This window comes from Hydractinia symbiolongicarpus, chromosome 2 (assembly GCF_029227915.1).
Source record: "Hydractinia symbiolongicarpus strain clone_291-10 chromosome 2, HSymV2.1, whole genome shotgun sequence".
Lineage (NCBI taxonomy): Eukaryota > Metazoa > Cnidaria > Hydrozoa > Anthoathecata > Hydractiniidae > Hydractinia > Hydractinia symbiolongicarpus.
This window is the reverse complement of record NC_079876.1, coordinates 27,131,336-27,275,514: the sequence shown is the minus strand read 5'-3', so window position 1 is coordinate 27,275,514 and position 144,179 is coordinate 27,131,336. Positions and strand designations below refer to the sequence as shown.

General features: G+C 32.9%; 9 protein-coding genes across 17 annotated transcripts; 5 read left to right on the top strand and 4 right to left on the bottom strand.

Annotated features, from left to right (window-relative positions):
• Positions 1 to 24,150: 24,150 nt before the first annotated feature.
• On the bottom strand, positions 24,151 to 25,329 carry LOC130630047 (uncharacterized). Its single transcript, XM_057443445.1, has 4 exons — positions 25,198 to 25,329; positions 24,720 to 25,113; positions 24,577 to 24,671; positions 24,151 to 24,480 (listed from the first exon to the last, which is right to left on the bottom strand). Exons 1-4 carry the CDS (start codon positions 25,327 to 25,329, stop codon positions 24,151 to 24,153), a joined length of 951 nt encoding a protein of 316 aa, XP_057299428.1.
• A 14,949-nt stretch (positions 25,330 to 40,278) lies between these two features.
• LOC130630455 (serine/threonine-protein kinase Nek9-like) lies at positions 40,279 to 52,272 on the top strand. Of its 4 annotated transcripts, XR_008982076.1 has the most exons (9): positions 42,186 to 42,251; positions 43,210 to 43,394; positions 43,677 to 43,735; positions 43,984 to 44,163; positions 44,808 to 44,863; positions 45,368 to 45,449; positions 47,285 to 47,556; positions 51,698 to 51,805; positions 52,072 to 52,272. XR_008982076.1 is itself a non-coding variant. In XM_057443957.1 (8 exons), the coding sequence occupies exons 2-8, from the start codon at positions 42,220 to 42,222 to the stop codon at positions 47,546 to 47,548; spliced, it is 858 nt and encodes a 285-aa protein (XP_057299940.1). In that variant the 5' UTR covers positions 40,279 to 41,116; positions 42,207 to 42,219; the 3' UTR covers positions 47,549 to 48,347. The 4 variants fall into 4 exon arrangements, 3 of the variants coding, with proteins under 3 accessions (XP_057299940.1, XP_057299939.1, XP_057299941.1); XM_057443957.1 differs by lacking the exons at positions 51,698 to 51,805; positions 52,072 to 52,272 and adding an exon at positions 40,279 to 41,116 and having other exon boundaries at positions 42,207 to 42,251; positions 47,285 to 48,347; XM_057443956.1 differs by lacking the exons at positions 51,698 to 51,805; positions 52,072 to 52,272 and adding an exon at positions 49,424 to 49,513.
• Positions 52,273 to 54,735: 2,463 nt separating this feature from the next.
• LOC130630457 (uncharacterized) lies at positions 54,736 to 56,402 on the bottom strand. The gene is made up of 5 exons (XM_057443960.1): positions 56,104 to 56,402; positions 55,664 to 55,794; positions 55,462 to 55,542; positions 55,154 to 55,273; positions 54,736 to 55,042 (listed from the first exon to the last, which is right to left on the bottom strand). The coding sequence occupies exons 2-5, from the start codon at positions 55,724 to 55,726 to the stop codon at positions 54,821 to 54,823; spliced, it is 486 nt and encodes a 161-aa protein (XP_057299943.1). The 5' UTR covers positions 55,727 to 55,794; positions 56,104 to 56,402; the 3' UTR covers positions 54,736 to 54,820.
• Positions 56,403 to 64,950: 8,548 nt separating this feature from the next.
• Positions 64,951 to 66,448, bottom strand: LOC130627456 (uncharacterized). Of its 2 annotated transcripts, none has more exons than XM_057441385.1 (5): positions 66,292 to 66,448; positions 65,806 to 65,936; positions 65,647 to 65,727; positions 65,328 to 65,447; positions 64,951 to 65,231 (listed from the first exon to the last, which is right to left on the bottom strand). In XM_057441385.1, the coding sequence occupies exons 2-5, from the start codon at positions 65,866 to 65,868 to the stop codon at positions 65,058 to 65,060; spliced, it is 438 nt and encodes a 145-aa protein (XP_057297368.1). In that variant the 5' UTR covers positions 65,869 to 65,936; positions 66,292 to 66,448; the 3' UTR covers positions 64,951 to 65,057. The 2 variants fall into 2 exon arrangements, with proteins under 2 accessions (XP_057297368.1, XP_057297367.1); XM_057441384.1 differs by lacking the exon at positions 66,292 to 66,448 and adding an exon at positions 66,097 to 66,193.
• An 8,720-nt stretch (positions 66,449 to 75,168) lies between these two features.
• LOC130630454 (armadillo-like helical domain containing protein 1) lies at positions 75,169 to 86,618 on the top strand. Of its 2 annotated transcripts, XM_057443955.1 has the most exons (15): positions 75,169 to 75,388; positions 76,170 to 76,238; positions 76,591 to 76,672; positions 76,810 to 76,894; positions 77,861 to 77,949; positions 78,778 to 78,885; positions 81,514 to 81,721; positions 82,484 to 82,507; positions 82,923 to 82,971; positions 83,758 to 83,803; positions 83,988 to 84,071; positions 84,173 to 84,250; positions 85,213 to 85,293; positions 85,877 to 85,928; positions 86,051 to 86,618. In XM_057443955.1, the coding sequence occupies exons 1-14, from the start codon at positions 75,204 to 75,206 to the stop codon at positions 85,883 to 85,885; spliced, it is 1,197 nt and encodes a 398-aa protein (XP_057299938.1). In that variant the 5' UTR covers positions 75,169 to 75,203; the 3' UTR covers positions 85,886 to 85,928; positions 86,051 to 86,618. The 2 variants fall into 2 exon arrangements, with proteins under 2 accessions (XP_057299938.1, XP_057299937.1); XM_057443954.1 differs by having other exon boundaries at positions 85,877 to 86,618.
• Positions 86,619 to 86,926: 308 nt separating this feature from the next.
• Positions 86,927 to 100,311, top strand: LOC130630452 (serine/threonine-protein kinase Nek8-like). Of its 2 annotated transcripts, XM_057443950.1 has the most exons (17): positions 86,927 to 87,013; positions 87,306 to 87,511; positions 87,817 to 87,878; positions 88,217 to 88,390; positions 89,461 to 89,510; positions 89,675 to 89,756; positions 90,155 to 90,363; positions 91,809 to 91,888; positions 92,271 to 92,449; positions 93,387 to 93,537; positions 94,627 to 94,782; positions 95,248 to 95,286; positions 95,461 to 95,611; positions 96,473 to 96,627; positions 98,431 to 98,589; positions 99,081 to 99,239; positions 99,403 to 100,311. In XM_057443950.1, exons 1-17 carry the CDS (start codon positions 86,955 to 86,957, stop codon positions 99,417 to 99,419), a joined length of 2,088 nt encoding a protein of 695 aa, XP_057299933.1. In that variant the 5' UTR covers positions 86,927 to 86,954; the 3' UTR covers positions 99,420 to 100,311. The 2 variants fall into 2 exon arrangements, with proteins under 2 accessions (XP_057299933.1, XP_057299932.1); XM_057443949.1 differs by lacking the exon at positions 99,403 to 100,311 and having other exon boundaries at positions 99,081 to 99,318.
• Positions 100,223 to 109,890, bottom strand: LOC130630453 (carcinoembryonic antigen-related cell adhesion molecule 5-like). 2 transcript variants are annotated; one of them, XM_057443952.1, is made up of 9 exons: positions 109,651 to 109,890; positions 107,901 to 108,176; positions 107,374 to 107,646; positions 105,027 to 105,296; positions 104,158 to 104,436; positions 103,577 to 103,846; positions 102,628 to 102,882; positions 101,541 to 101,573; positions 100,223 to 100,718 (listed from the first exon to the last, which is right to left on the bottom strand). In XM_057443952.1, the coding sequence occupies exons 1-9, from the start codon at positions 109,706 to 109,708 to the stop codon at positions 100,339 to 100,341; spliced, it is 2,094 nt and encodes a 697-aa protein (XP_057299935.1). In that variant the 5' UTR covers positions 109,709 to 109,890; the 3' UTR covers positions 100,223 to 100,338. The 2 variants fall into 2 exon arrangements, with proteins under 2 accessions (XP_057299935.1, XP_057299934.1); XM_057443951.1 differs by having other exon boundaries at positions 101,541 to 101,576; positions 109,651 to 109,885.
• Positions 109,891 to 110,636: 746 nt separating this feature from the next.
• LOC130630449 (lymphocyte-specific helicase-like) lies at positions 110,637 to 130,107 on the top strand. Of its 2 annotated transcripts, XM_057443947.1 has the most exons (18): positions 110,638 to 110,938; positions 113,439 to 113,488; positions 117,526 to 117,624; positions 119,905 to 120,828; positions 121,630 to 121,857; positions 121,983 to 122,072; positions 122,152 to 122,226; positions 122,475 to 122,780; positions 123,404 to 123,633; positions 123,889 to 124,014; positions 124,276 to 124,369; positions 124,670 to 124,831; positions 125,012 to 125,157; positions 125,500 to 125,737; positions 126,191 to 126,310; positions 126,808 to 126,924; positions 127,275 to 127,434; positions 128,006 to 130,107. In XM_057443947.1, exons 3-18 carry the CDS (start codon positions 117,610 to 117,612, stop codon positions 128,302 to 128,304), a joined length of 3,330 nt encoding a protein of 1,109 aa, XP_057299930.1. In that variant the 5' UTR covers positions 110,638 to 110,938; positions 113,439 to 113,488; positions 117,526 to 117,609; the 3' UTR covers positions 128,305 to 130,107. The 2 variants fall into 2 exon arrangements, with proteins under 2 accessions (XP_057299929.1, XP_057299930.1); XM_057443946.1 differs by lacking the exon at positions 113,439 to 113,488 and having other exon boundaries at positions 110,637 to 110,938.
• Positions 130,108 to 130,326: 219 nt separating this feature from the next.
• On the top strand, positions 130,327 to 143,916 carry LOC130630450 (cystathionine gamma-lyase-like). The gene is made up of 14 exons (XM_057443948.1): positions 130,327 to 130,629; positions 137,342 to 137,423; positions 137,586 to 137,681; positions 138,174 to 138,286; positions 138,967 to 139,050; positions 139,794 to 139,841; positions 139,957 to 140,014; positions 140,484 to 140,561; positions 141,425 to 141,577; positions 142,412 to 142,533; positions 142,649 to 142,701; positions 143,190 to 143,256; positions 143,337 to 143,414; positions 143,626 to 143,916. The coding sequence occupies exons 1-14, from the start codon at positions 130,342 to 130,344 to the stop codon at positions 143,629 to 143,631; spliced, it is 1,326 nt and encodes a 441-aa protein (XP_057299931.1). The 5' UTR covers positions 130,327 to 130,341; the 3' UTR covers positions 143,632 to 143,916.
• Positions 143,917 to 144,179: the final 263 nt, after the last annotated feature.

Below are 144,179 nucleotides of genomic sequence, written 5' to 3'. Positions count from 1 at the left end.
GTTATTATGTCCTAAAATAAATCTATTTACGCAGTCAAAAAAGACAAGACTATAGCAAAAGAACTAAACAAGTTGCTAGCTAGCTAAACAAACTTACCTACAAGATTATCTTTAAAGTATTCAAAAAAATCTTCTACTACTAATTCCTGTTCCATAACGTAGTATTAATACTACTAAAAACCAAAAGTAAAATTTTAAAACGTTTAAATATAACTGGCAAAACTTGAAACTGATCAGACAGAACAGACTTCTCTTCTCTAATTGAACAACTAACAATTGGTAATTTGAGCTATTTTAGTTGTCATGTCTTCGTTTTATTATGGGAATTGTTATAAACACATGCAATATTATGGAGATATCATAAAATTATACGGCAAAATAGATATTCTCTATTATAGCGTGAAGCTGATAATTTTATTCAACTTTGTTGTGCCCGGCTTAAAAGAAAGAGTTTTTTAGCAGCCCTGGCCTCAATTCCATGCGTAGTCTCATTTTCGAATTGAATTTATGAATAGGTGTATTGTCTACTGAAATGAAAAACATTTGGTTTTATTTATTCACGCTTGAATGGAATTAACAACAAAACGTTTTGACGGAAAGAACAATGGTCTATGGTCTATGCTTAACATCGCGAAGCTGAAGCGATCATTGTCACCTGTCGACCGTTCAAGTCTTCTCTGGGACCTTAAACGTTAAATGCACTCTGATGGGAAAGTTGATTTTGAATTTAATACTCATAAAGATTAAGCAGAGGTTTTGTGTGTGGTTTTGGACGCACAAGGGATATTCCCCGATTGCTGCAGATAAAATCTCAATTGAAATTTCCGTAGGCTGTAACGCCTGCATGTGCATCTCGGTAAATGTCGAAATGCAGGAAATTTTAACACTGCTAATGACATGTAAAATCCAATCTTGTGTCCGCAAATTTTTAGAACCGGAAATTCTGACCGATGGAAGCAAGTGGTTTTGTCTTTGCACATAGAGAGAGTACTAGAGAAAACGTTAATCAGCAGGAGTAGTGAAATCTTATTCCTGCATCTGAAAAGTTTTTTAAAAAATGGTGAGCATCTGGTAAAAAACAACAGAGCTGCTGAATTTGTTTCTTTACACGAGACTCTCTTACAACTAGCTCTCATCAGTGATTATTATTATTATTGTTGTTATTTAATATTTTACTTGGTTACAAACTTTAGAAAATAATATTCTGCTATAAATGTTGGACCAAAAATATATATATTAAAGTTACAATAAATGTATAAAAATTTTTCATAAAATGCGGAAAGCTTAAAAGTTTAAAAAGTAAATAAAGAAGTTAATATACAGAGTGTGTAGAAAAGTGTAGTTGAAAAAGAAAGAAGGTGAAGAAGCAAGACGTAAAACACTAGACGTACAGACTTTTCCAAATACTCCGCATACTCTTAATCAAAAGTTTATTATTAATAAAAAATTAAAATTATAACATCTTGATATGGTTTTTAAAAGAATTAAAAGTTTCAACTTCTCTAATATTCCTGGGTATAGAATTGTAAAGTTTAGCCCCAAGAAAGAGGAAATACATTCTTCCAAATTCCAACCTAACTTTAGGGAGTTTCAATAACAGCCCTTTATTTCGAGTGTTTATTCCGTGTTCATTAATCATAAAATAACTTTTTAAAGGAGTACAAACATCATTCAACATACATCTTTTTACTGTTAAACAACATTTGATTTTCATTTTATTGTGAATTGAAGCTACAGGCTCACCAATGAGTGCTGATGCCCGGTTCTCAATACTTGTGAGCTTCTTTTGCTGGGTTGAAGTAAGATCTAAGTTAAATGAACAACAATACAACATCAGTGGATACGGATACAATATTTAATCAGAACTACTCATTGTTAGCAACAATTAGTCAGTCTGGTACATTAAGCACAGATAATTATTGGGCTTATGTTAAGGATTTTGTACCACTGTAACGATAGAGCGGTTTGCAAATGCTCTCCACCTACTGTCAGACATTTTGGGTACCTAGGTTCAGGCATATAACTCGAAGCCCTTGTACCCTTTGCAGAAGTCCTGTCCTACTCTCTCTGTTTGTTTGTTCAATTTTTGTACCAATTATCTCCTTGGAAAAAAAAAGAATTGTGTTCTTTTTTATGAGCATATTCTTTAGAGGAGCAAAACCTCTAGAATTTAAATTTTAAGACTTAACTGGTCGAGTTTATCATTGTGCGTGCACTTTGTAACTTTCATTCTTTCTGTTGCCTTCATCGTGTAGGTCTTGAAACGCTGATCAAAAAATGTATAGGATGATGCATCGTTCACAAACCGTTTAAAAAATATTGGAGTTTAAAGGCTTTTTGATGAAATCATCAACCCGTCCATTCCGAAGCGGATTCGGGAACCTAGGCTTGGAACACTTACCCAAATTCATCCCAGGCGATCCCTAGTTACCCACGCGGTGAAAAATGAACTCAATTCGAAGTTATTTGACTTCAAAGTTTTAGGTGCACTGTAATGGGTTCATTAATTTAACATAGGATGTTGAAGTTAATTAACATATTGACGTTAAAATAGTAATATTGACGTCGCGCCGTAACGTGAGATAATTTACATTTGCGACATAACTTTTTCGGCCACATTAAAGGAAAATAAACACTTCCACCTTGCCTGTTACAGACAGGCAAACAGACACACACAGTCTCCGTATTATTATACAGACTAGTCGAAAAGGCCCGTGGAAAAATTCACTTCACCAGGAGCAAAAAATAAATGGAAAAGAAAACCATCACTTGAATTTTGATGACGTCTGCAAGTATCCAAAAAAAGTATTTAGAAATTGGTTTACCTGTTTCTTCTAAATGCTGATCAAAATAATGTATAGATTCATGTGCTATTGACGAAGGCCTAAGGTGATATCAGATTTTCGAAATTCTGCCAACCTTAGCAAAGTTCCTGCTAAACCACGTAACAGTTTTTTTTAGAAGTTTTTATACTCGTTGCTTTTATCGTATAGGTCCTAAAATGTTGATCAAGAAAATTTATAAAATATAATCGACTTTGTCACAGGCAGACAGATAGAACCTTCACATTATTAATATAAATATTAAAAAAATAGTGAACAACTTATTTTCAAAATTATGTGATGTATAAGATGCCATGCCCTGACTTTCAGTTTGTGATTTATCTTCATAGAAGAGAAATAGGTCACTTAACAAAGCGTGACACGGGAAGGCAAGTCATGATGCTTCGCGCTTCAACCTAAAACGAATAAAAAAGAAATGTTGCATAAACTATTGCAAAAGTTAATATTAGTCAACATTAGTATACTTGTGACGGAATATTAGAACTTGAAATCTCTTTGAACATGTGTCTTGACTTTCAGCTCAAGATAAGCATATTTATAAGGCTATATTCTTACACGAAATGTTTATGTAAGTTTCAGCTTTTCCATGAATAATGAATGTTTTTGGCAATAACATTTTATGTTCACATCAGACGTCGATTTCATTTGCAAATGCCAACCAAAATTACACTTCTATCATTGAGATTTTAATCAAAAAACAAATGTTCCTCAGTTCCTGAAAAAACTGTAGTTGCAAAAAAAACTTTGGTAAAAATGTCTTAGTACCATTAAATAAACACACGTTTGAATATGATAACGTATATTTCTGCACACGTGATGAACAGAAATTTTTCTTTTTTTCTTTTGACTAACGCGTCTTCCCTAAACACTGCTTTATTCGTTTGTGCTTATTACATTCCTTTTTTTAAAAACGTATGAAGGCGTTCAACAATATCAACCGTTTTAAGAAATTAATAAAATATAAATGATACCATTATTTGATTTGTAAAGTTACGAATTTATTAAAAACAAACAAGCTGCTGATTGGTAACCTGTTTCGAAAGTCAAAGTAAATAACTCTTAAACAATAAACTAATAAATAATTCAGCAAATAAATAATAATCAATAAATTAATAAACAAACAAATACAGTACGTACGAAATTTAATGCATGTGAATGTTACAATTGATATATTTCGCATTGACGTGCGTAGGTTTTTTTTGTATTTTCGCCATTGGAATTTGGCAGAATCCTGACCACCGTGTCGTACCCACCATTGGAAAGAGTTTCTTGACCGAGGGCCAGGATTCTCCTTTTTATATGTTTAATACGCCGCAAACGTCAACTCTAAAAAGTTAGATAAAGTTAGTATCATTTTTAATATCGTTACCTAGTTAATAAGAGAATTATCATGTTTTTAAAAATGTAAAGGTAAAATTTGAAAAGATGAAGTTAAAAATAAAAGAAGTTAAGGTACTGGAAAAATGCTTTATACATCTTTACCTTTTTTGCTGGCATTCTTCACAATATCAGTACCTAATTAAGAAGAGAACTTATGTTAATTAAGTTTTATAAAATTGATATTTGTCCCAGTATTTGTCCCAGTAAAGTTTAAGATAGTAGGGAAATAAAATCTAATATACTTTCTGAGGTGTCTTTCATTATATTGTCCTTGATAAAGAAGAAATTGAAGTATTGATTAAAGTAAAATTTAGCATCACAATTGTAGAAAATTATAAAATTAAAAATTTAAGGAAGTTAAGATACAAAAAAAAATGTTATAAACGTTTTTACCTTTCTTTTCCTATACCGTTACAAATTATATAAGGTTTATAAACTTGATATTCTTTCCCGGTAAATTTAAGATAGTGATAAAAATAAATGTTACATACTCTCCGACAAAAATAAAATAACGTTTTAATTCAAGGAAAATTAAATCGTTTAAGATGAAAATCAAAAAAGGGAATTTACCAAAATGATTTGCACCTAAATTTTGTGACCTACAGAACAATTTACGTTTTAATTTATTTTTTTCTAATAGACTATGTGTTCTGTGTTTTTAAAAAGTTTATGGAACTCTGCGATGAAATTTTATGTTTAAACTCGGAAACATTAACCTTTTCATCAAAATAGTTTTCAAGAAAATAAGAAACAAATGTTTTTTGTTGCCAAGTCATTACTACTAGAGATGATTATTAAGCTTGTTGTACTGTTACATAACTCCGATTTATACAGTTTATACAGTAGAAGAAAGTAAAAAGTAACATTTTAACATTTACATTTTTTTAATTGTTAAGTTTCGGATTAGAAAAATCGTTCACTTTTTAAATCCTTACAGGTTCAAGCTAATTTAAAATTTATCTTGTATTATGTTTCTGACAGTTTCGACCTAATATGCTAATCACTTAACAAAGTGCACCACGTGAAGGTAAGCCATATGACTTTGCACTTCACCTAAAACAAAAGACATACATGTCTAACACAAATTATAGAAAATACATCCTTACAATATTTTGGGATTAATGGGAACACAAATACTCGAAATAATGAACACGTAAATGCTCTTTTAACATGCAGTTATAAAAACCCACAAAGAGTAGTTCTACAGCTAGAATTTTGACACGTCCATATATACGTATGTGAAGAAAATGCACCCAACGTCAGTATTACCGCACACTGAGACGCAGTATATAACAATATTTGTCTAACAATATATAATTGCGATACGACAATAAGGTCACGCCAGCATCAGAAATGACCTGGCCATATCCCTCCTCTGAGGTATATGGCCAGGTACTTTTGAGTACCTGGCCATATACCCGGTACTTTTCCCTTATGACAGATTGTGTCACATTATACAACATGGCGGATAACAAATATAACATCTAGTAATTTTTATATAAGGATTGAAGATAATTGTGAAATCCAAAGCAAAACTTCCTAAAAATTAGTACACATTTATGTATTGTTTGGAAAATAACGTTGGAACTTGTCAGTAAACAATATTTTGAGTCTAACGTTTCCCAATTGTTCAATAAATTATGAAAGAACCTGACTTGAGTATAACTTGAGTATAATATTCCCTATTAAAAAATCCTTGCCTGGATGAGGGAACAACACCTACTCAAACATCACCAAATGTTCTTGCTCTAGAAAAAGAAAAAGCAACATACAGCTGACTATGAGAAAAACATGGCCTGCGCAACAATATTCCAACCTTTTTTTTTAAAGGGTTGACCTTGTGCCTTGTTTATTGACATAGCATAAGACAGCCTTAGTGCAAGCTGTCTGCGACGTAAAATCTGAGGGTGCAAGTTGCACCCTTGGAATACATACCCAAATCCAATGTTATTGCCAGTCCGCATCGACACAGTTGTCATGAAGGCGTTTTATAATTAGGCAAGTTCCATTACCTAAACCACTTTATGTTTATGTTTCTTAGTCACATAACAATGGCACCAGTTTTTAATTTAAGGCAATGAGAAGGCATACCTGAAGGTGTGACACCATTTAAAAATCCTACGGGATATTGATTCCGTTCCTCCTAATCATCACACACAACATCATCTGCACTAAAATTTTTTCTTATGCTATAATTTCCGGTAAAAGATCCCTAAACAAAGTATCAACAATACATTCATTTTGTATCACACATTGGCATGACACTTCAATTGCACCTTGGAAAGGTTCTTGCTTCCGAACAGGTAAAACACCTTTTCCAAGTTACAGAAGCCATGCAGCAAATTGTTGTTTTCCTGGCCTTGTTTTCATGTTTTGAAGTAATAAAAATTCTTTAAATAAGTGCCATAATGAATAACTTTTTAAACACATATCCACAATTTCAGTTGGTTTTTCTTTTCTGACAACAGGCAGTAACTGTGAAAAAACACCACTTAAAAGAACACCTTTATCTCCAAATGACAGCTCATTATTACAAATATCTTGTAGAAGACGATCTATTGCATGAAAAGTATGCTTAGGAATCATGAAAGCTTCGTCAAGTAAAAAAACTCTTTTGTCGTAATTCCGAAGCATAAGTTGAAACCGGGGTTATGCTGCATGTACTGTTCTCTATAATGGGAATAGGTTACCGAAATAGTCTATGAATGGTGGTACTCTTTTTCAAAAGTGTTGCTAGTATGCCAGTAAATCCAGCAGTTCCAACTTGGAAACCTCTACCTGTGAGTTCATAAGTAAGGTAATTATAAGTAAAGATTTTACCACTACCACCAGCACCTTCTAAAACAGACAGTTGTTTTGGGCTGTATTGTTAGCAACATTCACAACACCTTCTATGACAGCATTAGCCAGTGCAGTCTGTTCGTCCGTAAGTTGAGCCTTTTGAGAAGCTCTGTTAGCCTCCATAGCTTCATCAATGTTTTCAGGTGGAGGTAATTTATCTAAGTGAGGAAGATTATAATCAGTAAGAGATTTACTAAATTGCCTAGGTACAGAATTATTATCTCGAAGCAGCCTGAACTCAGCCTGTTCCTCATTCATTTGACGAATATGATCTTTATACATGGCATCCTTGTACCTTGTCCACAAAGTAAAAGGATCAGAAGGTTAACAGTGAGTAAGTATCACCGCAACAGAGGCAAGTTAACAGCTTCCTGCAAAGTATTGTCTTGTTCGGTATTACCTAGCTGTTAATTTTGTAGCCTGATCTCCAGCTCTGTCCAGAGCCTCTTCAGCCTGTTCTTGCTGAAAATAAACAATATGGTTATTTGGCAAGTGCACTGGCAATCTATGGACAACATGAGGTTGTTGGTGCATGTTAAATTCAAAAAGACGCCATATGGTGCACTGACATACCGTGCATCTAAAAGTGTCTGCACCTCATCGTGATCAATACGTTCACTGATCTCAATGTTGGCACAATCATGACCTTTATAAATATATTTATGGAGGTATTAAACAGACATGTACGCCTCTAAGTGTATAGGTGCATTGTATTTCTTGGAAAGCCATGTATTATTTGAACCAATCCAGCGATTATCTATGTCAACATTATTGACATTGATATGTATAACATTATTACGACGTCTATATAATGGATATCCCTTGACTTCAGCTACCGTAGATGATAAAAAGTTCTTAGGAAAACTTTTAATGCAAACACCATCTTCCATACATTAGGATTCAATTGTCCGAATGGTCCATGAATCATACACGATCGTACAATTTTGACCATCTCAGGGTGTTCCTGTTGATTAGGAGTTTCTGCTGAAATAACACTGTTTATGTCATCTGCATCCCTAAGTTTGTCATTGGAATCTAAATGAATTAACAAATGACAATGAGGCAAACCCCTCTTTTGAAATTCTCTAACATTAAATGTGCTATAGTCTTACCTAGAACTCTTATTTCAGTAACATCTTTAGGGAGTTCATTTAGTTTCAATTTAAAAATCGAGAAACTAAATCTGGCTGATCGTGTGCACGTTGCCATGTAAACAAATTTTGTGTGTCATCTGATCACGAATTTGTATTTTTATAGCGTGATTTTTGATATATCGCCAAGAAGGGCTACACGATTTTCTCTGAATCTCAGCAAGACCTCCAGCAACGTGTTCAATATATCCGGGCTTTTAGCATAATATTTATTGAGGACATGGACGTGGAAGTTCGCACTGCTGTTAAATACAATTCTACACGGTGTACTTTTAGTAACGGCTTAAGGACGGCATGGTGGCAAATGTAATGAATTGTTCCGCGATACTGATTCTTCCGTACTAACTATTCTGGAAGCTCCCCTTTTGATCAAGTCTTGAATTTGTCGATTGTAAGTATCGGCATGTTCTAAGTTCTTTAGTAAGCGTTTTTGGGTTGACTGTAATCTTGCTGACACAGCCAATCTATTGTTTGGAAGTTCATGGAGGTCCTTTATCCATGGATAAGCCGCCTCCCAGCTTTTCTCAGTTTCATCATATTTTAAGTTATCTTCAATTAGCCTGTATTCTCTCTCTTCAGTGTTATATCCTTTCCCCCTGGATGACAGTTTCCACATTTGCAGGAACCACATCTAGGTGTACACTGAATTCCTAAGCTTTCAATTGAAAAGAATTCGTTTAGATGCCCTCGAACGTGGCAGACCTGTGCATTTTCCACTCTTTTAGTAAATACCTCTTTTCTCAATGGCTGGCAACCTACTAGGCGACCAAATCTATTCTGAAGTACAAGTAAATGTCCTGCAACTTTTATCGGCACTGGATGGAAAGCCGCGTAGTGGTATCCAATGAGACAATCTATACGACCTCCAACATGCGGTCTGTTAATACTGGTATGTGGAATGTCTGCTGTCAGTTCAGGATTGTCATTCGTATACAATCCAGCAATGTCATTAGAAATAAAGTCAATTCCTAAGACGTTGTTATCTCCAGTCTTGTACTCCTTCCGCTCAAATTTAGTCTTCTGCCTGCGTCGAAAGTAATTAGTGAAATAGTGCTTCCTCCATCCCACAGGACATTTATTTTATTTTCGTTAATGCCTCTACTGTAACATCTTATTTCCTGGACTTGAAGAATGACCTCTCTTTTTTGAGCGAATAAGCGACCATAAAATACAACGCCAGAAGCGCGCGCTTCATGTAGAAGTTGATGACGGGGCAATTCACATGTCCTATTTCAAGACATGCAAAACAAGCGTTATACTTTTTGGTTAGATCAACCCTTTCTTCCGGAGATATGCTTTAAAAGAGTCTGTATCGCAAGATAGGATGGTCTCCGTTAACTTGGTGCAACCAGCAGCGCTGCTTCGATGTATTCTCAAGGCTATTTCGGGGATCTCGAGAGTCGCTTAGATTAACATTTCTCTGAAATTCATCACATGATCTGATATTGGAGCATTTGTATTTATTTCTCTCGCGATACGTTAAGAGTAATTTCAATAGTGCTGGGAATTCGTTTTGCGATATTTTTTTCGCTGTTTTTATCCACTCCTGGTCTTTATTCGATAGACTTTCCTCAATAACTGAAACAATAGTAGCGTTGTTTATCTCTTGTTCCCTTCCCAGTCGTGCCAGTTCTCTGTGTGCTCTCTCAACGGTGTTAATCAGGTTTAAAGTGCTCTTCACATCGGAAACCTCACACTTCGACATTTCTTTAATGTCTGCCATTATTGCGTCGACATGCTTACTTTCATCGCCATATTTCTTGTCGAATCGCGCCCAAACTTCATTAGGGACCTTACGGAAATTGCGACGCTTAAAAGACGACGACGCTTCTGCATAATTTTCAACGTGCGTCGTGTTTAACATTCGCTGGAGTTACGAAAACCCGCCACAACGACCTAAGAAATATGGCGCGAATTAGGTAAACAAACATTTCAGAAAGTGAAAGTATGCCGTACTTCAAGGAAGCTAGAGAAACTTTGCTCTATTGTTTTTCAGAAAATTTATTAACTGATGAAGAGTTTTGCTTACTCTATGACTTGAATACATCTAAGAACCCTGATTTCGACTACACATATATGGCGATCCTGCCTATCCACTTGAAGACACCTGCTCAGTCCCTATGCTGGAGCAAATTTGAATCAACGACAAAAAGACTTCAACAAAAGCATGAGTGTTGCTAAGGTGTCTGTTGAGTGGGCGTTTGGTGGAATTATTAATACTTTCAAACATACAGGCTTTAAGAAGAATATTAAATTTGGTCTGAGTAGTGTAGGAAAAATGTACAAAGTCAGTGCTCTTCTAACAAATGCACATGGGTGTTTGTATAAAAATCAAATCTCACAGTTTTATAACCTTGACCCACCTTTGTTGGAACAATATTTTACATAATAACAAAATACAGATATAAAAGACATATGTAACAAGATATACCACACAATGTATTAACATAATATAACATTTTTTTCACTTTTCGTCTATGTATATACATAATTTGAAGGTTAAGAAAGTTTATCTGCCAACTTTGTAAGTAAATTGATAATTGCATTAGATCGGGAAATTAAAGTTCCCTAGCCTTGGTTACTTTCAACTCCTTTTTTCGTAATTCTAATTCGTCTTGTCTTATTTGGAAGTCCTTTTCAGACTTCTCACGTAAATATGCAATAGTATCACCACCAGAAGACGTTTCTTAGGGGTTTCATATTGAGAATCTCCCTCTTGTTTTCGTTTTCTTGTTTCAGATAATCTTTCAGTAGACATTTTCCGCATATCTTCAGCCTGTTTTTCTTCTTCATCAATTTTCTTAGTTTTTGCTGCACTCTCTGATGTGTGTAAACGTTCAGCCTTATTTTTAGTGGTTCCATTTCAAGTCCGCTACCTTTTTCTTCTTGGTTTTTCTTCCATACAAAAGTTTGTAATAATTTTTTCAATTTGTCTCTTAGGGCTCTTTCATCTACTCTAAACCATAACTTTCACTTTTTTTTAAATTAACTGCAATTTCTTTAAGACACAATCCTCGTTCTCTTGATCCATCTTTTTTCGAAAACAAATCAGCAACCAAAACTTCTTTTAAAAACATTAGGGACCTTAAGCAGGACGGAGGTTTGAGCCACAGAGGTGTTATTTACTTCGCCGCCTTAGAAATACCGCTGCCTTGGATATAATTTAAGCGCGCCAAAATTCCATAATGGCAGCTTACTTTGTAAACAAACAACTATTAGTATATATCTGTGGATCAAAAGGAAAAGAAAAATGAATCTTAGGCAAGTAAGGGAGACTCTTTTATTTGCTCATGCAGAAAATCACTTGAATGCTGAAGATTTTGTACTTCTCTACAATGTCAACAAATCTAAGAATCCAGATTTTCCCTATTGGAGATATAACCATTTCGATTTAGAAAGTTTAAACACCGACGAATGTGTTGCCAATTTTCGCTTCAAAAGAAACCACATTTACGAAGTGAGAGAACTCTTACAAATTCCTGAAACAATATCTTGCTACAACAGAAGCAGAGTTGATGGTTTGAAAACCCTTTGTATATTTCTCAAGCTATGTGCCTACTAGATCAGACACGGAGATATGGTCCCTTTATTTGGAAGATCAGTCCAGAATTATGTATTGTCAACTATCATATACTCAACCACATCTACCTGAACTTTTCTGGACTTCTTAGTGGATTTAATCATCCATGGGTTTCCCCTCAATCTTTGGAAGAGAATGCAGGAATCATTCACGAAAAGGGTGCTGCCCTAGACTTTTGTTGGGGATTTATTGATGGTACAGTCAGACCTGTTTGTCGACCAGGACAAAATCAAAGAGTCTTATACAATGGACATAAACGTATTCACGCAATCAAGAAAGTGTTGTGATTCCTAATGGACAAATTTCACACTTTTGGTCCAGTCGAGGGCAAAAGACATGATAGTGCTATGTTAGTTCAATCAGGACTGTTAAGAGAACTTCAACAACACTTACATGGTCCTAATTGTCAAGTGTTGTGTATATTTGCAGACCCAGCATATCCCCTTAGAATTCAGTTGCAAGCACCATTTAGACCACCAGGTTTAACCGCCGATCAAGAAGCCTTCAATAAAAGCATGAGTGAGGTTAGGGTTTCTGTCGAATGGGCATTCAAAGAAATATTGAATTATTTTAAGTTTGTAGATTTTTAAAAAAAAATAAAAGTGAAACTAAGTGCTGTTGGTAAAATGTATTCGATCTGTGCATTGCTACAAAATTTCAGAACATGCTTGTATGGTAATCAAGTAAGTACTTTTTTGATTGCGAACCACCTAGTTTAAATGACTATCTTTCTTAAATAATATCAACAATATGTAAATAAACGTGTAATACATATAGTAGGAAATACAAAATATATACATCAATACAAATAGGGGACAGTGAAAAGACAGAATCAAAAGTATTGTTAAATATTTGGTTTGCATTTTTTTTGTCAAAATCTTCTTTTTCTCTTTTGACCCAATAAAACAAAAAAAAATTGGTTTGTGTTATATTTGTAGGTATATATAAAACTAGATATATTATGTTTTAGTTGAACAGAAAATTTTTGTACTCACTTCATGTATTTTATACCCCAACTAACACCTCAGACTTTTTTTTATTAAACATAAAAAAAATCAAAATTTGAAAATCCTTATTCTTGCAGTAAGCAAAACAAAGCAATACAAACAAACAAAAAATAAAATATATTTTTTTTCAGCAAAGACATAGCCAAGATTGCTTGACACACTGATCATATACTGTAACAGAAGATTTTTTTATCTAATCAACTATTCATTTAACATAACAGAAGTGAAAAAAAAAACAGAAGAATGAATAAATTAATAGCATTTTTATTTATTATTGTTTTGTTGTTTTTGTTTCATCAACAAACATAACATGGCTTGATTATTATTTTGTTGTTGTAAAATCATCTGCTTCATGTGTTATTCTCGTTGTTGGGCTATGTTCAGTTCTCTTTCTCTTAATTGTCTATCTGATTCCATCTTTTCACGAGGATATTGGATTGTTTCATCACCTGACCGCCTTTTACGTTTTGGCTTGTCATCACTCCCTTCATTAGATTTACGCTTTTCGGTTTCTTTGTCCCCATACATTGTTTTCGCATCTCCGTTGCCGTGGCTCTTTCCTTTTCGTCAGATACCTTTTCGCTGTCTCTTAGATCAATTTCTTTAAATTTGGTTATAATTTCTGCAAGTGCTTTATCCAAATCAGATGGCTCATCAGGGGAGATCCCTGTTGCTTTTTCCTCAGGTGCCATCCTTTGAAGGTATGAACGTTTAAGAGCTTGATATTTTTTTCGAACCCCACATTAAGCAACTTGAAATTTTGGCTTTACATCTAGGCTGTTTAAGCTCTCTGCGATGAGATTCCAGGCTTCGCCGCTTGGCACTGTTATCAGTATCTCTCTGCATAGTAGTTCTTCGTGCATTTCATTCCAATTCATAGCAGGCCTGGAGTAAAGTTCATTTTAGATGAAATTTGGAAATTTGAAAAAATGCAAATGTAAACAAACACACACTCAAGAGTGAATTTTTCATCTAAAAACATAGAAAACATGAGCTTACCTTCTCTTGGAAGAAGTTTCTTTAGGTTTACAAGATGTTTCTTTAGCTGATTACATGTTTTTCCCCCAATTTTTTTGAACAAGTTTGAACGCTTTCTCCAGTACGTGATTTTTGTGTTTTGACGTTCCAGAAATCAAGACGGTGGTTTTAATGCAGGGAATCTTCCATTTTGCGCCTGCGTATTGAGAGATTTTAGATGCCAATGCCGTGGCGGAAGACAGCCGCCCCCTTTGCTTAAGCTCGCTATTACCTCGTGCTCAGAAGTCCAACACATTTTTCTAAGAAAACAACAAGCACAGGTATTATGCTCATGGTTAAACTTCAAAAATACATATTCTGTGTATTTCAAAGAAACATATACTGAACTTTCATGTATCAAGTGATTGCTTTATGGAAGAAAAAAAATTGAAAAACTTTTTTATATACCTATTTTTACTCTGTTGTTGGGCACTGTTTTCCCCCATAATCTAAACAGAAATAACAAAAAAGTTTTAGCTGGAGGTAGCTTAGGTCGGCTTCAAAAATGCTGGTAGCAATTTTTGCAATCAAATAATACTTAATTAATGATATACTAGCTGTTTCCCGTGGAAGAATCCACTGTATTCCAATTAGTTTATGTAGCAGATATATGTCCATCAAAAAACAAACAATACAGCAGTGCGCATCTTACATCTGCATTATTATATAAATGACCAAAAGGTGTCCAACAACTGCAGTATATAATGTGACATTTAAAATCTAAATCTACTAAAATTACTGTTCTGACCATCTGAAAAAGGCGAAAATTATTCGGAAAGAAGTTTTTAAAAGCATTTTAACATACATCTCACCCATAAAATTTAAATCACTCAAAACGCCACATATATACAAAAAAGCTGATCAATGTCAAACACAAATCTCTCTCATTGTATATGTTAAAATCAGTTAGTTTATTGCAAACCCTGCCAAAGGTTGACACAAAATGTGAAAAATAAACAATAAATTTTGCTTAAGTAAAAATTTTTATCTAAGGTGTTAAAAAGGGATTTGCAAGGATAAATTATAATGCAATAAAACATTATTTGATATATTGCATACTGTCCTTCCTCACCAAACTTTAGACAAAATGCCAACAAAAAAACGGTGTTTAAACCTATAATTAATAAAGTCCTTTTAGCAATTTGCATGCTGTTTTACCATCAATAAAGTAAACAAAATTTCAAATATCACATAGTATTCTGTCACAAATTCTCATAATATATATATATAAGTCATAATGAGTCATGTTAAACAACAGCAATCAATCTGTATATAAGTTCAATTATGTCAATTTTTGCACCAATTTTGCAACACAAAATACAAATTCTAAATAATACTAAAATCTCTTATTTTGGTCCTTCGCATACCGACGGTCTCCCACAAAAGTTTAATCAAAATGTAAAAAATGAGAGGTAACGACAAAATCAAAGTTTGCAAAATTTAATTATTTCGGTACATATATCTACTGCATATGCCCTTTAAAACAATATTTTAATCCAAAATGCCTAAGAAAGACAGTTTGCAACAAAAATCAGTTATTTCGATAATATTGCATACACTCTTTCCTCACAAAAGCTTCACAAACTGTAAAAAAAGAATGGTTGTAGGGAGTGCTTCTGATTCAACAAAAAAAGTTTTTTTGACATATTGCATCTAGCCCTTACCCATTAAATCTTACACAAAATTTCCAAAACTATATACGATTTAGAACACATCAAATTTAAATCGAGAAGGATCAGTCATTTCGATATATTGCACGGAGTCCTCCCCAGTAAGAATTTATACAAAATATAGAAAAACAAAGCTTGCAAGGTGTAAAATTGAATTCTTCTTCTGTGTATATATATATGGTCCTTCCTCGCAAAATTAACATAAAATGTCAAAAAGGTTCAGATATAACATCTAACACAACAAAAATCAGTTCTATCAGTATATGTCTACCATTGTCTTCCAACAAATGTTCCCCTTAAAGTTTCACAGACACAGCCTGTAAATTAAAAACAACTAAGATCAGGTATTTTGGTCTATTTCATACCATTCTGTTCCAAATAACCTATAAAATGTAAAAATTGAGTGGTAAAACAGAAATTTGCAAAATTCCATTTTTTTAGATGCATGTATATTATATGCCTTCTACATAAGTTAATTCAAAATGTCAAAAAGAAGAAAAAAATAGCTTACAAAGAGTATAAAATTGAAATCAACAAAGTAGCTCTTTTGGTGTATTAAATATAAGCCATACGCACAAAAGTTTACACTAAATGTAAGAAAATGGTTGTGTTTAGTAATTCTAAATTAAGAAAAGTCAGTTCTTTTAGCATGCTGATTAAGGTTTTTGCCCACAAATTCTTACATGAAAATGTCAAAACCACAATTTGAAACAAATTAAATTTACATTTTAAAAATAAGTAATTTCTGAACTTTATTTTCAGAATATTTGGAGGAAAAGAACTTCGCAAAACAGCCATCTTTTTCGTAAACACAATTTCCGTTTTATGCTAGGAACTTCATTTAACAGTCCGTATGCTTTGTGAATATCTAATACCGTTTCATATGTAGCGATACCTATATATATATGCTAACATAGAGTTTTTTGGCATAAGGGTATATATATTTATATCGTTATTAGCAGCGGGTTATATATTTACACCTTATGTGCGATTTCTATGAAGTACATCCCTAATCTTTTTAGTTAAATTTTAGCGTACAGCCACGTCATAAGAAAGTGACCCGTGATTTCCGTGTCGTGGACTCACAGTTTTACTCACGCAAGGGAATTAATATATAAGATTCAATGTATGAGTAAGTTCGATAGAATTGAAGACCTTAATAATCGAAACCAGTGTAAAAATGAACTAAAATTGTAAAATAAGTACAAAATTTTACTTACGTTCTATCTGCAACGTATCAAAGGCAGTTTTTGCGTCTTTGCGGTTGCAACGGAACGGTAGCATGAGGGAATACTCATCTCGAGCATGCTCAGTTAAAGTAAATTTGTAAGATACGTCGTCGTCCTCACCTTCGTCGCGCTTTTCGTAAGGTCCCTATTCATGTCATCTAACGACTCGACCTGTTCTTTAACGTTATCATTTAAGTAAGATTCTAGAACAAACGCGGCTTGATCGGTCTTGTATGCGGGGAGTATATATTTAACAAAATCGCTTTTGAATTTAGGATACTTTCTTAAGTTCCCGCTGAATGATTGAAATTTTAGTCTCTCCAAACGCAATCCAGACGAACTAGCATGTGTTTGTTGCCTATGCCTCCTGAGGGAAACACGGGCCTCTGATCGAAGTTCATTACAGCGTCTCCATGCATCAAGGAAGCGCTCACTCTCTTCTCGGGTTGCTTCCTCATCTTTTAATGTCGACATGAATTCTTGTTGCACTTCTTCACAAACTTTCATCCTTTAATTTACCGTATCCTCTACCTCCTTCATTATCACAAATTCAGCGTTAGCTCCCTTTCTTTGTCACGTTCTAACTCCTTTTTTGCGTGTTCCTCAGCCTCTGATTTCTGAATAAACCAATTAGTTTTTTCTTCCAATGCACAATAGACGTTGTTTAGTTCCTCTATCCAATTATCTTCAGCTTCTTGCTGTTCCGATGCCAAGATCGAAACAAATTGATCGTGCTTCTCCTGCACCACTATCCAAGCTTGTCTGAGATCTTACTCACTTAGTCTACAGGGTTAACGATCCTGCTATACCTGATGTTACGAAGAAGCTATATAAGGGGTTTTCATTTCTATCTTTCTTGTTTCCGTGACTTTACATCCACGTTCATTACTCCACTGTCTTCAGGCTGGTCCTGACTTACGGCTGGTCCGAAGCAAATGGCTGGTCCAAAGCGACAACTACCCGTGCAAGGCTGAGTGTTGGGATCCCGTAACACATGCGGAAAGCTACTGCCAGGTTCACAAGTCCTGGCGCTCGGGTGGTTGTCTACTCATATTTATAGTTTTATATTTATTTATTTATTTTTATAGTAAATTCTTTGTTGTATTGTTGTCGTTATGTCTGTCTTCTGTTTTCATGTTGTCAGTTTTTGTGTACCGACCGTTAGTTGTACGTATTGTATTGTGTAGAGAGGGTTGTTTGGTTCAATTACCTTGAATCTACAGATTATCCTTGCAAAAAGGGAGATCTTGCATTGCGTTTTGATCTTTAGAGGGTGTAACCTCTACAATTTTAACTTCAAGGGTCGTTAGACCTGTTCCATTATCACAGCTTGCTGTCTTGTTATCTCAAAATCATCTATTTTTAATAGTGGCGGGAATAGCATTATTTTTACCTTGTCTTGTGTAAGTTCTTTTAGCTTGTACGCGTTCCTTTTTAGCATTCCACTGATCGGTTACATCGTTTTCTGTGGTTCTCATTTTAGGGGCGGGTCCGCAGTTTATAGCTAACCAGTCCGAAAATGGCCCCAAATTAGCGTTTATTGGTCCACAGTACTACTTGAAGCTTCAAAATTTTAGCTTCCTTGTGATTTTTTCAAGATCGCGATTTAGACAGTGTTCTTGTGTAACATTAACAGTGAATTAAGTATTGTTATAAATTCAAAAAATTTGGATATTCAGTTGATCTTATAATCGCCTTTGCGATACAGCAAGTGTAGTCAGTAATGGAATGTTTTGTGGATCATATAGAAAACACATTTGTGGAAATGTGTTATCAAACAAGAGATTCTCTTTGGTTTGGCAAGTTCGATTACCTATACAATGAACAAAATAAAACTTTAGTTCTGAACATAATCAAAAATACAAGAAAAATCGTTAAAAAGAGTGTCATTTTCTCACGTATTTGTCGTATTACATTCTGCTTTCTCAGCTGCCTTCTTAGCGTCTGCTCTCTACGATATCGTTTGTTTATCATGGGCACTGCCGGTTGCCGAAAGCGTTCCGCGAACGAAGTTCAAAACAATGTCTTAACAAAAGTTTGGTAAGTAACAAACCAAATTTATAGGCTTTATCAATGAAAATTGTGAAGAACATAATCCACTTTGCAAACGTCACAGACAGACAGACAGAAGATCTGTATTATTATAAAAGACTAGTTGATAAAACCCGTGGATAAATCCACTTAGGCAGAAGGACAATGGAAAAATAGGTTGTTTAGAAGTCGTCAGCAGTGCAATTACAAAAGATTTTAGCAAAATTCAGTTTATTTGTTACCTGTATTGTGCATAGGTTAAAACACTGATCAAGAAAATATATATGATCATGTGCTTTTGATGAGCGGTTAATGAGATATAAGGGTTTCAAAATTTTGCTGACGTAAGCAATGGCCAGTCAAACGCCCTAAAAAATTTTTTTAGAAGTTTGTATGTATACCTGCTGCCTTCATTGTGTAGATCTTGAAACGCTGATCAAGAAAATGTATAGGATCGTGTACTTTTGACAAGCAGTTACGAGAATATTGTGGTTAAAAGGTTTTTGATGACGTCATCAACCCGTCCATTCCGAAATGGATTTGGGGATCCAGATCTGGAAAACTTATCCAAATTGGTCCAAGGTGGTATCTAGTTACCCACACGGTGAAAAATCATTGACGTCACCACCTCGTGTACAAGTTGTTTGGCCGTTAAAGTTTGTTAAATTACAGAACAAATTTATAGGCGATGTTATATAGACTTTATCAAAGAGAAATGTGAAAAATATAGCCCACTTTGCAAAAGTCACAGACAGACAGATGTGGAAAAATCCACTTAGGAAGGGTAACAATGGAAAAATTCACTTAGGCAGAAAACAAAGGAAAACATATAGGTTGTTTTGATGACGTCACATACAAAGAATGTCAATGTGCTCTAGTTTTTGTGATAATGGGATCAGTCCAATTTGCAAACATCCACAAAGGTAAAAGTAAATACCTGGCTGTAGCCTTTCCAATACCAATAAATGTGCGATGCAGTGATATAGCATGACATGCCGTGACTTTTAGTTCATGAATAATCTCCAATTAATCTTTAATTAATTTACCTACAAAACATTGTCAAAAAACAGGATTCTTAAAAAAACGGTCTTTTAACTCAGGCACTCTATGATGTGAGAAAGGTGAGGATAAAAGAATTAAATCGTGTGACTTAATCACAAATGTGGTTTTTTTTAAAAAAAGGTGTTTCTTATAAGAAAAACGTTCACTAAATCCAGAATTAAACTCAAGTTCAAGTACGTGATAAATTCTAGTATTATATTGATGAAATAACTGAACTGATTGTAATTAAACTAATTTTAATAACAAAACAAATCAATTACAGCTTAAATTAAATTAAACTTTATACATATTAGCAGACTAAAATTTTAGGTTCACCGGGAAAAAATATAATTTGACTTTACAGAAATTCCAGAGATGCTTAAGGAAAAAAAACTTTTATGATCCAGGAAGCTAAATATGCGATCTCCAAAATTAGAATAGAAGAAGGAAAATAACCGTGTTACATAGTTCATCTATGTACAGAACGAACAAATGACTAAAAAACAAAACACACGAAAACAAATAATTTAAATTAATGTAAGAATAAATGGTGCATGTTATTTATTGTAATTAAAGTTGCAATTAATATATTGGTTGTGTGGTGTGGGTGTGGGTGTGCGTCGGTGTTTCCAGCGTCGGCGGTTACTTACTTTCTTTCACACAAAAATCCTGACCCCGTGTGCTTTCCACCAATTGAAAGACTTTTTGGAAAGGGAGCCAGGATGTGATTCTCTATACTTTAAGTATGATGAATATGTCAAGGCTATAAAAAGACAAAATAGGACATTTATTACAACAACAAAAAAACCCAATATAAACACTATTATTATGTAACAACAGGCACCTTCTGCATTTTTAACTTCCTTTTCTTTATTGTCTAGAAAAATACTGTTTCTGTTATAGTAGTCAGAGGGAAAAAGTATTAAAAAGAAACGAATAATAAAATACAATATACTGTGCTCACTTGATTCTGGTGTACTTTCTAAAGAAAGAAGTTTTAACAAAAATGGGAACTTTTAATCGCATTATTATTATTAGCAAATATGATAAAATAAAAGATTAACCATACCCTCTTTCCTCCCAACTTGCTCAACTTCTAAAGAAAATAACAAACTATTAACAATAAGAACTACATATCACAATAAAAATGTGTACTTCCTGTTTGTTTATATGTCCATGGGTGTGTTAGTGTATGAAATGTTTGTGCTGGCTTTTATTATACTCTAAATAATAATGATCTCTATAATAATAAGGCTATAACAAATTGATATGTTTGTATAAATAAGGTCTTGTCAAATAGCTAGCATTTCCTCTTCAGGCAAGCCTTCTTCCATTATTATTTATAACTGAAAAAGAATATTAACAATAGATGTAAATGTTACCATAATAGTGGTTTAGTAGCCATAGTACTATCCATGACATAGGAATTACAGCATGTACGTGCTGAATAAATAGTACCAACAGGACGTAAAAGTGTAAATCCGTTTGAAGATATGCCTTGGCTTTCAATTCATGATTAGCATATGTAATGCAACTACTATTTGACATAAAATATTTATGTAAATGTAAGTGCTAACATAACAAAGGAAAGTTAATGCGTTTTTTTTTTTGTTTTTGTTTTTACCCTTTCAATTTCAGTTTGAGAAATAAACACCTTAACCCTATTTGGGTTCTGAGAAACCTCTGTAACATCTTAGCTATAATAAGACAATAGCCTTATTACATGCTAAAATTGCAAAAATGGATCAAAAGCGCAGTGTGTAATTATTTTTTTAAACAAATTAATTAGATTTTAAGTATTTTTTATTGTTTGGGACTTTCTATAGGTATATGAGGCCAGAATAAACAGATTTTCTTTTAAATTAATTACAGTTGTTTAAAATTAAATTTGGATGAAAATAACAAACTTTTCAAAATATAAACAACTCATACTCCAAAATAAAGATGATACAATATAAAGGGTCAGCCCCATATCTTAAACCTTAGAAATATGAATTTAAGTACCTTTCAGGCTGCGAAAAACAAAAATTTCAAGCAGGTCTTAAGGCCATAATTTTTTGTAGTTGAAAATGATTGCATCATTAATTATTATTTTTGCCTCCAACTGCATTAAAAATTATTTACGAAATGTGAAATCCTAACCTTTATTGCAAGAAGGAAATCATAAGAACATTGTAGAAAATGGTGCCTTTAAGTTAACTTTGTTGTCACAAAACTAAAAACAAATTCTGCACAAAAAATTTCACAACTCAAACTTCAATAATTCAATAACTTATGTGGCAAAATATATGTGAAAGAGTAGATTAGAAATGACTTATCTCACACACTAATTTTTTTAACCAATAATTTATGTTGCAATCAACTTTTAATTATCCCCCCCTAATATGCTAATTATTTAACGAAGTGCACCACGTGAAGGTAAGCCATAGGACTTTGCACTTCACCTAAAAGAAAAAAAGATGCATGTATAACACAACATTTTAAAAAAATGCATCTTTAGTGTACTTTTAGGATTCACAACATATTCTCGGCACGATGAAAATTTTAAAAGCCAAATAAATATCTGCAAAAGAGTAGTATTATGAGCTTTTTCTGGACTGTCGCACTTTCTAAGACCCTACCAAACCCTGATGTGCCTTATAAATCTGCAAGGCAAGGGTGCACCGAATAGGAACATCTATTCCCATCTACAGTGCACGCTACTCTCATGTTGCACAAAGGGGGATGTCAGTATAATTACTCTAACACGTCAACCTCTTTTCACTTCGCACAACATGGCAGATAGATATAAAGTGCAAAATATTGCATTTCTGCTAAGCATTTAATAGCTGCATCATTGTCTATTACATTATTGTATGAATTATGTAAGAATTTGACGGTAAACAATATTTTTGGTATAACATTTACCATTAAAAAATCCTTGCATGGATGAGGGAACAACACTTACTCTAACATCACCAAATGCTCTTGCTCTAGAAAAAGCAACATACAGCTGACCATGAGAAACACATGGCCTGCGCAACAATATTCCAACCTTTTCAAAGATTTGACCGTGTGTCTTGTTTATTGTCGTAGCATAAAACAGCCTTAGTGGAAGCTGAATGCGACGTAAAACAAAAGGCATACCTGTATCCGAAAGTACAAGTTCCACCCTTAGAATAAGTACCCTATCTCCAATGGCATTGCCAGTGAGTACTTCAGCATCGACACAAATGCCATGAACACGTCTTATAATTAGGCGAGTGCCATTACATAAACCATTATTTATGTTTATGTTTTTTAATAACATAACAATGGCACCAGTTTTAATTTAAGACAATGAGGAGGCATACCTGAAGGTGTGATACTATTTAAAAATTCTACTGGATATTGATTCCGTTCCTCCTCATCATCACACACAACAACATCTGCACTAAAATAAACTCTTTCTTCACCAGGCAACAGCGCCAACACCGGATAGTTAATAGTAAGTGAGTCATCATTTGGGGCTGTTAGTACCACAGATGATGCCATAATTTCTGGTGAAAGATCCCTAAACAAAGTATCAACAATACATTCACTTTGATTCACACATTGGGACGGCACTTCAATTGCACCTTGAAAAGGTTCTTGCTCCCGAACAAGTAATACACCTTTCCCAAGTTGCAGACGCCATGCAGCGAATTGTTGTTCTCCTGGCCTTGTTCTCATGTTTCGAAGTAATCGAAATTCTGTTTTCCTAACAACAGGCAGTAACTGTGAAAAATCACCACCTAAAAGAGCAACCTTACCTCCAAATATCTTGTAGAAGATGATCTATTGCATGAAAAGCATGCTTAGAAATCATGGAAGCTTCATAAAGTAAAAAGATACTCCTTTGTCGTAATTCTGCAGCATAAGCAGAAACCGGGGTTACGCTGCATGTACTGTTCTCTACAACAGGTAACCGGAATAGTCTATGAATGGTGGTACCCTTTTTCAAAAGTGCTACTGGTATGCCAGTTAATGCAGCAGTTCCAGCTTGGAAACCTCTACTTGTAAATTCAGAAATAAGGTAATTATAAGTAAAGGTCTTACCACTACCACCATCACCTTCTAAATAAAAGAGACGGTTGTTTTGGGCTGCATTGTTAGCAACATTTACAACAGCTTCTATGACTGCATTATCCAGCGCAGTCTGTTCGTCAGGAAGTTGAGCCCTTCGTTGAGAAACTCTTTTAGCCTCCACAGCTACATCAACTTTTTTAGTAAAAGGATCAGAAGGTTCACAGTGAGTAAGTATCACCGCAAACAGTTGCCTCAATTGTCGAGGCATCTAAAAGTTAATAGCTTCCTGCAAAGTATTATTATATTCCGTATTATCTTGCAGGAGTCTACGCAATTAGCAGGAGTCGCGAAATTTTTCAGCAACATTGCCATTGACAGTTCGTAAATCTTCAAAAGAAGTTGCACTAGGTGTATGCAGTAGCAACATACGCAAATAAAAAAGCTCACCTGTGCGAGGACTTACACTATACATTCTGGATACAATTTTACCATGACTGCGTTGTCTTGGCTTCCAAACTTTGTTCTTGTGGAAAACAAAATGAAGAGGAATATCTGGATACATATATTGGCGAGCATCACGATTCTCTGCATTTAACACAAACCAAACTGTTAATTTTGTAGCCTGATCTGCAGCTCTGTCCAGAGCCTCTTCAGCTTGTCCTTGCTGAAAATAAACAATATGGTTATTTGGCAAATGCACTGGCAATTTATGGACAACATGAGATTGTTGGTGTATGTTAAATTCAAAAAGACGCCATACTGCGCAAGGTGCACTGACATACCGCGCATCTAAAAATGTGTGCACCTCATCATGATCAATACGTTCATTGATCTCAATGTTGGCACAATCATGACCTTTATAAACATACTTATAGAGTTATTTAACAGATTTAACAGACATGCACGCCTCCAAGATTATATGTGCATTGTATTTCTTGGAAAGCCATGGATTATGTGGAACAATCCAGCGATTATCTATGTCAACATTATTGACAATGATATGTATACCATTATCACGACGTCTATATAATGGATATCCGTTGACTACAGCTTGGGTAGATGCTAAAAAGTTCTTTGGAAAACTTTTAGTGCAAACACCATCTTCCATACATCTGGAATTAGGATTCAGATGTCCACATGGTCCGTGAATCATACACGATCGTACAATTTCAAACAGCTCAGGGTGTTCCTGTTTATTAGGAATTTCTGCTGAAATAACACTGTCTATGTCATCTGCATCCCTAAGTTTGTCATTGGGATCTAAATGAATTAACAAATGACAATGAGGTAAACCCCTCTATAACATACACATGTGCTATAGTCTTACCTAGAACTCCCATTTCAGTAACATCAGGAGTTCATTTAGTTTCAATTTAAAAACTCGAGTAACTAAATCAGGCCGATCATATGCACGTTGGCCTGCAAGCAAATTTTCTGTAATTTCACGCCATTTTGGATTCCACGTAAAAGTCAGAAAAAAATCAGGTTTTCCAAACTTACCAATGACGGCCATAGAATCTTGATAGTTTTGAGCCATGGCACGTGGACTTCCTTCAAAACTTGAAGGGAAGAACAACAATACGACCTGGTTAAAGGTCTCGCTCTTTAGCTCGTGCATTCAAATGGTCAGCCAAACTATCAACACGAAGGTTGGTTTGATTTGCTCGAATGTAATTTAAATTATTATCTTCAACTTTAACATAAGAATCAACACAATTCTGCTGAAGTAATTTCTTACGATAATGAATTGGGCTGAAGTACTCCCGAGCAGCTAAACGGTAAGTATAATACTGCAACATTGTAGTAGTGTTGCGAGTACGGGTTGCACGTACAGCAACATGAGGTATCCTATTATGCCAACCTGATTTATTCCTTCGGAAAAAAAGAGGATACGCCATTGACTCCAAGTTTGAAGACATTGTGTAAATATTATGTAAGTCACCTCCACGCGGATAGATAACAGCATCCCTGTTTTAAGGAGGTGTTCCTTCTTTCCCATCAAATACTGCAGCAACTTCATCATGATGTGGAAGGTTGTGGCGCCTTCGGTCATTGCCAACTCTCATGTACATACGTACTGCAGATGGAGCACGGTTTAATTGATTTAATTCTTCAGCTTCAACTTCAGCCATGTACCTATAGGCAGCAGCAAATGGGCTTACTCTGTTCATCACATCTTGAACAGTTTGCATCACATCTTCTCTACAGCCAATGGTGGTCCACGGCCAGGTGGGGGGGGGGGGGCGAAGGTTTGCTCCAAATAAAGGCAATGCAATGGCACTATTATACTTCCGTACTTTTGGCTGAAGGTTCTTTGCCTGAACATTATCTGTATTTGTTAATAATTCCCTAAGCTGCTGAGGGTAAGGAGACAAATCATCTAATGCAACTTTACCAGTGTGACAACATTTAAAACAATTCTCATTTTGAAACTTTAACATTTGACAATACTCACACTTTTTGTTCATAGCACCTAAAAAATATAAATTAATATATTTTGACGCGCAATTTTATAATACGGTGCATTTCGGCGAGCACGAACAGCAGCATGTCTTTGGACATCAACTTGCCTTCTATTTATAGCCCGCTCATTAGATTCTAATTGCCTAGAAACAATGTGTCTTTGACCATCTATAAATTGTCTGTTGCGAGTTTGCTGAGCTAATTCTGCATTACGTCTAGCAGCCTGTCTAACAGTATCATTATGCTGCCTAGTATTGGCCTAATTATTCGATTCCAATCGACGTAAAGATGCGACACATTGAGCGTGTTGCCTACGTCTAGCTAAGGCAACATCCTCATTATGAAATAAACGTGGCACTATATTTCTCTCAAAATTTTGGGAAATATGTGATCGTTGCCTCAAAATAGCACCTACTAAACCTTGATTATTGTCACGTTGTTGCAACACAAACCTACCCAAATTATTAAACAGTCTAAAACCACGAACAGTATTACTGCTGTCATTAATTCCAGACTCATTAGACATTATATCCTAATTAAAACTAATTAAAACAAATTAGGTACCACAGTTCCTAAAATGAGAAAAAATAAGATATAAATATATAGGGACTTAAGGTTGACAGTTCTGAATTTTTATACTTTAAAATTAATATATACCACTATTTTGAATTCAATAGAATCCCCTTATTCGTAAAACAACAGTTTTGATATTGTTTGTACCCACATCTTTGTGCAGCATTTTAAATAATTAAACACGCATATTATTTACGCACTTGAAGATACTTTAATATATGCAAAATTTGTAAACAAATAGGCTAGCTTTTTTGTTGTCTTATATATATAAACAAATCGGAAAAACGAAAGCATAAGAAATATTTCCCTTTTCTTTGCACTAAATTTATTTAACAGACTACTTTGATTTATGCGGATATTTCTTAATGTAGTAAAAGTAAAGCTTTAGATATATAATTTGAAAGCAAGCTGATGTACTGTAGATAGCTGCAGCTATTCAAATATGATTTTGTTAACATTTCTTTTTTTAAGAATATGTTCAGTAACCTAGTAGCTGCAATGGTTTTCTGCATTTTTTGAACATACTTTTAGCAGCTTTATATTTAAAAACAAAAATGTCTTAGCTAGCCTATTTATTAAAACAACAGTAAAAGAGAAGATTAAGTATTTGAAACTTTACCTGTGAATTCCTCCTTCCCACTTAACATAAACTGTGTTAGTTATGTATTTTTCTTTATCTTCTAACGATACTAATTTTTATTCGCTTTTTTAAGTTCGTTTTTTGTCGCGAAAACTTTAAAAACAATTTTTTGTTTGTTTGTTTGTTTTTACACCAAGGGAACTTTGTATTCGAATGCCGTCCCGTTCGAAAGTACGTATTTGAGCGAACCATATTGTTTATTTTCTATCACGTGGTTTATGACGCTTGCGCGACATATGTAAACAAAACAAAAGAACTCGACAAACTCGCGCATTCGGGTGGTAAAAAATATCACGTTTGCAAAAGTGACACACGGAACTGGCCTATTATTATAAGAGAATAATTATTGTAAAAACACAGAATGCGCCAACCTAAAATAAACCTTGTTAAACATTGCTAAAAAATTTCAATAGAACATAGAAAGTGAAAGTTTGGACGGCAAAAAACTTCTAAAGTAAATATTGATGAAATTGCAATTTTGCTGAAGTGGATTTTTCGCCAATCAGAATTCCCCCCTAATGAAGCTTCAATCTCGAACGAAATAGTTGAGCCAACGACAGCTCTTTCGTCAATTCACAAATATGGCTGACTGCTTTCAAGGGTCGGTACTCATTCCGCAGTCAGAAAACTGGTAGTTCACAACCTTTGCGGAAGCTAAGCCATGTGGAAATTGTTTTAAATCTGCTAGTCGCATTTTCTATCAAACCCTAATACGGAATTAGCCACAGAAGCAAAAAAAACCCTGCAACTCAGCAAGATTAGGATAAGGCACAAGAACCTGAGAATTAGGATCTAACAAAATAACCTACGGTCCTTTGTCCGCTCTAAGCATTGACAAGTGAACTTTAACTAACTCAAACTCTGTGAATCCTATCTAACAATAGTTGCTTACTTTTATGAGGCTTATTCTAAGAATCTGTGAAAATAAATTCAGGAAAACTAAACTTAGCATCTACATTAATTTGTGTAAATACCTACTTCCTCAAAAAGAAGGAGCTTTTTCACGGTAATCGCCACTAGTAAATCTATTATTCGGAAAAGGTATTAGCATACATTTTAAATGTGAGGGAAAAAAATAAAAAAAGATGTACTGTGACTTGCTTAAAGAGAAAAAATTATCAGCTGCACAATTAGCATTGTTTCTATGGAAACCATTAAATCTGTACAAATTCCGTTGCATGTCTGCATATAATAAAGGTCATGTCCGGCAGGATATTTCAGTAAAACATAAAACGTATACACAGGTTAATTTCAAGAAGTAAAATTCGGAGAATAAACAAATTGTTTTTTCCTAGTGGGCTACACCTTCTTAAAATAAAGTTTGGGAAATTTAGAAAAAACCTGATATAAATAAAATGTTTCGTTTTTTTTGAAAAATAAATCATGGACAGAAAGATGAATAACGTTAATGAAGTGGCTTCTGAACTTAGAATGATAGCTGATGAAGTAACAGAGGCGTATGGGAGAAACAAACAAGTAAAGAAGAATGTCCACATGCTCGAAAGTATTTACGTTGTTTCGTCGATGTGTTTCTTTTGTTACGTGTGCTGCTACAATAAGCTGATAGTGACAGTCGTTGGTGTTTTGTACAAAATATTATTACATCGTTTAGTTTATATGCAGACGAGATGAAGCTATTGTGATATATGACATTTAAAGAAAATTTTGATATGCTTGAAACTGTTGCGTTGTTGCATTGATATGTGCCTCTTGTCATGTGCACGGCTGTAACAAATCGTTAGATTTTCTTTGATTCCAAAAAAGTGATCATGTAATGAAAACATCAATTATTTAACACGACAAAAAATCATTCAACAAGAAATAGTGTAAAATATTGTTTTGTATATATAGGTTTATACAGGAATTTCAAAGACTAGTTTTGATCTTTGATTTTTATTACTATTGCTAGTTTTCTGGGGAACGCTGCATGTGTTCTAGGCTAAGGGTGGGGTGTTTTCATTTCTCATCAAAACGCTTAGCGATTATTACTAAACATTTTAGAAGTAATTTATAACAGTTCAAGAATTTCTTTTTAATCAAATGTTTTTTTGTTATTATTGTGCCATGTAAGTTATCATTTTGTTTGTCCGCATAAACAAATATTTTTGTTGAATTACTTAATACCTAGTAACTTTACGTGTGCTTATATATCAAACACATTTGACAAATTAACATTCCTACTGTATATTTGTATAAGGTATAATTTTCGTCACGAAGAGGTACTTTAAAAATAAGAAAAGATGGAACATTTTCCACTAAACGTCCTTTTTCCATGCTAGTATGAGTTGGACATGCTATAATATCTATGTTGCAGCTATGAGGTAACTTTTTTAAATAATCCATAGATATATTTTTCCATTGTTGTATTACTATCGCTGACCTGACTATTTTAGTGCCTTTTATATCTGAATTTGTGAATTAAAAAATTGTAAAATCGGTTCAATAATTCATTTCGGGAGAAATCCTCAAAAATTTGCCGTCCGTGGTCTTTCCCGCACCAATATTAAGAGCCTCATTATTCACTCTTTAGCATGGCGTAATTAAAAGCTAATTTAGGGCATTTCCGAGTTAAGTGTGCGCCCATCCCTTTTTTACCACAAAGGTGACAAAAATCTCGGATTCCCACCAAAGGGATATACCCTCTGCATGTGGAACTCTTGTAGTGTATGACAAACAAAACAAGTATTATAAATTATTGTATATATATGTTGTCATCACAGAGTCATTAAAATGACTCTGTGATGACAACAAAATGACTAAACAAAAAATAGTGTAAAGTATTATGAATTTTGGTATATACAGATTTGTACAGGAATAAAACAGAGCTAGCCGTCGAAATACCAGGCTAAGCCACAAACCAGCGTTAAACACCAGACTGAGTGCTTAATAAGAGCCGTAAACTGTGCTAAACAGCGCTTTAGTGCAGGTATACTATATGTCGTAAATCAAGTAAAGCGCACACATTAGCATAGTATTTCGGGTGTAATATATTTTTCAAAAATAACTTTCTCGAAACTTTGGCTGAAAAAAAAAACAATTTGCAACCTGTTGTTACCCTGACATTGGCAAGCATTTTTTATTTTGCGGAAAAAGTTCCCGGTAAAGTTCAAAAATTAATCGCGACGCTAGGCTGGGCACTTAGTACGAGAAACCGTATTGCACATCTGCATAGGCGCAGTACCTTTGTCTAAAAAAATGCATAGCACCTTTTTACTAAAAAAAGCAGAAAACAGCCCGTCGCAGCTCTGACCCAAAACAAAATGCATTGTTAGTTTAAATCAAATCACATCGTAAAGTCTGTTCGTACAAAATAATTGGGAATAAAAATACTTTAGTCAACACGTTGGGTCCCAATCACGTATATATACGTTGTGCGATCTTTCGCAATAACCCAACGACGTGCATTTACGTTTGGGGAAAAGAGGGATAATTATTGTTTTTGTAATTTCTGTTTATTAAAGTATTTATTAAAGTTTAAAAAAGTTACTTACACAAACCATGTCGGTTATTTCGCTGTTTGAAGGAAGTAATCATAGCACTTTTTGAAATTCGTTTTTCGATGACACAAATGATACATACTTACATATATATATATATATTGACGAAGAAAAACACATTGTTTCAAAGCAAACTGTCACAATTACATGTCTGTACATGTATTTATAACTGAGAATACTAAGAGATGCGAACTACTCCTCTTCAGATGATGATGTTGCATCGTCGAAACCGGCAACGCCAATATTCCGGTGATGGATGCGGAAACATGGATCAATGCATAGGGCTGGTTGTTGTGGGCATCGAGGGCATGTGTATCTTGTTTCGCGTCTTTTACTATTTGATGAGCAGAGTGCTTGCAGGTTCTGTCAGTGTGTTTCTTTTTTTCTGTTGTTCAATCGCAGCTAAGTAGTGAATAGAAGCTTATGGTTGCATGTGTTTCGATGGTTTTGGTTGGCCAACCAGGCTCGTTATAATGGTTTAAATTGTCTGTTGCGAGTTTGCTGAGCTAATTCTGCATTACGTCTAGCAGCCTGTCTAACAGTATCATTATGCTGCCTAGTATTGGCCTAATTATTCGATTCCAATCGACGTAAAGATGCGACACATTGAGCGTGTTGCCTACGTCTAGCTAATGCAACATCCTCATTATGAAATAAACGTGGCACTATATTTCCCCCAAAATTTTGGGAAATATGTGATCGTTGCCTCAAAATAGCACCTACTAAACCTTGATTATTGTCACGTTGTTGCAACACAAACCTACCCAAATTATTAAACAGTCTAAAACCACGAACAGTATTACTGCTGTCATTAATTCCAGACTCATTAGACATTATATCCTAATTAAAACTAATTAAAACAAATTAGGTACCACAGTTCCTAAAATGAGAAAAAATAAGATATAAATATATAGGGACTTAAGGTTGACAGTTCTGAATTTTTATACTTTAAAATTAATATATACCACTATTTTGAATTCAATAGAATCCCCTTATTCGTAAAACAACAGTTTTGATATTGTTTGTACCCACATCTTTGTGCAGCATTTTAAATAATTAAACACGCATATTATTTACGCACTTGAAGATACTTTAATTTATGCAAAATTTGTAAACAAATAGGCTAGCTTTTTTGTTGTCTTATATATATAAACAAATCGGAAAAACGAAAGCATAAGAAATATTTCCCTTTTCTTTGCACTTAATTTATTTAACAGACTACTTTGATTTATGCGGATATTTCTTAATGTAGTAAAAGTAAAGCTTTAGATATATAATTTGAAAGCAAGCTGATGTACTGTAGATAGCTGCAGCTATTCAAATATGATTTTGTTAACATTTCTTTTTTTAAGAATATGTTCAGTAACCTAGTAGCTGCAATGTTTTTCTGCATTTTTTGAACATACTTTTAGCAGCTTTATATTTAAAAACAAAAATGTCTTAGCTAGCCTATTTATTAAAACAACAGTAAAAGAGAAGATTAAGTATTTAAAACTTTACCTGTGAATTCCTCCTTCCCACTTAACATAAACTGTGTTAGTTATGTATTTTTCTTTATCTTCTAACGATACTAATTTTTATTCGCTTTTTTAAGTTCGTTTTTTGTCGCGAGAACTTTAAAAACAATTTTTTGTTTGTTTGTTTTTACACCAAGGGAACTTTGTATTCGAATGCCGTCCCGTTCGAAAGTACGTATTTGAGCGAACCATATTGTTTATTTTCTATCACGTGGTTTATGACGCTTGCGCGACATATGTAAACAAAACAAAAGAACTCGACAAACTCGCGCATTCGGGTGGTAAAAAATATCACGTTTGCAAAAGTGACACACGGAACTGGCCTATTATTATAAGAGAATAATTATTGTAAAAACACAGAATGCGCCAACCTAAAATAAACCTTGTTAAACATTGCTAAAAAATTTCAATAGAACATAGAAAGTGAAAGTTTGGACGGCAAAAAACTTCTAAAGTAAATATTGATGAAATTGCAATTTTGCTGAAGTGGATTTTTCGCCAATCAGAATTCCCCCCTAATGAAGCTTCAATCTCGAACGAAATAGTTGAGCCAACGACAGCTCTTTCGTCAATTCACAAATATGGCTGACTGCTTTCAAGGGTCGGTACTCATTCCGCAGTCAGAAAACTGGTAGTTCACAACCTTTGCGGAAGCTAAGCCATGTGGAAATTGTTTTAAATCTGCTAGTCGCATTTTCTATCAAACCCTAATACGGAATTAGCCACAGAAGCAAAAAAAACCCTGCAACTTAGCAAGATTAGGATAAGGCACAAGAACCTGAGAATTAGGATCTAACAAAATAACCTACGGTCCTTTGTCCGCTTTAAGCATTGACAAGTGAACTTTAACTAACTCAAACTCTGTGAATCCTATCTAACAGTAGTTGCTTACTTTTATGAGGCTTATTCTAAGAATCTGTGAAAATATATTCAGGAAAACTAAACTTAGCATCTACATTAATTTGTGTAAATACCTACTTCCTCAAAAAGAAGGAGCTTTTTCACGGTAATCGCCACTAGTAAATCTATTATTCGGAAAAGGTATTAGCATACATTTTAAATGTGAGGGAAAAAAATAAAAAAAGATCTACTGTGACTTGCTTAAAGAGAAAAAATTATAAGCTGAACAATTAGCATTGTTTCTATGGAAACCATTAAATCTGTACAAATTCCGTTGCATGTCTGCATATAATAAAGGTCATGTCCGGGTAGGATATTTCAGTAAAACATAAAACGTATACACAGGTTAATTTCAAGAAGTAAAATTCGGTAAATAAACAAATTGTATTCCCTAGTGGGCTACACCTTCTTAAAATGAAGTTTGGGAAATTTTAAAAAACCTGATATAAATAAAATGTTTCGTTTTTTTTGAAAAATAAATCATGGACAGAAAGATGAATAACGTTAATGAAGTGGCTTCTGAAATTAGAATGATAGCTGATGAAGTAACAAAGGCGTATGGGAGAAACAAACAAGTAAAGAAGAATGTCCACATGCTCGAAAGTGTTTACATTGTTTCGTCGATATGTTTCTTTTGTTACGTGTGCTGCTACAATAAGCTGATAGTGACAGTCGCTGGTGTTTTGTATTATTACATCGCTTAGTTTATATGCAGACGAGATGAAGCCATTGTGATATATGACATTTAAAGAAAATTTTGATATGCTTGAAACTGTTGCGTTGTTGCATTGATATGTGCCTCTTGTCATGTGCACGGCTGTAACAAATCGTTAGATTTTCTTTGATTCCAAAAAAGTGATCATGTAATGAAAACATCAATTATTTAACACGACAAAAATTCATTCAACAAGAAATAGTGTAAAATATTGTTTTGTATATATAGGTTTATACAGGAATTTTAAAGACTAGTTTTGATCTTTGATTTTTATTACTATTGCTAGTTTTCTGGGGACCGCTGCATGTGTTCTAGGCTAAGGGTTGGGTGTTTTTATTTCTCATTAAAACGCTTAGCGATTATTACTAAACATTTTAGAAGTAATTATTAACAGTTTGCATTCGAGAATTTCTTTTTAAAAAAAACCTTATGTGATCTTTTCCTCGCTGTAAGCAACAGTAAATCAAATGTTTTTTTGTTATTATTGTGCCATGTAAGTTATCATTTTGTTTGTCCGCATAAACAAATATTTTTGTTGAATTACTTAATACCTAGTAACTTTACGTGTGCTTATATATCAAACACATTTGACAAATTAACATTCCTACTGTATATTTGTATAAGGTATAATTTTCGTCACGAAGAGGTACTTTAAAAATAAGAAAAGATGGAACATTTTCCACTAAACGTCCTTTTTCCATGCTAGTATGAGTTGGACATGCTATAATATCTATGTTGCAGCTATGAGGTAACTTTTTTAAATAATCCATAGATATATTTTTCCATTGTTGTATTACTATCGCTGACCTGACTATTTTAGTGCCTTTTATATCTGAATTTGTGAATTAAAAGAATTGCAAAATCTGTTCAATAATTCATTTTGGTAGAAATCCTTAAAAATTTGCCGTCCGGTGTCTTTCCCGCACCAATATTAAGAGCCTCATTATTCACTCTTTAGCATGGCGTAATTAAAAGCTAATTTAGGGAATTTCCGAGTTCAGTGTGCGCCCATCCCTTTTTTACCACAAAGGTGACAAAAATCTCGGATTCCCACCAAAGGGATATACCCTCTGCATGTGGAACTCTTGTAGTGTATGACAAACAAAACAAGTAAAGGAAATCTGGATATACTTGAAAGTGGTTGCGTTGTTACTTCGATCAGTGTCTTTTGATATATGCACGATTGTAAGATATCATCGGATTTTCTTTGGTAGTCATAGTGGAGGAAAGCGTTAACACATCATATGACTCTGTAATAATTTATCTTGCGTTAAAATAAAGTTCTGGTCTACACGACAACAGAGTGACTAAATAGAATTAGTAAAAAGTATTATAAATTATTGTATATATATGTTGTCATCACAGAGTCATTAAAATGACTCTGTGATGACAACAAAATGACTAAACAAAAAATAGTGTAAAGTATTATGAATTTTGGTATATACAGATTTGTACAGGAATAAAACAGAGCTAGCCGTCGAAATACCAGGCTAAGCCACAAACCAGCGTTAAACACCAGGCTGAGTGCTTAATAAGAGCCGTAAATTGTGCTAAACAGCGCTTTAGTGCAGGTATACTATATGTCGTAAATCAAGTAAAGCGCACACATTAGCATAGTATTTCGGGTGTAATATATTCTTCAAAAATAACTTTCCCGAAACTTTGGCTGAAAAAAAAACCATTTGCAACCTGTTGTTACCCTGACATTGGCAAGCATTTTTTATTTTGCGGAAAAAGTTCCCGGTAAAGTTCAATAATTAATCGCGACGCTAGGCTGGGCACTTAGTACGAGAAACCGTATTGCACATCTGTATAGGCGCAGTACCTTTGTCTAAAAAAATGCATAGCACCTTTTTACTAAAAAAAGCAGAAAACAGCCCGTCGCAGCTCTGACCCAAAACAAAATGCATTGTTAGTTTAAATCAAATCACATCGTAAAGTCTGTTCGTACAAAATAATTGGGAATAAAAATACTTTAGTCAACACGTCGGGTCCCAATCATGTATATATACGTTGTGCGATCTTTCGCAATAACCCAACGACGTACATTTACGTTTGGGGAAAAGAGGGGTAATTATTGTTTTTGTAATTTCTGTTTATGAAAGTGTTTATTAAAGTTTAAAAGTTTCTTGTTTTCAAAGACAGATTTATTTTTTACGTCGTATTACGTCTATTACTTACACAAACCATGTCGGTTATTTCGCTGTTTGAAGGAAGTAATCATAGCACTTTTTTAAATTCGCTTTTCGATGACACAAATGATACATATATATATATATATATATATATATATATATATATATATATATATATATATATATATATATATATATATATATATATATATATATATATATATATATATATATATATATATATATATATATATATATATATATATATATATATATATATATATATATATATATATATATATATATATATATATATATATATATATATATATATATATATATATATATATATATATATATATATATATATATATATATATATATATATATATATATATATATATATATATATATATATATATATATATATATATATATATATATATATATATATATATATATATATATATATATATATATATATTGACGAAGAAAAACACATTGTTTCAAAGCAAACTGTCACAATTACATGTCTGTACATGTATTTATAACTGAGAATACTAAGAGAGGCGAACTACTCCTCTTCAGATGATGATGAAACCGGCAACGCCAATATTCCGGTGATGGATGCGGAAACATGGATCAATGCATAGGGCTGGTTGTTGTGGGCATCAAGGGCATGTGTATCTTGTTTCGCGTCTTTTACCATTTGATGAGCAGAGTGCTTGCAGGTTCTGTCAGTGTCTTTCTTTTTTTCTGTTGTTCAATCGCAGCTAAGTAGTGAATAGAAGCTTATGGTTGCATGTGTTTCGATGGTTTTGGTTGGCCAACCAGTCTCGTTATAATGGTTTCCTTGAATCCTTTCATGGCTTTAACTTTTGGAGATGGAGTTGCCTTTTTATATAGGTAGAAAGCATTTGCCATGAAAATTTCCAAGATATGGACGGCGACCTTTTTGTACCATCTGATTGTTTTCCTCAATCCAGAATGATGCGAGAGCATTTGATCTGATCGATCAATACCGGACATGTTTTGATTGTAAATATCCACAATGTTTGGCTTCTGTCTAGATTTCCCATGTCTGTTTACGGTCTTAACCAATTCAGGAATGAATGCATTGCTGATCATACAAACATCCCTTTTGTCCTTCCATTTTGTGACAGAAATGTCGTCTGACGACCGAAAAATCATTTCTCATTTTTTCAACTTTTTCTTTGTAACTTCCTCGGGAAGGTGTTTTCTGTCTGCTCGTAGGGTGCTAGAAATGTAAGTTTTCCTTTGCGTCATGTGCTTTGTCAATGGCACGGAATTGTACCAGTTGTCGTTAAAATACATGGTACCCTTTATCCAGATAGGAATTCATTAGGTGAATAACAACAGCTCCTGTTTTTCCAATGCTTCAGTGTCTGGAAATTTCACACCTGAATAAATCTCTGCTTTTAGAACGAACCACAATTCGAAAAACTTCACCACATACTTATGCCGTTTGTTTTTAATATACTGGCGAAAAATCAATCGCCCTCGCCAAAGCATTATCGACTTATCCAAGGATAGTTCTATTTCAGGTGTGTAGACATCAGCAACTGTGCTGTTGAGGTGATTCAAGAGAAATCTGACCTTACTCAATCGATCATTCTGAAATTATGGTTCCTCGCCAAAATTCAAAAATCGCATGATTGATTGAAATCTGTTTCTAGACATTACTGATTTGAACAGTTCGTTTTTGTATAAGCGGTCTGTAGACCAGTAACAGCGATATGATGGCATAGCAACGAGACCCATGTGAAAAATCAAACCGAGGAACTGTCTCATCTCTTCCAATGTTACGTTATTCCATGTATTCAAGATACTGTTCCGTCTCAATGGACGAGAGGAGTTTATAACACGATCTGCATATGCATTTGATCAATCGACGATTTCTTGTAAAAGTTCGTCGTTTATGAATAGATTGAAGAAAAACAAAGGATCATCTCCAATAGGAACCTGTACCTGCAACCCAGTATCTTCATTGAAATCAAATGGTTTTATAATAAGGACATCGTCTAACCAATCAAATTCATTCACAGGGCCCTTTTCATCAATGAGATCATTACGAATAGCAGAATCACCTCCACTCGATATTTCTTCTTCCTTGTTTTCGTTTTCTTCTCTTGAGCTAAGTTCTGTGGCAGAATCCTCGGAGTCTTCAATGTTTCCTTTTGTTATTTTTAAACGATGTGCTGCAGTTTGCAGGCCACCACGCGTCCTTACACTTCGACCTCGGCCACGGATATTGAATGCACCATCTCTTGTTCTAATCCTCCCTTCCCCTATGTGTTTGGGGAGCAATATTTTGTAGGATTTTGCGACCAGTAAAGTCAGATTCTTCAGAATCACTTTCTATTTCGGATTCGGAAGTTGATTCAGCATCTGAACTGAATTCTTCGTCAAGCGAGTCAGCTGAATCCATTTCACCATTTTCATTCATTTTCAATTCAGCAGTTTCCTCAGCACTGTACCGTTTTGCTATTTCTGAGAAAATGAAGCAATAGCAACTCATAAACGAAGAAAATAAGAAAAAACGTTTATTTATGAGGACAGTCCCTACATCTCAATTTTTCATGTGACTATGATATTACATTACAAAGTGGTTCAAAAGATTTTCTTGCCTTAAACATGCCTTCTTTATGAATGGTTACTACAAAAAAAGAAAATAAACAACTCACTTTACGAATACAGACGTCTATACTAGCACAGCAGTTGATGAAAAAGAAAATCGCATACACAAGAATGCTCTATTTAAAAATTTTGAACGTTCTCTAATTGGTTAACTCACAGAAGAATTAAAATATGATTGGTTGTAACGATAAATATAACAAGTATATATGCGTGGTCAGTGCTCTACCTTCACTTATTGATTGTCCAGACCAAATTACGTATATATACGTTGAAGTCGGAACAACGTATATATACGTGATTAGGTTTGGACGTTAGTATTTTGATGCTGCAGCCCGATAACGTATATATATGTGTTCATTGGTCACACTTACTAATTAGAATAAAGTATTCAAATCACCCAGAACTCTGAAAAAATATCATATATGATGTGTCCATAGCCACTTCAAGGCTTGGGTCTGACGAAGTACACCTAAAACAGGCTGGGACTCAACGTGTTAAGTATCACACAGGTTAATTGAGACTGCTATCTCCTTAAATCAATAAACTTCAGACTTTTGTCAAAGTTTATTTCCCAGTAAAACGTGTAGCTAGCTACCTAACTGCATTTAGCGTAAAAAGGATTACTTAAATCTTTTTTTGCAGCCAACTTTATTTGGCTATATTTTTCACTTTATAGCTAAAAGTAGCAACCAGCTGATATCCACAACCCCAGCACAAAAGTTAATAATATTAGTTCGGAAAAAAAATCACTTATAACAAGCTGATTAAAAACATTACAAGAATAGCGTGAGACATGGCTAGCTTTAGGATATGCCCTTCAAAATATCTTCGTTTGTAATTGTATACATGGTTAGAAATCGCGACAATAGATTTATCTTCAACGGGAGGTTGAGCGCGTAATAAGAGCCGTTAACTGTACCACATATCCAGACTGAGCTCTTTAGTGCAGGCATGGAGTATGTCATAAATCAAGATAAGCGTACACAGTATTAGAATGAAATTTATTGATTTATACTCAATATAAGTATTTCAATGCTACCGATTCCTTAAACTAATTCTTTCTGGTATGGAAAAATATTCTTGGTATAAGGATCTGCGCTCATCGATATAATGTTTTTGCGTTAGTTAAAGCTCAGTACATTAGAAGTGCAAAACTGGTAAAGCGGTGCAATAAAATTAATTTAGGCGTGGTACTCACTGAGTGCGATTAGACTCAGTGGAAACTGAAATGCGATTTTTGGTCTCGTCGTACGGCGATGAGAAGGTGGTTAATATCGAAACATTTTAATATTTCATTTGAGAAGAACGATCGAACAAAATCCATGTTATGAAGAAACTTATATTTCGACGTATAAAATTTCGAGTTTCGAGAAATTTGGAAGTCATGCTGGGTCTAAACTTACGTGAAATGGTTTCCCCTATGACATAATCTTATTTCTTGTAAATTATGTTAATGAACTTTAAAGCTAAAACTGCTCCATGCTAAACCACGTACGAAATCTTTAAACTAAAAATAACAAATGTTGCTTTATCCAGTTTTTATTTACTAGTTCATGATTAATATATTGGTCCACAGCGTTAAATCGACTTTTATTTATAAAAAGATAGATATTTTACATGGGTACCCTCACAAATATCGAGGGATATACCCTGTCTATTATTTTCAGGAGGGGCCATGGCTTAGATGTTTAGTCCTAGAGTATTTAATTCTCATTTTGAGCTACGGCAAACCCAATTAGGGCCTGCACTCTACTAGACAACTCCCAGCAACATCCAACGGTCCACACAGTAAGCCATCTGCCCAATGGCTCGCACATGGCTTGGGTTAACCCGGGGCTATGGTAACATTTACTCGCCCATGTTGAATCGCCGTCAAAAGGAATTGAACCCAGGTCTCCCGCACAGAGTATGAGAGCTATAACCACTAATCTACGGCGCCATAATCTAAAGGTGAAAAGGTTTAACGTTCAATAAAAGTCAAAATTATTGAAACATTTCATATAAAGCATCATCAACTAAATCATAGACTAAAAATATTATTTTCTCCTTGGAGGTGTAATTTTGTTGTCCTTAAATTACAAAGGCCGTTTGTTTAGGAGTTTAGATTTCACAGGCAACAGCGGTCATATCGGGCCGTGCCCTCATCTCTAAAATTGAATCAAAACAAATATGGTAGCGATTCTGCGAAGAAAGTGCGTTGAGGTAAAGATTCATTACCACATACACTTTGATGTTTTTAACACCTTACGGGCAACAAATTAGACACACCGATTTAGGCCATCTGACTTGCTAATTAAAGTAGTGGCAATCATTAGTTAGCTATAGCATAGCTGAATGTATATATATATATATATATATATATATATATATATAGCTATATATATTTGTTGATGTTATCGGCTCATTAGCTAGCTAGCATATGCTGTCTGTATTATGTCTACTTAGTAATTTAGCTAGCCTCACAAAAATCAAGGGATATATAGCTACCCTGTCTATTATTTCCAGGAGGGGCCATGGCTTAGATGGTGAGTCCTAGAGCATTTAATGCTCATTTTGAGCCACGTAGACCCAATTCGCGCACTCTAACAGATAACTCCATACAACATCAAACAGCCAACTAAATTATCAAGGGCGTAATCAAATCACTAGGAAACTATGGTTAACTCAGTGCTATGGTAACATTCACACACCCATATTTAATTGCCCCCAAGTGGAATCAAACCCTGTCTTCCTACACAAAGTATGAGATTTATAACCACTAAGCTACGGCCCCATGTTATTTTACTTTTCTCAGCAATTCCGTTTTATAAAAAACTTTAACTTACACTGGTTTAAAAGAGTTAAGAGATTAATACTTAGATTTCTTAATTATTGTTTTAATTATATAAATTCGAAATTTCTCTTTTTTGCTGAGCTTTTTTTTGTAACATTTTATTCTGCTGAAAGGTGTGTTGGATGAACACAAAATATATATACATATTTTTAAATAAATTCATTCGTGTTATATTAAATTGTCAGCTGGAAATGTTTTTTAAGGACAGTATATTTAAAATATTTTTAGTATATTAACAATATAGTATTATTATATTTAAACAAATAGTTACAAAAATATTACAGCCTAAAGATTTTTAGAATGACATCAGCAACCAGTCTTTTTAACAAATTTGTAAAATTGTCAGGACTTTAGTCCCACTTGGTCCCTAGTTACCCACACAGGTGGAGATGTTGGTTGTTTGTTTCTTATTTTTAATAGCTTTTCGAATTTCATTATGTATGTATGTTATACGTTTAGAGAAATAAATAAAATGGAAGATTCGGCTGATAAAAAAAGAATTGGGTAAATATATACCAAATTTTTATTTTATTTTTTTTCTTACTCTGTTAAATTTTCACGGTTGTTCATAGCTTCTGGTTGTAGATTAGTTAGGTGCATAATTAATATGTTAAAAAATTTGTAGAAATTTGGACAGCATTACTTGATTTTATTCAGCAGTTTTTACTGTATTATTATTAAGTGGTCCATGAGGTCATTAATCTCTTTATTTATTCTGGTCTCATCAGCAAAGCTGCATATAAAAAATCGTTTTGTTCATTTTGATATCACTAACCACAATTAGGAAAAGCAATGTGCCAAGAACAAGTTTCTATGTACTCCCTGATCTAGCAGGTAAAATTTTACCCCTTAACGTAAACATATTGTGTTCTGTATTTAGGAATGATTTAATCCTTTTGGTCAGTTTATCAGTACTAACTTGCCTCAGTTTACCACGGAAAATGGAGTGGTCTATACCTTGTCAAATACCTTCCTTAAACCTAGATAAATTGTATCTATACATTTAAACAAAAAGAAAAGAGTTAAGATTATTTCATTGTATGATTGTTACATAGAATTTTCTTTGTTGACTTATTGTTCTTGTATTTTTTCCCACATGTTGGTATGAATAGTTTTGGATAAATTTTACAATATGCAAAAATCCTGCTTGGATAACAAAAATTAAAGCAATAATGTATCCTAACCCTATTCGATCTCGAAGGAAGGCAACCCCTGCTCTGCTGTTTTTTAGTAACTCTTTTTTACAATGCTGCATGGATATGATACTTTTGTTTGTTCATGAGATTTCATAATTATCTATATAAGGCACCTGTATGCTGTATAATTATATGTCCCATACCTCTTTAGAATTTTAGATGTTCACTATTACTCACAAATACTTGAATAAAATATCTAAGCCAAAGTATTGTTGTAGAAGATTATGTTACAAATCTATCTATTCTTTATTTAATTTTAAAAACAGTTGTATGTCGATTGCAAAAATTAGTCTGAAAAGAAGAAGGCATAGAGTACATGACGATAAAATAAAAGAACTAAAAGATTTACTCAATCAAGTTTGCCTGCTTGAACATCCGCATATTGTCAAATACCATGAATATTGGATTGAAGAAGATACAATGTGTGTAATGACAGAATGCTTGTCACCAAGTAAGTGTGGTTAATTTAGTAACAATTTTGCACCAGAGCATTAAGTCAAGTACACATACTTAAATCATGCTAATGTAGATTATGCTCTTAAAAAAATGGACTAATGAATTTGCTGTAACAAAAGGGATATTTGTTGAAGGTGCTTAGAAAATTTTGTAGTTTGTATATTATTTGTAAAATCAATATTATTCAGTATTTTTCCTTTTCTTGCCAGTAATGATGGTTCTGTGATAATTTTATGGTCTTTTATTAAGTTTTTCCTTTATTTCCTATATACTTTAGATAACTTACACAATTATCTGCGCAAAAGGCGAAAAGAGGATATTCTCTTAGACGAGCAGGTGATCTATATTTCTCTTTATACAATAGTAGCATTTTTTAGAGTTAATTTGAGAAGCACTTTAAAGTTTTAGGTTTAGGCAATTGACACTGTTAAATAGAATTTGTTTTAGTTATGACAATATCTGTGAAAAAGAATTTTTCTAGAAATTAGAAAGACTTGTAGGATGAGGTCATACAACACTCTCTTGGATTTCTGATCCATTTTTGTCATTGTTTCAATTCCGTACAATTATTGTCTGTGTTTCAGGAAATTTTAATATACTTCCTGCAAATTGCAGAAGCAACAAAGTACCTACACAATCAAGGTTTAACATTGAAGGGTATCACAATGAAACACTTTCTGATGTATGACAACAACGTCCTCAAATTAAACATGCCAGTTATCTCTGAGTTTGAGGAAGAAACAAGACTGCCTACGACATTGATGGTATGTTTTTGTTGTTTTTTCTCTTGTCTTCATGTTATATATAACAAAACAAGCAGTTGTGCTATTTATACTTTCACATGGGCTGTGGCCATGTTTGTTCGATGTGGTAGAGTGATTATTGGGTTTCCCTCGTAGTCATATGGTTGTAGTTCAGTCCACAGCATATAGGCTTGTTTTTGCATGTACCATAACATGTCAACTCAGGGGAAAATTATGTAGCAATTCTGATGCATATCTAATGTGTTGGGAAGACAGAATTGGCATTGTTTAATATATTTTGATCACTGAAGTAACTATCCTGTACGAATATTTGGAAAAAAAGTGTGAAATGAATTTCTCTTTGATCAGCAACAACTTTTTTATTGTTTTACAGGTTTAATTTAATACAATTTAGCACATTTGTCTAAAACACATTTAGCGCTAGCATAAAAACATGAAAGAGAGTTTTCAAGCTGGAACACCTAAAAAAGTGTTGTTTTTTAGGTTCTAATAAGACCCAGTTGCTTATGATTTTTAAGATCAGATTTGTAAAGAAAATCTGACGCTTATAGAGCATACAGAGTTTAACAAGCGATGTCTAACGGAATGTTCCATTGTGCATCACTTGTTTTATTTACATGTATGTTATCTTCCTTTTATTGCAGTACATCCATGAAGCAAGATATTATCAACATCCTGAAACTGTCTTAAAACCGGAAAAGTATTTTTATTTGTTTACTTTTTCATAGGACCTTTAAGGGGTTGCAGAACGAACTGTTGGTTTTTGACTTTAGTCACTTAAGCTATAAAGTCGAGATAATGCACTTTGATGACAAAACAACGCCTTAAATCACATTAGCCAGCTGAAATTGACTAAAAATGACTAAAAATGACGAAAAAGTTTCGATTGTAAACATTTTCCTATTTATAATTTATTTGACATTAATACTATTTTAATATAAATCTTTTTATTTTTTTGTGCCTGTTTGGATATTTCATTTAATACATACTGTATTTTAAAATATTGGAACAGTGACAGGGAACTTAATTGAACAGTTCTGCAGCCTCTTTAAGGGTGTTACAGTGTACTAACTTTAAAAATGGCGCGTGGCCGAGTGGCTATGGTCAGAAATGCAAGTTAGATCAACATATTTTGTGTTATGTTTAATTTCATTCGCACAGACATTAAGAGCTTTTTAAGGTTCTTGTTTATGTTTTCTTTTAGGCACACTAAGGAGACAGATTTATGGCCTTTGGGTTGCCTTCTACATGAAATGCTCACTTTGAGAAAAACATTTAATGTTGAAGTAAGGATATAGATATATCTGTCAATATATTTTTAGTTGTCTCCCTTGTAGACATATCGATCTGTTTTGATTGATTGGGTAGTTTTTCATAACAATTTCATTTTGCATAATAAGTTTTTTAAAATATGCAAATATTAAACGTAAATGTTATACATTTGGATAAATAGCCTAAAAAATTCACACAAAAATCTTATTTTGTGGAATAAGATTTGTAAAATTCAAAAATTAATTGTAAACAAAACTTAGCCAACTTTAAAAGTATTACTAAGACTGTTTTGCTTTGTGTACAGTATACCTGCCATTGTGTCAATAAATTTCAAAATCTCACCCAAGTTTATAGCACCATCAAAGTTGTAGTTACGTAGGTACATTTAGCATAAGAAAGATTTGTCTAACCAGCTAAAAAGTTTTGTTGCAACCAACCTTGTAGGCAAAATATCCCAAACTGCACCAATCAGATTGCTAAATAAAAAATAAAACAATAACATTATCCAAGGAAAGATATATATTACAAAAATAAAACGCTTTTAGAAAATAAAAAGGGAAAAAATATAACCTCGACCCCATGCTACTAAATTAACTTCCATTGCACTAGCTCTGCCCTAGTATTTCTTCGTCCGAGTGCTTAGGCTGCGAAAAACATTTTGATTGGTTATTCGTTAAAATCGGGCTTCGTGATGAGCAATCACAACAGCCAAAGTCAATAAAATTTATCGAATTTGTTATTTCGTGCAAATATCAAAATTCGCGTGCCAGCACGCTTCCTATAATTCCTTACACAATCCCTATAATAATAGCCGTCGTCTGTCTGTTCGTGCGTCTGTTTGTCTTCTTGTTACGAAAACACGAAATGCGATATATGAAATGCGATATATGAAGGACGGGCGACCCCGTAGAATTTTCCACAGGTTAACGACGGTTAACGAAATGCAAAATATTTATATTCTGCATCAACTAATGAGCAAGTGAAATCTGATTAATCCAATCTGACTCCTTAACTCATGTCATTCTAAATTACACTTTTGCTAACTCAACCACCTTTTTGTGTGGCACGATTTAGCTGCACTTAAGCGCTTGACCAACCGTTCAACGCCGATTCACCTATCTATATTGTAATTCTTGCTGCCTGCCTCTGGGTAAAAAGATACCTGTAACAAACGAAAATCTCCGTGGATTTTTTCACGAACTCACAGTTCTTACATAATACCCACGTAGCAAATAGCTATTTGGTTTAAAAGGCGAGAAACAAAAAGTATTAAATGATAAAAGGTAACGATTATCTAAGGAGAAATGGAATCTTAAAGCTTTTTTGTATTTGATTAGGCATTATTTATTTTCAAAGCCTTTATAAACAAGAATATATAAATTGTTGCTTATATTCATGTTTTCATGAAGTTGCTTAGCGATTTTGCAGATTTTAATACACTTGCTAAACTGGTTGCTTTTTAAAAAAAATCCATCTAACAACTTTTGGTCAGAATTTATGTTAACCTAAAATATCTAGTCCTTGTATCCTTTAATTTTTGATCCGTTTTCCCTCTTAATGCTCGATAAACAAGAAAAGTGAAACTCGTTAAACCTAATTAAGTGTTGATGTTTACAATGTATGATTAGCTCTTAAGGAAGAATAGTTAAAGTTGTGGAAGACTCAGGAACCTATGTATTCACACCATCCGGATAAACTGAGTTCATCACTAACATATAACATATACACGTAGAGTAGTGGGTTCGTCTGCGGCTTGGTTCTGGGATCGAATCCCGCTCGCTGCCAGGCAATATGTTAGTGATGGACAAAGTAGTTCTTCTTCAATGTCAGGAATGTGTGTTATTTTTAGGGTTGTACGAGTAGCAGAGACAAATTTTTCCAGGTACATAATAAAATCCGCTACATTCAATACGAACAAGTATCATACAAATATAGTGAAGCTATACGACAGCTGGTTGCAAGTATGTTTGATCGTGACCCAACAAGACGTCCAAGCATTGATCAAATTTTGGGTGTACTAAATTCTAAGAAGCGTTCCAATTCAACTGATATGGAAACAGATGCTGATAGTGTTCCAGAAAAGCGAAGAAAAACTTGTGAAGATGATATTTAGTTTCTCAGGTATTATTTATGGATACTACATTAACATCGAAAAATTTCAGACATTTGTTTTCGGACACTATTACAACGATTTCGGACAAACTTTTGGACAAATTGAATTTATGTTGGAAAAAAAAACACCAATATTAAGAATCTACCTCTAAGATAAAATATCTATGGAAGATAAGATGCGTAGACTAAATCTGTAAATGATGACAATGACGATGATAACGAATAAGTCGTATCATCAAATAAAAGCGTGTGTTATCGATTACTTGCGTGTTTATTCAATTAAAAATAAAAAATAAAAACACCATTAAGCAAATTTTGGGCATTAAAAAAATTGGACGCTAAAAATTCGGACAATTAGATTTTCAAGGACACATTTATCCGGAAAAAAAAAGTCTGAAATTTTTTTGTTAATGCAAATGTTATTGTTAGTATTGTTAATGTTATTTTATAACCATTCGTGTAACATCAAGTTTTATCAACACAAGGTGAAGTGATATTTAAGGAGACGCAGTCGAGTAGGTTTTGACAGTATTACGGAGATATTAAATAAGAATGACATGTATTACGGAGATAAACTCTCATTATGTATCCAGTTGTTACTACGTTTTAACCTTTTTTATAAAATCTATGTGTTTTCAGGGAAGAATGCATTTGTAAATGTTCACGCAGTTCCCGCCTCAATAATTTTAAAATACCTTTGAACCAATATTTAGTATATTAATTAATTCTAAAACAAAGGAGGATACATGAAACACCCAAATTAATATTTTGTCAGTTTTTTTTATTTTTATATCATTGATAGCTAATAATTCCTAGAATATTTATTTTAAGTACAAAAATAAAAAAATTAACGGAAAAAAGATATAAAAAGGAAAATAAACATTTTTTTCAGTTTTTTTTAATTTGTTTACAATCCCGACATCTAAAAAGCAATTTTCGCTTGATACACCTCTACGTTTTTTGCTAAAAGGTACAAGCATTTATGAATATGGAGCCAAAACTAAATTATTAATAGCCTAGGCATCTGAAACTCAAACAGTGTCAATTTTATTTAAAAAAACGAATTATTTAAATTTTATCGCAGTGTGAAAACTACAACAGAGAATCACGAAAAGCAACTTTTCTATGTAAATTCAAAACTACACCTTAAAAAACAAAACGCAGTTTTTTATTTTATGACAAAAAAATACTATTGAACAGGACATTTATCTAGCTTTCGGAAAATAAGTACTTGTATCTATTTTATTTCGCAGTTTAGGAAATATAGACAATATTCTCAGCATGGGTAATAGGTGTTTCATGCATCCTTAATGTTTCAACTATTTGAATGATTAAAATGAAAATTCATGAGTTACTCGATACACGTTTTTTGGTTTATAATGTTTTATAATATTTATTATCTATATATACTACACTATTTATGATTTTTTTTTGTTTGATTAATATTTGTTATATAGAATACTTGTATATGTCTTTTAGTTGGTTTTTACTGTATACTAAATCGTGTTTGTGAGGCCATCATTTTTTAATATTTTGCGAACTTCAGAAAATTTTATCAAAATTCTTTAATTTTTAATGCTTTTATAATTCTCCTATTGCAAGCTATAATTAAATATCTACTTGCATTCAAACAGGTAATTTTTCTCTCTTAAGCTATTGGCAAAAGGTTTTTTTATTTTTGCATTATTTTCGACAGTTTATGATCGCAACCGCAACCATTGCAGTTTATTCTAGAAAATTTTTGTTCCCAAAACTCAATTAATAACTTATCTTCGAAAGTTTGTGACATTTTCTATGCATCAAAGATATCTTTTTCTTTCGTTGTAAATTAAAAATGAAAAGTTTTAACTTTGATTACATTATGTTTATTTTACAGACCAGATGTAATCAAAAAATTAAACAGACACTGACAAATCCTAATGTTGCATTGGAAAATACAAAGTCCTGTCTTGTAGTACACCACCTATATCTATATCTCTGTTTGTTCTCTTTGACCTTCGACTTAAACAATACAGCATCTAAACCGGCCAGTCAGTTGTTGTTGTTGTTGCTGTCATTTGTGAACCATATTGATAAAGTTAAAAGCGTTAAACTTCTCTAATTTTTTTGTTATCTATAAAAAAACAATAGAGTCGAAGTCAAATATATTCTTCGAATATTGCACTTTCATTATTTTATCTTTTTACGTTTTTATATTTATATGTATATTTATTCTATTGTTATATTTGCTTTGTAAGCAACAATAATACTAAAAGCACTGATCATTATAAATAATTGGTGACTAAAGTTTCTCAGTAAAAATGTGTTTTGTGGTACTTCTTTGTTGACTATTGTCTTTTGACCAGAGAAAGTGTAGTAATATTATGTATGTGTATCCAATATGTTTCTTACACGATGTTATTGTTATTGTTACAGAGTCTGTTATAAAATCTTCAGTTTGTATAATATTGGCCTTTTTATGCAGTATTTTCACTGTTTTGACCATAAAATAATAGATTTATCATTTTAACGGAAATATTTAGCAGATTGATAATCACATATGTAAATGAATTTATACTCACTAAATCAAGTTAATAAATATTTAAATAAATATCAAACTACTTGGTTTTTGTCCCTTGCCCAACATTTTAACTGTCAACAGGATGAGAATGTCAAGGTCCTTGTTAAAGTTAGAGAAAATTTAGAAAATTGTACAACAGGTAAAGGAAATACATTTTTTTAATCTTTTTAATTTTAATAAATAAATTGTAACATCAAAAATCTTCACCTGTATGAAAATTGTCATTGTAAACTTTTTTCAGAGTCAAAATTCTAAAAAGCTCTCAAATTAAATTCAGAAATGAGTAACTAATACATTTAGAAGATAGTGAATTCCTAAAAAAATCAGTATATACCAACCCAGGAAGTCCATCTATACACACAATCCTACGCCTATATCCTTCATTAACCAAGAATTAAATATTTGATATTAACCAACGAACTTTTAATGAATCGTTAAAAAATAAATATAAAAAGATATGACACGAGAAGAAAGAAAAAGACTGAAAATCGTTTGTTTTTCAGGGCGGGCATAATATAACGTAAAGCATAATTTAGTATGCAAATTTCAGGGAATATAGGAAACGGAATTTAATATAACTGATATTACTTTTAACCTATTAAAGCACGCTTGTAAGTAAACAAAAATCAGACTATCTGTTTGTTAGCATAAAGATGTATGAAAAAGCACTTCTTCTCTTCTCTCTTTTCGTCATCTGCATATACGCTAAACGCAGTGGTGTAAGTAATCTGGTTTTTTTTAATAGTAGCATTTTTTGATCGTTTACATGTCAGATCGTTCGCTTTTTTTGTGTTTGTTATTTGTTTGCTTGCTTTTCTACTTGATATTTTTTAACCAGCTAACCACTTAAAAGACGAACTCTTCTATAAAAAACCGTGTTTGTTATAACTCGCTTTTTATAAACGCCATCTTCAATGAAAGCCCTCCTCCAATAGGCAGCCTCGTTTGTAAAAAAGATTAATGTTGAACACCGCCCGAAATAAACGTCCTTTTTTAATAAACAATGTCTTTGATAATTTCCTGTAATAAACGCCTTCTATAATAAACGTCCAAAAAACCCCTCTTTGAGGAAAATAATCCTCTATAAACATCGTCGTCCAATAAACGCCGTCTTTAATAAAAACCGTCTTTAATAAACGCCGTCATTAATAAACGCCGTCTTTAATAAACGCCGTCATTGATAAACGCCGTCATTGATAAAGGTTGTGTGTTTAATAAACACCATCTTCCGATCCGAGAAACTTCACATTTTTTTGTGACACATTGTAATAAGCATCGTGTTAAAAAAAAAAATTTCTCATACATCTTCTCATCCCCAACACTACAGCAGTAACTCTTAACTCAAACAAACCAATTGAAAAGACAGTTGCTGTTTTTTGTCATTAGTTTCAAGAATTTCCGCGTATCTTTACTTGCAAAAAGCCAAAAAAATTTAAAGTCTGTGACTTTAAATGCCTCTGATCTGTAATGAAATAGACCGTTCTAAAAGAGAATATTGTTATGGGTACTTCTTTTTTGTTTTATTTAGTTAGCTTTCTATATTTTGCTAAAATTACTGCATTTTTTAACTGTTGTTTGGTTCTACTTTAGGATTGCGGTCATTGTATGTATGAACGCTGTACTTCTAATTCGGAATGCAATAAACAATGGTGTATGTTTGAAGAGATAAACGCATGTACAACTTTCTCTTGTCACGGGGTAAGTAGATAGGAAGTGGATTCCGTAACATATGACTTCTACAAAGTCAGGGAAAAAGGGAGTTCTAGGTTTAGGATAGAACAAATTGTTAGGAGTGATTTTTTAAATATTTTAGATTTCTTATGAATAACCTGGTGTTTGTAAAAATCTCTATATATAGCAAGGGAGACGATTCTGCTAAAACTCAGGATACCAAGCTGTCCTTTTTGGTACTTCAAATAAATGGGTTTTTTTTAATTAGCTTTTATTCTTTTATTTGCAAATAGCTTTCAAGGTTTCAAGCGACCGGAATTTGTCTACCAGATGCCGATTTAAATCAACCATCAGATCCAACTGTAGAAGAAGAATCTAACGAAGAATATAATAAAGTGAAGGCAAAGGGAAAAAATCCCGGGAGAAAAGATGTTTTAAGGAATATTTCAAATTTGTAATATTTAAAGTAGAAGATACCCTTTCATTGGTTTTTCTGTCTACTCTTTTTAATATGTCTTTTCTCTGTTTAAAAGTTGCACGACTTGAAGGTTTAAGGATACAGCTAACTTAGACCACGAAAAAACCTTTGCTAAAAAAACCCTTATCCATATACAATTGTTAAGTTCTATATCAAATTCTTGGCTAATAACGAGGATCAGTTTCTATTAGGTTTTAAATCAAGAAAAAATGAGAGTTTCCATGAAGGAGTAAAAAAGGATTATCTCGGAGACACAACAAGAAAACCTGTTAAAAACAAAATTCATTATTGAATGAAAATTCATATAATTTGTTGCTTATCTTCAATATCACTCGTATTTAAGTTTGTTAGCACCCTTTACAGTTGCCTATTGACTAGTTGCTTATAAAAATAATACATGTTATTTTTATTTAGCATAAAAATACTTAAAAGATGATGTGCACACAAATAATGATATATTTTCTTTTTTATTTTATTTATATTTTAATGATTACCATAAGTGACGGATTGTGCGCCCCGTGCCCAATAAGCGCCCATGTAAAATAAACGCCCCGGTGTTAGGGAAAATTTTGTAAATAAGCGCCCCTGCTCTAATAGCCCCTCCCCCGCTAGGGTAAAGGGGCAGTTATTTAGATTGACACGAAAAATAATGTAGATACATAAAAGATACATTATTATTATTGTATTTCTTTTCTTTCTTTTTGTATTTCTCTTTTATATTCATAAAAATTATGAGAAAGAAGATTAAAAAATTTGCCTTTTTGAAAAAAAATATTAAGCGCCGCTGCTAAATTACCCGCCCCTGACAAATTAGCGCTCTCTGGTAAGATGAAATTCTGAAATAAGTGACCCGCGCGCTTAATCCGTCATTTATGGTACTAGAAATTGCCAGGTAACATACCATTTTTGCATATGCACTGTCTTCTTTAATAATCATTGTTTGTTATAAACAATAATTGGTGGCAGTAGTCGGTGGCAGTGAGTAAATCCACGGGTTCGCCCGTCCTTTTTTAACACATTGCGTGCATCTTGCTACTTGTGGCACCATTTTGCGTAGCATACAAACGTATAAGGGTATTAGATTATAATGATGTTAGTGTATCTCACACTTAACACGTTGAAGCCATTGTCTTTCACGGGAAGACTTTTTTCCCAAAGAATATGACAGGAGGAGAGCATTTCAAATATACCATCAACTCTACCGACGAACGAAGAATTTTGTTAAACAGTGTAAATCAAGAATAATGGCGTGCTTTAAATCAGCCCATATTAAATAATAGAAAACCGTTTTGTATTTTACAAATTAATATTCGTAAGACCCGTGGGAAATTCACTCAGTTGAAGAACAATGGAAAATATCTGCCATTTGAAATTTGATGATGTCAGCAATGATCGGTCGATACACAAAAGTTATTTTAGAAATTTATTTACCCGTTGCCCCTATTTCATAGAGCTTAAATCGCCACTTATTTGACCTTAAAGGTACTTCAATGACATAATCAACCCGTTTCAAAACAGCTTTAAAAATTGGTCTCAATTTGGTTCCAGATGGTTTATAGTTACTCACACAGAAGATGGCATCAGTTGTGTTAACTCGTATCCAAGTTATTTGGCCTTGTATACGTAAAGCGTAAAAATGCAAATAAAATCTAAAATAAAAATTTGAATAATAATTCGCTAAATTTTTGTGAATTTTACGTCCCTTAGTAATTCTGGCTCCACGGGTATTGTGTGAAACTTACCTATATGTACACATCAATGTATTGCACACAAAATTAAGAGTATTTAAAGTCTTACCATTTTTATACATTTTACCACGCCCAATTGGCGCTTTAAAGCTTTATCAATCACAAATTTAACTTAGCCATCACTGATAATAGTGTGACTGTTTATAACTTTGAATTTCCTGATGGAAAAAATGCTGGGAAAGTTTAAAACTCAATATTCTTTTTACCCAGTTTTGTGCAACCATTTTTTCGCGCATTTAATGAATTGAGGTAAACTATCTAATCAAAAATTCTACAAACCAACAAAAACGCATCAGAAAGTATTTCTTGCTTAAAGCCGCGTAAAAATCCACTAGTGGAATAAAATAAAATATTAAAATATTTAATAAATTAAATAAATAAATAAATAAATAAATAAATAAATAAATAAATAAATAAATAAATAAATAAATAAATAAATAAATAAATAAATAAATAAATAAATAAATAAATAAATAAATAAATAAATAAATAAATAAATAAATAAATAAATAAATAAATAAATAAATAAATAAATAAATAAATAAATAAATAAATAAATAAATAAATAAATAAATAAATAAATAAATAAATAAATAAATAAATAAATAAATAAATAAATAAATAAATAAATAAATAAATAAATAAATAAATAAATAAATAAATAAATAAATAAATAAATAAATAAATAAATAAATAAATAAATAAATAAATAAATAAATAAATAAATAAATAAAGGAAGAAGCATCCTGTCTATCTAAAATACAAAAGACTTTCTTATATGGTTAAAAGAAGTGTCTGAACTGGCATATCATTCCTCTACAAAAATTGACTTTGAATGATTATTTTTTGTGTTCTCGATAAACTGTGAATGTGTTTTCGAAGAAACATATAATTTGTTCGAAGTACAACGTTTAATTGTTGGTAATTATTTCTCTTTTGTACGTTTCCTTGCTGACAACAAGATGGTACCGTGGTTACGTTCATTTGATGCACGCTCGTTTTTACTACTTCTAAATCATGAGCAAACTTGTGAAAGTCCTAAGAAAAGAAACACTCATTTTATATTCATACACCAACAAAAATTTATCAACACAGAAATCTCAAAATACTAAATGAATACCACTCTTATCACTTTTTCTTTATTATTACCTTTCTTCGTTTTGTCATTAGATCAACGAGACCTTTAACAAGTTTGTTTACGTCCCTTTCCAATATATACGAGTTGATCTTCTCTACGTTAGCGACCATGATATCGATATTTTCATAAATCTAGACAGAACATGAAAAAATGCATTTTTAACATTTTTAATACTTTTATAAAACTCAAAAAATTACTTTCAGTGTGTTCTAAAGTACATAAAAGTTGTTCTTAATTTTTACAGATGCCTGTTAAATTTAAGTTTTATAGAGGTGGTAAGGAAGAAGAGAAAAGAAAGGAGATAAAAAACAAAACCTACCAGTATTTTCCTACTTAGCTGTATTGGATGGAACATATAACATAACGTTTGATCACAACTTTTATCTTTGGATGAAGTATCCTGAAGAAAGACAAATACATTTGCTAACATTATTTTAAGATTAACTACTTCATAGAATTTCTTTGTTTTAAATACTACGTGTAACTATAGAGATACAGTATGGCATAACAAATCAACTTACAATATTAATTTTATATTTGTTGACGAAATACAAAGCGTGGATTGTGATGTTTGCAAGTGGCATGAAATATGGGTCCGTACCAACACATGGATTGCTGTTTATAACTTTTTCTTCTGACAAAATTGTTAATGCTGTAAAAAATATTCATATTCTTCATTATAGTGTCTTCCTTTGGGTAATTCTTTCCCATAAAAGTCTATAAAGAATCTTGTTTGTGTTGATATTTCTAAGAAATCTTATTCACATCTGTTCCCAACTTACCAATCACAATACTTATGCACAATATTGATTTTATACTGATATTATATTATCTTTGAACAAAAAAAATTTGTTTTAAGATTTGTTCTTTTTCCACTTTTTAACTTAGTTTGGTAGATTTCTTACCACTGCCCTTCATATATATACACATAAAATAAATTTGCCCTGCTAACTCTTTTTACCTTTTTACACTGCATCTTCAGTTTTCCTTTTCATCGGTACTTTTCCTCTGTTTCTTCTTTCATTGTAGAGAAAGTAATTTACCAAGCAACATTAATAAGCGATACACTCTCAACAGTAAATTAAACTGCGTATTTTTAAAGAATAATTTATGATGCTAATCGTTAACCCGTATAAATCCACAGGAATTCGCCGCTGTGCAGCTACCATTTTTCCTTACAGGTAGACTCATGAAAATATCATAATATAGATTGAGGGAAAAAAACTATATCTTGAAGTTAGTAGTTAATGATTACTAAACTTCTATTTTTCCCTTTATAAAACGTTTAATTTCTACTTAAATCTCTACTTTCTAGGGAATTTCCAAACATACAAAAAACCTTAGTCAGGTGTATGCTCTTTGAAGTATATCTATATTACAACTAAATGAATTATTAAAAGCGTTGCTTAGACTGTAGACAAACCGAACAACAAGTTGCAAAAGGGAGATTTTCGTCATTGTCTTCGACCTTACAATAATATATTTCCGAAACTGTTTGCAAGGCAATGGACTACACCAGCAGGATTCTTAAACAGAAATGTTGTGTTATGGAATAAGGGAATGGCTAGATCGTTTTGATGAAATTGGTTAACGATGTAAACTTATCATGTCATCAAATAGACAAAAAAGGAAACTAGTTTTTACATATAGTAGAAAAAAAAAAAGATTGCTTTCGAACGTGGCGTCCGCAGGGATTATAGATTAAGGAAAAAGGTGCAGGCAGAAAACGAAGGACTGTACCGGACAGATTAACAATTTATCTAAATGTACAAGGCTTTTTAAGAATTCAAAACACTGTGTTTTCTTCTTGTTTGAGCATAATTTTATCAAATTTTCTTCTGTCAACTGTTTTTTTGTCTACACGTACTGTTTGCACGAATATTCACGGACACCATGCCACTTGACGCTCAGACAAATCAATGTGTAATGCCTAACTTATTTATTTGTCAACATACATAACTCTAAAAAACATTTTAGATATAATTTTTTATGAGAATAATTTGGATAAGAATAGCTAGAGAATAAAACACCTCAGGTTGAAGCCAAATCTATTGGTTCTTTCATCTCCCGTTTCTTTTTGAAGTACCTCTCCCTCACAGAAATTAATTTGATCTTTTCAATGTTATTTTCTCCGTTAAATATTATATTTGTTATTACTGATTTTGTTTTTATTTTTCAGTTATTTTCTGCCTCACTGTTTTGATCAATTTAATTTTTATATTAAATTAGTTGTTAGCCCGTGGAATTATCAACGGGTTCGCCTGTCCTTTTTATACCGCATTGCGTGCGTCTCCCTACTTGCGAAGCTAAGCTACCATTTGCGTGATAGACAGAAGGACAGACGTATACGGGTATTATAATATAGATTAGTCCGTTGAAAAATCCACGGGTCGCCAGTCCTTTAAATTAACCCGTTTCAACAAAGTGGGCAGAAATATATCGCATTTGGTATTGACGCGCATTTTGAAAATTTCGTGTTTCCGTTACGGGACACGGCTTTTGCGGACACATAGACAGACAGACGACGGCTATTATTAAGGAGATAATTTATATATAAGAATCGAGTCCTTTCATCCGAAACATACACACATGTGTATGTTTCAGATAGAGCAATTGTTTAAAAGACTGCAAAACGGCTCAAGAAAAATCTCTGTAATTGATTTTACTCTCCATTCTCGCACATTCCGAATATCTTTGTTTAATAACCAGACCACCCAGAAGGTCAGATACAAGAAGTTATACCCACTTTTTTAAAAAATAATAGAGAATCTGTTAATAAACAATTACTCTTTTATGATTTGCTACATTTTAATTGTATTTTCTCGCAAAGCTACGCCCTGCAAAATATAATACGTAACATTAAAATCAAAAGAAACAACACGAGGGACTGTATTTGTTAAAACTGTTGTATTAAATATCCCTAAAAATGTAATTAATACCTCTAAAAATTTTTAAAGCCATTGTTGTTGCCTGACCCGGTTTTATATGCAATTATTTGATATGTTTCTGTGTATAATTTAAAAGAAAATAGCCAGCTAGCTAGGTCAAAATAATATCGTAGATGATTTAAGATGTTGTTTGTATCTTCATTGCTTACAAACTTATAAAATTCCCCTTGCCATAAGCTCGACTTTCGTATACGTCACTATAGTCAAAAAGTAACCGCTCGTTTTTTACCCTCTTTAAGCATGTCACCTGCGGAGTCTCTTTTATAACAGGAAAATCGCCTTTGTGTCAAAAAGGAATGGGTGCACATTTATTCGGAAATACCCTAGATTAGCTTTTAATTACCCCATGCCAATGTGTAGATAATGATGCTCACGAATTTTTGTGGATTTCTCCAAAAGCAATTCTTTAATTAAAAATTTCATAAATAATAGGCTCTAAAATTTTCCATCTTTGTTATGCTTAAATACTCACGCAAAATGGTAGCTTAGCTGCGCAATAGCGATAAGCACGCAATGCGGTATAAAAAGGACGGGCGAACCCGTGGATTTTCCACGGGCTAACGACTAGTGTTTAGTAATGTTCACTAAACTTTTTGAGAAGATCCAATCCAGTCTACCCACCTTTTAGCCTAGAACAGTAATAAAGTCAAAGATCACAACTAGTCTTTTATATTCTAGCATAAACTCGTTCATACAAAACATAATACTTTACACTATTTCTTGTTGAATGATTTATTGTCGTGTTAAATAATTGATGTGTTCATTACATGATCAACCTTTTTTGGAACCAAAGAAAATCTAACGATTTGTTACAACCGTGCACATGACAAGAGGCACATATCAATGCAACAACACAACACTTTCAAGCATTTGGAAATTTTCTTCAAATGTCATATATCACAATAGCTTCATCTCGTCCGCATATAAACTAAACGATGTAATAATATTTTGTACAAAACACCAGCGACTGTCACTATCAGCTTATTGTAGCAGCACACGTAACAAAAGAAACACATCGACGAAACAACGTAAACACTTTCGAGCATGTGGACATTCCTTTTTACTTGTTTGTTTCTCCCATACGCCTCTGTTACTTCATCAGCTATCATTCTAAGTTCAGAAGCCACTTCATAAACGTTATTCATCTTTCTGTCCATGATTTATTTTTCAAAACGAAACATTTTATTTATATCAGGTTTTTTTAAATTTCCCAAACTTCATTTTAAGAAGGTGTAGCCCACTAGGGAATACAATTTATTTATTCTCCGAATTTTACTTCTTGAAAATAACCGGAACATACATTTTGTGTTTTACTTATATATCCTGCCCAGACAAGACCTTTACTATATGCAATTATGCAAAAACGGAATGTGTAGAGTTCTGATAGTTACCATAGAAACGATACTAATTGTTTAGCTTATAATTTGTTATTCAAGCGAGTCACAATAGATCTTTATTGCTTTATTTTCTTCCATTTATAATGTATGCTCGTACCTTTCCCGAACTATAGGTTTACTAGCTGCGAGTACCGTGGAAAAACTTTTTTTGGTTTTAGGTAAGTAAACATGCAAGAAATAAATGCTGTAACTGAATTTATATCTGCGAAATTTGTTTTCACAGATTTAGGCTAATTTTGCAAAATATATTCTACTAAAGAAAGTTTCGCAACTTTTTTTCCGCAAGCAATTTGCTGGCTTGAAGTACGTGCGCTATTGTTAGCTTGAATTTGCGTATTTCGAATAGGTTAAAATGAACTTGCGAGAATTTACTAATGACTTATGACTTAAAATCTTATGTTATTTGGTTGGGTCCAAAGTCCTGAAACCTGCGAATGCCTCTACGTGGCTTATTGCATTTATGGATTTGATGGAAACTGCGAATATCAGATTAACAACTCTTTCAAATGGATAAAGCATGCGCAAATGTAGTGAATTTACAGCTTCACCAATACACCAATGGAGATAGTCAGGCATATTTGCAGCATAAAGAATAAACTTGGAAAGATTACCCTATTCAGAAAACCATCAGAGAATCTGGTTAATCAAGAACCTTGCAAATGTATTCCACTTGATAAAATGAAGTTGTACTTTGGGTTTCACATTCTAAGTATAATCCTAGGGGTACTATAATCATTATTACTATTATATACCCAAAATAACCTTTTTAGTTCTTAATAGAACTGTTATCAATGAGGGTCCTGCAAAGGGGTGTCCTAGGCATTTAAAGCTCTCTATTGAGCTTCAAAAGTCGTGCAAGCGCAACAGCTGCTCAACTAGACAACCGTCTAAGATATCAACCCTATTCTCTCTGAGTGCTAAGCAGAAAGGATAGATTCATTTTTTTGGAGTGTCTGGCATGGCTCGACTGGTGTTTAAACCCAAAACCTTCCGCACTAAAGGCGAACGCTCTACCATAAGGCCACCAGTTGGTAGGTTTGAGTAATAGCCAATATCTAAGATTTATGGGACATAAAAATTTGGCATGCATGTGTTTATAAAAATAAAAATTCATTAAAGGAGAGGAGAACTAGTAAATAGAAGTTCAGGATGACAGTGTTGATTATGAAGACAAGACCGGCTGGCTTGATCTGTTCTGTAATAAGTCAATTTACATGTTCGCCATCGTGGCAAAACAAAATCCTGAAACAAAAGAATGTTTTGATATTGAAAATGTTCGTAGAGTTATTAAAAATTTATGCTTTCACGTAAAAACACTCCAGACCCGTAATATAAAACAGTCTATTAAAAATACTAATTTTGTTTATATTTTTGTAAGTGTTGAATTATTTATAATTTAGGATTTTCACAAATTTACCAAACAAGAATGTTGAACAATATGTGATGAACATATTTTTATTATTATGTACTACTAACTTGCTGAACATATTTCTGAGTAAAAAAGATAAAGAAAGTAAAAATTCGTGACTAAAAATGAAGCCACCATATTGCGTGTTTAATTTGTTGTTGAATCTTTCCGGTCTGTATATTCATTAAATTTAGCACCATCTCATCATAACACACTGCATCGTTTAAAGCTCGTAGTGTGTTGTAAAAAGAAATCTCAAAACATCGAAAAAATATTGTTGCTGGACGAAGGTTATAAAATGCTGTTACTACTATAGTACGTAAAATATTCTTGATTATCTGAAGTCAATGTTCTTATTTTTGATGTTTACTAGTAATTACATCCAAAACCTACTTATTTTCACCCCATACAGCTATAAAAATTTTGTAAAACTGTTGTTAGGAAGATATACATATTCTTAGTCGTGAAATATATTTATTTATTTTCTATTATAGTAGTTATCTTAGTAGATTTTGGGATTTAGAAGTCTATAGTTTTTTTTATCTCGCTTAAAATTTATTTTCTGGTTGCCACAAAATATTTTTTTATTCGCCTCTCCTTCATGTAGCATAGCCATGCAGCATACCAAAAAAATTGATTATGTATGGCATATTTAGGTTTGCGCAGGTTATTGATTTGTCATTGAATGCTTTTCATTTTTTCGAAGTTTTAACTTTAACTTTAGCATGGTCCATTGAGTTTTCTTAGTTTTTCTATGGAACGCATTCTTTGTCTTAATGGCGTATATCACAATAATTAACAAAAATAACCTGTTTTAATTAGGTTCCAGAACCTATTAACACATTTTTTGTAAGTCTCAGCATGTTGATGTCAACAGCAAGGATCACTAACTAAACAATGCTCATAGTCATGTAAAAATGATAAAATTGACACAGAGCTTTTTTTACTTGACAATTACACAGGAATAGAGATGATCACATTATCGAATGTAGTATAACTTTGCATATGAAATATTTTCATGATAAATTAATTTTAAGAGATACATTTCTAAATATCTCGTTAGGTAGTCAGCTATCTATTTAAACACATGTTTACATGTTTTAACATTTTAGGAAGTTGCCAAATTATAGAGAAAGTTATGCAGCATATAAATTTAGTTTACTGATGACTAATTAAAAGATTTTATGGACGATTTAGCTTTTTTCTTGTAAACAAAGCTAGCCTATGGCACGGTAGGCCAATCGTGCCGACAATTTTGTGTTTTTACAGGGGGATTTCCAAAAAATTCCCGTGTCACTGTTGTTATGGTGAAAAAACGCATAATCTTGTAATAAAAAATTGTGAGCATTCCCTGAAGAAACAGCTGAGTCATTATTTGCTATTTATTTTTTACCTTTAAACAGTGCTAATGTTGATTGTTGCTAAAGTTGAAGACATATTCAGATGATAACAGACAAGTTTCGATAGAAACTAGTGAAGGGAAAGTAAATATGTAGCATCATTTCGACGGATCGGGACGAAGATCAATGCGCTGGGAAAAATGAAAATATGAGTGGGTTAATAAACAAACTGAAATAGAAACTGATATTTACAAAACACGAGACACTTGCAGCAGAGTCAGCTACTGTTTCTTCGTGCGCTCTCTACAAATTGATGTAACATCAATTTCTCTATATCTCTGAAAACATTAGCAGACATTTCCACAAACTCTTTATTTAAAGGTAATAATAAAGATAGGGCAATATCTAAAAAAGGAATTAAAGATTCTTAATTTAAGTCGTAAACATGTTTTCACAGCTGCAAACTTGGATTTCGGAAACATGTAAGTGGTCTTTATGGGGGGCAATTAAAACTTTAAACTTGATCTGAAGTAGTTATTTTTGGTACCTTAGCACAAATTTGTTTGCTTTTCGACATATCTGCAGAAGCTGCCATTTAATTGTCCCTATTCCTATTACAAATGACCAATCAAACAAACAAACTGATCGTATGGTGTATACCTAACAGCCTTTTTCTTTGTCAACCGTCTTAATTGAAGAAAAGGCAGCGTTTTCTTTCTTCTTCCTGACGTAAACACAATCAAACCAATTATCTCCTTTGTCTTGAGACAGCGTTATTGCGTTCAGCTCCGTATAGAAAAGCATGAATTCTATTTGTAAAACCAGATTTTTCTGCGCAACAATTATTAGATAGCTCAAATCCTCATTCATTTCGCAATACATCGCAACCATGTAAAAAAGTCGTAAAAATAAATCTCGAAAAACCTGCATTATTTTTGTGTACTTTCCCAACTTTCAACTCTTCTTTCTGCCTATCCTGATACAATTTTTTAATTAAACAGTTTTTTTTCGTGGGTTTTTTTTTTGTCTTTTCAGCACTCAGAGTTGCCTTATTCGAATACTTATTTTTTTTATAAAACAAGTAAAAAATATTTACGACAAGGTACATTAAATTTTATACTGCAAACCATTACAACTGTTTCATTTTAGGACGCAAATTTTTTTGCTTGAAAAAATTACTGTAAGTCAGGCTTTATTAAAAAAATCTTAATCCTTATAATTCTTTTTTGGTGAAAGCTTTACCTTATCGCTAAAAGAAATAAAAAAAAATCGACAAATAACATTAGGAAAAACTTGATCTACTTTGACATATTTTATTCACATTCCGAGAATGGCAATATCTCTGTGAGCTTTAAAAAGACTTTTTTTAGTTGTAATAAGAATTTGAACTGGCCAAACAATCCTATAAAAATTGAATATGAATTATGAGTTGTTTTTTTTGTACCGGGAGATACGTTCATTCGTTGTACGTTCGTTTACATTAATTCTGAGCCATGAACAAGCTTGTAGAAATCCTAAAAAAAAGAAATACCAACTATTTTTTTGTAAGAACGACTTCACAATACTTATATTATGAGGATTTCAAAAAATATTTAAAGCGTAGTTTCGAGTAATGACCAATATCTAAACGTCTATCGGGTACGGGAGCTAAAAATACAGCATAAAGGTGTCTAATAGATCAGTAATACAACTCCATAAGTATCACATCCATGTGGCATGAATGTATAGCACGCCCCATCCCCGGACTTAGGGTTAAACCAGGGAAGATCTGCCATTTCCTTAAGTATATTATTATATTTTTATCGAGGGATGCTTTATATTTAATTGACAACTTTTGTCAATTAAACTAGGAAAGATCATAATTTTATTAATATTATTAGTTCTTTGTCAATTGTTGAGTAATATATTTGGCCGTTGTAACTTTCTTTTTTGATCGTGTTTAAAAAAACATGTATTTCTATGGAACGTATTTTTCGTGATTATGAACCCTAACTGAATACTAATATTACTAATGAATTACTAATGAATATTAAAATATTTTTATCTCTATTATAATAGCCGTATTTTGTCTGTCTTTGCGTAAAATGGTACCACAGCAGCAACTCTGTGCTACAAACACAACGAAATGAGACACATAAAAGACGGGATACCAACTAGTTCTTAATATTAATAATCTTGTGTGTTTGTTGTTAACTTAAAAAAATATTCAGATTACAACAGACTAGCTTTCTTCACCACAAGGAAAGAGAAAAAATATATATAACATCATTTCGACTTAGCCATGCGGAAATAAATGCACTGAAAGAAACATTCTGCAGTGTTTTTTTATCAGAATAGTAGGAACAAGTGACATAAAATCAATCTGGTTAAAGAAAGTACAATTTTAGTATTAATACAAGTTCGTAAAACACTTACTACATAACACTTCGACTTCTGATGTAAAATGCAATCGCCTGACAGGACAAGTCTTAAAGAAACTGTTTGTCCCTATTACTGATGTTAGCGTACAAATCATTCCTTTAAAAGAATGATTAAAAAATTTTGTGCGCTCTCGACGAATCAATATAACAACAATTTTTTATATTTCTAAAATATTGGAAGAAGTTCAAAAAAGCAATAATTTTTGGAGAGGGTAATATCTATATAAAAGGGTATGCCTTTTAAAAATCACTTTCTTTAACTATATACAGGTTCTGCACCAATAACTCGACCAGCTATTGTATAAATATTTATTTAAATATAGAAATACTACATAAATAATTTCAATCCTATAAAAATTGACTATAAATTATTACTTTTGTGTTTTTGTGGTTTCAACGATTTTAAATTTGTTTTCGAAGAAACATATAGTTTATTCGAAGTACAACGTTTAATTGTTGGTAATTATTTTTCTTTTGTACGTTCCCTTGGTGACAACACGATGGTACCCTAGTTACGTTCATTTGATACACATTCGTTTTCACTACTTCTGAGCCATGAGCAAACTTGTAGAAGTCCTTAAAAGAAAAACAACACTGGTTATAAAAGAAACTGCTTAAATTTATCAACGAAATTCTTTGAGCATTAATAAAAGTCATTAAGAATATTTTTACCTTTCTATGTCTTTTCATAACATAAAGAAGGCTTTTGACAGTTTTGTTAATATCTTTTTCTACAATATATGAATTGATTTTTTCTACGTTTGTGACCATAATATCAATATTTTCATAAATCTAAAGAGAAAACGTAAAAGAATGTATATGAAGATGGGAATTTATTTTGACCAAAATTTGATTTTGATACTTCCACGAAAGATAAAACTTTATAATTTTCAAAAAGTTAATCTTATATAACATGCAAATTGTCCCTCCATTTTGTATTGTTACCTGTCAAATTTATAGATGTAGAGCAAGACAGAGAATAGCCACCTACCAGTAGTTTCCTATTTAGTTGTATTGGATGGAACATGTAACATAACGTTTGATCACAACTGTTATCTTTGCCTGAAGTATCCTAAAAATAATATATATATACATGATTTAACTAGTTCCAAGAATTTCTTTGTTTTTATATTACGCATAACTAACTTACAATATTAATCTTATATTTGTTGACAAAGTACAAAGCGTGATTTGTGATGTTTGCAAGTGGCATGAAATATGGGTCTGTACCAACACAATGATTGCTGTTTATAACTTGTTCTTCTGACAAAGTTGTTAAAGCTGAAAAAGAGAATTTAATTCAGTGTCAATATGCTCTTTAGGTTATTCTTTCTTCTTATAATATTTTCGTTTAGCATAGTAGCCTGTGTTTATAATTTTACATATCTTTGTTTGTGTTGATATTTCTAAGAAATCTTATTCACATCTGTTTACAACTTACCAATCACAATACTTATACTTAACAATGAATTCATTTTGATATTATATTATCTTTGATTACAAGTTTTATTCAAGATTTCTTCTTCTACAATTCTTTAACATAGTTTTCTATTTCTTACTAGCTATCTCCCTATATATATATATACACACACACCACAATTTTTTCCCTGTTAATCATTTTACTTTCTTGTATTACCTTTTTCATTTTCTTTTTCGTTGGTACTTTTTCTTCTTTTTCCTTTCTTCCTTAATCGTTTTCTTCTTCTTCTTTTTCTTTTTCTACAACTTTCCACAAAAAAAGTAATTTACAAAGTGACATCAAGAGAACGATTTATGACTTAGAAAAGAAAAGAAAGTTCAACAACAAACAAATTTTACTCTTCCCTCTATTTCAAGCATTAAAATTCTTCATTTTCGTTTCGGGAATTTCCAAACAGCCAAAAACTTTATTCATGTTTTGTGGGCTTCAAGAAGGCGTTTATCACGATTTTCCCCCAGTGATTTTTAGTACATCCCAATGAAGAATTTTATGGGGCTCGAAACATGTTGTTGGAGTAATATTTACCTTTGGTGGAATATCCACCCTTGAAATAGAAATTTCGAGTAACATGTAAAACACATCGCATTTACGCATCACCCCAGGGTAAAGAAATTCTTATATATTATGAAAATAATTTTACATATATTTTTTTTTATATACATCTTCTCGCACTTGGAGAAGTTGTTAACTCAGCCACTAGACCTCTATAAACACTTTTTTTTCACGATCTTGCCATATCTACATTACAATAGCCGTGTACGTCTTTCTGGTACGCAAAATGGTAACCGCAGTAGGTGACGCACAAAATGCGGTGAATAAAGAACGGGGAACCTGTGGATTTATCCACGGTCCATTGACTAATCAAATAATATATCGCTGACTTTTAAGATTCCCAGTGAAATATTTTTAACTTTGACATACCCCTGTTATGTTTGAACTATTGTTTAATTTTCTTAACTCTGCATGACAGTCATAAGACCGTAACAGTCATAAATTAATAAAGATGGCAGCTTCATTTTTATATGTGACTAGTCGTTAGCCCGTGGAAAATCCACGGGTTCGCCCGTCCTTTTTATACTGCATTGCGTGCTTCTCGCTATTGTGCAGCTAAGTTACCATTTTGCGTAACAAACAGACAGACGTATACGGGCATTATAACATAGATAACTTGGTTAATTGTCAATGTATCAGCTCGCAAATTACGAAATATTAAATGTTGCGATGTAAAAGTTACGAGAAAAGTTTTAAAAGCCCCAATTATACCAAATTAATCTACAGAGAAACACATCCCGGAATTTAAGACTTCCACCTTGCTTTCAAGGTTTCTGTTGTTATAATGGAGAGCCAAAATAATCTTAATTTTTTTGAGGTTAATACAGTTGTCTCACATCAAAATGAGATAAAAACTAACAATCACTTTCCATGTATATGTATCTATATTATAATGCCCGTATACGTCTGTCTGTCTGTCCATCTCTCTATCACGCAAAATGATAGCTTAGCTGCGACTGGCGAACCCGTGGATTTTTCTACGGGCTAACGACTAGTACAATATAAAAGTACATACATTGGAGTTATCTTAATTTTGAAAAACTCAAAGAGCGGCCAAAAGGCGGAAAACTGTTTCTACATTGCGTAGCCTGCGTAACTACAAAATGGTATTTGTTGTTATCAAGAACAGAGATCATAGCTTTTCGCTTTTCCCGCCTCGCAATAAACGACAGAAGTGATCACCTGATTGTGGCGCACTTAATTATTTTTTTCCATATTAAAGCCGCATAGGTTAAAACTTTACTACTGCAAGATTAAAGTCAGTGATTTTAAGGCAATCTGAAAATAAAAAACCCGATAGAGCATTTTTGCCTAGCCCGTTTTAAAACGAAATTGAATAGATTCAACAATAGTGGATTTTTAGACACTGGTTGCTTCTCTACATCTTTTTTGCACGTGACACTTCTAACGTCTATTGATTTACTTTCATGTGGCACATCATTACTACAATTGTACTAAGTAATACCTCCTGCTTCCCAACATTGACGACAGTGAAGTTGATTTTATTTATTTATTTGTTTATTTGTTTATTTGTTTATTTGTTTATTTGTTTATTTGTTTATTTGTTTATTTGTTTATTTGTTTATTTGTTTATTTGTTTATTTGTTTATTTGTTTATTTGTTTATTTGTTTATTTGTTTATTTGTTTATTTGTTTATTTGTTTATTTGTTTATTTGTTTATTTGTTTATTTGTTTATTTGTTTATTTGTTTATTTGTTTATTTGTTTATTTGTTTATTTGTTTATTTGTTTATTTGTTTATTTGTTTATTTGTTTATTTGTTTATTTGTTTATTTGTTTATTTGTTTATTTGTTTATTTGTTTATTTGTTTATTTGTTTATTTGTTTATTTGTTTATTTGTTTATTTGTTTATTTGTTTATTTGTTTATTTGTTTATTTGTTTATTTGTTTATTTGTTTATTTGTTTATTTGTTTATTTGTTTATTTGTTTATTTGTTTATTTGTTTATTTGTTTATTTGTTTATTTGTTTATTTGTTTATTTGTTTATTTGTTTATTTGTTTATTTGTTTATTTGTTTATTTGTTTATTTGTTTATTTGTTTATTTGTTTATTTGTTTATTTGTTTATTTGTTTATTTGTTTATTTGTTTATTTGGTTATTTGGTTATTTGTTTATTTGGTTATTTAATTATTTACTTACTTACTTATTTACTTATTTACTTATTATTTATTTTCTTATTTATTTATTCTCTTATTAATTTATTTTCTTATTTATATATTGTCTTATTTATTTATTTATTTATTTATTTATTTATTTACTTGTTTATTTATTTACTTATTTATTTATTTACTTATTTATTAGTTAATATTTACACAGGATGGCCTAACCAGTTACAATATGGTACTGTTATCTAATAAGTTCCTGTAAATAAAATATAAACTGCAACTAAGAACTAAGTGGAAGAGTAATACGAAACAAAAGATTAGTTGAACATCAAATAGTAAGTAATTGGACCATAGAATGGTGGACAAAATTATACGAATTTTACACACGAATAATACACATGAAAAGAAAAAGAAATCAAAAAGATAGACAATATGACTCAATAAGTATATCACAGTAAAATTACTTCAACATTTTCTGGAAGTCTGATAAGGTTAGTGCTTCACGTACAGCGATCTTTCCCAGCACGAAAAAAGCATCCCAACCTACCAACTTCCAGTCTAACACGTGTCAACCTCACCAATGTACCGTTGCTCCGTGTTCTTATAATATGATCTATTAAATCAAAATAACCCTCAAAATTTTCACAAGTTTCACTGTTTAAACATTTATAGTTGAAAATACATAACTTTCTATTTTGGCTCATTTCATAAGTTGGAAATTTCATTTCAGCATCAGAGTTATTTACAATTACAGACTTCGCACGATTTTCCAACGACTTTACTTTCAGGCTTCTTGTAATACAAGTGGCTAAGTTAGCTAGCGAACGATAATTCAAAATTGGGAAGATGAACGATTTGTAAATCTGTAATGCACATTTCGTTGTTACGTATGATCTGATTCTTTGCAGCATTGAACTCTCGATGATATTTTCTCATACATTTTATCAAAGTTTATCGACATATTCAACGTTGGGTCCAAATAAACACCAAGATAGAAGAGATAAAGTTCAGTCGGTGACATGACTGTTGAACCGATTTTCAAAGACAAGAATTTGTAATCAGCTTTCGAAAAGCGTTTTCCAGTTCCAAAGAGCATACTGTCCGTCTTACCCTTCTTCAAATTCATAATTAATTCGTTTTCTTCCAAGCAATAGAAACTAACTCGGTTTGAAGGGTATTTTCGATGGTCGACAAATCTTTGTAAGAAAAATATACCACAGTATCATCAGCGTACATTAGTATTTTGCATTTATCCAACTTGTCACAAATATCGTTGAAATGGATTAGAAACAACAGAGGTCCGAGGACCGATCCTTGTGGTACTCCACAGAATACAGGTAAACTATCAGATAGAAATCCATTAATGTGGACACACTGTGAACGACCAAATAAATAACTGCAAAACTACTCATATTCAACTGAGGTGTTACCATAGTCACTTAATTTATTAAGAATTGCACCATGGCTTATGGTGTCGAAAGCCTTGAACCTTGTTTGAAAATGGTTGTTGATAGAACAAGACAGTGACAGGAATAAACTTTCCCTTAAAATTTATCAGTTTACTGAAAAAATCCAGTGTTCCACTCAATATGCAAAGTTTGTCCTTGAGAAAAATTTTTAGTTAAATTAATATGCTACGTTGTTGAATAAATCTTCCTGCTGAAAAAATGTCCATTATAATGTCTAAATCAAGTTGGATAAGTTTTATGTAAATTCTTAAGTTGAAAAACGGTACATTAATGTTGGTAAAAAACTGCTACGTTTGAAGGGGCACATGTGGGAAACTTATGGTATCAGTTCATTGTTACAAGAGACGATTACTCAAAGCTAGTATTTTAAATGAATCATAGCTTTTAATTCCAGCGGTTTATTTTGATCGTAACATGTATTTTGATCATAACAATACATCAGCAAATTTGTGATCCAATTTTAGTGGAACCTCATTCAACGGCTTTGTGTAGCAATATTCCTTTCCCTTGTATCAACTGTTTTACTGCCACTGGTGTTTCTTAAGCGCCCAGTGTTGAGTTCGCGAAATGAAAAACGAAGGAAGTGGACGGTTACAAAAGTTCTTGACAGTGTTAAAAATGTTGTAAATCTTGACCAATAAAGGAGTAAGCCTTTCGATGCAGCTTAAGTTTGGGAACAAAATAAAAATTGCATTTCAGACTTTTTAGTCTTTTCTTTAAAAATGTTATACGACAAGGCAGCTGCTACGCGTACTTTTATTCAAAGTTGAAAATTTCAATGGTGTTCGAATTAATGTATTAGACGCGCTACTTGTTAGTAGCGCATCTAATACATTAATTCAAATTTGCGTAATTTGCGCAATTGCTTGAAGTGCAGTACCAAGAAAGAAAATGTTCCCCGTTTTCCGTTGATCAACAATGTCTCTGTTTCCATTGTTGATCAAGGAATTTAAGATTGGAATATAAAATGATCAATGGGGAAGCACAAAAATGGCGAAAAACTTTCGAGTTAAGATTTGCCTCTTTTCATAGCCTTTCGCTTTTAATTGTATGCACAGACCAGCTCGGCGTTAATGCTAATCTTTTTTTACAAAGTTTAGGTCAATGAATCATTAATTTTTTCTTTTGACGCACTATATTAAAATCCATTAATCATCAGTTGCTAATCAAAATGACGCCACGTGATTGTAAAATCGCATAAGACGGATTATTTTAAACAAAGTTTATTAACACGGATAGTTAAGGCTTCGAGACTTTCAAGAAAGAAGATCGGTGTGTATTTTCGATTTTTTCAAACTTTCAGACTTAAATTTCCTAAAAAAGGATTAGCACCAACGCCCACCTCGTCCTCTCTCATATTAAAAAGCTAAAAACCATGGGGACATGGGGGCACTAACGCCGTGCCAGTCTGTGCAAAAAATCATCATTGCCCCCGATAAAAAAAACGTGAATTACATGGTCGTATTTACAGAAATAGAAAAAAGCTCTCGGGGCAAAGTTCTAAAAATCCAGGGGCGGAGTTGGTTTAAATTTAAATCGCGAAGTTGGGAAAATCCCTTTAAGTAACCTCTACTTGTATTTAATGATTTCGTGCAGTGGATAAGAAAAAAGTCTCTCCTCAAGACTCCTTTTACAACTTTGACTTTAAAGAGACCGGATTTTTTTTCGGGGACAAAAAAGACGCGTTTCGGGGACAAAACCATTTTTGTTTGCCGGCTGATATCCATCAAAACATAGATGGTATCCAGAGACACGCTGTTACTCTGTAGTCTGTGTAGAAAACAATCAACATAACATGTTTCGCACTGCAATTAAGCTAGCTATGTAAACCTGGCATAACCTAGTGTTGTATTTGATTCTTTTATTGTCTCAGCTTTAATTTTAGATCGTAAATTTAAGAATCTAGCTAGCTATAATTTTGCAGTCCTGCAGAAAAAAATGTTTAGTAGTTGTCAATAGTAGTAGAACACTTATCATTTGTTGCTCTTTGTTTTGTGAAAATAAATATTAAAGAATTATGAAACAATATCACATTGGGCAATTGAGTTTATGCTTCAGCATTTTTTTTTGCTGAAGTGAATCCCCTTAACATACATAATTGCTAGCTAGCTAATCTAACACATGACTTTGGTAATTACTGAGTGCTGAAGCAAAATTTTAAGGGTGTATCACAGGATCGAAAAATATATATATATATATATATATATAAAATGAGAAGAAGCAGTTTCTAAACCCAAATAGCATTATAACATCTTTTTTTAAGCTGTCCCATTTCATATTGTGGCGCCGTAGATTAGTGGTTATAGCTCTCGTACTCTGTGCAAGAGACGGGGGTTCGATTCCTCTTGACGGTGATTTAACATGGGCGAGTTAATGTTACCGTAGCTCCGGGTTAACCCAAGCCATGTGAGGAAAATTGTGGAGATGATGGGGAAAATGACGGGGATAATTGGGTAAGAAAGTGTAGAGACTTGAGAGTTCCTGGGGCAAAGCCCAGAGGCAGACCGAGAAAGACTTGGCAGGAGGTTATAAGGACAGACTGGATACAGAGGAAGTTATATATATAATTATGATATTTATGATATATAATTTTGAAAGTTTTATTGCTTTATTATCAACTAGTCGATAAGGCCCGTGGAAAAATCCAATTAGGCAGAAAAATAATGGCTGCTTTAGGTTTTTTGCTGACATCAGCCAGTGCATGAACAAAAAAAAGTTCGCGAAATTTGTTTATCTGTTATCTCTAAATTTGCGGAGCTTGAAACGCTGGTGATAAAAATGTATAGTATCGTGTGCTATTGACCAACAGTTAAGAAGATATAAAGGTTTAAAAATTATGCTGACGTCAGCAATGGTCCGTAAAAACCTAAAAAATATTTTTTGGAAATTTGTATACCTGTACTTTTGACAAACGGTTGCAGAGATATTAGGGTTTAACGGTTTTTTGATGAAGTCTCCCAAACGGATTCAAGGACCCAGTTTAGGAAACTTGCCCAAATTGGTCACAGGTGGTCCCTAGTTACCCACACGGTGAAAAATCATTGACATCACCACCTCGTTTCCACGTTATTTGGCCTCAAAGTTTTAGGCGCACTGTAATGGCTTCATTAATTTAATATAGGATATTGACGTGAAAGTAGTGTTATTTTTGTCGCACCGTAACGCCAGAAAGTTTAACATATTAGACATCCATTTCTCGGCAACATCAAAGGAAAATAAACACATCCACTTTGCCTGTCACAGACAGACACACTCAGCGTATTATTATATAGATTTAAATCAAAAGCAATTGAAAAAAAATATTCTGTTATTATAACTGAGCGTAACTATTGTTATATAGTATGCACATAATTATTCCCAATAGGATAATTGTAAATGTTATCAATTGAGACTTTAATTTAAAAGTTTAAGAACACGCGACAACAGAAATGTTTTTTTAGATCGCATTTTAAAAAATTATGAACGAAAAGCGAGATATAAATGTTTTTTTAAATCGCGTTTTAAAAGTTTAATAAGGATAAACGCAATAGAAATGCTTTTTTAGACCGCGTTTTAAAAGTCTAAAAAGGAAAAATAGTGATAGAAATGCTTTTTTAGATCGCGTTTTAAAAATTTAAGAACGAAAAACGGTGATAGAAATGCTTTTTTAGATCGCTTTTTTTAAAGTTTAAGAAGGAAAAACGGCGATAGAAATGCTTTTTTAGATCGTGTTTTAAAAGTTTAAGAAGGAAAAACAGTGATAGAAATGCTTTTTTAGATCACGTTTAAAAACGGTGATACAATGCTTTTTTAGATCGAGTTTTAAAAGTTAAAAATATCTGTGGATATAAATTTTTAAAAAAGCCAAATACAAAAAGCTTAAAATGCCATTAAAGCTTGAATTATAAAATCAGAAAAAAGATACTGAATGCAAGATATAGTAAATAACTCTGTATTCCATTAACAATATTTGTGATAATTAGTGCAGCCACAAGTAAAAACAAATCAATTAAGTAGGCTTCTAAACAAAGATTTATGTTGACTCTAAGCACTGCAAAGCCTTCCTAAATCATTCTCTGACTTCGTATTCCTCATACTTTTAATGAATCGTGATTCCCATCGTGAAACTATTGTGGTTTTCATGATCAATCGCGATGAAAGCTTTAAAACTCACAGGACTTTGTCATAAAAATGCAAAAAAACAAAAGTAATATTTTGATTCACTGTAAATGAGTAAACAGGTCCTGAAATGTTATTTTGAAGCATACTCTTTCTTTTTTATGTCTATATTAATATTATACATTTTTGAACCAAAAATAATAAAAATCACCCTCACTAAATTTGATCAAAAAAGGCACAGGGTAGCCATGCCCTCCTCTCAAATCCTCTAAAGTCCTCTTTTTTGGAAAACCTCTAAAGTTCTCTATTGTCCTCATTAACACTCTATTTTTCTAGGTACAATGATTAATAATTTTATAGTTTCCCTCTAAATTCAGTGCAAAATCTCCTTTAGAATCCTCTAAAAAAATTTTTTTTTGCCACCCTGTTGGATATATAATTAATTTTAGAAGTCCAATATTCACACAAGTATTGTATAGGGACTAAGTGTATATAATGTATAACGTAGATATTCCTTATTTTTAAAGAGGTTTATTTTTAGCAAAAAAAATTTGGCATAAATTTGACATATTTTGAGCTAAAACAATGTAACAATATGGATAATTACGAAACTAAAGTTGAACAGTGCTTCTCAAGAACCAGATACTAGGTAAAAACGAAAAGCTTTTGCCCTTTTTCTCAAAAAAAGGAAACACTGTTTAAAATAAACATCTTTTGGACTTGTTTAAAACTAAGGATGTTAAATTTCAATAGCTATGTTAACACATTTAGATTTCTCTTTGAAAGACAAATTTCTATCTTACATTTTAGCGAAAGTATAAATGACTCCATCAGAGCTAACCCGATTTCTTCAAGAGTGGGACAATGCATCAAAATCTAAACGTGTTAAAATTTTGGAAGCTTTTATCAACATGCATAAAGGAAAGAGAGCAGCAGAACTTGAGCAAGTATATATTAATGGAGCTAGCTTATTTTTTACAAGACTAACATCGTGGCTGAGAATTTCGTATCCTTTTTGTTTAAACTTTCTATAGGTACCAAGGCATGTATACATATATAAATTAAATTAATTAGGTATAAGGACTGAAAAACTATAAAACGGTAAGCAAAGGACATTGAAGGACAGCCACTTTAAGCAAAAGAGTCAAAATTTGTGAAGAATAGTTACAACGTTTGGGATGTGGCTAATATCTATATATGTATGTATCACAAGAAAGCTTAGAAAAGACCTAACTTCGTTTAAGGGCATTTTCGGATGAAAGGCATTACAAAATGAAGATAGAAAAAAATCTAGGCGAACGTATCTATGTGTATCTTAATAATACACACTAGTACCTAATAAGCATTGGTTTACAAGCAAGTCATAAAGTTTAATATCTTTGTTAAAATCGAATTTTCCAGCTAGCAGAATTCTGTGGAATTTGCTAAAGTTAACTTTTTAAGTGGTTCAACTAAACCTTTCTGTCGTATTATGTGATTCAATTTAATAACCGCTGGTATCCTTGTGGTAGAGAGTTTGCCTTGGGTGCAAACCCCGATCGAGTCATGCCAAAGACTATAAAAGTGTGAATCTATCCATTCTGCTAGCGTTCGGCACAAGATTATGATTATAAAAACCTCAGGCAGTTGTTTAGTAGAACGATTGCTGTGTTTGCACGACCTCGTAGCTCAAATGGGACTTTAAATGCACTAGGATCCCTTCGTGTTGATAGCAGTACCAAAATGAACTGAAGAAGCTATCCTGGGTAAATAATTTCAATAATAATTTTCTTAACAACTGTTTAAAGTTACATGAACGGGTATTGTGTTGACAAACAACTTTTGGCCATTCTGATATTTGTTGGGTCTTCAAGTGGGTAAGTAATTTTTTTATTTTAAGCATTTTGTAAAGTTCACTTTTTGATGTAATATATAGTTGTTATTTATCAATTTATTTATTTTAAAAAATTATGTCAATCAATTCACCTTTATAATATTAATGCATTGATAAATTTTGGATGTGCTAATGCTTAAATATGACATCTTAATTTATGCAGCGTAGTTAATTCTGAAATTCTTCAAAAGTGAATATCTTGAGAAAAAAGTGCTTTTTAAAAAAGTTAAAAAGACTTATTAACCAACTTTTTAAACTCTATAATATAAGTCCAACATCATTTTATACCTTGGGTTCTGTTTAACTTTGTTTTTTTAACTTTGGTTATATTTTAGGCATAAATTCTTGACAGAATTTATTGAAGTTGGTGGTATATTGACCGTTCTTGAAATTCTTGGCTTGAACCAGTTAGCTGAGGTATGTATTTTTGTATTTTATACTGTTTTTTGACTTGGCTAGTTTTCATCTATGCTTTTTGTATTGTGCATATTTATGTTCAATTATTGTTTTTTTTATTTATTGATTCATTCATTCATTTTTTTGTTGCTTTATAGAATGACAAAAAAGTAGCTCTTGATCTTATCAATGTAATTGCATTAAATGGAAGAAAGTATAAAGAATTGATATGTGAAAGTTTTGGTATCCTATTTTTCTTGTTTACTTAATAATATTGTGCATTCAGTTTTTTTATCAGAAATGTTGAGCATGCCTTCTAAGGCCAAGGGAGGTTGATCTTTGGGTTATTGTGTCTGTGTTACCTTCTTGCTACTGCAAAAGGGTGTTATTTGACCTTGAACAAAGAAAGAGCGCCTTAGATTTCCACAAAATATTTTTGCGATGCCATGAAGTTTTCCCTTGCACTTGTAATGAATATGATGCGTCAAAATTTGAATTTGTAATGAATATGATGCGTCAAAACTTTACGCTATCAAAAAACTTTGAATAGGCATGCACATCTGCATGTGTTAATGCAATAAAAAACCTTTTTATTTGCAAATTTTTTAATTAATTTTTTTTAATGTGACACAGAAGATTGACTTTCCTTCGCCAAAATATCACATTGAATTAGCAATACTAATGGAGTCCACTAAAATCATTGTTTGTCATCTAAATATTAACAAAAAGAGTAATTTATTTTAATAATAATAAATCGGATTATACTTCATATAAGTTGCACAAAACAAAACAAATAAGGTATGAAAATAGAAATATTATCTTTTAGGTAAACTATTTTTAAAAGCAAAATAATCTAAATATCACCATCTTTATAGAAACTTTATCCAAGTCAATAATTCTTGGAATTTGTGAGAAATTGCAACGACTTCACGAATTAAATTTTTTATAAAAAGGGAAAACCTTAATAAGATAATATTCCTGATAGTCTATATGGTATATTTGAATTCTCACGGGACTAGTTCTAAAAAAAATCTCAACTTCCTGATTTTAGATATAAAATTTATTATATTTATTAATTGTCCTTCTTTTATGTTACAACTCCTGCACAGTGTTTATTTTATAATGCATTACTTAACACAAAAAGTACATACCTTTAGATACAGAATTTATTTTCCTATATATATATTTGGAAAATTTTGTCTGTTACAGGTATAAAAGCAATCGCTCAATGCTTAACGAAGTGTGAAAGTATCAATTGTCAGAACGCATGCAAAATTATTTTAAAAGAATTGTCTGTTGTAAGTGGAATAATATCATTTTGTGAGAATAGCTGAATGTGTTTCAAAGTTAATGTTTTATAACTACATTAAGAATTAAATCAGGGTATGTAGCATACCTAGAAAATCTGGAATTTTAGAATGTAGTAAAATATCTCTAAGAAAACAGGCAGAAAAGTCTAGATTAAAAGCTGACTAAAAGTGGCAAAACTATAGTGTCCTATGGAAAAAAATTTTGTGTATGTTGAGTTCACCAGACCACTGTCAATAAACTAAATCAATTAAATAATTCAAATGTTTCTCATAGAAGCTACATGAGTTAAAGTCAGAGAAAAATAGTAGCTAACCAACTCAGCTAAGCAACTTAGGACCAAAAAACACCCTATACCCTTGGCAACCTTAGGCTCTCCAGAAGTAAAGTTGCATAAACAAATATTAGACAATTGTGAAAAAAAAACGTTGAAAGTCTTAGAGTTTATATTATACAACACAAGGTATAGCTCTAGAAATTTAACTATTGTTATCTATTGTTTTATACAAGCACGTTTTTTGTGTGTGTGTGTTTGTGCTTGTAATACTAGTTATAAATGAACGTTATGTTGTTTATTTTTTAACTTGTTTTTTTTCTGATTTCCGAAGATTTGATATGAACTTGAAATTTTTCAGAAAAACCAGTAATAAGCAGTACAGGACAGTGAAATTGTCAAATCTAGGTAGACGATTAATTTTTACCTTTCTTTATGACTTATTGAAACAAATGAACAGTCAGAAGTCCGGGAAGTTTGTTAGTGTCTAGGTAGCACATATGGTTTTTGTGTTTTTGTGGTAAACAGTGCTTAACCTTTATAGGGAAATCCTAAATATCAACATCAGATCTACAAAGTCATGATTGCTCTCTTAAAAAGCTTGTCACCTGAAGCACAACGAATTGCAGCTCAAATATTGCAACTTATACAAGTATGTACATTTTTAATTTGTATGTTTTTAACTATATGGTTAAACTCACAAAATTTAATTACGCATTGCCTCTATTGTATTGGTATTTAGAAGTGGGTAGAAAGTTTCACAAAACACAATTTTTAATTTGTTATGCAGCAGTCTTATCATTCTTGCATGTGTAATGACACTTGCACGCCTTCACACATGCCTGAAACAAAATTGCCTGTGCTGTTTTTGCATCTTAATTGCACGTGTAAAACTAATAGCGCACATGCAAAATTGTAGACATACTCTTTGAAGACGCCTAGCCATTTCTTTATTGACAAGACTGTGCATTTTTATATATTTTTCGTAAAGTGAGGGTTACATGCATTTTGATTAACAAAGACTGTGATTTTGTTATTTTATCACTCTGACAGAAAAAATTGGTATACTTGGAAAGAATTAAAACCAGTTTGTCACCATTCTTAATAGCCTTATTATTTGAGAACAAAAAGAAGTTTTTTAAAAAATTAAAAAAGATTCCTTTTTAAAAGAGTTTTATTTTCTCTGTAAAATATGAAATATCTATATAATAATACGGAGCTTCTGTCTGTGACTTTTGCAAAGTGGATAAAATATAAAATACATATACATACATAAAACGGTTCTGTAATTTATCAAACTTTAACGGTAAACAATATTAACATCAAAGGAAAGTATATTAACATAAGTGAAGCCATTACAGTGCACTTAAAACTTTGAGGCCAAATAACTTGGAAACGAAGTGGTGACATCAATAATTTTTCACCGCGTGGGTAACTAGGGACCACCTGGGACCAATTTGGGTAAGTTTTCCAAACCTGGGTCCCAAAATCTGTTTCTTCTTCAAACCCTAACATCTCTGCAACCGTTTCTCAAAAGTACATGATCCTATATATTTCCTTGATCATTGTTTCAAGATCTATACGATAAAGGCAACAGGTATACAAATTTCTAAAAAAATTTTTTGGGGTTTTGACAGGCCATTGCTGCCGTCAGGAAACATTTTAAACCTTTATATCTCATTAATTGCTTATTAAAACCACATGATCATATACGTTGTCTTGATCAGCAGTTTACGCTCTACACAATAGAGGCAAGGTGAAAACAAATTTCCATGAAAAAATATTTTGTTGTTGACAGATCATTGCTGACGTCATCACTGACTGACGTTACGGCGCGACGTCAATAACACTACTACTAACGTCAATATCCTATATTAAATTAATGAAGCCATTACAATGCACTTAAATATTTGAGGCCAAATAACTTGGAAACGAGGTGGTGACATCAATGATTTTTCACCGCGTGGGTAAATAGGGACCAGATAGGACCAATTTGGGTAATTTTCCCAAACCTGATTCCCTGAATCCGTTTCAGAATGGACAGGTTGATGACGTCATCAAAAATCATTTAAACACCCATATCTCCGTAACCGTTTGTCAAAAGTACATGATCCTATACATTTTCTTGATCAGCGTTTCAAGACCTATACGTTAAAGGCAACAGGTATACAAATTTCTAAAAAATAATTTTGTGTGTTTTCGTGGGTCTTTGCTGACGTCAGCATAATTTTTAAACCCTTATATATCATTAACCGTTTATCAAAGTCACATGATCACATACATTCTCTTCATGAGCGTGTCGAGCTCTACACAATAGAGACAACGGATAAACTGAATTTCGTCAATTTGTTTTTGCATATGCACTGCTGACATCAGCAAAAGGTCTAAAATAACCAATTTTTACATTGTCCCTCCTGCCTAAGTGGATTTCTCCACGGGCCTTATCGACTAGTTTAATATAATAATAAAATGAATATATACTCTGTGGCATATCCAGAGATTTGTTGATCATATTGTCTGTTTAAATAGTATGTCCGTTAAGTGCCACCTTGGTTGGCGCAGAGGAAAACAATTGAAATTTGAGGTTGGAAAATGCATTTGCAACAATAAATTAGCTGCTAGATCCCTTCTAGCAGCATGTATATTGTAGCAATAAATTTTTAGCTTACCTCTTTTGACTAATTTGACAACAAACACTGTTATTAAAGGATTATATGTATATAAGTAGAGAGTATGGAATAGAATGATATCAAACCACCAAAAGTACTTGGAAAACAACTCTACTTTACATGAAGTGTGTTGTCGATGGCACCGCAAATTTTCAGGAAAAGAAAAAACATTGAAGAATCTTTTATGGCTGTGTTAAGACAACCAGCTATAGTCTAAACGGTTAATATTGTTTGGCAATCAAGTGATGTAGATGATAATGTCAACTATAATAATTATTCTCTTAATGTATAATGTATAACTAAAATTATAATACCCACATATATACTGTCTGTCATACGAAATGGTAACCGCAGTAGCAAGACACACGAAATGCGGTAAATAAAGGATAGACAAACCCGTGGATTTATCCACAAGCCACCGACTAGTTTGTGAAAATTGTTTTTAATTTTAATTTAAGACAGAAAGTCATGTGCTTATGTTTAAAAACATTTGTTATTTATTTTGTGTATCCTGATTAACCAGTGGTGTTTTTATTTAACACTATTGTCTTTAGTTATCAGAGATTATGTGGTTAGGTAAGGTCTAGTTATGTATTTTTCTCCTTTGATAGCCGAAGATGGACAATGCAGGTATTGGAATCGTTGATCCAGCTCTCATGTTATTACGATCATTGCATCTTGAAGTGCAGTATGAAGGATTTCAACTTATCACGTTACTCATGATGTATGAGAATATTAGGTTAGGAATTTTAACTGGCCTGGTTGGCTCATTGAAGCCGTCACAAGTTGATTTTGATGAGGAGCCAGAAATTTTAAAAGGTACTTACAATTGCGTTTTTGTGTTTTTGTTCTTAACCAGTGAATCTGTTTTTTACATTTACATTATGCTCATATTTCACTGTAGTTGGATGAGTAAAATTAGCTGACCGGATTTTAACTTGCCCGACTTTATATACAGTTTTTGAGTATTCTCTGTAGGAGTTTCGAAGGTGATGTAGGTGTCAAAATTTTAAATTTTCAAAATGACAAAGTTAAATAATTGATATAGAAAAGTCGATATAAAAGTTGCAGGAGAATGTCTAGTGTTTTAGGTTGATTTAAAAGCTTATTATCTTTTCAAAAGCTCTTTTTTTATCTGCTCGTTTTCCTCAGTTATGCTTGATGTTACTATTCGGTCTTCAACAGTTACTGATATGCATTTACTTTTATCAATATGCATTCTGTAAAAGAGAACATAAAGAGAAAAAACTGTATAGTGTGCAATCTACCCTTACACTTGTAACATTTTAATCTCCAATTACACTTTTTAGGTATTTTAACCTTTATTTATTTTAAACTGTCATTTCTGATAATTATTTCTCTATTACACTTTTTTAAGAAATACCAGGTTAATCTGAGCATGTTCTCTTTAAAGGTTTAGACATTTTTTCATATTTTTGTTCAAATAAACTCTCTATTACTCCATAAATTTTGAACTTGCTTGTTGTTACCTTTAATCAAAAATAGCATGCAAATTTTTATTGAATAAAGTTGTTAGAAGCCTTTAATTTTCAGATCACTTTTATCTTCTTTTAATTTTAGATCCTGAAGCTCCTGAAATTCAGGGTTAGTTATTTTATTTTTTGAAGACTCTACAATGTTTTAAACACAGGGATAACTCACATATATTACCAACTAGAGAAAGGCTTAATGTGATGGGTGGCTTGCCTTGTTCATTCTTACTGTAGTTGCACGTGAGCCTGATTTTAGGCAATAAATTTTGTTAAAAAAATATAATTAAAAAAAAACTTAAATATAAAAGCTTTGTAAAATTTCGATTTTGCGCAGCTGAATGTGTTACATTGTAAATTGAGATATATAATCCTAGTTAAGCTAAATCTTTTGCTAAGTCTAAGCATTCTGATTGCTTTATTCGTGTGATGCTTTCTAACTGAAGTACAAGAATGTGTGTCTGACTCTGTTTACACATTAAAGATAATCTTGAAGTGCCATGTTTACAACTTGCTGTGATTTTATCTAGCTTCTCTTCCAGTGTATATTCAACAAGCAGCTGCAGCGAAACTTATCAGGTATGCAATTTTTCTTGTTTATTCTTCCTAGTAGAACAAGTGCTAACTGATCTGTGATCTGTTATTATTATTATCTTTCTCACTTCAAGATACATGATTTTTGTTGACATAGATTGTTGTTTGGGCTACTTGTGTTAGTAACCAAAGAACATTAAGTCTTCAATTATTTTTATCATAAAGTTAATGCTGTTTCTATTATTTTGAAGAACTGTTTGATATTGTCATTTATTACCCGGGTAAAAGGGTGGCATCGATATTTTCGAAATTGGCGCAATGTGATTGGTTAGAACTTATGTCATAGCGGGCAATATTCCACGGTATTGCCAGCCACCATAGCAACTGTGTTTAAAGTTTAAATATGGTAGCATTAAATGTAAAATAAACACGGAAAAAAGTAAACAAAACGCGAAGCAGAAGTGAATCTTACTTTTATCTTTTAAAGAATTCGATGTTGTAGCTACAATTAAGACCTGTTATGTTTACAGGGTATTCGATTTTAAAAAAAATATTTTTTGTTCGAATGTACGTTCCATACGGGAATAGTTTCTATAAAGACATGGTTTCTACATCCTGCTTATAATGTTATATTTTTTTGTCGTAAAATGCAGTACCCGGATAATAATCCATATAATAACTGTTTATTTCGGGCAATACCTTTGAATATTGACCTCTGTTGCGTATTGCCCTCACAAGCCTGGGCAATACTTTGACGTCGGTCAATATTCCCTGGTATTGCCCTCATAAACAGTTATTATAGGGTTAGTATTTTATGTTTATGTTCTTCAGAAAATTAGCAGACGAATGTAATGAGGTTGCTGAGCAATGCATTCGGGTAAATATTTTATGTGTAATTTTTCTTGTAATAGGATATTGCAAAATCATGCAGATGGCTTTTCTGTAAATATTACGTTTATAGTAATGCAATACATGCTGCAATGTTAGTAGCTAATTTTTCAAGAAACAAATAAATTGTGAAACTTAAAATATCAACCTATATATTTTCTTTTTCTTTTAAGTTAAATTGCATACACAATCTTCTGTATGCTATGGGAAATGAAAATTATGCAGACAGCCAAAAGCAAGCTGGTTTAACATTACAGGTATTGTAGTCTTGTGGCACCTTTTTCCTCTGAAAACATAAGTGGACATTATTATTGGTTGTTTTTGTCACAGATGTAATTTCACAGCTGTTTTTTTTTAGTTCTTTATTCACTCATTCCAAGTAGTTGAAGCCAAAGTACGGGATGCATTGGGTCAAACATTTTTCTTTGAATTTATGGTAATTAAATGTAACTTTTAACTTAACCCTTCACTTACCAATGACACTGTCTGGGAGTCACAGGGTGGTTGGGGGAAGAACTCTCTTCTGTTCATCAATCGAACTATTGCCTATAGCATCAACAACAATAAATAATTTCATTTATAACATTGAGATGTAAACATCACTGGCACAATTTTTAAGGGGTTTTGGAAGGCAAAATATAATAACAAACTAGGAAATGTGCTATTTGTCTATCTGGCATTTATTATATCTATAAAGTTATATGTTAACTCTTTTTCACAGCAACCTCAAATGATTTTTGCATGGTGTAGTACCATAATGATCCGATTAAGCGAACTCCTGATAAAAAGGGGCGCTTATTTCAAAATTTTACTTTTTTATATTGAGAACCCTAGACAAAGACTAAACTTAATTTTGTTACATCTTTTGTTCAGTTTTGTTTTTCAGGAAAAAAAAATTGAAAATTACCGTTGTCTTTAATTTGTACAAAATGAGGAAAAATTTATAAGTGCCCTGCATTTTTTAAGCGCCTCCCCCCCTCGATTGCATGCAAAAAATCCAAAAATTTGATAAGCGCCTTGTTATATCATATCGGTATTGTTTTATTTGTCTTTTTAACCGGTCTGCATAGAATAATTCTGTTTTTAGAAAGGACTATTTAGAATTTTTTGCACTGACCATGCAAGCATGGTCAGGACTTAGACCTTGGGCTATATTTTGCGGTACAGCCCAGGGTAATCATTTATTAATGTCTAGCTGCTAATCTAGCTAAGTGTTAAGTGACCTGACATTTTTTCAACCATCTATATTATAATCATCACATAGTTTTGTTTGATATACAGACAAATCAGTAATTCTAATTAGGTTCCCACTTGTGCGTAGAAATGTTCAATGTGTTTGAATGGTCCTGCAATATCATATTCGTTGTGGCTTTCATAATTTTTGTTTGATTTTTTTAGAACAATCCTGATTCATTCTTTTTGAATCTAACTCCTATTCATGTTGAAATATTGCTTGGAAATAAGGTGAATGTGACGCAGGTATTATTTTTTCTTTTAAAACATACAAGCAAAACTGGTTAATATTATATAATGGAACAAAACTGGATGCTAATTGAACCTCTAATCACCAAGCAGTAATTTCTTTTGTGTTAGCTACTATGCCTAATTGGTTATAAAAGTATTTAAAAGATAATTGAGACAGAAACTTTGTATGCAAACGCACATTTCATTTCTGAAATATGTAAATTTAATCCAAACAAATATTGATTGGATATTTTATAAAACAGACATTGCATCAAACTGATGCAATGTCTTCCAAGGGAAACTTTTTAAGGACTTTCTCCTCAAATTTCCTCAAAACTCCTCAATAATTTGTTCTTTACTTGTGGCATCACTTTCAACATACTCCAGTTAGTCAAACCCTGTTAAATATTGATATCTAACAGAAGAGCGTGTACATTTGCCAATATTTAATAGTATAGATATTTCTATACAACCCAGAATATTAATTATTTTTGTCTTTTAGAAATAAAATTTCACACTTTTTTCCTACAGTATCTAATATGGTATCACGTTTTCCAAAAATGTTCTTTTATAATCTTGAACTTTTTTTTTATTTTAGTTAACCTGAGGATTTGTAATTACAAATGACATATAAAAGTTGATGCTGTGTGGTTTGTGTAATTTTTCGAAACAACAGTTTATATTGATATGTTTATTTATTACAAATTTTAAACTGAAATTCACTAATATAATTTGGTGCCATTAATAAAAGGACTTTATTGTGTATTTTTAGATACCAACCAATAATGAGTGAGGCATACTTATAATACGATTTTATATATAATTATTATTTAAAATATAAATATGTATATATTGAAAATTATTGTGACTAATATATATATTTTTTTATCTGTTGAATATTTGTGCCTAATGAGTAGATTTAACTATATAATATTAGAGATCCAGACTATAAAACTTATAAACCTTGTCCATATGTCATTTTTCCGTTGGGGGAGACATTTTTAGGGGGGAAAATGGTATTAAAAGGTATCAAAATTGGTGAATTGATAATTTTGATAATTTCGATGTGAATTTAATTTGGCGATTTTATAAAACATAGTCGTTAGCCCGTGGAAAAATCCATGGGGTTGCCCGTCCTTTAAATTTACCGTCGCAACAAAGTAGACAAAAATATATCGCATTTGATATTGGTGTTTCCGTAACATCATTTTCTGACTCAGCGAGGGGTCCATGCAGAGACAGACAGACGACGGCTATTATTATAGAGATTATTAGCTTTCTTGTTAATTGAGGCATTTTTAGCTTGGAAAAGGTCTACAAAGTACAATATCTTAACAATCCGATAAATAAATATTTACTGAAACATCAAAATTCACTTGGCTTTTTTTGATTTTTAAAGAAATAAAATAATTTTGTTTTTAATTTAGCGGGTGTATTTTGTTAAAATATGTCATTTCTGTTGAGAAAAAGTATTTTGCAAAATGTTCGAAAAAAAAAAGTGTTCTTGTTTGTACTATTAATAATATAGCAGATTTCAGAATATATAATTCTAGTGAAAAGAATTTTCTTGCAGTCTGCATTATTTTTGTTCCCTGTAATTCAAACAAGGCATTGAATTTTTTTTTTCTAGTTTTACTTTATATTTAGATATAAACTTAAATAAATACCCTATCAACATGGGCATGGAAAAATATGATTTAGATACTAAGAAAGCAGTTGGTCGTGGAGCATTTGGGTATGATTGTTTTTGCATGATTTGTATACACTTACAATTTATATTTATTTGAAATTATGATTCTTTTTTTTAATATCTGTTTGTTCATTATGAATCGATAGTGTACGTTCCATTACATTACAAGTTTGAAAGAATGCTATTTCTCGCAGTAGAATCCTTTCGATTGAATACATATACAATAATTTAGAGGTGATAATCTGTAAAATAATTTAGACTATTCTCTATGTGATCTGAGTCAAGATGTTATTTTATTTTTATATTATTAACTTATGACTAATTTATCTATATACAGTGCGGTATATTTATACCAAAGAAAGAGCGACCATAAGGAGATTATCATCAAACAAATTACAATTGATGATTTAACGACAGATCAACGAAAGGGCGTTATGAATGAGATTGAAGTCACTGCTATGTTTAACCATCCCAATATTATCAAGTACCATGAATATTTTGTTGAAGATAAAACCTTTAATATAGTCATGGATTATGAACCAGGTTTGTTTGTAATTTTAATTTTGAACTTCAAGATATGATATCAGAATGTTATAGAGTTTGAGCAACCACGTAGGGAACCAGTATGTTTATTCAAAGATTCTTATTACTTAAGTATAACCTAATTTATGCAGTATTGCGAGATCAGGAGAATGCTTATATGAATTTATATAAAAAGAAAAAAAAGCAGTGTTAGGATATTTTGTAATATTAAGTTAATATATTTTAAGTTGCAACCCAATGTAATGTACCTAGGCTTTGTACATTTTTTTTTATTATTGTTTATTTTTTTTTCTTTGTTTTTTAAGGTGGAAATTTGTTCGACTATTTACAGCAGAGACATGATCAGAGCATGATGCTGGAAGAAGAGGTAGGGAGGGAATCTATAATCTATATCTATAAATATCTATAATCTATAAATATAATATAAATTTATAAATAGAAAATAAAAAATCTACAAATAGAAGTCTCGTAATCAAGTATTTTCTTTCAAAACAAAACAAAACAAAAAAGATTTTTGTGTTACTTTATTTTAAATTGCATAGTGTTTTGCACTTAACAAGAAGGTATACATAAATTAAATTCATAAAACTTTGGCATGGTTTACTTCACTGCACAGTTATCCCTGAACTATTTCAAACTTTTTCATATTTGACAAGACTATTTTTATTTCAACTTTCTTATTTTAAATTATATGTTTTGTTTTAGGAGATTTTAAAATTTTTTGGTCAAATAGCACGTGCAATGCATCACATCCATAGCCACAACATACTACATCGTGATATGAAAACACACAATATTTTGTTGGACAGAAGAAAAAGAGTGGCGAAAATTTGTGATTTTGGGATATCAAAATTTCTCACAAAGACGAACGCCATGACAGTTAGTGAATTTTTATTGTTTTCTAAGTGTTACTTGATGATTAAAAATGTTTCCAAATTACCAATGTGTTAATTAAAAATTCCATATAAAGTAAGTAAACTTTGGGGTAGATAGTGTACTGTCTGCTCAGAGAAGTATGCCTTGACTTTAAAATTCAAACAGCGGTTGTGAATGGTGTAAATATCTTCCAAAACAATAATCAAACAATCCGATGTTAATTGGATACCATGAGTTGTTTTGCTGTCCTTGTAAACCTTCAAGTTGTTAAATAAAACAACAGCTTTTTTAATATGCAATAAGTGTGTTTATTGCCTGAGCAAGAGAACTTGATCATCTATATTATAATACCCGTATACGTCTGTCCGTCCGTCCGTCCGTCCTTCCGTCCGTCTGTCTGTCACGCAAAATAGTAGCTTAGCTGCGCAGGTAGCGAGACCCACTCAATGCGGTATAAAAAGGACAGGCGAACCCGTGGATTTTTCCACAGGCTAACGACTAGTAGTAGTAATATTACTGGACAATGAGGGCAGCTTTAATATTTTCATAAATGACAGGGAATATTTTCTAGTATTGCTCTCAAACATAGTAAGCTTAAAGTTTGAAATTGATAGTTTGAAACTTCATGAAAAAAATTCACAAATAAAAAAACAAAATTAAACAGTGATATTGTACTTTTAACAGAAATTTTTTTTTTGCAACCGACGTTAAATGGTACTAATCATAATTTTGACGTAATATTTCATTTCTAACTCCTTTTAAATCGTGTTTATTCCATAAAGTACATGGTTCCCACATGAAATGCCTTCTATATTCTGCTTCTTCTGTTTCATTTCCTATGAAAATAAAGCAATAATCAACAAAAAAACTGTTTGTTTCTGGGAATTCCTTCAAATATCATCTCTATCACATATCTAAAGTATTATTCCAGACACCATTACGAACTGTTACATTATGAATTATGAAATAAAAAGGATAGACTGAACAAAGTAGCCTTGATACGCAAGGTCATCTTTTTTGTTTCAGATTATGTGCTTGATTTACCTCATGATGTCTGTGCCTTGCTTTTTTAGACTGTTGGTACTGCACATTACATGTCACCAGAGGTTGTGGAAGGAAAATTGTATCTTTTCTGTCATTTTGTTGTTGCTGTATTTTTTACCAACAAATAGAATCTGTCATATCATTGTTTTGGTTTTATTACGACACCAAGTTATGTCACACAAAAATTCAGATTTATTTAATTTAACCGCTTTAACCGCTTTCTTTAACTAACAATTTACTTAGATATAATAAAACAAGTGACATTTGGAGTCTTGGATGCATCTTGTATGAATTAATTGCACTCAAACGTGCTTTTGACGCAGATGTAAGTCGCTTCAAAATTTGGTGTAACAAGAAGAAACACAAACAAACTGCATGTCAAAGTTTATATATTTATGTGTTGTGTTGTGTTGGTTTAGTTTCAGAAGTTGTTTTTTTTCTTGCTGTTTCTTCTAAGCCAATTATAAATGAATAATTAAATAAATATCTTTAAATTTATTTTTGAAGTTATAATAAGTTAAAACAAAAAAAATATAATTTTATAGAAAATAATAATTATACCATTGAACACCTTTTGGTACATTTTCTTTGTACAGGTCTTCTTGACATCCGAACTTTCTTTTTTTTTCTCTTTTTTTTCATATTGTCTATTACATGAACTATCCTGTTAATTTACAAAGCAGCTCCATCATAAACAATATTGAAATGATAAACATTTTTTAGTCTTTAAGTAGCATCCTGCGGAAGATATTACGGTGCGAATATTCAAAGATGCCAGACTTTTACAGTGAAGAACTAAAAATGCTTGTGAAGAGCATATTGAAGCTTGATCCAGCTAAAAGGCCAGCTATCACTCACATACTAGCTGCCCCTATTCTCATCAACTCGTTGCTGGATTTAGAAACAGATGTTGGAAGAATTCCTTGCTTATAGTAAGTTGTGATATATGGCGTACTTTTGTGGTCTCATATAAAAGAATTACGCAGTTACTATGCACAACGATTTTATAGAAGTTTATCTTTTAAATAGTCATAATATAGTGTATCAAATTTTCATTTTAATTACGATTTTGTTTCTTGAAAATGCAATTTACTTCACTGTGATATCATGGCCAGTGGTGCTGTAGAATTGGAAGGTTAAATGAGTTGTGGTAGGTCACTGCTAACTTTTTTTAGTTTTGGAGCTTAGGTCATAGGGAGTTATCTCTATATTACTACCACTCATATTCTTTCTGTTCAAAATAGCTGCATTATTTCTGAGTAATTTGTTTTGCTGACTGGCGATCTGGTGAATATTTCCACAAGTAAAAAACTGTTTGAAATGTAATGGAACTAATGAAATATTTATATTTTGACCAAACAGTCGCTGAAATCCCCCCTTACTCAATTAGATTTTAGACAATATTAGATTCATGTGGTATAAATTATAATACGGATGGCTAGCAGACCCTGGAAAAAACAGAAGCCTTGGAAAAAATGAATTTGAACAAGTAGTCTTAAGAAGTCTTAAATTTTATATTTAAAAAACCTAAAACATTTTGTAATGACTAAAAAAAAGTCTTTTAAATCTATTGTTTATACCTATCATCACAGTTTCAGTGAGATATTTCATAAATAAATTGTTTAAAGTTCTGATGGCAGTTTTATTAAATTCTTCTATGTTAAGATTTGCCAGATTAACAATCTTCATTTAAGACACTGAAAGATCAAACAAAAACACTGAAAAGTCACTATATTATTCATGGCGAATGACCCTGAATTGGATGCGTTAAATTCACTGTAAATGGACAATTTTAAAGTAATAAAAAAAATTTGGGCAGGCTTTTTTTTACATGTTTTTTTTATAAGCAATTCAAATTCTAAAATGAGGCTTAAGGATACTTATGAAAAACGTGATCAGGCCCAAAATAGTCTAATTGTGTTCAGCATCATCAACTTTTTCAGGCTCGAAATATTGTTAGGTTAGCTCAATGGCAAGAAGATTTATTGGAATACGCTTATAAATGTCACATAATCAGGATCAAGATATGCTAAGTTGAAAAAAAAATATTGCATTTGAATATTGAACATCAGTAATGGTTAAATGCTGGTTCATTCAGACATAAAGAATAAAAAGAAAAACTACGAAACAAAACACATAAAAACTTCACAACATTTTCTTAGGCTGCGCATAAAAAATGACCAAAATTAAGCCTACGGATGCTTATAAATGTCATGCCTAAAAACATGTACTCTTAGCCCGCGATTATAGATTAGTCTAACTCACAAAGTTATGATCAAGTTGGCATTCCATTGAATGTATAGAATGAACAAGTTTTATACAAGTTGATTTATTGTTTATTTCAAAAGAAATAATTCATTTTTTTCTTCTGTTTCAGTGGGTACGGTTCCAACCAAAACAAAAAGTCCAGCGTCAATAGTTCTGTCATACACAAAACAACGTCATTCACATCATGGGGTAAGATAATTTGACCTTACCAAGCTGATGTTTAATATGATTTCATTTTTAGCTTACTTCCTATTGTTTATCAATGTATTATTCTTTAATAACTTTCCACGTAACATACGTATTGCATACCATAAGTATTTAGGTGTTTTTTTAGGGTTTTCTCCTAAAATTTGATCTTAAAACGTCCTTTATTCTACTAAAACCTCATAAAAATTACGAAGTTTAAAATCTGTGGCCAGCTTTGGTCATATTTTCATCATAGTTCGTCTTCTTTTAAAATGTTGACAGTTAAATTTTAATGGACAAATTTCTCAAGAGGAATGAGAGACCTTTTTTTGTGTGAGCGTGTGCTTCTTTTAAATGAATTTTTTACACTACTTTCTCTCTCTAGGCGATGAAACCTCCCGCCAACTAGCTGAGCAAACGTCAATCGTGTATGGTTGGGGAGGTGGGGTGAAGCTTCCCGCTGTACTTCAAGCACCTGGCACAGACCAATTTATTTCACAAGTTTGCATTGGACGCACAAAAAAGTTAGGACTCACATCTAATGGAAGAGTCTTCACATGGGAGGTGAGATTTTTGTTATTTGAATGTATTTTTACTGTTTTTGTTCATAGCTCTCTTGATATTCTTTACTTTAAGTACGATAAGTCCAAAATTTGTAAAAATTAATTAAGATTTTTCAAAAAATATAAAAAATCTTAGATAACTTTCCAAGCCTTTTCATGTAAAATTAACTTGTTTTTTCTTGGGAGGGTAAGCTTCAGCATTTTGTTGCGCGTGGTGTAGGTTCGCTTGTTGTTCACGCTTTTGAGAACTGTGTATCAAATTCTTCACACTCCTGGCAACATTACACAAAGAGGCGTTGTTTCAATTAAGTTGTTATTATTTTTAAAAAAAGTTTTTTAAAGCGTGCCAATTTCTTCACTCGATTTTTTAGTGACTTCTTCAGCGCTCTTCATGGTTCCGTTACACATTTAAGTTAACCTTTTGTAGAACTACACCCACCACGTTACATATTTACGTTTTAAACTATCTAAGTGCTTTATCAGCATGGGTCTGTTTGCGTCTCACAGTTCTAGACCCTCGATGTAATTGATGCTTGATGTAGCAATTTTCCAATATCATAATACGGTATATGTGTTTACAACTACCCTGTTTGCTTGACATAAGCACTATTCTGATAAAAAACAAATCTGCCTTTTAGAATTACAAAGAAAAATTACAAAGAATTACAAAAATAATGATAAATCAAATGTAGTTGAGAAAATTTATGCTTTTATTCTGAGGAATTGCAGTACGGTTGATTATAGTAAAACGACCTAATTGGCCATCGATTTCGCTTTTTTTTGTTTTATGCTTTTTTTAAAACCCAAGGACAATGGTATATTTTAGGTGTTTGTTAGTCTTGTTTCGATTTGAATTTCTTTCGACGCTTTTGTTTCGATTTTTTTTCTAGTTTTATAAAAAAAGCGAAAACGCCAAAACAATACTTATTTTTGTCTAGAACTCGTTCTCGACAACGAAAAGTAGTATCTTGGAAGATAAAGACTCCTCTACTAGCTCAGCTGTTCTAACACCCAAAATAATTGGAGAGTTTTCTGGTTCCACCATTGCTCAAGTGTGTTGTGGAGATCAGTTTGTAGCTGTCAAAACAGGTAGGTGTTCCGTAGTCGTGATGAATGTATTGATTCAATTCCCTTGCGATATAACTTTCCGATGCCCACAGGGAAAGACCACAAAGGTAGTTACTGCATAAATAAGCTCCAATTTGCTCAACTCAAACATCTCACAATTAACACAATCACTTGGGACATGTTACCCGAAACATTACTAGACCACCGACCTTATTACAGCGAATTGTGGTCTCCTTAATTGCGGGAATATGTCTGTCCATTGTCTTTAAAGGCGGTTGTGGAATGAATAAGTTTGAGTTGTAAATTTCTGACCAACTACCTTTGGGTCCTTTCAATTTTTATATGAAACAGGAATTTTTGACTTCAGCCTGGAGTGTTATTTTATTGTTGTTGTTTTACTTGTCCAGCCTAGTCCTGGTCTTATTCTGTTTCTAAATATTGAGCATTTAATTTATTTGAGCGTTTTTTTAATTGCAAATTTTTGAGATCTGTATTTCCAAACTTCTTAAATCTCAACAAGTGATTCTATGAAAAGTTCTGCCCTAAAAGGTTTTTCTCCGTCTTCGTTGTGTTTTGTCAGTGAAAATGTGAACATCTGTACGATTTTAGCTTTGCTTTTATAAAAACAATGGAAAATCTACCCTAAACTTTTGCACTTAAAGCGAGTACTTCAACCACTGAGCTATTGACTGAGTTTTTTTGTTTCGTATGCTTTATCTATTAAAATTATTATTATTTATATTTGCCATAAAAAATAACCTTTTTTTTGTTCGTACCTTTCAACTGGGTGTCTAGTAACCAGAAGTTCCCAATAATTTGTTATTCCCAAAAAATTTTCTTGTAGTCTTATACCTGAGCATTTTTTTATTCATTGCAGCTTATAGCCTTTTAAGGGTTATTGGCAAATTCGTATGTATTTACTATTCTTTTTAATGTCTCATCAACAGGTCTGCGCTGATAGTAGATAAAATTGACGACAAATCACCCCATGAAATTTTTTTAAAAGTTACCTTAAAAATATTTACAAAACTTCAAAAAATTGGAGTTAAAATTGTTTCTGCTAGATAAAGGGCTTTTGAAGTTATACCAGGACAACTTTCTCACTTATAGACCGTGGAATGTTAATGACATGGGGCAGCGGTGTGCAAGGCTGTCTCGGTCACGGCACAACAAGTGACTCACCGAAAGCCAAAGTAGTCGAAGATTTAGTTGGCTGCACAGTTGTGCAATTGTCGTGTGGAGCTGCTCATGTCATGGCGCTTACAAGTAAGTTCCTCTCGTCTGATTGCAAACTGTCTGTAAAAACTAGTGGGATAAATTCTGCGTTTGTCGTAATAAAAGGCTTTTGTTAACTCTTACGGGATGGTATTATTTAATAGACCTCTTTTTCAATCGACACATAATCAGCTACTCGAAAATGTAGCCGCGATTATTTGCCGAGGACAAGACCCAGACGGTTTACATTTATTACCGTTGGGTACCCCACTCCTCCTATTCCTAGAACATGTGGAACACTCTTCGTGACAACGTAGTCCTCCAAAGTTATGGTGGTTCAATTGTAAGGGTGATTTTGCCCGAAAATTCGAACCTGGAACTCAAACAAGAAGTATTTGAGCGACTTTTTATTCACATGACATAGCTACACTTCTTGGCAGCCTATATATCATCTTCTTGTTTTAATTCCATTTGTATATTTTGGTGTGATCTTAACATGACTCTTCTATATTTCAGATGACAACCAACTCTTCGTATGGGGAAAGGGAAGCTCAGGTAGGACACTAAAATATTACCTTTATTTTATGCCTTGTTTTGTCAGAAATTGATTTTTCTATTGTAATATGGACTACTCTAGAAAATGCTTCTTTAGTAGCTACCGCTTATAACTAAAAACTCTCGTTACTTAGATGAAGTAAATTGTATCATAAGAAAACATGTTTCTTACAGGTAATCTGGGCTTGAATGATAAACAGCAACGCTTGAAACCAACTCTTGTTCCACTACCTAGTAAGATTCGATCAACATCCATCATATGTGGTACAAATTGCTCCTTTCTTATCACCAGTGAGGGTACAGTGTACACGTGTGGTAACAATCGGTATGTTTTTGTTTTTTTTTAGACTTTTAGTACTATCTTTACTTTTTGTAAAAGGAATTGAATTTATAATTTAGGACTTTCCATGTCAACTTGACTCGCCTTCTGTATTGTTCCAAAATTGGAAAATTTAGCAAACAAAATTAACATGCCAACCAATCCAATCGAGTCATAATAGACAGCGGTTAAAAAAATGACTGCTTCATAGGCAAATTGCTGACTTTAGCAAATTTTTAACCTTACCAATTTTCTTTATTCTTTTTATGCTAAACTACATTCCTGCCAAGTTTCATCAACACTAAAAAGTTATCCACCCACTCCCCGCCCAGTTTTTTTCATACCCAAAAATGCGAAAAAATTTGAATCGATTTTAAGCGAAAAATAGGCGTAAACAAATAATGTATTTTGCGCATTTAAAAATGCCGCAAGAAATAGTTGTGCAGAAAGATTTCCTCTTAAAAATCGCGAGAAAATAATAAAGACAGCTCTTTTATAATTATGTTCCTAATTCTATCTCTTTGACACTTCGTAGATATGATATTTTTATTGCGATTCAACATAAAGATCAACTCTTGCGTCACATTTCTTTGTTTCTTTTTTAAATTTAGTGTATTTAGTGCAGGCGAAATTTATGAAAAAGCTTGAAAAATAGATGCGCGCGAATTTTAAGTGAATCAGGTATTAGACACAGCTTAAAGAAAGCTTGATTCACTGAAACGCATATTTAATTGAAGGTTCAGCATATGACATATAGAACAAGTAATCGTGACACTGTGGATAAATCAAGATGGTGTTTACGAGTAACGGTATGGGATTTTCGTTGATTTCTTAAAGGTTCACAACTAGTCTTGAATACAATTTTAGCGACAACAAGCTAGCTGTACTAAATGAAGACGAACTCAGTCGCAAGCCGACGAACGAAGACTACCTGATATTCACGAAACTTACATGTAAACCTCTCGCACAGGAGAAAATCATCAACATATCTGCAGGTTCTGTTCACACGGCATTTTTGACAGGTACATTTTGAGGTATTTCTATAGTAGTTGAATGTACAAAAACAAACGTGCATGCTCCCACTCTCCTTTGTGTGTCAATAAATTTTCTATACGTCTCGTGTTTAGTGCCTAATAGTTTTACTAGTACAGTGACACACCGGTGCGAGAGCCAGTCAACTTTTCCCTTGTTTAGATAGAATGAGCTAATATGTCAATTAATAGCAACCTACGCGCGTGGACTTGCCTTACTTTGTTACATTTTTTTCATATAAATTAGTCATCACCGTCGGGTCGACCCTACGTAGCGACTGATGGAGTCATCTTAAACATACATGACTGAGTGAGTAAAATCTGTGCAACAAAATTCAAAACTGATAACTGACCTCAGGCGGTCGATTAAGATATGACATTATGAAGTTCAGTGGTACCATTCAACGCAAAGTGTTAAAATCAAAATAAAGTAAAGTAGTTTATAGCTGGTACAAATTGTCTGCGTCGAATTTATGTCATCTGAAATATTTACTCAAATGTTAGAAAATGTTTTGACTGTTATTTCTTTTATGATTGGAACCTTTCGATGACGTCACAATTTATTAATCCACGTTCAAGATGGCTACCCGGCCCTGAAAAGTCAGAAAACCTTGAAAATTTTAAGGCGACTTTGAACAAGTCGCATAAAACCCTGAAATTTAAATTAAATTTTTAAGAAAACTCTGAAAATTTTGTAATGTCGAACTTGCCAAAACTATTGGAATGGACTATCTGTACCTTATGTTATACACAACCTTATTTTTTATCTCAGGTTTCAGTGAGATATGCCATAGATAAATTACTTTAAGTTCATGATGGCAATTTCATTATAGTCTCGTATGTTAAAACTTTCCAAGAGTAAAAATCTTCCTTTAAGACCCTGAAAAACAAAGCAAAATTCCTGAAAAGTCACCATATTACTCAGGTAAATGACCTTGAAGTTGAGTCAATAGATTTGTGAGACACCTTGACTTTAGGAAGCCCTCTAAAATGGAAAATGTCACTGACGTAGTAATCGTAAAAATTAATTCAAACATTTTGCCACAAGTTTTCTAATCTGACCTATAGAACTACATTACTGACCTTTTTTTGTGTAGAAACTGGAAGATAAACCATTTAGATAAGTTCTATTTTGTCCGATATTAAAATTTCTGGTGACGCCATACAAATATGCTGATGGCATCATCCTATCAGAATTTATAAACAACAGGCACTTTATTCCCTCCCCTACCGACAAGTGCAAAAAAATTCTTACCAAATAGGGTTAAACGCATTATCAATTTCTATCATGAGGAGTAATTATTAACCCACTTATGATAAGTATCTCTTTTTTCGGGTTGAGCGATTATCGTAAAGCCGGATGTTTTATGTTTGAAATCCTCTGTATAATTTTATTAAATAACCTTTCTTTAAAATGATCTAGCCTGTGATCTTGCTCTTTTTATAAGATAAAATATGTAGGCTTAAAGAAATGAAGCCAACTTGTTTTGTGTTTGAAATGGAGTTACGTTTTATTGGCTTGTTGCTTATAAAGCCGTTACTTTAATCTTTGTAAATTGGCAACGTTTACTGAGCTTTGCAGGATCTTACTTTTGCGGATGATCAATTGAATTGAATTTCAAAAAAAATTTTTAAAATATACGTGAAACAGCAAATTATTCTTTCCGCTAAAATTTCTGTCAATAAAGTATTATTTTGAATATGTTATGAAAGGCGACAACTTTGACGTAATTGTCGTATCGTCTCATGAATTAACGACAAATTCAACGAAAAACGTATCCTTCACCTGTTTAGTTACTGGCCGATTGTATACTGCTGGAAACAATAAAAATAACCAACTCGGTTACCAACGCGACAATGGTGACTACAGACCAGCAATGGTTGAATCAATGAGTCAAAAAGGTGTAAAGCATGTTGGTTGCGGAGATACTTATACTATTATTGTGACGTCAGGTATTTACAGTAAACTTTGACTCGATGTTCAACAGTACTGTATATGTAAACCTACTTTTCTCGTATGGGTAATTGAGGTCAACGTAAGTATGTCCGTTTACTTTTTTGCTGTTTGGTTATAAATGATGAATAAATTATTTTTGTGGTGTAGACTTACGTTCCATATGCGCCATACCGTTTGGTAGCATAGTTGGTGGGAAGGAGGGTTGGATTATTACAGAGGAGGTTTTTTTTCCTCAAATCAATAGTTGTAGAGAGTGTGTCAACAAAATGGGTACATTTCCATGGAGCTATGAATGAATAGGGGTTGGTAATAGATGGCGGCAGGGGTAAGGGGGTAGCGGGAGCGTGAGAGAGGGTGATTAATTCTGACCTTTTTCGTCAAAAAATGAGATGATCTTTTGCGTAACATGTATACTTGTGTAGCTTATTGAAAATTCACATCACATTAAAGCTTTGTATAAATTGAGAGATTGTAATTGTTGTTTCAGATAACGAAGTATATGGCTGGGGAAGTGGCAAACATGGTAGGCTGGGGCTAGGTCATATCGAAGATGCACGTGTTCCCACACAACTTCAACTGGACGGAGCGAAACTTAATTTTCATTCTTTATCTGTTTGTCACAGCTCGACGTTGATTGTTGGCCAAGGTTTGTTTTTGTTTATTTTTCGTTTTATATGGTAGGTTTATTGCTTTTGTTTTTCATGGTTGCTGGAAGTTTAACTCGATTTTCTTTTTTTCTTTATTTTGGCGTTCGTTCGTTCGCTCGCTCGTTCGTTTGCTCGTTTTACATCAGATTTTTTGTATTTCAGTAAAAAACCCAACGTGATTGTTTATACTGGTCAGCTTCGACGACTGCATAATGACGATTGTGAAAAAAAATGAAAACCGAGATGAACCTGTGAAGTACAACGGCAGTCAAGAGTGGATAATGTGTATCGCATACGCATGTTGGTATTGTCTTGTGCAGTCACGATCTGTTTATTTGTTTATCTTGGGGAAGTAGGTATATTTCTCAAAGAAGAAAGGGAAATTTTTCGCCAAAACAGTTAGTGTCCCTGTCTGTCGTGGTGATATGACGCGGGTACCGTGTACCTAAATTGTTGTTGTTGTTGTTTCTTATTAATTTATTCCAACACAGGAATTCTTAAAATCTTGTCAAAATGTCAGAGAAAAGTCATGCCAGTAATTTTTTTATTAAATTTAAAATATTTTCATTTTTTCAGAATTTTGGCAGAAATTAAATTTCAGATCTACAGTCTATTTACCTTTGTGTTTACAATTGTGTCTTTTAGCGTGATCTAAAGTTCTAATAAGTATGAAATTTCTGCACAAATATAGTTGAGAAAATGAGAGAAAATGTCTATCAAAGAAATGTCAGGAAAATGCCGCCAGGAGTTAAAATTGAGTGGACCCCCTTTTTCGGTTAATTCACGAAAGTGATGCAAAGCAACGAATTACGGTATTTAGCATCTAGAAAATTCCTTCCTTCGCAAACATTTATTTTTTATTCAATTTTATTTAAATTTATGTAAATAGTTTCTTACAAGTTTTTTTATAAGCTACACCACGATTTTAATTTTGAAATTTTTAACTGAATTATTTTCGAACAACCGGATATAACATTGAATGTTTAGTCTAGAATGTAAGTCAAATTATTTAATAGAAAATTTGTATAAAAAACAGTCAAAAATTATGGTGAATATGCATAGTCATAACAACTTTGTTAATTTTTACGGTTAGCTAAATCAATTCTCTGACTCGAATGTCACTTTATCGTATGGGTTATCACTTTCAAACTTCACCCACCCGTAGGGTGATTCGCTGCCGACTGATTTCGCATCAATGTCTTTTTGCGCACCGAGTTTTGGCAGCTCCACCTCCAAGCTATCCTTGAGGCTATTTCGCCTGTAAACTGCTTGAGGGACTTCCTTTTTTGCAGAGACATAAATATTCTGTGGCGGTGATTCAGGGATTTGTTGGAAAACAACTCGGTCCGCGGTTTCGTAAATTGGTTCTTCCATTGTCTGTGGCTTTGTTTTTTTCGTTTTGTAAATCTTGTAAACTACGAGAATAATCAGAAAAGCGAGGACAAGCATACCAATGCATGCACCAATGATCGTAGGTTCTGAAACGTAGACAAATCAATGACCAGAAAACATTAACAAAAAATAAGGGTATTATTATAGCAGACTAGTCGTTGGCCGTAGCACACGACATACAAATTACGTATGATTTAATTCTAAAATTATAAGACCAAAGCAGGTTAACTAACAAACAAGGCTATGCAGTCGGCTAGATAGTATGATTAAGTTGGGTGAGCAACGCTTTTCAAAATTCCTAGAATATGGAGCTGTTGAAATTAGAGGTCTATACCCCTGGGTATGTTAGAATTGCCTATGCTGACATAAGTATTAATTTAAAAAACAATTCAAATAATTTCAAAATGGTACCGACGTCCTAACGTTGGTCAATCCACCTGTTTCGGAACAGGCAGGTTAATGACGTCACCAGGAAACCTTCAAACCCTAATATCCTTTAACTCTTCGTCAAAAGGACACGATTCTATATATTTTCTTGATCGTAAAACATCTTTGTGTATCAATGGGTCACTGATGACGCCATTTAAATTCAAATGGATGTTTTCATTGTTCTTTTTCTTAAGTGGATTTTTCCACGGTCTTAATATGACTATTACCATTACGAGCGTATAGGCTTGGATATGTAGGAAAATATAATGTTGACGTCAGTAATCATCAGGACCATTCATTAATGGATGTGGTATCTATTCGAATAACCAAAGTAAGTTCTTATTTTGACAGGCTTAAAGGGAGTTGTTTTTCTAAAAATGCCTCGTTCCAACAATTCCAGTTTGCAGCTGTAAACGTTCTCAAAATTTGTAATGAAGAAAAAATTGGTCTGTTTATGAAGTTAGGTTGGTTATACTTACTGTTGTTTGAATCCTCTCGTTCTGCGGTGTGAGCTGCTAAAAAAAATAAGAAGTGTTTTTAAATTCTCGTCTTCAACCCGAGGCTGAAGTTAGAACAAAAAGTTCCTTTTGAGACTGGGTAGCCTACAGGACTTAAATTTCATAGAATTATAGTTCTCAACCTTGTTTCCAGGACATCTTGCATCTTTTCTGGGGGCGCTGTAAGAGTGTTGTATTTGTTAAATAAGTATTTATAACGTGCATTTTGGTCACCAGATGGTTTCCAAGGGATGGTTAAAGACATGGACACTAGGGATAAATTACAGACCATCTTAGGTCAGTTGTTAAATTCATTTTTTTAAATACAATCATTTTTTGGTGCAAATTTCACATGTTTACCACTAATTAAAGTCGTAAGATAAATAACACGGGAAAAATTGAAGTATGTTTGAAGGGGGGGGGGGGTGACCTGTGACCTATTTAGCCGTCAAGTATGCGCTAGCAGCTTTGACATCAGGCAACAAACCCTGCAGACAAGGATGGCGGGCCAAAACAGCCCAGGTATATTAGTTTCCAAAGTTACAATTTCAAGTAATATAAATATTAAATAGTAGCATCAACTATAAACAAGCGAGGTTATTCTAGGTTTCGTAACATCAACAATAAACAAGCGAGGTTGTTCTAGGCTTCGTAACATCAACCATGAACAAGCGAGGTTATTCTAGGTTTCGTAACATCAACCATGAACAAGCGAGGTTATTCTAGGTTACGTAACATCAACAATAAACAAGCGAGGTTATTCTAGGTTACGTAACATCAACTATGAACAAGCGAGGTTATTCTAGGTTTTGTAACATCAACCATGAACAAGTGAGATTATTCTAGGCTTCGTAACATCAACTATGAACAAGCGAGGTTATTCTAGGTTTCGTAACATCAACCATGAACAAGCGAGGTTATTCTAGGCTACGTTTAGAAACATATTTATATTCGCACATTTTTATTTCATTAAGAGATCTGATGTCCCACCCACAACCTCAAAATAGTACTTTTTAAATCATGAGAGAACGGCTGCACATGTGCACTGGTAACTAGTTTGGTTTCTTACCTTGAAAAGTAATGGAATTAGACATTTCCACATTGTTGTTATTGACTCCATTTTTGGCACCACATGAGTATTTTTTCTTCTCTGTTTGCAACAACTGGACTACGTACTCATTTTCTTTACCTCTTTTAACCACACGCCCATTTTCATAGAAAGTTATTTCCGGAGTTGGGTTGCTACTTGTATTGCAATGTACAACATTTCTTGAGCTGTCTCCTCTATATTTTCCAACATTCATTAATTTAGGGCGATCATTATCTAAAATATTTACACTAATATAAAAATTTGGGAGTTCAATCGAACATCAATAGGGATATCTTATTGGACAAGAAAATCGCACCAAGTATTTGTGTAGAAAAATTCCGTCGCTTTTGGTTACCTTTTAAAAACCCATTGTTTACGTTAATTCAGTCACTTCTATTTAAAACGGTGAAACACGATTTTTAACAATTCTTGATGGTGCCTGAGCTGTCGGACGAAATTTCAAGTCTTAATTTTTTATCTAACTAGCCCAGCTAAGTATTATGCTACGTTTATAGCGTAACTGCTGTTGGAAGAAATAATATTCATGACTAGATCCTGTTTATTGATTTTCTTACAGCGCTACCATTTTAAATATACCGTATTGACAATATATTATTCCCGCCACGCGATTAAGGTTTCAATACTAGAAAAAAAGGCGGGTTTATTACAGAGGCGGGAATAATCGAGTAAATACAGTATGTATATGTGATACATCGTTGAAAATACATTCCACAATGCAACACTGATTCGAAAACGTTTTTGTTTTTGCTTTAAACTGACATTGAGGAACCCTCTTTTATAAACACTTTATTTCAAAGCTGTCGTAAATTAATTTTCTTTAATTTTTTAGAAATAAAGACTTTAAGTCAGGATATTACAGTAACCTATCAAAATAGACAAATAATAGTTATAGTTTGAAACCACTTACACTTGACGTTAACTTTCGCTCTATTACTCCGCCCGTTAACTTTACCAGATATTCTCACTTCGCAAACATATATTCCTGCAATATTTCTTAAAAATGAATCAGCTTTCCATGGTATGATGGAAATATTTTTATACTCGTCTAAATCTTTACCGTCTTTTTTCCAACTGTGTTCGACATATTCGTCCGAAACATCCGTGGTTGTATCGCATTTTAGTCTTGCGGCTGTTCTCTCTTCTTGACTTATCGAGTTAACCTTTACCTCGATAGATCCTAAAATATCAATTAATAAAGAATGATACTTAAACACTTTTAAGGAAAACGAGTACATTATACACGCGTTAAATAGAAATTCGACGAGACAAAACTTAACTGTGGGAAATTTCCTAGTTAGCGAATGCCTAATTTTTTTAAACGGGAAATTTTATACGGGTTAACTGGTGTTCAATCAACTCGAGATTTGTGTCACAATATATTTGGGGTTTAAAAGCATATTTACACTTAAATTATATTAGCACTCAGGCACTCAAGTACCCGGGCACATCCATACAAAAAGAAAATATTGACATGGGAGAGAAGCTTACCGTTTAACTGAGCTGGTTTGGATGTTTTCGTGTACACGGTATGCGAACGATTTATTCCAGCTGTGCATACGTATTCACCCAAATCGCTTGTCGCTAACTTAGATTTTGTGAACCGACTATGACGTAATTTCATCATGGATTTATCTTTATACCACGTGTACTGCACAGGATTACTTGATTTGTCAGCATGAGAGAAATTAACAGCACACTTAATGGTCAGCTGTTGTCCAATCAAAGGTGTATTTGAAGAAAATTCAACCACAGGGACACTCAAAACTTCTAAAAGATACAAGAAGAGAAGCTTTAAATGGTGGATCCAATCTTTTGTTTTCATTGAACCTTTTCTTTGCCGAATTTTTGAAGGTTGATCTCATTCAACAGAAAGTTCTCGATTTAATTTACGCTTTAATTAAATAATTTAAACTAGTACCAGTACTGCTAAATTCATTAACAGCCCTTTTAAACGGACGAGCACAAGAATGTACTTTACTTACTGTAAAGTACATTGAGGACGTTGTTAGCGGGGCGTTTTGCAGCATTGCTAAGAAACAAAAAGCCGTGAAAGTAAATTTGCGTTTTAAACGCTGTTGTGATATATCTCTATTTTATTAATGAATTTTACTTTAGTGACATTTCGCCGGCTAAGAAAGACCTTGAAGAACGGCATAACTTGAGATAAAAGATGTCGTTAAATTCTTTTTGCAAAATTTGCGAAATTTAATACAAATATTTTATTGCTTGATAATACTATCAGCACTTTTAGGACAAAAATAAATAAATAAATAAATAAATAAATAAATAAATAAAAATAAAAATAAATAAAAATAAATAAATAAATAAATAAATAAATAAGTTAAAACAACACGAACCTGTTACGGTGAGAAAGACTTCTTTTGAGCGTTTTTCTTTGATGCTGTTGTGCGCTGAGCAGTAATAATAACCAGTGTCATTCGCCGTCGCTAAGGTGACAACATGTGTTGACGAATCTGTGCTTTGTGTCAAATATCTTTCAGCTGATTTGACAAAACTATATCGAGTAACAGCTGGCATCGCGTCCGCGACGTCACAAACCATTGTTATTTGGTTTCCTTCCTCTGTCACAGTACTTGGTGTAATCTTCAGCACTGGTGTATCCATGTCTAAATAAATCTTGTTGTGTTAATTCATGACCTCAGTATTAATACTTGACTATCAACTTGTTATGTTCTTAACTTTTGTATGACACAATTTCGCGCAAGATTGATTTTGCGCCTGTTACAAAGAATAATTCCCCGCGTGACCTTTAACACACACTAAACTCCTTCCCAGGACCCAGGTTTGTAGACACATGCATGCTCGCACAACATGTCTGTGCGCCGATATTGTACGTGCAAATATTTTGTAAATTGGGATATTTATGAACTCTGGTCACGACAACATAAGCAAAAGACATCGACGAAATTAAAAGACGGCCTATGTTATCTTATGTTATCCTATGTTATCCTATGTGTCCTATGTTGGGACCAACTAGGATAACCAGAATACCTCCCGTGAATAATTGCTCCTGGATAACTCAGACCTAGATTATCTCCTGCAAGATTAACTTCCTTAAAGGCTTCTAGAACATTCTTATTCGCGCAATTTTCTGATGAACAAACTCTACAAACAGAAAATTAAAGTGCAGTGAAAAAAATAGAACAGTATTATTTGGAATTTTTCATCAGGTGTTTAAGCGTCCATTTTGTTCAACTTTTCAAAAAGAACAAAATACACTGGTTATCATTGCAAGAACAAGGTGAGTTAAGCGCTTATCACAGGTTCACTTTTATGATGCTGGAGCATTTACTACTTTTCATTTGAATAAAGAAATAATTGGCATTTGTTTCGTTTAATTAAAAAACACAATCTAGATAGGTACCTCGAACTCAAACTTTTTAATGTATCGAACTCAGATGTTAACAAAATATCATATTTTGTCACAAAAGCAATTATTCCGACGAAAATTCACAGGAAAAAATTTTTTTGGAATATTATCCAGGAAAGATTCTTTTATAACCCTTTTAATCTTTTTGTAAAATTAAGTGACTTTCAAATCATAAAAAGCTTAACCTTTGCAGTGTACCTGTTAATAAGAAAACTTCCAATTCTTTTGGTATTTAAAAACATTTGGAATCATCTTGATTTTGTTTTTGATAATTCTTACCGTAAAAAGGCTAAAGTACTCAAGTTTCTACTTCTACAGTACACGTTCTTTTGTTATGAATAAGGTAGAAACTCTCGCGATTAACTTTGCGTTTTAATGACTTTTATACGTTTTTATTTTTGCCTCGTGAAATGTTTTTAGTTTTTAATATTTTTATGTATATCTCACATTATTGATTTTATTTTATTTTAACAGCTATTTTATTGAAAACAGTATTTACATTACTGAAAAAAATGCTGTATAAATAAATATATAAATGAATTCACGACTGTGGGTAAAGTTATTACAAAATTGAAAAGGTTGCCAACGGCTCTGTCTTCTACAGGTTCAATATAACACGGTAAAAGAATTTGAATTGTTATGTGGTAGCAAAATTCAGTGAAGATGGAGAAACCGATTACGGAACTAACTCTGAGTGGGAAGTTGAAGAAATAAAAATTGAGAAAAAGTTTTATTTTTTGCTCATTCGCAACAGTTTTTTCACGCCGAAAATAGCTTTTTTCTTTGATTTGCAAAAGTTTTTTCTGCAAAACTTGTTCAAAAACATGCAAATCGCGAAATTTTTTTTGATACGCAACTTTTTTTCGAACGTTTTTGTCCCCGAAAGTATTCCTATATCTCTAAAGTTGTAAACAATAAACCTATTATTTATAACTTAACCTAACGGACATTCTTATAAAGCATATTTTGGTAAAAGAAAAGGTGTGTAACTCGTTAAAATTCACACTTGGATTCACACTTTTATAGACTCTGACATGACTCGGCCGGGATTTGAACCCGAACGAACGCTTGGCCACAAGGCCACCAGTCGGTTAAATGAGAACATGTGAAAAGACATTTAAAAAATTAGAAATGAAGAAAATTTAATAGGACTTGCCCCATGTTAGGGAGGCACGAAACGTTTTAAATGATTTTCTTCTGGAAACACGCTATTCCTTTTCGTGTTATCTGTAGCACCTAAACTCGATAACTTTAAAAAGTGTTCCAATTTATAAAAAAAGTTCTAAGAAGTAAATTTTTCTTTATTAACTTACACCGCACTTTCACATTTACCACATTTGACTTCGCCAGAAACTTCCCATCAGTCTTAAACCTTCCACAAAAATAGTCACCACTATCTGTTCTGTTCACTGCAGGTATAACAATACGCTTCGTTGTCAGAGTTTCGTGTCTCGCTGTGTTGTTAAAGCTCCAATGAATGGAATAGAAAGTATTATGCGTAGAATTGCACATCATCTCAAGTCTCTCGCCTTCTTTCATTTTTTCACTGCCAGCTATGAATACAATCTTTGGGACTTCAGGCAAGGCTAAAAAAGAATAGCTCAAGCTATATGTAAAGAAAAACTGAACTAACAAATTCACGATGTAACTATTTTAATTGATAAGTTGGCTTCTGCATAATTTTTTCTATTTCTTTATTTATTTTTATATTTCAAAACCTTTAGAAAACTTCATACCACCCTCGTCCCTAGGTATTTTTTCCTTTATGAATTTTGTTCGTATAAGTACATTATTTCGCCGTCTTCTCGATCACAAAGAACGTTGCCCTCCGTCAACTTACATTGTACATTTATGGTGACGACTTCTGACATCGCAAGAAATTTTCCATCAGTCTTGTTATACCTTCCGCAAAAATAGTCACCGCTATCTGTGATATTCACTGCAGGTATAACAATACGTTCTCTTGTCACAGTTTCGTGTCTCGCTGTGTTGTTAAAGCTCCAATGAATAGAATAGGAAGCATTATGCGTAGAATTACACAACATCTCAAGTCTCTCGCCTTCTTTCATCGTTTTACCTCCAGCTACGAATTCAATCCTCGGGACTTCAGACCAGGCTAAAAAAGATAGTTTAATTTATGTAAATTTATGTAAAAGTACGTACATTGTTTGACAACTATTTTGTGAAGAAGCTTAGTGAGACATACTAAGTTATGTAATTGGTCAGAGTGGAGTACAAAAAACAAAAGCTACCCTGAGGATTGTACAGAGGCGGGACCCCCTGCTGTGGCAACGTGAGTACTACGCGGTGTTGTACCCACAAAATAAAAAACCCCACGGAGGTTCCTTTGCGGGTTCACGTTTTGTTGGCAAATTTCCTGCTGAAAAGAATAATAAAAGCGAAAATAGAAAAAAAAGGCTAGGGCTGTTTATCCTTATATCAAAGAACGCTACAGGCCCTGGGGTGGAGGTTGCCACACACAAAGAGAATCAACTTGACTCAGTTCTTTTTTAAGCTTTGTTGAGGATAACAAAGACGCTCACTGTATAGTATAGTTAAAAAATAAAACAAAAAACTTAAAAGTCTCAAAAAAACATTATTTGCATTGAAGTACTTCGGCCACCGTAAAAATAAATTATCTTTTTTGTCTGCGCGTACCCATTGGCATTACGTGATGTAAACTGCCTTCATACTGAACAAAATGACGTGCAATAGAAATGCTGGAGAGAGGCGGGACGGGATGATTTTGTCCCGTCTTTTTGTTTGCCGCGATTTTTTTTCTCTTTCAATTGAACCTCCTTGATTGAACTATGCAAAATTCATCGTTATGTTATCGTTATGGCATCGTTATGGTATCGTTTCGTGAGAAGCTTATCGAGTTATGCGTGGGGTAATGACTCATATTACATTTTAATTTTTTTTAATTTCCTAAGAACAAATATGCGAAACAAAATTACATTTTCACAATTGTAAATTTTACTTTTGCGACCAATTTTTGCGTCGTTGGTTCACGACCATTAATTGATTTGCTATATCTGCCCAAAGAAATTCGAATCTTAGTGCTAACGAAAAGTTAAGGTGGTTGACATTTTGGGCCGAGAAAAGATTTAACAAAATCGAATTCTACGAAAGGAAACTTTTCGTTGGTTCCTTGGAAGGAAAAATTTAAAGTTTGGGCCAACGGCTAAATTATATAACTGCTTTATTATAAGATTTTAAGATTTGGTTAGGCGTCTAAAAGCAGAAATGTAAAATTATTATTTTTTTTTATTATATCACCCTATGCATTGACTGGATGTGTCAGAAAGATTTTCATCGCGGCAGCCAAGCGTTTATACAGCTTGATTGTTCACCCAGTAGTAGTGTTGCGCTTAGACCGTCGTGATGTATCAGGTTATTTTTGCCTGTTGAAGATTAATTAATCGTTTCATGTTTTTCTGTGTTTTAGTTTTATAATTTATAACATATCTTTACACAAATCGGATAAACAGGTGATCAAACTCAACCCAAACAGCCATTTATATTTGTAACAAGACAAGTAAGGAAGTTTAATTTTCTTAATTTAGTTTTCGCACATTGACAAAACTTACCCATTTGTGAGAACATCACAACAATAAAAATTCCCAACATTTCGCTGAATTTTATCATTTCTTTCTTCAAAATAATCTAGGCTTCACAATTTGATACCAAAGCTACAAACTTTTACAGTGCCTGCTTCGATGTTATAATACAAGTCATAAAATTGCACACAAACTGTTGGAAACAAAACATTTTTTATTTGATGCAAATCTATACTTCATTGTAATTATTTTTATTAACTTATAATCAATAGATATTACCAACTTATTTATTCAGCCACTAAGCTATTTTCTAATCAAGTTTTAGTAGATTTTATACAAAAAATCAGGCTAAAGCTTTGTGATAAGGTCGTGATTTCTTTGTTTAAAATTACAATCGATGCAGGGAACTGTAACACATCGTTACCATGGCAATACGAAGGTGTTCGTCATAAGTACACGCTCAATGTGATTTGTAGTATTTAACGGGTTTTTTGTTCAAACAAATATATGCAGCCTCGAAAGTTTGTTCGTCACACATGATTGTATTTTAAAGTTGTTAAAGACAAAAAGTTGTTCCCAGGCCTCGGTGTTTACATGAACAACGTCACTTACTTAACGACACTTACTTCTCAGATGTAAACATCAGAGAAGTAAGTGTCGAATAAGAAATAAATGTAAATTTTGCTACTCCTAAACAACCTCGTTTCGAGGATGTTGGAGTAGTCGTGAAACAGGGAATCGAGACTATTGCGTTGGGAAACCGTCTACTAAAGTTTTGATTTTTTTTAGAGAAACACTGCAGAAATTCTATCCAATCAGTGCTCTTAAATGTTGTTATCGTTGCGAGTAGAAATTCCCAATCTTGTTCCCAGAGAATTTTGTCATTCCGTAATAATGGCTCAGGGCGTCAACATACTTTTGTCTAATACTTGGTGTGAAACAACCTCAGTCCAGGTTTCTTCCTGCCTTATTTAAAACCAACCTCGTCTCCGGGGCTCTTTTTCTTTGTCTGTCAATCTCTGTCTGATAGCGAGAAGATCTCTTCGAATTTGTGGCGCCGTAGCGAGTGCAGTAACAAAAATGCTTTGATTGATGATTTTATGTCTGAAAAGGTCCAAAATTGGTCCAAAGATTCAAACAAACCTCAAATAAAAGAAAGAAAGCTCCGAGAATGAGGTTGGTAAAGATGGCGCAATTCCGCGCGAAAATCGTCCTTATGGCATGTTGGTCGTGAGTATGTTGTGTTTACATGCTGCTCCTGCTGTTCTGCATGTCTAGCATAGCAACCATATGATTTAAAATGTCTTTTCTTACAACGGTAAATAACTATTTTTATTTTATAATCTTGTTAACCTATTATAGTATTTTTTAGAGTTTAGTCCCCATAACTAAGATTAGCTACCCACCTATAATATCTAATCTAGTTAGCTAGCATTCTAGCCATATGGAAAACATTGCATTGCACAAGTTACTACTTAACCAAAGACTGAATTGCAAGCACTGCATCGTAAGAGGCCTAAACTGCAGCGTTGATGGGTATAGGCAGGTGTAAGTTATTTCAGAGGCTGTCTGAAATGTTAAGGCCATAAATTTTTCAACGGCAGTTCTATCAGCTTGATAACAGTCAGTGTAAACACTTAATTAGGCGACGGTAGGCTAATACACCTTTACATTAATTCGGAAAAAATAACACTCCATCAGAGCTTATTTTGCAATCAGAGGAGGTAAACATCACACTTTTATAAGAGTTTATTAAGGAGAAAACACGTTTTTTCGTGATAACTTTTCTTGCCGGGTTTTTTTTTTTTAATGAAAAGTACACATAAGTTGTATCTTATTATTATTAACGTTTCCTGAAAATTTGAAAGAAATTGATACGACGGAAGTTAAAAAACTGGAGAAAACACGCTTTCGTCTCTAACAAACTCTCATAAAAACACGATTTTTACCTCCTTTTTTCCGATATTGTAAAACGATGGAGAGCCATAAGAATGCATGTACAATTGTATTATCGTAAAGGTGTATTAGGGCATACCACCTATTTAGGCGACTCATTGTAGCCTAGTTAGATCATATGTAACCTAAAAATTGTCCATAGTTGTCACTCATGCCTCGATATGTTCGTGCAACTAAGAATTATGTTAAAATTAAATATATAACCTAATTAGGTTAAGTGTCGCCTATTTAGGTGACATTTTCGTCTGCCATATTTTTTCCCTGCGGCGTGAATAGCTGAAATCCATTATTCATAAAACAACAAATAGTGCCACAAGAGGTTTGGGCCATAAGTTACCAATGCGTGATGCAAATAAGACGATAATTGGTCAAAATTATCTCCAAAGGGGACAGATTTGATTCACATAAAAATTGTAGTGCGAAACGAAATGATTTCGACGTATTTACAACAGAAAGTTTTCGTTCGCCTAGTTAGACAGGTAGCGTAATTAAACTACATCACGTCGCCTAACTAAACGACTCGCCTAATTAGGTCATGCCGCCTACTTAGGTGTTTACCCTGACTGGATAAGATATGATTTAAAACAGGAAACCAATAGATTAGTTATTTTTGCAACAATAGACATATCCATACATATTCACAGGAAAAATATAAACAACAGATCATGGTCCGTTGCTTATATATATCTATTTTCTTTGATTGAATATGCAACCAGCAAAAATATGTTATGTTTGCAACCTGAATAGACCCTGCAAAAATGAGTTGGTGAGTCAGACGTATTTTTCCCAGGATTTTCAGATTGGAGCCAGTAAATTCATTTCCAGTGCCAAGAAACAGTATAGCGCCACTTGACATTTTGCAGACCCTTTGTTGCTGTCTTGTAAAACGTCAGTAGTCACAGGAGTACCCAAAGGGATTAATTTTTACTGGAATTAATTTTTGCGTGTTTTTGTCACTTTTGCGAAAATAAGTTCTCGCAATTTTTTTTTTTTAATATTTTGCAAAAATTAGTTCTCACGCAAATTATATCCCTTAAGGTAGATGTCCCCAATGTAACGACTTCACTTCATGGTACAATAACTTATTTTGATTTGTTCAAGATTATTCTCCACGTGCATGTTGCCAGAGGAAATTGGAGCTCGCTGAAACAAAAGAGGCCAGTACTCAAAATGATGATTGTGTGGACACATCAATGAACATTAAAACATAGAGATTTTGAAAAAGTTGTCAACAAAAAAAGTGATGTTTAAAGATTAAAAAGTTTTTAATCTTTAAACTGATTGAAAAAAAAAATTCTGTTGTTTGAGTCACATAATGTGGGAAGAGGTCGGCCCGTATCATACGATTAATGTCAGTCACATAAAACTATCTTAGTTACTAAAACATGGTATCATAAAATTGCCGCACCAGTGAATTCCTTTGCAACAAATTTTTTCTTCTTTCTGTAAACAATGAGTGTAAGTAAATCCTAAAAGTATATTCAATAGGTCGAGGTGCAAGAAACTATACACACTTTAAAACCACGGAGACGTCTGACAACCTTTTTATGAATAAGTAAATTTTTTATGATATTTTTACAATTTATAAAAAGAGATGAAAGGCAACTTTTTTGTTGTTTTTGGCTTCTTTTTCACGATTTTGATAGTCCCAATTTTGTCATTTGAATTTTTTTTTGCCGTGGATGCTGACCTTAATGGCAGCAAAATTTTCAGAGGGATGTGTTTTTTTATTAATTTAAGTTAACCTCCCAAAACTGGGCCTGTTAAATCATATTCTTTAACAGAAAATGTTTGTGACAGGATCAGGGTGCCATTTTTTTTTTACTGTAGAAGTAATAACTCTACTATTTTCAATCCTTTAGATTATGTAAGCAACTGTTAACAGCACCAAGTATATGTTATTCACACAGAGGTGATTGAATTTTCACATTTCGTACCTTTTTAAGCAAGTTTCAAGAATTTGCAGGGAAATATTGTCAGCCGTGTGCTGTACACGGAAAGCTTCAAGCTGCGTCAATAAATAATATCTTTCGGAAATATGTGATTTTCCATTTCAACCACAACGTGATTGATAAGTATAGATTAATGCTGACTATTACATGTGAAACGACAGCAACGAAATTATTTTTGGCAGCAAGGATCGTAACAGCACTTGACTGAGGTATTTTCTTTGCTGCCACACAAATCTAAAGAAAAAAGTTAGTTACATACTTATAAAAGGGCAGCCCTTAAAATTTGCGTCAGCATTGGGCACTGCCGACGTAATTGCTGGAGTGCAATAAAATTGATTGTATGCAATGTGATGGCTGCGACCAGTGGTACCATACGCAATGCATTGGTGATGATTAACTCTATTTTAATCATCATCATCATTCTCGGCTTAACGTCTTTTTTTCTATGCTAGCATGGGTTGGATGGGGTATATTAATGACCCTCTTCCAATCTGATCTAGACTGTGTTAGATGTAACTCAACTTTCTCTGTATCAAGTCTGTCCTTATAACCTCCTGCCAAGTCTTTTTCGGTCTGCCTCTGGGCTTTGCCCCAGGAACTATCAAGTCTCTACACTTTCTTTCCCAATTTCCTAATCTTCAAGACTCTGCTAGTCAACAAAGGAAGTAACTCACTGAACTTTTTCTAAGCCCTAATGAGCCACTGTTGTACATCATTGAAGCTGGAAATACTTCATACTCTATAATCTCACCTTTGCAACGCTTGCATATAAACTGAATGTCATCTCTTAACCTTCCACCAAATACTACTGCACTTCTTATATGTACTTAATGCTTGCAAGTCTGACAAAAAAAATGAGTTACTACCAACCCCTTTCCTGCAAACTCCACAGGGCCACTTTCCAACTACAAGGTCACACTTCGCTGCAATGCTACTAATCATGACTTTAGACTTTGTTGTGTTCACTCTTAGCCCTTTCTTTTCTGGTTCTCTCTTCCACTTCTTAAACTTTTCAAATAATTCTTCCATTGACTCTGCTATGAGAACCAAATCATCTGCATACAATAACTACCATGGACAACCTGTTCTGAACTCCATCGATAGCGCTTCTAAGACTAGAACAAACAAGAAAGGACTAAGTACAGAACCTTGATGTACACCAACATTTACACTAAATTCATCACTAAGTGACTTCTGACACGACTTCTAGAATTGCTGTACATAGACTGTACCATCGTAACTATCCACTCATCCAACCTAATTTTTTCATAGCCCACCAAATAACTTTATGTGGCACTCTATCAAAAGCTTTCTCTAAATCTACAAAGGCAAAATAGAGATTCTTTCTCTTTCCTAAATACTTTTCCTGAAGCTGTCTGAGTAAAAATATTGCATCTGTAGTGCCACACCCTGGAACAAAACCAAATTGCATTTTATCTATATCAATTCTTTCTCTAAGTAACTTATCAATCACTCTTTCAATAACTTTCATTACTTGATCAACCAACCTCAAACCTCTATAGTTACCTCTTTGTAATGCATCACCCTTGCCCCTGAAACAATTCACTATTACACCCAGCTGCCACTCACTCGGAATAGCACCAACCTTTATAATCTGATAGCAAGATTTTAAATAAGCTCACTTCCAATATATCCAGATTTTTTACCATCTCTGCAACAATACCTGATACTACTGCAGCCTTGCTAATCTTATTATTATTATTATTATTACTATTTATTTACCCAGGATAGCCTCTTCAGTTCCTATTGGTACTGCTATCAACGAGGCTCCTGCGAAGGAGGTCCTAGCGCATTTAAAGCTCCCATTTGAGCTACGAAAGTCGTGCAAGCACAGCAATCGCTCAACTAGACAACCGCCTAAGATATCAATCCTATTCTCATGCTGAGCGCTAAGCAGAAAGGATAGATTCACACTTTTATAGTCTCTGGCATGACTCGGCCGGGGTTTGAACCCAAGACCTCCCACACTGAAAGCGAACGCTCTACCACAAGGCTATCAGTCGGTAAATTTCCTAAAATTTCCTAATAGTAATAATTGTCCTATTTTAATGATTGCCTTAAACAAACAGAAAGATATTTTTAGCTTATTGTTTTAGATCTTGACCTCCCTAGGAATTCTTAACAAAAGAGACTAAAAACCCTGGGATTGAGACTATAGAGTTTACAGCTTAGCGTATCCATGTTAACTCGCCGTCTTCTGTGTGTGAGCCAATTTAAAAAGTCAATGGGGGTTTCTTAATTGAAAATACCATCAAGATTGTAGCTAAATCATTGCAAAAGCCCTTAAAATTAGAATATTTTTACGTCAGCAATAAAACTGCCGACTTGAGTTACATTTCAACTGATTTGCGTCGGCATTGCGTCCGCATTTTTTTTGTAGTAAAATTTTTCAGCTGGCAAAAACTTTCGTCATTCACCTTGTATTGGGGCTAGACCTCACATAAATTCGATGTTTTGATCTCCCCGCCAATGCAGTAACTTATGGCGCCGTAGATTAGTGGTTATAGCTCTCGTACTCTGTGCGGGAGACCGGGGTTCGATTCCTCTTGACGGCGATTCAACATGGGCGAGTGAATGTTACCAAAGCCCCGGGTTAACCCAAGCCATGTGAGGGAAATTGGGAAGATGGCACACTGTGTGGGCTGTTGGATGTTGCCGGGAGTTGTCTAGTAGAGTGCGGGCCCTAATTGGGTCTGCGTCGCTCAAAATGAGCATTAAATACTCTAGGACTCTCCATCTAAGCCATGTCCCTCCTGGAAATAATAGACAGGGTATATCCCTCGATATTTGTGAGGCTAGCCATGTAAAATATGCACATCTATCTATCTATCATCCTAAGACGATGACAAATGGAAACGGAGTACAAGTGCCATTGACCTACCTTCCTGATGGTGTACTTCGTTAAGTTAATAGTTCACTGCCAACTGGATTTCTGTATGTTTCGAGACAAACTCATTAGAAAGTACGTTGTGCACGTGCTATTTACGAACTGAAGGTCAGGGCATTCAATAAGGTGTATATCGTAGAAGTCGCCGGTGACATGTTTCGAAAATGCTTGTTACCGGCACAGCTCACCATGAAGCAAAACTGCACAGGAGAATCAATTTATAGAGTCTTCGCAGAACATCTCTCCTCACAAAAACGAGGGCAGGGCTGACTTATTGCCGGCTGTGTGGGAGAGAGAACTTCCGGACTTCTTTTTAATACGATATACAATTTTTCGATTATTATTATTACGAATCAAATGGCACCACAGTATTTCTGTAACGTGAATAATTTTAGTGATAATGACCTAACTTACTGAAAATCGAGTGTAATTATTCCATTTGCCGGCGATTAAACTGCCTTCATTTAGCGTCTCATAAAAATGTATGCCAGTTTTCATATTACACCAGAAAAAATGTGATACAAAGATTCACCACAAAGGCTTTAATATTACTAAGAATAACATACGATCAGTTGAAAAAGTTGTTTTTCAAAAAAATGGTTGTTGAAACCAGGTTATAATACGTGAACAGTACGATAGAAATATAAGAGCACATGTTCTTAAAAGTCCGCCAAAATAAAAATTAATTCTTCGTTAATTTTTTTCTTTGTTGATGTGAAAAATGAGTTGTTGTTTTTAAAAATTTCACAACAAAATTACGTCGGCAATTTTTTTGCCGACGCAACTACGGTATTTTCTCATTTTAGGTTGGCAATCACGTCGGCAGTACCGAATGCCGACGCTAATTTTAAGGGCTGTGCAATAGCCGACAAGTAATACTTTTAATTGGCATTAAAAGTATGCAATAATCCACGTAAACTTGGGTTGGGTTGAACTTTTGTAATTAACGCTGAACACTAAAAACTTGCTTATTTTCACTGGGAAAATTAGAAAATATAGATAAGGGAAAAACAAAATATTTATTTGCTAATAATTAGAAATTTTGTCCTAAGGTGATATAACTTTTAATAGCTTGTGTCTTCTGTTTAGATTGTTGGTTACTTTTCCAGCCCTCGGGAAGAGGAGACTTCTAATTCAAAAAGAATCACAAGATCTGGTTCAAAACTGAATACTATGGCACCACTATCAGTAAAACATTTTTTGTTTCTTTATTATCTGTTTAAGGCTACTCTAGCCTTTCTAATTCATTTTTTTTCTGTGTCAGCATTTAGCGATTTTACATCAGCAAAAAAATGTTGACGTGAATTTTCTTGTTTTTTTTAATTGTTTAGGCAATACACAATTATTTCACGTCTGCAAAAACAGTGACATGAACTTTTACTTCAGTGTCTCACATCAACAAATGGCCTTTTAAATTCAAGTTTTTTTTCCAAACCAGCTTGTTCACATTTAAACTACTTTAGTTTTTATTTAGATTCAAGATAATTAAAGAATTTTATAAACTTCAAAAAAATATCATATCCCAAGAAACACTTTTTCTCGGCAAAGTTTTGACGATGTATTGTGAAAATATTTGTTAACATCGTATAACAAGCATGGTGCACACGAACCATGATAAAATCGTGGTCTTTTTGTATAACAAACATTCTATTGTGGCCACCACGCTTATATTATTATCTCCACGAAGGATCGTGTGTCCCACGATTATTTTCGCGAGCTCCACGATTTTTATAGCCAGTATAATTTAATTTTTTTTCTTTTCAAAAAATCTTTTATTAAAGTTAATTTGTTTGTTTCAGGTTTTATGAAGTTAAAAAAGCATATTTGTAGTTTTTGTTGGTGTATACTTTTTTGTCATGGACGTGATTGTATTTTTTTTCGAAATGCCATTTGTCTAGAAAAGTTAAATTTATCTGCGCCGAAAGAAATGTTTTTAAGATCACATTTTAAAAGTTTATAAACGAAAGGGAGCGATAGAAATGTTTTTTTATATCGCATTTTAAAAGTTTACAAACGAAAAGCGGTGATAGGAATGTTTTTTAAGATCGCATTTTAAAAGTTTAAAAACGAAAAGCGGCGTTGAAATGTTTTTTACATTGCGTTTTGATTCACGAACGATTAAAATCTATTATTTAGCTAGCTTTATGGCAACTAATTAAAACATCAAGTGTTAATTTATTTTTTTGCCGTCTGTTTTTGATTTAATTAATGAACTAATATGGTCTTTGTTGTTTTACAAAACCTTTTCACGGTACTGTAGTTCTTTTCAAATTACCCCCGCATTCACCTCAGCATTTTTTTCTTAATCTTATCCCGGTATGAGAATTCATCCCTGTCTTTAGGACAGGGATGAACTCATCCCGGTATGCTGCCTTAAACGTGTAAACAATGTGAGGACTCTCAGTAGACACAGGGATGAATTTATCTCGGGACGAAACTCATCCCGGAATGAGATTTCACGTGTAAGCGGCTTTTTAGACAGGTGTAACACATCTCTGTAACCATTTGCATGTCATTCCTTTTTTCAATAGTTAACATCTTCCTGCTTTATTACCCTATACAACATAACACCTTACACAGGCTTCATACAACCTTTTCAATAATTTTTACATCAATCAACAACAATAGAAGTAAAGTCTTTAAGCTTTTTTCATTAAGAACATATCTTGCAAGGTAATCCCTTTTGCTGCCCAATGTATCACCTAAGTAACAAAAGTTTCATTAAAGCTAGAAATACTTTGTTTATATTCTCGACTTTGCAATGCGTACATACAAACTTAACAAATCTGACAAAAAATCAAGTTATATACTAACAAACCTTTTTCTGCAAACTCTTTCCTGCATTCACTCTCAACTCTTTATCTACTAATCCTTTTTATATTTCTCAAACTTTTTAACTGATTATCTGCAAATAATAACTCTCATAACTCTTAACAATGTGATTCTGCAAACATCCATGCTAAATTATTGGACTAGCATGCATTAAAAATTTGGGGAAAATGTGTGTTCGAAAATTTAATTTACTTGAGTTTTTTTGCATTAAATGTTTAATGTTTAAATCCAAAATTTTTAATGCTTTACATTTTAGTCTTAATTATCAAATTAATTATCAAAACCAAGTATCCAATCGTTTGCTTTTTATTTGATAATTTGATTAGTTCTATTCTTAATTCTTCTTCTCTTGTTAAAGAAATAAATTTGTCCAAAATAAGGTCTAAAATTTTTCCAAATTCGTTGAGATATTGTCCGAAAACTAATATCCAAAATATTTTGATCCAAACTTTTTCAAAGTAAATGTATGTTTTAGCTCTATTGGTTAAAGATAGGGATTTAAAGATTTCACTGTTTCTCCAAGAGACAATAATATTGCCCAGGTTGTGCTATTTATCATGAAAAACTTCAGAAAAAACACTCCATTTTTACGATTTAATTCTAATAATCTTTTTGCATTATTTTATTACATTTTAGGCTAATAAAACACGAATGGCTACAGGAAAAGAAAATTCTGTAACCCAAGGTACAGTGGACAAAGAACATGCCACATCAAATAACACAAAATTTATTCTAGAAGACAAAACTAACGAAATAAAGAAAACATGTGACAACCTAGTAAAAGCAAACGCTTCAGATAGGGAGAGATATGAAACTGATTTAACTGCAGTACCACAAAATACAATTGAAGACACTGTGACTAAAATTAACTGTCAGTTTAATTGGAAACAAATATGTGTAGATAATTGTCAAAAACAAGAGGTTATGGAAGACAGGCTTTTAAATAAAAATATTGATAATTTGAGGGAAAGCACCACTTCATCAAGTGAACCTTTAAATACAAGTGACGCTAAGGAAGATATGAAAGATTCTTTAAAGGCTGTTGATTCTTACATGGACAGTACAAGTAGCATTCATGCATTGCAAGAAAAGGCCGGCAGTTACAATGAAATCATCACAAAAAATATTGACAACAGGGAAAAGGGTAATCATGTGGAGAAAGATAAAATGAAAGACATTGGTAATAGTTCCACATATTCTGAAAAACATTCTGAGATTGTTGATAATAATAACGATAGCAGGACGAGTGATGTTGTTATGGATATCTGCAATACTGAGAAAACAGAAAACGCTTGTACATCTTCTAATCATGAAAATGATAAAAATAAACTAGAAGAAACTAAATCAGAATCAGGTGATGTACACAAAGCTGAATCTATAGACTCTGGAATAGAGGCTGAACGTGGGAAAGTGGTTGAAGAACGCAAGGCAGTGGACAGGAACAAAATTGAATTACAAAGAGGGTCTCCCGTACAGCAGGGTATAACACAAGAAATGGTTGATGAAGAAGAAAAGTATAAGAAGGAAGAGGAGAAAAATTTAGAAGAAATCAGAGAAAAGGTTAAAATATTTGTTGTTTTATATTTTGTTAGGGATAGTCCTTGCTTCTTAGAAATTTGCAACATAGTGTTTGTGTATAGCCAAATTTTTGCAGTTTAGGAAATATGATTTGAATTTTGCAACTTTTTATGATCTCGAGTTAAGTAATAAAGTTGAGAAAGCATCAAGTACAGCACTTAAAATAATGATGGGTCAACGGTCACTAACTGCCAAAATTTGACATTTGTCAAGATACAAAAAACAGAATGGTCAAATTCTGCGATTTATGCGACGAAAAACATACATTGTTTATCAAGGCGTGTATAACCACCACAAACTCTGAGCGAGTATAACCACTACAAACTCTGAGCGAGTAAACAATTATTATTCACATCAAGCTTCAACTGGATAATTCAAAGCAGTATCATATCATTTGTGGGTGAATTTAATTCAAAAAGTCATTTTTTTCTATTACATCTTTTTGTTTTTATTTAAAACTAGGGGGTAGCTAAAGCATAAAATATTACATTTCATGAAGAAAATTTAACTTTAGATATGCTAACGAAGCTGTGTGCAAACATTACTTCTCGAATTTACTAGAAAAGGAGCAATAATAAATGTTTATTCTCCACCTTAACTTTGAATTTTTTTACAAAGAATTGATTTGACTGGCCATATTAAATTCTTGGCAGTCAGTACTTCAAAAACTAAGCATTCTATTTGCTAGAATATGATGCATTTCTTTTTTGCTATGATATAGATATAAGTGCAGTTTAAATATTAATTCGCTTGTAATAAAGATTGTGAATCCAAATCTTTTAGGCAAGAGCAGAATTACTGCGGACTGGTAAAAAACAACGTTACGACCGTTTACAACTCCTTTTAAATCGCTCTCAAATGTACGCAACCTACTTACTGGGTAGAATAAATGCTCGACGAGAAGCAGAAGAAAAGAAATCGATTCGACAAGAAAAAACAAAAAAGGAACAAGAAGAGAAGGCAAACACACAAAGAGATGTGGATCACAAAAATCAAGGAAATGATAAAAAGGTTTTTAAAGCCTCTTTCTTGTTGTTTTTTTTCTGCTGTTACTATTTTAGCTTGACCTGTACATGTTCTTGCATTTAAACCGAAAATGTGGAAACATAAGTTCTTAATTATAATTGTTTACGTAGGTTGAAGTGAAAAAGGCTAAGAAAAAACGAGGTAGACAGAAAAGAAAACTAGAGGAAACTATTAATACAGAAGAATACGAAGATGACGAAGTGAGTGTTACTAAGTTTAAAAAAGTGGTTGTTGAATAGCTTATCCCTTAATTTACATACTTTCTTCTTTGTTTGTTAGGAGTTACAAGGAAAAGCTAAAAAACTGAAGACAGACCCCACTGAGCAAACTGAAGTAACTGGACCACCGAAGCAGGTTTTTTTACTATTTTGGGTGCAAAAAAATGCTGACGTGACATGTTATTTGCCTGTCTCCTTTGTATCCATTTTGTCTTAAAAATATGCCATGATGACAAGCTACTAGAACAAAAGACCTGGTAACTAAATGTTGACCATGAATGATGTCTTTTTTAATCTTCTCTCTGAGCATATTAAAAAATTAACCAAACAATATTTTAACATCGTAGAACATAGCTTCGTTTTCATATATCTAACATTTTGTAGGAAGATGAGACTAAACCTCTTCAAAGAACCTTAAATGGCGAGAAAATCTCAGATCGGCAACCACTGCTTTTAACAGGCGGTGTGATGCGAGAATATCAATTAGAAGGCATGGAATGGCTGCGTGGATTATTCGAGCATGGAATTAATGGAATATTGGCCGATGAAATGGGTCTGGGAAAAACTATCCAATCGATAGCCCTAATTTGTACTTTAGTTGAACAAAAGGTTGTGGGACCATTTCTTATTGCTGCACCCTTGTCAACATTACCAAACTGGATATCTGAATTTAAAAAGTTTGCTCCAGAGGTTTGTTTTGTTACATTTATAAACTCAAATGTATGGACTTTTGAAAAATTAAGCACCCTAGAATTAGATTTATGCATTTAAAAAAAAAACTGGGGATAAAATCTTGGTTTTTACTAAGTTTGTTTAAAATTTATTTAGTTTTATTAAAGTTTTATGTCAAAATAGTCTGAGGCCTGTGAATACAGCCACAATTTCACCCTCTTCTGTTATTTACTACATTTAGCTACTGCGATTACCATTTTGCGTGACGAACATACATATATGGGTATTTTTTTATAAATGGTAAAGGTCCTGCATATAGTAATTATTTATGTTCTTTCCATAGTAGATAGACACACTTGATTTTTTTTAAAGTATACAGGAACTGAGTGCTGTTTTAAAAATGTAACAAAGTTAAACAAGCAAATATTTTTGCTTGCCTTATGCTTTTTTTCAAAAGTAAAAAGCTAAAAAGACCTGGCAGTGAAAAAACTTGCTTGCCTGTGTACAAAGTGACCACTCCTCCTTAAATTCCCTAAATTAAAAAAATTTGGTGTACTTCTTTATAAATATTACGAAAAACCTTTCTCTAAAGTGATAATATATATACATGTAATATTTACTTTTATTTCATGATTATACAGGTCCAAACGGTACTCTACCATGGCAACATTAAAGAGCGTTCTTTGTTGCGTAGAAAGTTACTACGAATTAAAAAGTACAGTCATGGACTAAGAAGCTTACCTGTTGTTATCTCTTCATATGAAATATTGATGCGTGACCGAGCATTATTAGAGCAGTATAATGTGGAATGGAAATATTTGATTGTGGACGAAGGTCATCGAATCAAAAATCTAAACTGTAAATTAATAAAGTAAGTTGATCGATCCTTCCTGTTAGACTTCATTAGACGCCATTTAAAAGGGTGCTTTAGCTATTTAGTAAAACACATGAGGTATTGATATTCTCTGAGGCTTGAAATTAAAACCAAGTTTGTGAATAACAACCAGGGTGAATTTTCTAATTAGAAATCTCTTTTCTTTTTTTGGAAGTCTCTCATGCCTTATTTAAAAATTGTACAAGAACTTATTTTACTCTCGCCTAACTTATTGTGTTTTTTTCTGTTTAGAGAGTTGAAACTTTACAGAACATCAAACAGATTACTTCTGACTGGTACACCATTACAGAATAACCTCTCTGAACTCTGGTCGCTTTTGAATTTTCTTCTACCTGATATTTTTGATGACTTAAGCAGGTTTATATCGATTTATTTTATTTTTTAAGAGGCACTTTTCTTGTGTTAGTTCACAGTCAAAACGTTTTACTGTTCTCAAAAATTCATCTATTTGTTTAAGTTACCTTGACTGTGTGAGAAGGTTGATTTGATGATTGCAGCTTGCAATAGGCACAAATCTTAAGAGAAATTAGATTTTATAGAAGAAATTATAAATTTACTGTTTCTTGCATGTCTGTTTTGTTTCGGAAGTCCAGTCACAACTCACTCAATTTTTTTCAGTTTCCAGTCCTGGTTTGACTTCAGTGCAATTGAAGATAACCAAAAGTTGATTGCACAAGAACAAGAAGCCAGTGTGTTGCAGACTTTACATTCAGTGAGTATTTTCACCCTAATTTTTGCAAACCTGGGCAGTGCAATGAAGACTGAAAACTTTGCGAAAAAATGGTTTTAATCTATAAAAGCGATGGATAGTTGTTAGATTTCATAATTTCTCGCTGCTGCTTCTTTGAATTAACAATCTCATCGAATTTGAACACTATATTTCAGGGAGAGTTCTTTGGAATAAAGTTCAATGAGAATAAATGGAAAATGAAATCAAGTCAATAGGAAAAGTCGCAGGAATGTTACAACAGATACGTGGTGAACTTAAAGAATATTTTTTATTTTTATGTAGATCTTAACGCCTTTCCTGTTACGTCGTTTGAAAACTGACGTTGATCTTTCCATACCTCCAAAGAAAGAAATTTTAGTTTACGCACCATTAACACAGAAGCAGCAGGATTTCTATCGAACAACTTTAGATCGAACGATATTAGATGCCATTTCAAAGAAGAATGTGAGTGAAGAGTTTCTTTACAGTGCTATTTCTTCCGTAGAAGAAAGTATTGTTCCAAACTCTTGTAAAAGGGACATTTACGAAATTGCATTCTCAAAGAAAATAATTTCTTTTAATTTTTTTTTTGTTTTTTATAAATATCTTGATTTATAATAATTCATTGTTATTTTCTTTCTTTAGAACCCAGTAGTTGCTCAGGAATTAACTCCTTCTGGTCGCCCAAAGAGAAAATCGACGAAAGTTATAAAGTATATTGAAAGTGCTGGTGAAGAGGAAGAGTTTGATCTTGATCAGCTGATAAAAGAAATGGAAGAGATGGAGAAAAGGTACTTGTTGTCCCTGTCATGTATATGGGATTGTCGTAAGCGTGTGTTTTGCAAATAAATTTGCCCTTCAAGAATGCCCCTAGTATTGCCTTAAACCCATAGAGGAAAAAAATCCTCAAAGCTTATTTTTCTAAGCATATTTTGCATGTTTGCAACACGAAACAGACATTCTCCTGTTTTGCTTTCAATCTTTTAAGTGCTACATCTAGGGATCAATGAATGTAATGCCAAACCAATGATTGAACGCAAAACCAAAAATGTGCTAAAAACTAATAAACACTAACATATTAAATAGTTGTAACCATTCTGCCCTTGCTTTAATTTTCGCATTTCTTCCTTCAGAAAAGAGGAAGCAGAAGCGATCATGTCAGATAAACAAAGCAAGCTTTCAATTGTCAACATTAAACTTCAAAATATAATGATGATGTTAAGAAAATGTTGCAACCACCCTTACTTGCTTGAATACCCGTACAACGCGAAGACAGGAGAGCTGATTATAGATGAACGTCTCATCGAGTGTTCTGGTAAAATGCTGATGTTAGATAGAATGCTGCCTGAATTAAAACGTCGTGGTCATAAGGTGGGGTTTAATATCCTAAATCTGGAACTGTAACAATAACAGAAAATTTGAGGTTTTATTTACATATTTAGGGTGTTTAAGAATTGCTAAGAATTTTGCAATGCTACAAATTTTATTTCTGTTTTTTTTTTAAGATTGATAGATATTGAAGTTCGGGTATGTTCTTAAAGACGTAGCGTTATTTGTTATATTTGCTTTTAGCTATATGCTGGCTTCTTTAACTAATAACTTTTGTTCGCATCCGTGTAAATAGGTTTCAAAATAATAGAAATGTCAAAAATTTTAGCTTGAAGGTGTTTGAGTTGTTTTATCTTTCAAGCCGTCCTTAATGGAACTGCCAAAGCTTTAAGCTGTAAGGTTTTCTTAAAAATAGCATTTCGTAGATGTTACGTTTTACTGCAACAGTAATTAACGTCGACCTGCGAAAACCACTGATAAACATTCTTCTTTCAGGTGCTACTATTTTCACAGATGACTCAGATGTTGGATATCTTTGGTGACTACTGCTCCTTGAAAAATTACAAGTACTCACGAATCGATGGTACAATGAGAATCGAAGCTCGGCAAGAAAGCGTTAGTATAATTCATTTTATTGGCGAACCCAGTAGAGATGTGTTACTGTAGTAATTCGAATTTTTTCTAAAGTTTTAAGACACTTAAATATGTTGCACACAAAAAAACCTTAAAGCCCAATGCGAATAATGTAATTCTTACGCGAAGTCGTATGTTTTTCGTATAGAATAGAATTACATTTTAGGGTTCTTCGTATGTTCTTCGTACGAATTAGATAGAATTAGCATGCGAATAAATATCAAAGCTTATGCGATATTTTTCATGTGAATAAATTGCCAATTGCAAACATCACACATGCTATTTTTAAAATTGACCTCAAAACCTCTGCAACCTTTTTTAAAAGAAGGGAGTGTTGTCCGTTTTAATCTTCTACACAAATAAATCACTTAGCACCAGTACAGCCTAACAACTGGGCTTATTCTTAAATTTTTCCCCATTTTAAGCCTAAACATTCTCAATAAAGCTTATTCATGTATCTGTAAACATTTTCTTTGTAGATTGAAAAATTTACCGATGATGACGAAGTCTTTCTCTTTTTGCTCAGTACAAGAGCTGGAGGTCTGGGATTGAATTTAATGATGGCTGACACGTGTATTATATACGACAGTGATTGGGTAAGCTGTGTAATATATATGACAGTAAAATTCTAGTGAAAAGTTTAAAACAAACCGTCTAATTTTGTGACCATCTCGTATATTTTTGATAACGTAAGTCTGGTTACTACAATTACGTATACTTGATATTACCAAGGGTGGCGGCTGGTAGTAGCAACGGGGGGAATTTATTGGAAATTTTTGGTAGGCGAATTCCTGTGGATTTCTGCTGGGTATTAGACATAACTAGTACTCGTAGATATCTTAAAGCAAATACTTTAGCAATCTCTGAATATACCGTTCAAAGGGTTTTTGTGTGTAGTACGAACTATTTAGATTTGTACGTGAATAAACAGAATTTTTAATTTTAGAATCCTCAAGTCGATCTACAAGCGCAGGATCGTTGTCATCGCATTGGACAGAAGAAAGCTGTAGTCATTTACAGACTGGTCACTGCAAATACCATTGATCAAAGAATTATTGAAAGAGCTGCGAATAAAAGAAAATTGGAGAAAATGATAATTCACAAAAGTAAGACTTTTGTAAATCGGTGTATCGAGCAATTTTTAAAGAAAGCTAAAATACTTATAATTCGTAAACTAGACAACTTCCAATTGAGCCAAACGGATTCACAGAGGTATTTCCCTTCGCTTTTCTTAAGGGTGAAAGTCAGAGAGGCAAATGCTTTTGGAATTCCTCTGGTTGTTTTATAATTCTTTTGGTACTGGAAATAAGGTTAAACAAGTTTTTGTTAAGTGGTGGTGCGGAGTTGTTCTTGAATTTAGAATTTTTGACACTGCCAAAATATAGGCTTTTAATAATAGTTAACCAAATACCTACGTATTGGGGGAAAAGTCGAAAAAAAAAACTGAAAAAAAAATTGGAAAACGCTTTACATCATTAGAACTTTAAATCGGGCGATAGCCTAACCATTTTGTCGAACACGAGACTTCAAAAGTTAACCATGTTCAATTTTTTTAATTTATCGAAATGAAATTTGAATTTAACCAATTAATTCGAAATGGGTGATGAATAAATTTTTCGAATTTTTAGGTGAAGTGTGTATTTGCTTAATCTTTTCGTGTTTTTTTTTTTCACTTAGAAAATTTCAAAGGACATAATTTTGCATCGGCTATCTCACCGCAAGAGTTACTCGAATTACTCGAATCAAAAGACGCTAACTCGTCCGTCGATATTCAAGGCGTTATATCAGACGAAAATTTAAATAAACTTCTAGATCGTAGCGACATGGCCGGTTGGGAATTAAAGAAGTCAACAGAAAAGGATTCAGACTCAACAAAAAATGAACCTAATGTTACTACTCCCGTTCAAGACACTTCAGTAACGAACGCTCAATTTAAAGTTTTGGAAACGAAAGAAGTTAATGATTTTATTTTTTAGTTAATTAGGTTTTTACGTTTTGGTAATAGTCCGAGCGAATTCCTTTTGCAAAAACATCAGCGTCTTACTGCTACACGGGGCAATTTTGAAAGCAAAGTCACCCACACCATTCTTCTGCAATAGTTTATACTTTCGTTTTGCTCGACGACCTCCCACCCCCCGTTCTTACCTCTACCCGACCGCCATTTTTTACCCATCACCCCCCTCCTTTTGTGACTATCTGTGATACAGCTTAAGGCAAGCGACCCTGGGAAAAAGTTGCTTCTCAGGAACAACTTCAAAAATTTCAATCTCCTATTTCAGTTATAACGTTTTTTAAAAATTTTATAGAAAGCAAAGAAAATGTGTTTTTCTTGCAGAATTGTACATATTGTTGCATACTATTTATTTCGTTGAAAGCTAGTTTTTTTTGGAGATATGGACGCCTAAAGAATCGTAAGTCTCAAATGTTTACATAGTATTCGTTTAGGATTGTTATGTAGAATACACCGTTTTTTGTTTATGTTAAAGCGGCCTCCTTTTCAGTGCATTTCGAGTCGTCAGTGCCAAAGAGAGGCTGTATCAAGCATGTTATAGTTTTAATGTTCTTCAGATTTTTTGCTTGTTGTTTTTGAAAAACGTACTTTAGAATCAGTAACATTCGCTACCATTGGACCGTTTCGTTAAAGTTGATAACGAGCTAAAGGTGTTACAACGCACAATTTCCTCCCCTAAAATCGTGGCAAAAAACATTTTTCCTCTTCTGAGCTGAAGCCACTGAGAAAAAAGTCGTTTTGTAAAAAGACACAGTTTGTTACCGTGAAAGTTTGCGATTTTAAAGTACGGAAAAGTCCAAGTAACCGCTACTCCTGGAAAGCTCTTGTTTTTTGTTTAGTGTTTTTTAGTTGGTCAGGTTTTGTTTATTTTTCTCATTCAAAGTTTTGTTTTTGTCCGACATATATAGAAAATAAGAGACCGCCCCAAAAGTGTGATACATAAATATGAAATATAAATACATAAATATTTTATTTTTAGAATACATCAAGCTGTAAAGACCAAACAAATATTTGTTTTACCTTGTAAAATCATTGAAAGAGAAGTTTGTTTCCAAGCCATTTTTTGTTGTGTCACACTAGAGGCTGACACTTAAACATTGACGTAAAATGAGGTTTAAAATTTGAGGAAGAGGAAACTATTTAATGGTATTAGGCAAAAAAAAGTTATTTTGCGACAGTCCCATCATTCCAACCTTCTCCCTAGACCCTCTTTTTAACATTTGCTTAGTAACCAATGTTATTATAAAAAGGGTTAATCGGATCCTGTTTATTCGGTGTCGTAGATGTATTACTGCGTTTTTTATTCGTTGCGCTGTTCGGTCAACCTCTTCCCCAGAGCTCTTTTTCAACCATCTTGTGCTGTCTCGGTGTCTGCCATTTTAAGAGGACAAAGTTGATTTTTGGTGATACCTATAACATTAGCATGTTACATATTTAAATTTTTGTGGTACATGCGTGTTGTAGCAAAAAAGGCAAATATTTTATTGTTAGATTTTCAGGTTTTTAGTAGAAATAATGATGCATAATGGTCTTTTGTATTAGTACAAGCTCGACCCTTAAATTCCTTAAATTGTTTTTTTTTTGGGGATATTGGAAGTTTATTAAAAGAAAATGTTTTTAAGACCTGTGTTCCAGAATTGTTTTTGATTTCTGCATTTTTGACAAGAGACTTTGTTGGTTTTTCTGTTTGTTTCCTTGCTACCGCTTTTGAATGCGAATTTTCGAATGGAGACGTTCTTAAATTCTTTCGAATTTTTGTTAGACACCCTTTTTCCAAAACCTATCTATTTAATAACGTGCCATTTGATAGATGGGAATATTTTGATCTTGGGGTGTCTGAGAGGCGTGTTCAAAGTAAAGTCAACCTCGATTCTAAACTTCATACGCGCGTAACGAAATTTTGTCCCAGGGGCATTTCCACTTCTCTGTTGGACGTGGAAAAGCCCCTGGGACGAAATTACAGCAGGGGGGGTTCACCCTTCATTTAGAGGTATTTTGCAGAATGGTACTAACCGTAGTAAACTTACATTCCTTAAATTATCAATTAGAAGTAAACGTAAACAAAGTAGTGCTAAATTTCCTTTTAACTCTTCCTCGTGGGGTGCAAGTGTCTCAGTCCGAGTTCCAGCAAAGCAGAGAAATGTCGAACCAAGATAAATCATATTTTCCGCATTTTGCCACGAAGTTATTGCACGAGGGTCAGGAGCCTGAAAAATGGAACTCTCGAGCGGTTATACCACCAATTTCATTGGCCACTACATTCAAACAAGACAGTCCCGGAGTCCATAGGGTATGTTGACATACAAGCTACATTTATTAGTCTATTGTGAAATGATAATTAAATCAACTTTACTTAACAACATGTAGTGATAATTCACCATCATTATCAAACTTGTTGGCCTTTACAGTCCATATTATTTTAAGGTTTAAATTATGTGTTAATACACTCAATTATAGTGCCGTGTTTTTCTTGTGCGCGCATCAAATAACATTACGTAATGCTATCCAAAAAAGATGCGTGCGCAGAAATGGAGGTAACGAAGCTTTAGTGCAGAAAAACTCAAGGGTAGCAAAGCGAAAAAAGGAAAAAGATCGACTAACTGCTGTGTTATAGGATTCATGAATAGCCAATACTCCTTGGAAAAATCATAGTTACTAAAATGAAAAAATGAAAAGAGACGAATGCTCAATTCACAGGGTTTATGTCATTATTCGTGCTTGTGCAAAGCACCATTCGTTAATGCACATGTTATGGTTCAAATTATAGTTAAACGATCGCTTTCTTAAAGCATATATTACATCATGTAATATATGCTTTAAGAAAGCGATCGTTTGGTCACCCACCACACTGACATGTTTATGCAAGTAAAGTTACAATTCTTTGTTGATGTAGCCAGCATGATGTCTTCGTATCTGAAGCAATTCCAGACGGATAATCCAATGATGCCATTTGTTTCGGAAATATTAGAAAATATTATCCGTCGGTTAATGAAGATTTTCATTCAGAAAACCGTTATTGATGAAGCTGATTCAGCTTATTCTTTAATTAAAATTGATTTGCAGAAACGAGAGAATCATTTACCACCGGAATTAGTCAAGTTACCAACTGCCACCAAAACCTTGCTTTCGTCCCTTCAAGCCAGTTTGACAAAGAAGTTGAAGTTTAAAGGAGAATGTGCTGCACTTATTAAAGGTATTATTGAAAAGCTACAAGAACGATCGCCATTGAAACACCTTTTTGTTCGATCTTTGTCTAGTCTTGTTCCAAAGAATATGATTGAAAGTAAAAACTGTCTACTTAAGTTTGAAAAGGTCGTGGACAAGTTTTACACAACAAATCACATCAATTCAAAAGAAGCAGATAATGCCAAGTTGCAGTTGGAGGAGTTCATCTCACGCACAGCTAAGACTCATAAAGATAAGTTTCTTGGCTTTAGCCTTTCTGATAATCGTTTGGATCATTTTTACCGCGAGTATTTAAACGGTTCTGATAAATACAAAGATTTATGGAAAGTCATGGTGATGGTCTTCACTATTTCACATGGACAAAGCCAGATCGAGAGAGGATTCAGCATCAACAAAGAAGTCACTATCGAAAATCTTAAAAACAAGTCACTATGTGCTCAGCGGTTGGTATATGATGCCTTAAAGTGTTGCAAGAAAGATGTGCATGATATTGAAATCACTGCCAAAATGGTTACATCATGTAAAACAGCCCGTTCTAGGTATGTATTTGCCCTTGAAGAAGTAAAAAAATCAAAAGAAAATGAAGCAGCGAATAACAAGAGAAAGATAATAGCATATGAGATTGATAGTGTGAAACGCAAACGAATGGAGGTAGATACATGTATTCGATCATTGAACAAAGATATGAACAACTGTCTTGATGAGGGCGAGGTTAGCCATGACATTGCTATGTTTCTGAAAGCAAATGCATTCAGAAAAGCCATTACAGAGAAAAAAGTGACAATGGTGGATTTAGATGAGGCTATTAAAAAACTGGAGGAAGATCTCAAAAACTAATAACCTCTATAATACTCGTAGTTTGTTGACATTAGTTTATTTCAAGATATATGGATTATTTATTAGCTTCATATTAGCGTCATTTTGTCTGGTTCATTTTCTAATTTGAAGATCTTCTTATACAATACAATATATGTTCTATTTTTAATTGAGAATTAAAGTTTTATAAAACACAAGAAATAGAATCCTTTGGACCGTTTCCATAATACTGGATAAATAGATTTTAGAAACAAGAAGAGAAGAACACTATTTATTGAACTTTGTTATTTTTGTGACTTTTATATTCTGTTATTTTTAGTTTTACACTTTTGTTACTATATAATTCTAGCTTTCTGATAAGTATTTATAAACTTGTACACAAAGTAACTATGTACTCCTAAAAGAATGATTTCTGGAACGATATCAACTTTATTATCAAGGTTTCTACATGTCTACACTCTTTTATTTTGTTCAAATTATCACAGATTATGCTATATTGATGTATAAAGTCAGTGAATTGATCAAGATATTAGCTTTTGTTGAAGTTGTTAAAAATTATTTTTGTCCTTGAAAACCAATATTTTGTTCTTGAATTGTTCTTGATTAGTTCTTGGATTTTTTTTTAATTTTGAGTGGCCACCCTGTACATGTCTACTTTGTGTAATCCCTTTCTGAAAATTACTTTGCTAAACAAGCATAAAAATGACAACAAAGGTTTCGCATAGATGCTGTGCTCGGAGCGGTACGTAAAAGAAGTCAAGCTTTAAATGCATGTTTTATTTGTGTGAATGTTAAAGGCGCGAAATCACCCTCATTGAAAAAAATTAACATATGCATTTTATTTATTTATTTATTTAAAAGTTTAGACAGAGTTATGACTTGAAAATGTTTGTGTGAAACCGTAGGTAAACAAACGACCTTAACTTTTTATGAGTTCTGAGATGGAGTTCGATATAATCGCCAATATGGACGGCTCCGTTCACCCTATGCTGTTCTTTTTGGCTTGTTTTATCTTTGCAAAACATGGCATCAAAAATTGGGAAGAAATTTAGGTTCTGTTTAAAAAAGTGGCGTGCGTAAAAACATCCATATCACTTTCTCAACTAAAATTTAATTTTCTTCTATCCTATCTGTCATTGTTTTTGGAGACCAGACAAAGAAAACAAAAAAGAAGATATCCCAGCATTACCTCGTGGTTATAAATTATGATAATTAATGCTTATCAGGCTCTTTTTTTCTAATTGTCTAGATCTGATAATGTCTGTGTAAGGAAACGACTAACTGTTTGAACAAAGGAAAATAATCAAAAAGTAAGACAGCTAGCGCGGCGAAGCTGTCTTCAGAAACAACAACAAGAAGTGGTCAGTGTTGCAAAGAGCGTTTAAAAAATAAAGAATAACACAGAAACTTTAATTGATTTATCTAATTTATCATTTTCGGAACTTTGTGGATGCCTTTATAAAAGCATTACGATGGAAACACAGCTACGTATACTCTCCCTCATTCATTATTTTTTCTGTAATGGAATGAATCCAGCAACCATGTGATTGATTTTGCCGTGCGTTTATTATCGCATGATTCGTGCAATGAAATGTAATGGTGGTTCTGTAGGCTAAGAGAAAATGGGGCGAGTTTGCTATTTTTATGAAACATTTGAACATGTCCTGGTTGTCAGTTTTCAATAAAATTTTCAGGATAATGTTTTCTCATGCATATCTTTCAATTTTTACTATAAAATAGGTACCTCAAAAAAAAGTTGCCTACAGGGTGATTACGCGCCTTTAAAATAAAATTGTGCAAGTATAGCATGGTTAAAACATATAGTGAATAAATGTTGAAATCTGAATTTCCACCACGTTTTTCTTGTGGATTTTGTTTGTTTTGAAAGTTTTCCTCCGTGTTTGCTTGGTTTGTTTACATTTTTACCTCCATTTCTGTGCGGGCATTGGCCATTACATAATCACTTAGATGCATGTGTAAGTAAATATCGGGACTGTGATTCCATGTATTTGTGTTCTTGTTTCCTCTTGGTTTAACTGGTAACACTGTGTAGCTAACAACAGTTATGTGCTGTTCTCATCAATAAGTCGATAATACTTGATTTACTGCCAAAAACATTTTTAATTTAGCGTATACCACACTGTTAAAGAGGGCACCAACTTTCCAAAAGCGTTGTATATGTGTGGGAATAAATTATACATGGTAATAATGTTTCGGGTTGATTGGAGTTTTTCTGTGCGTAATTTTAAGTTTTTTTAAAAAGCTGGAAGTTGGCTGACAGCACCCATGGTTTTTGAGGTGTTTTCGGCAAGTCGGAACCCTCGTCACTGTTACCGCAATCTCCTAGGATAAATAAACTGTTTTCATGCCAGTATTGCAATCATTGTTTTCTGTCTGTTCTGCGTGTTCCCAGCCGGCACAAGACGTCTTTAGGACATCTTTAGATGTCTTTTTTAAATCTTTTGTTAGAAAATGCTCTTCAGATGTCTTTATTGCATCTTCTTAAGAACATCTTTCAAAAGACATCTTTTATACATCTTTCAGATGTTAATAAATCTGAATCTTGTATGCGCATTTTAGATGCCTTTTAGAAGATCTTTTGAAAGACGTTTTTTAAAAGATATCCAAAAGTTATCCTGAATATATCTTTTAAAAGACGTCTTTCTCTTCTTGCTATAATGCATCTAAAACGTGTCTTTTAAAAGACGTCTTCTCCTACTTCCAAAGTGGTCTTTCAAAAGACTGCTGTTTTTCTATGAAAAATTCAATTAAAAAAAACAGGGGTGTTCGCAAACTTACTTAGCAAGTTTATTATTGTTGGAAGTTAATTTTTCATGAAATTGAAAGAGGTAATTATCACTTTAAATTTTTTTTAAATACAAATGTATTTTGGCAACCCTTCATAATAGATTTTTATTTCAATGCGTTCTTCAACAGTTGATCATTAAAACATCCATTAAGAATTGGTGGTATTTTAATGAAAGCATCTGCAGGACACTTGTTGTTTAAAAAGTAAGTACTTTTGTTCTGTGATTCTCGGAATAGAGTACAGCAGTTTTTAGTACTAATCCTTTTGCTATTACAGAGCCTCAGGTGTCAAAAATTCCAAAATTTCAAATATCGGTCTATTTCCCAAGCATTTACTGACCATGTTTCTATAAAAGTCCATTATTTATCTAGAAATTAGCTATTTTTCTCTCTCTAGAATATGTCAACAAGCGTTTCAAAGATGCGAATGAGCAAGAAATGTGGCGCATAATTAGGACCAAGCTGCGGAACATTCCCAGTCTAAGGATCAGAGACATAAAGGGTAAATTTCCAAAAAACAAAGGAAAAGCCTTTAAACTTAACTCATTTATGAATGTCATTTATACATTTATTATATCTCTTTTTGTTTCTTCAATTAGTAAATATATGATAAATATATTTAATAAATATAATATATTGTATAGTGTTTATTATTAATAATATTTCATTTATTTATATCTGGTTATATTTGCTTAATGTAATTGTAAAATATATTTATTGTACAAGTTTGATATGAAAAGCTCAAAATATTTTCATTTTAAAATATTTGTCGTCTTTGATATATTGTTATTTCTGCAATTTATTAAAAGTGTGGGTTTTAACATTAATGCACGTAAACGTCTTAAATTTATTTATCAAATGCCTATATTTTCTAAAAAGTTGAATAAAAATTTTTAGTCGGTTCTACATCTGTAAAAGGTCTAAAAGACGTCTTTAAGAAGGCGAGTCATAAAAGAATTTCTTAAAAACGTCTTTGGAAAGACGTCTTTTAAAAAAATGTCTAAAGAAGATCTTTTAAAATGCATCTTTGAAAAGACCTCTTTTAGACGCTTAAAAAAATGCATTATAGACGGACAAATCAGCGCTAAAAAGACGTCTTTTAGAAATGAAGAAGATGTCTAAATGACGTCTTTTAGAGGTCTTTGTGCCGAATGGGTTGAACTACTCCAAATCGAGGCTTAAAAGGAATTAAAGATTTGTAAAGAAAACTTTTAGAATACAACCCTACTCTTTGTCAGCATATAACGTTCTAGTTCAGAGCTTTTAATTGAAAGTTAAGTGCTGCTTACACTCCTAAATATTAAACCATTTATTCAAATAAAGCATATAACGTTCTAATTCAGAGCTTTTAATTAAAAGTTCAGTGCTGCTTACACTCCTAAATATTAGACCATTTATTCAAATAATTTTAACATGCATCCTAACCAGGGTAAAACAAAGAGCTTTGTGAGGGAGTTACATCATTAACTTAGATGTTTCATGCATCTGTTTATGTGAAAAACCAATAAATATACAATATTAGAGTTGGTTGTGATAATAGGGCAGTATACACTAATGCATGCAACACGAACAATAATGGTATGTTGGCCATTTGAAAAATCTATTTGTTGCAGAGCATATTATTTTATTGTATTATATCTTTGTAATCATTCATTAAATACAAAGCAAAGCCATATTATTATTATTATGGAAAATTAAAGAAAATTATTTTTAATGGGAAATGCTCTCTCCTTCACAGATCCTCTTTGAATTAACTTCACCAAGTTTTTTTTAATGACAGGTCTGATTCTCGTGAAATAGAAAAAGATACATGGTGATTTTCAAATCGGAATTTGGGACAAGTTGCAACTATTTATATATTTTCCTTTCGCTTGACCCTTTAAAAAAATACTTGTCCATTTACCAACATTTTTGTCAAGTTGTATTGTGTGATGGTACGGTAAAAACCATAAATGTATGCAGTGCCCTTTCAGCACCAGAGCAACTTGTTTAAATAATCACGTAATTGGGCGGTATACTAAGTAAAATATATAATGCTTCTTTTATGTGTAATGGATTACTGAAATATTCTGACTTAGTGCTAGTTAAGTAAAATAAAACAGGTTGTTCTGTGCATAGTATTTAGATATTATGTGATCATCTCTTATGGATGTAATTGCTTATCTAGTTTGACTGTAGGTTGTATTTTGTAGGGATATGAATACTCACGAAGTGGCAATCCTACCAGAGAATGCTTTGAACAATGTGTTGCATCAATGGAAGGAGGAAAATATGGTTAGTAATGCTGTTTTCCCACTCTGGTTAAGTTATACGTCTTTTGTGTTGTCTTTACATATACATATTAACTAAGTGTTGTACTTTCTGAAGTTGTGTTGATGGGTTATTTTTGGAACATGGTTGTAATGTTACATGTGAAATGTTATACAACTTTTTTAGGTCTGGCATTTTCTTCTGGACTTGGAGCCAGCACAACTATGATCACCTATCTAGAGGCTGGTGCTCATGTCATTTGCATGGATGATGTTTATGGAGGTATAAAAAAACTATAATTGCATTGTACAAAGTATTGAGTCTACCAATCTGCCAAACATTGAGGTTGTTATATCAAAGTTCTTATGAATCACTTTTACCATGTCAAGAAGTTGCTCAGAATATCACTACATTATTTAGCAGCGATAATCAGATTCTATCATAAAGTGTTGTGTTGTTTGCCTATTAATAGTGAAATGGTAGTGAATGGAGAAAAGAATTGTCTTCATTACTTGGTCAATTACATTTTTTATTTGTTGCATATCCTAGTTTTCCACACATTTATTATGTTATTTAAACATCAAAGAATTGTAGTTCATTGCAAAAAATCAATTTTTTTAAAAACATTTTGTAAACTAATCAGAGCATCATAAGATGTTAACTAAAATTTCTGTTTACTTGCATGGTCTTGCTACAACCTGATTTTAAATAATTATATAACTGAACAAACTAACTGATGAATCATATCCATAAATAGAAATAAATTTCTTTTAGGCACCAATCGTCTGTTTTCGAAAGTCTTGTCAAAACATGGCATCAACTTTGATTTCATTGATATGAGAGATCTTGCTTTGGTTGAAAAGCATATTAAACCAGGAGTAACCAAGGTATTTTTTTTATCATAAATGTAGGGGAAAAGTTCTTTTTGTCTTTTTCAACTTGTTACAGGCTATCATGGTCTACACCTGTGTGTTTACAATGCATATGCAAAATTGTTGTATGGATGTTTAATTAAAGAAATAAGACTTCGTGCTGACTTTTATTTAAAAAATGGCAGGTTAGCCGTAAAGGACCAACACTACACAAAACAAAAAATAATCATTATGCAACAAAACCTTCTACAACAAACTATCTTGTACAACAATATCTTTAAGGGACTGATTATTTTGGTAAAACCACTCTTCAATAGTGAGAAAGTTGTGCATCAACCTTTCTCAAGAAGATTTTTGCAGAAAAACCACACAACAGGTGCTTTAGATGGGCTTTCTTGTTTGCTATAATGATCAACCTCTGTTAAAATTTGTCATTATTAGTATCACCTAACCAATTTAAATGTGTGTTGTTGAGATTTGTGTGTGCTTTGCCACGCCTCTCCTGAAAAGTCTGTAACTTATAAAATTTGCGCTTGGTTCAAGATTTTCCCAGCAGGAAAATTATATAATGGTGAAAATTATTTGCATCATTTTAATGTAGTGGAAATTTACCCTAAATGGGTACAATAATGGTGCAGAAAGATTAAACAGCCAACAATGTATGTCTTTAATCATATACCGTTTTGTTGTTGTAGTTACTGTGGATTGAAACTCCTACAAACCCCACAATGAAGATAGTTGATATTGAAGCCGTGGCTGCTATTGCACATAAATATGAAGTATGTTTATCTTTGTTTTGCATTTGCTATCAACTTGTCTGTTGAAAAAAGTAACTATGTAAAGATACTTTCAAATACTACTGCAAACCGCAATTAAAATAACTAGAAATCAAGAAAAAAATAGCTTAACATTAACGTTTATATACAATCTAAATCTGTCTAAGATGGGCATCCAAGTAAAAAGAAAAAGTGCTGTCTTGTACAGGAGAATCTTATGAAAACTTTTTACACTCAAAATATTGCATTATGGACTGTTTTCAACAGCGTATTTCCATTTAACAATAGAAATAATAGTGTTGAGTCTTTTAGTTAATTTTATTTTACTTGAGACTTTCTACATTTACAACTGAACTGATGATTACAACTGAGTTTGTGTGTAATGGTAAATTAGTTTCAGAAAATTAAAATTTAAAAGTCAAAAATGATAAAGTTCGGGCAAATTTCCAGACCTCGATCAACCAACCCATGTGGAACTGAAAGCTTGATGATGTGATCAAAAAAGCTTTAGATCCTAATATCTCCTCAAAAGTTTGTTGAAAGCACATGACATTATTTTAGTAACACAATAGAAGTAACAACTAAGCTAATTTTTAAAACAAACACCTTCGGAAATATATATCATTTTACAGGGTCCCTGCAACTAGTAATTTCAAATTTTTGATTCTTTGAGCACGATTCTTTTGTTTTTTTTAGTGTTATTCAATACACCTCACTTACTTTTGTTAAATAATGCATATTTTTAGGATATCACAGTTCTTGTAGACAACACATTTATGTCACCATATTTCCAGGTATTTTCCTCCATTCCTTCTATGTCCACTTTTAAAAATTCAGCTGTGAGAAATATTCCACAGGTTTCACTGCACTTGAAATCAATAAAAATCATTACTTGTATATTTATTTCAGCGTCCTTTAATTTGGGGTGCTGATGTCGTCTTGCATTCAGTAACAAAGTACATCAATGGTTAGTCCAATTTTTTTATCAGTGTACTTTCACTGGTACTTTTAATGTATGTTAATCTTGATTTTATTCAAATGCTTGTTTTCTCGAAGCAATCCACAACTATATTTTACACTTAGAGCCGTATAATAGTCATACCTCATTTCTGTTAATTGAACATTGGTTTCCTTTTTTAAGAATGCCTTACACAGGAAGATCTAACAAAAAGACATGCAAGTTCTAGTACTGACACTAAATTGATCCTTATCGTTAGGTATATAATTTGACAATGCTTCGTAACCACTCTTCATTTTTTAAAAAAAACTAAGGATTTTATTTTAACAGTTTTTTTTCCTAAAAACGCCATTTCCGCTCTAACTTTAACTTGCCCTTTTAATTTTTGTGTTCAAAATTCATTGTCGTGGGACATATGACCTAATTGTGTTGTACTCTAGAGTAGAATTTTACGCGATTAACATTTTTTCTTTTATAGGTCATAGCGATTGCGTTATGGGAGTCATGGTTATGAATGATGAGAAGTTGTACGAAAAACTGAAGTATTTGCAAAATGGTACATTCACTTTGTTTTTCTTTTTTATAAATGTGTTCGTGTTTTCACTGAGGTAAAGTCGATGCTTTCGACAACTGTTCTTCTGTATGTTTTAGTCATTGCAAACTTTTTAAGTTATTGTCGTTGCATTTCCTGTTTGCAATATTGAATTAAACATATTGAAGTTGCTTTAATCGGAGTCAAAACCTAGAAGGTCTCGGATCAATTTTTGTGAAATTTTTTTCCGATATATTAATTTTAAACATTATGTTTTATAAGCTTTCAAATGTGTCGCTAAAAAGAAGGTTTACGTTTGAAAGCAATGTCCCCTACTGAGGATGGATTTATTCTTTTGTTTTTCGAAAAAAAAATGATGGGAAACGTCTATGCGTCTATATGTCTATGCAAATATTTCACCACATTTCACGGAAAATTTGCCGACTCAGAGAATTTTTTTTGGAGAAAAGCATTCGCGAATGGTATTATGGAGCTGCACACAGAGAATACTAAATTTTTTCTTTTGTATGCTCAGCGTAAACTAATTTTAGATACAAAAAAACGTGTTTGAACAATAACACGGGACACACCGTATAAAACCCAGACTCACGAACCACAGTGCTAAACATAAAACATAACAAATGGCTGTTTTTGTTTGTGCAATTCATAAAAGTTTCTTCTATTATAATTAGATAGCTTGTTTTAAAAATGTGACGAACGCGAAAGTTGCTCATGCGGTTTCTTTAGGCTGTAAATAGAGCTTTTAAATCCGCTGGTTTACCCTTTATAGAATTTTACTTGGTCCTGGGTTGTCTAGGAGCCAATACTACAAGTTAGCACTGTAGTTACACTGTTTTTGTCTGATCTGTAATCGCGAACTGTTTTAGCTGCTGGTATCGTTCCCAGTCCTTTTGATTGTTACCTTGCCAACCGAGGTGCAAAAACATTGCATGTCCGCATGGAAAGACATCAACAAAATGCTATCGCCATCGCGAAGTTTCTGGAGAAGCATCCAATGGTGGAGTCAATTACATACCCTGGTACGTTTTTTTATCACGTTGTTTTTAGGAGTTCTTAAGCGGCACTATTTTATGAAAAATTTACAACCTCGTTTTTTCGAGATATATCTGTTATTATTATTTACGAGTCTTTATACAGGATAAAAATGACACTAGAAACACTATAAGTAAATTAAAAATCACAATATATACACAGATAAAAGAGGCCAAAAAAGTAAATGTCATCAATTGAGTAAATTAAAAATTATCGTCAAAACCGCATTTTTTAACTTCTTATTTATCTATGAAAAAAAATTTATACCTTTTCACATATGTATGCTGTTTTCCATTCACTCTGGAATACTTCCTATATATGCCAAAAAATTTAAGTATCTGAATACGTATGTAAATTAACCCAGGGTGAGGCTGAACAAAATTTATGTTGTCAGTTTGTTTAAAAATATAATTTACATCAATTCTTTTGGGTAACAGAATTTGAATTTTCATTTTGGCATCAACTCCTATCACAGAACTGTATAAAAAAACATCGTCCCAATCCTCATCCCACAGGAAGCCTACTTTAGCTGAATAAAGCAAGAAAAAGTCTTACCCCGGTGCGGTTTTTGTGAATGTACAAGATTTGCAAATTACAATTCAACATTTCCTCTATTTTGTTTCTACATTTTGGTTGGATAGGTTAGTACTTTTACAAAGTCAGAGGGTTTAAAAAAAATTTCCCTAGCGCAAAAGAATTTCATACGATAGTGAATTCTCAAAAAAACTAACTTGGCGCCTGCTCCGGCCCTGCACACATTTATTTGTAGTAAGAGATTTAGTCTAGAATTAAAGGCTAAAGTTATCATTTTCTCTCCACAGGACTTGAATCTCATCCGCAGTACAAACTCATTCAAAAGCAGTGTCGTGGCTACAGTGGAATGATTTCTTTTACCATAAAAGGAAACTTGGAAACAGCGAAAGCTTTTTTGAAGGCAGTAAAGGTATGTCCAATATATGGCTGGCTGCCTGCAGTCCATGTAAAGCTTGCATTCTCACGGTTCTATTACTATGTTTTTTTTATTTTAATTACGTTTACGACCTTATCCTTTTTTTCAGATCTTCTATCTTGCTGAAAGTTTGGGTGGTTTTGAAAGTCTTCTTGAACATCCGTAAGTGCTATGAATTTCTACAAATTGTGTTTTGAATGTAAAGTTTTCCGCATAATAGTGGATGGCTGTATTATTGTGCGCTAACCTCTACTGAAACTACCCGATTTACTTGACAGACTATTAACTTTAATAACTTTATTTTTCTGGTTTTCACCAATGTATAGTATTAGTCACTTCCTCCAAAAAAAACACATGAGATATTCAATTTCTTAAAAAAAAACATTGCTGTGAAATTTCTTCAAGTTTATTAGTTGTATGAAAATGCAATAATTGCGCTGGTAAAAAGTTTAATGGTCATCTTAAAGTTAGTCAGAGAGAATTATTAGGGATTACGGAAGTCGGGGGAAATTTTTGTCCCTTTAGTCCCGACCCTCAAAATTAGTCACTTTCTTCCGTGTTTTTCCCCCGTTAAGGACGTTGTTTATGTCCAAATAAACGCGCAAGGTGCTAAGAGACTGTGGTAACACTTTTAAAAACATTGTGTTTAGAGCAATCATGACTCATGCATCGGTTGAACCGGAGGACCGTAAAAAACTTGGAATTTCCGACACATTCGTAAGATTCATATTTATATATTTATATCTAAAAAAATCACGCTTGTTTGCTAATTTCATATTGTTAACTTTGTTTTTTAGATTCGGCTCTCGGTTGGTTTGGAAGATGTGGAAGATCTCATTGAAGATTTAGACAATGCTTTAAAAGCAGCTCAAAATGTAAGGCGAGAAAATCAGAATCCAAAAAATAAATTTCCCTTGAAAGAAACAGAAAAAATGCTTCTCTAATTTAATTCGTTGATTCGTTTTTACGTGAGCAGAATAGATTTAAACCACGTCAACGTTTTCTATTGTTGCAAGCATGAAGGGAGAATTAGGGAAACATCCAGTTATTTGGAGTAATATTCTTAGTTGTCTCTCTTCTTTTTAGGTTTAAATACACGAATGTCGTAAAAATTGAACGGAAAAATAAAGACGAAGAGAAGACTTATTTATGCATGACTTAACGATTATATTTATTTTGTCGACTTTTTTACTCAAATTTTCAACTAAATATGTTTAAAAAAAAAACTTGTTTCCTCAGAGAACGAATTTTTTTAAAAAATTTTTTTTTATATTTTAAGTAAGTGCAAGTTTTATTTTTAATAAAATGTTTATGCATTTTATAAATTTTACACACATATAAATGGAAATAAATCAAGCAATAGTCTAATCTAACGAATAGCAAAGTTTCTTTCTCTGGTATGGTTCAGGTAATGCATTGCAGCTACCCTCTTCCTCAGGATTTGTTGCATGATTTTAAAGCCACCAGTGCTTAATTTACGGCGAAAAAGACCCTGAAACAAGCTGCATTTCGAAGAGGCGAAAACTCCTGCGCACCAGGTTGCCGTTTAAAGGAGAGCCCTTTTTGACACGCAGGCAATTTGTACTTGACATTGCTTAAGATTTTGAAGATGACGGCGTGTTTGGTAGGTAAACCTTTAC

Coding starts and splice junctions, on each gene's coding strand:
- LOC130630047 (XM_057443445.1), bottom strand. CDS start 25,329: ATGGCCGTCATTGGTAAGTTTGGAAAACCTGATTTTTTTCTGACTTTT. Junction 24,672..24,719: donor ACATATAATCTTGGAGGCGT/GCATGTCTGTTA, acceptor ATGTTTATAAAG/GTCATGATTGTGCCAACATT. Junction 24,481..24,576: donor ATGTCAGTGCACCTTGCGCA/GTATGGCGTCTT, acceptor GTTTATTTTCAG/CAAGGACAAGCTGAAGAGGC.
- LOC130630455 (XM_057443956.1), top strand. CDS start 42,220: ATGGAAGATTCGGCTGATAAAAAAAGAATTGG. Junction 42,252..43,209: donor GCTGATAAAAAAAGAATTGG/GTAAATATATAC, acceptor TTTTAAAAACAG/TTGTATGTCGATTGCAAAAA. Junction 43,395..43,676: donor GACAGAATGCTTGTCACCAA/GTAAGTGTGGTT, acceptor TATATACTTTAG/ATAACTTACACAATTATCTG.
- LOC130630457 (XM_057443960.1), bottom strand. CDS start 55,726: ATGCCACTTGCAAACATCACAATCCACGCTTTGTATTTCGTCAACAAA. Junction 55,543..55,663: donor ACAAATATAAAATTAATATT/GTAAGTTGATTT, acceptor GTCTTTCTTCAG/GATACTTCATCCAAAGATAA. Junction 55,043..55,153: donor TAATGACAAAACGAAGAAAG/GTAATAATAAAG, acceptor TTCTTTTCTTAG/GACTTTCACAAGTTTGCTCA.
- LOC130627456 (XM_057441384.1), bottom strand. CDS start 66,130: ATGAATTCATTGTTAAGTATAAGTATTGTGATTG. Junction 65,937..66,096: donor AAGTATAAGTATTGTGATTG/GTAAGTTGTAAA, acceptor TCTCTTTTTCAG/CTTTAACAACTTTGTCAGAA. Junction 65,728..65,805: donor ACAAATATAAGATTAATATT/GTAAGTTAGTTA, acceptor TATTATTTTTAG/GATACTTCAGGCAAAGATAA.
- LOC130630454 (XM_057443955.1), top strand. CDS start 75,204: ATGACTCCATCAGAGCTAACCCGATTTCTTCAAGAGTGGGACAATGCA. Junction 75,389..76,169: donor ACATCGTGGCTGAGAATTTC/GTATCCTTTTTG, acceptor AACTGTTTAAAG/TTACATGAACGGGTATTGTG. Junction 84,251..85,212: donor CATTTTTCTTTGAATTTATG/GTAATTAAATGT, acceptor TGATTTTTTTAG/AACAATCCTGATTCATTCTT.
- LOC130630452 (XM_057443949.1), top strand. CDS start 86,955: ATGGGCATGGAAAAATATGATTTAGATACTAAGAAAGCAGTTGGTCGT. Junction 89,511..89,674: donor GAGGTTGTGGAAGGAAAATT/GTATCTTTTCTG, acceptor CAATTTACTTAG/ATATAATAAAACAAGTGACA. Junction 95,287..95,460: donor ATGGGGAAAGGGAAGCTCAG/GTAGGACACTAA, acceptor TGTTTCTTACAG/GTAATCTGGGCTTGAATGAT.
- LOC130630453 (XM_057443951.1), bottom strand. CDS start 109,708: ATGATAAAATTCAGCGAAATGTTGGGAATTTTTATTGTTGTGATGTTC. Junction 108,177..109,650: donor TGTGATGTTCTCACAAATGG/GTAAGTTTTGTC, acceptor TATCTTTTTTAG/CCTGGTCTGAAGTCCCGAGG. Junction 101,577..102,627: donor TAATTCCATTACTTTTCAAG/GTAAGAAACCAA, acceptor TATTTTTTTTAG/CAGCTCACACCGCAGAACGA.
- LOC130630449 (XM_057443946.1), top strand. Junction 122,781..123,403: donor TTAAAAAGTTTGCTCCAGAG/GTTTGTTTTGTT, acceptor ATGATTATACAG/GTCCAAACGGTACTCTACCA. Junction 126,925..127,274: donor TTATATACGACAGTGATTGG/GTAAGCTGTGTA, acceptor TTTTAATTTTAG/AATCCTCAAGTCGATCTACA.
- LOC130630450 (XM_057443948.1), top strand. CDS start 130,342: ATGGTACTAACCGTAGTAAACTTACATTCCTTAAATTATCAATTAGAA. Junction 140,015..140,483: donor AGTAACAAAGTACATCAATG/GTTAGTCCAATT, acceptor TTTCTTTTATAG/GTCATAGCGATTGCGTTATG. Junction 141,578..142,411: donor GGAGTCAATTACATACCCTG/GTACGTTTTTTT, acceptor TTCTCTCCACAG/GACTTGAATCTCATCCGCAG.